General features: G+C 36.2%; 6 protein-coding genes, 1 long non-coding RNA gene and 1 pseudogene across 14 annotated transcripts; 6 read left to right on the top strand and 2 right to left on the bottom strand.

Annotated features, from left to right (window-relative positions):
• Positions 1-34847: 34847 nt before the first annotated feature.
• LOC145793583 (mannan endo-1,4-beta-mannosidase 5-like) lies at positions 34848-57455 on the top strand (annotated as a pseudogene).
• Positions 57456-58207: 752 nt separating this feature from the next.
• Positions 58208-59101, bottom strand: LOC145792391 (uncharacterized). Its single transcript, XR_014331789.1, has 3 exons — positions 58796-59101; positions 58625-58705; positions 58208-58532 (listed from the first exon to the last, which is right to left on the bottom strand). It is a non-coding gene; the product is annotated as an uncharacterized LOC145792391 (long non-coding RNA).
• A 9623-nt stretch (positions 59102-68724) lies between these two features.
• On the top strand, positions 68725-82600 carry LOC145792894 (putative mannan endo-1,4-beta-mannosidase Dda_0210). Of its 4 annotated transcripts, none has more exons than XM_082874763.1 (5): positions 68725-69161; positions 69309-69430; positions 72287-72522; positions 81391-81593; positions 82233-82600. In XM_082874763.1, exons 1-5 carry the CDS (start codon positions 68995-68997, stop codon positions 82330-82332), a joined length of 828 nt encoding a protein of 275 aa, XP_082730889.1. In that variant the 5' UTR covers positions 68725-68994; the 3' UTR covers positions 82333-82600. The 4 variants fall into 4 exon arrangements, with proteins under 4 accessions (XP_082730889.1, XP_082730888.1, XP_082730887.1 ...); XM_082874762.1 differs by having other exon boundaries at positions 72260-72522; XM_082874761.1 differs by lacking the exons at positions 81391-81593; positions 82233-82600 and adding an exon at positions 72960-73891 and having other exon boundaries at positions 72287-72873.
• A 342-nt stretch (positions 82601-82942) lies between these two features.
• Positions 82943-93267, top strand: LOC145792893 (erythroid differentiation factor-like protein). 2 transcript variants are annotated; one of them, XM_082874758.1, is made up of 9 exons: positions 82943-84113; positions 84255-84376; positions 87724-87931; positions 88009-88582; positions 88660-88911; positions 89009-89200; positions 89305-89379; positions 89494-91866; positions 92578-93267. In XM_082874758.1, exons 1-9 carry the CDS (start codon positions 83947-83949, stop codon positions 92881-92883), a joined length of 4269 nt encoding a protein of 1422 aa, XP_082730884.1. In that variant the 5' UTR covers positions 82943-83946; the 3' UTR covers positions 92884-93267. The 2 variants fall into 2 exon arrangements, with proteins under 2 accessions (XP_082730884.1, XP_082730885.1); XM_082874759.1 differs by having other exon boundaries at positions 83731-84113; positions 88004-88582.
• A 9242-nt stretch (positions 93268-102509) lies between these two features.
• Positions 102510-105193, top strand: LOC145792892 (uncharacterized). Its single transcript, XM_082874757.1, has 3 exons — positions 102510-102991; positions 103084-103181; positions 104939-105193. The coding sequence occupies exons 1-3, from the start codon at positions 102762-102764 to the stop codon at positions 105013-105015; spliced, it is 405 nt and encodes a 134-aa protein (XP_082730883.1). The 5' UTR covers positions 102510-102761; the 3' UTR covers positions 105016-105193.
• On the top strand, positions 105146-113938 carry LOC145792891 (calcium-dependent protein kinase 24-like). Of its 2 annotated transcripts, XM_082874756.1 has the most exons (6): positions 105146-105279; positions 108509-108891; positions 109745-109912; positions 110016-110132; positions 112212-112319; positions 113575-113938. In XM_082874756.1, exons 2-6 carry the CDS (start codon positions 108613-108615, stop codon positions 113635-113637), a joined length of 735 nt encoding a protein of 244 aa, XP_082730882.1. In that variant the 5' UTR covers positions 105146-105279; positions 108509-108612; the 3' UTR covers positions 113638-113938. The 2 variants fall into 2 exon arrangements, with proteins under 2 accessions (XP_082730882.1, XP_082730881.1); XM_082874755.1 differs by lacking the exon at positions 113575-113938 and having other exon boundaries at positions 112212-112587.
• Positions 113939-115969: 2031 nt separating this feature from the next.
• On the top strand, positions 115970-125081 carry RPL21C (Ribosomal protein L21). 3 transcript variants are annotated; one of them, XR_014333051.1, is made up of 6 exons: positions 115970-116332; positions 117047-117127; positions 120085-120186; positions 120295-120369; positions 121079-121202; positions 124620-125081. XR_014333051.1 is itself a non-coding variant. In XM_082874754.1 (5 exons), the coding sequence occupies exons 1-5, from the start codon at positions 116024-116026 to the stop codon at positions 121145-121147; spliced, it is 636 nt and encodes a 211-aa protein (XP_082730880.1). In that variant the 5' UTR covers positions 115971-116023; the 3' UTR covers positions 121148-121499. The 3 variants fall into 3 exon arrangements, 1 of the variants encoding a protein (XP_082730880.1); XR_014333050.1 differs by lacking the exon at positions 124620-125081 and adding an exon at positions 121415-121499; XM_082874754.1 differs by lacking the exon at positions 124620-125081 and having other exon boundaries at positions 115971-116332; positions 121079-121499.
• LOC145792889 (putative membrane protein At4g09580) lies at positions 122424-127083 on the bottom strand. Its single transcript, XM_082874753.1, has 4 exons — positions 126347-127083; positions 124591-124861; positions 124288-124458; positions 122424-122989 (listed from the first exon to the last, which is right to left on the bottom strand). Exons 1-4 carry the CDS (start codon positions 126604-126606, stop codon positions 122858-122860), a joined length of 834 nt encoding a protein of 277 aa, XP_082730879.1. The 5' UTR covers positions 126607-127083; the 3' UTR covers positions 122424-122857.
• Positions 127084-144179: the final 17096 nt, after the last annotated feature.

Genomic DNA, 144179 nt, shown 5'->3' with positions numbered 1-144179 from the left:
AACAGATCATATCATTTCAAAAAATACATATAGACAAACATAGCTTTACAAAGTTGTTACTCATAGATGGCTCCAGTAGCAGAACATGTCACATGAACAGAACAGATTGATCAAGCGGACAACAACATGCGACTTACACAAACGTGCAAGGGATACACATTGGAACACATGTTGGAAAAACACTTAACTAATTTCTTTTCTATCTTGGTGCGTTTCTAATCATCATTCTTGTTAGTATGTCTTAATTAAGGCTTAGAAATGTCTAAGGTGCAAGGAGGATGTCAAAATGCACTTTAAAACACTTAGCCAAAATTTTGAAAACAGGGCAGTTCGCTCGAGCGATCTGCAAAGTCTGCAAAAGTACCGGTTGCTTGATTTTACGCTCGACGGTCACTCGACTGCCGCTCGAGCCAAGGACTGAGTAAAAGTAGGGTTGCTCGAGTGCACACTTTGTCACTCAAGCCACTGTGTAATTTTCTACAAAACTTCTAGGAGCTTGAATTTTACTTTTGAGCTTAACTTCCTTCGCTTGAGTTAAGGTTCAAAAATAAGGGTGGTTGCTGGAGCGCAACTTTGTTCCGCTCGAGCCAACCCCCAAACTTTGCAAAACTACTAGAAGAGCTCATATTCTTCTCTCGAGCACAAACTCCACCGCTCGAGTGAAGCTTGTGAATACTGAAATTTCCAGATTGCACTCCTAGTTTCAAAACTTGATTTCAAACACCAAAACATATCCTTTTGGGCCAAAACTTAAGAAAACATTTGTAAACTCATAGGACTTCATGAATTGAAAGTCGTTTTGCCAAAATCAAGCCCAAAAGCAAACTTGAAAATTTTGGAAACATAACACGCATGGCTTGTTATGCACTCCACCCTTCCAAAGCATGATCAAATGAGATATTTAGCTCAAAAACATATTGAATTCTTATAATAAAACCAAGATAAGAACATGCATGTGGGAATTCTTTTGAAAACAGCTCCAATATGCTATGAAATGAGCATGCATGTAGGAATTGAGTTATAATACCCCAATCTTAGCTTAATTCTCTTAAATTCATACATTGAATGAGTCAAACACAAAGCTTAAAGATTGAATTTCTTACCTAAGGTTCTTAATTTCTTGAATTCTAGTGAGTTCTTGCTCAATTTTTCTAATTTCCCTTTAATTCTCAAACAATTCCTCATTTATTTCGTGAATTCACTCATCTCACTCAGGCTCTTCCTCTCTTACGTTTTCTCCTCAAAAAAATGATGAACAAAGAAAGTTCTAGTGTGTGTATAAGCTTTATATAAGTTTGGTTAGTGGACTTAATTAAGCTTGGCATAACTTAATTTAATCTAATTTATTCTAATTATTTGATTTCAAATCGAAATCCAATTAAATTTACCATAAAATTCTAAATAACACATAAACATAGTCAATTTCGTGTTCAAATGCCTATAAGGTTTTCAATTCGCATGATGAAATAGAAACACAGACAGATATTTCTACGATCAACAAATACAACAACATATAACACATATAACACACAATTTAACACATGCTTCCATCATAATTACTTATTAAGCATTCTTAATTAGGGATTATAGGCTAATCACAGGTCCGAGTTGTTTCAGTTAAGCTCTCTCCAGAAATTACCTTATAATCGCTGCATTTTAGACGATCCCCTTTTCTTACTAGAAAGTAATCTATTTGGCTCCTAATTGACCAATTCTTGAAGGTTATCAAATCCTCCTCTCTATTCTTATACATCATTTCTATCACCAAAATCATACCCACCATGCACCCTCTCATATCCTAATTTATCTACTTTTACATGGCCATTGAAATTACTACCTATAACTAGGTTCTCTCCTACGGGTATTTCCTGTAATACTCATCTATTTGGTCCTAAAAAATTCTCTTAATCTGATCACCTAATCCTACTTGGGAGGCATATGCACTAATAACATTCACTATATTCTCTCCAATAACTAGTTAACTAACATAATCCTATCACCTTTCCTAATGACCATGACTACATTTTCTATAAGACTTTTGGCAACTTTTATTTCTACTCCATTCATGCGTCTATCCTTTCCACTATAATATAGCTTAAAATTGGTATCCTCTATTTCCCAAGCTTTCTTACCCATCCACTTAGTTTCTTGTACGCAAGCTATACTAACTCTTTTTCTAATCATGACATCTACTAGTTCCATAGTCTTACCAATTAAAGTTCATATATTTCACGTGGCTACCCTAAACTTATAATCTTGGACTAGCTTCATCCAGAAAAATGCAGAAACATTTGCTTATTTTTCACCGCAACCAGACGTTGATGCGACGCCCCTTGTTCACTTTTCGAAACACCCGGAGGCAGCCGCAACACGTCACTTAAGGAGAACGACCTAGTATTTAATCGATTCAGAGTATTAGGTTTCATGTCATAAAGGATCCGAGTGACTTTTTTACGTGTTGACTATCGGCTACCAAACACATAACTCTCCTCCTTTATTCGGGCTTGAGATCGGCGGAATTGTTAAGCAACCCCGACGTAGTTAGTACTTAAATTTAAACATATACAAAATATTTTTTCAAAATAAAAATCTAACATTTAATTTTCAGTATTTTTATCAAATAACAACTAATTCACTTAGTCGAACGTAATGGTGAAGAACTCAAAATTGGATGAACAATAATCTACCTTGAGGCCAATGATAAGACAAAGGCCCTACCATACATGAGTTCAATATAGATTATACATTATTTTATGAATACATTAGAGTCTAAATTCAAGATATCTAACTTTATTATTAATGGCAATAAATTTATACATAGAATATAAATGAAACAATGGGGGTGTTTAGGAATCCAAGTTTGAGGCTAAAATAGCCTTAAACAATAAAAAAGCATTTTAGTTCAAATAGTACATTAACCCATTAATTAAAAAAAAAGGAAAAAGAAAAAACAGTGGATGTCGCACGGACAGCTTATATTGTCACCAACACAGTATAGGCTGAGGCTATCACTGCCATGCTACAAGCAGTTAAATGACCATTTTACCTCTGTAGATCAACTTTGAAAAAAATAATGTTAGGGGAAAATTTGTCATTTCAACGTCAAACATCATTTCAAACACATTTTTCAATACAACAACCAACCCAAAAATTTCACCCAACTTTCCAAACACAAACTAAAATAACCTACAAAAATAGTCAAAAAACTTAAAAAATAATCACTTCTCAAACACCCATAATATGGGTGAAATCATTTTTTTTTTAATAAAGGTCTTACCATCTAATATATACTATTGACATTGTTTGATGCGTTTAATTTTGTGACATTTAAAATTAACTGAATTTTCTCCAAATTTTGAAATTAAACTAATGTCCTATGTTGGTGTAGAATTAATATTTGGGGTTTGTTTGGCCCAAGATTCACAATATTTAATGAGAAAAGAAAACATATGTGGAAAAACTTGACTTTTTAGTTACTTTGGATCTAATTTACACCGTACTAAACAAATACAAATTGGGACAAAATTAATACTGTACCAAAAAAAGTAGATTCTGAGAGGGTAATTTTTGGTGAAAATTGGGCCGAGCTATGAAATGGACTTTATGGCCCAAAGTATGAAGGACTGGGTAAAAAAGGGCCGAGAAGTTTCTCCGGCCCAAGAGAGATGAGGTTACTCTGGCCAAAAGAGATGAAGTTACTTCGGCTCAGGAATTGTAAAGCTACGTCGGTCCGGAAGCAACTTGAAGTTAGACCGGTCTTGGAGTTATACCGGTCTTGGAGTTATACCGGTTGCGAATCGTTGGTTCGGTCCAAACGTACCATGGGTTGAACAGGAGAGAACCGAGGTAAGGAGGAGTAAAGGGAGAACCGAACTAAGGATAATCCGGCCTACTCTGTGGCTCAGCATAGCCAGTTTTACTTCGGTCAAAAATGGTAGTTCGGCCATGGTAAAAACCATCCCACTTGGTTTAAGCAATGGGGGGGTGTAAAAGGATAAGAATTATCCTACAAGAGTATGAATCCTAGAAGGACTCTACATAGAGGAGTAGAAGTCCTACTAGGATTGTGCCACTCGAAACCTATAAAAGCTCACAAACATCACCTTGGAGGAGGTAACACAAAAAAACACAACACACAATTTTGCTTTCTGAATACATTGAGCTTTGTCTATTTGTCAAATTTGCTGACTTAGGCATCGGAGAGGTTTCCGGCACACACCCGCTGGCTAGCTCACGTTTGTGTTTTCAGGTGACAAAGCAGCGTCGTACGGAGGAGCGAGGACTTAGTCAACAGGGTTATACGAGGAGAATTATTTCTTTCCCATACAATTGGCGCCATCTGTGGGAATAACAGACAGAACAAAACCTCTTGATTAAAGCTTCTCCCCTTTACATCCAATGGCACACATTGAAGAATTGCCGCAGTCCACCGTCGACGGACTAACTCCAGATGGGGGCGCAAGGCGTGAAGGATTACCTTCTGTCCCTCCCATGGCGGACTTGGAGCCCCAACGACATAACTCCAGAAGGGATGCTAGGGGAAGGCGAAATAACAGCCCCCATCACTCTCGTTCACAAAATCCTGACAGGCAAAGACGGAGGATTGACCTTCAAGCTCTGGAAGACCGCGTGAAAGAGCAAGATGAATTGATAAGAAAGATGGCGGCGGACATGGAGGCCTTGAAACGCCAGATAAAGAAAAAAGAAGTGACGACAGGAGAGGGGCGCAAAAACAAGACGCCCCCTCGCCACTCAGAAAATCGTAGTAGGAATACTACACCCTCACAAGGAGAGAGTAGAAGCCTCAGGACAGGCGATACTCAATCATGGTCTTCCAGAACTCGTCACTCTAGGTCTGAGAGGACGAAGTCTGAAAGATCATACACTGAAGGAAGCACATACTGGCCCTCTCATTCGCATCAAACTAGATCTAAACAGACGGAATTACCCAGATCATCCGACTTACGAACCGTGCTCAAAGAGAAAGCACGATGCAAAGAGGATGCCAAGGCGCGGGATCCGCACAGAGTTTCTGCCTTACAGCGGTTGGCTCCTCGGACGCATGGAAGCGTCGAGGTTGGAATGCCAATACCGCGCCCAGCCTACGAACCAACGGACAAAGCATTGGCAAGACTACAGACTTCGCCGTTTGTTCCAGCGATCGAAAATGCGCCCCTACCATCAGGCTTCCTTCAGCCAAAATTCACTACATATGAAGGGAAGACGGACCCGTACTCACACTTGAGCCACTTTCGCCAAGTCATGGCCGTTTACAGGCGAAACGAGGCCTTAATGTGCATACTCTTCCCGTCTAGCCTTGGCGACCTAGGCTTGACTTGGTTCGAGAAACTTCCTGAGGGCAGCATAGCCTCTTGGGCACAATTGGCAGAAGCGTTCGTAACAAGGTTCCGAACAAACACTAAAATCCCGGTGGAGATCGACCAGCTACTCTCCATCGATATGGGCGATAAAGAGACCCTAAGATCTTACAACAGTCGCTACTGGGAGACATTCAATCAGATTGGGGACTGCCCCACCAATCTCGCCATTGCACAGTATAAAAGAGGCCTTCCAGTTGGGAATAGACTGAGGGACTCGATCACCATGACGCCACCCCTCACTATGGAGGCCCTGATGAAAAGAGTGCATCAGCACATCAGGGTAGAAAAGGATGGCACACGCGCCAAAGCAAAATCTGGGGCAACCACAGTACCAGAAAAGAAGACCTCAGCAAAGGTCAACACAGTAGATCGAAGTAACAGAAACGGACGTGGCAGGCGAGATAACGGAGAAGACCCGGATAAAAGATGGTTAAGAATCCGCACTGCCATAACCACGGTGTTCAAGAAACCGATATATCGGATTCTTAGCGAAATAAGAGATGAGCCTTTCGTCAAGTGGCCAGCCAAGCTAGGAGAAGCTCAGAAGGACTATGACGAAAGATCGCGGTGCACCTTCCACAAAGAAAAGGGGCACCGAACTGAGAATTGCACACCATTGAGACAGCACCTGGAGGAGTTGGTGGCGGCGGGTCACTTGGACAAATACATTGAAAGAGGGACGCAGCATGCCCCCCAGGACCATAATAACCCCAATGGAATGCCAATTGACGCCCCACCTCAAGGCATTATCAATGTGATACATGGAGTCTTTGAACCTGAGCGTGTATGCGAGCTCAGGGGATCAATCAAAAAAGCTAAGCACTTTAGAGAGGTGCTAAGTGCCCAACCTACCATCAAGAAAGGGAAAACAGAGGCAACAAACGTCATGTCTTTTTCGGATAAAGACTTGGATCGAATATACTGTCCTCACAATGATGCCCTAGTCGTTACTCTCCGAGTCAAAGATTTTGACGTCAAGCGGATTCTGATTGACCAGGGTAGTTCTTGTGAAATCATGTACTACGAGACATTCAAACAATTAAAGCTGCAAGACAAAGACTTGGCGCCTGCTGTATCACCCTTAATTGGATTCAACTCTATGCCAGAATGGCCCGTCGGCAAAATAATTCTTCCAGTTAGGGCAGGAAGCGTGACGAAACAAGTGGAGTTCTGGGTATTGAAGGTCCCCTCCACTTACAACATCATCCTGGGTAGAACATAGCTGCATGCCATGCGATTGGTGGCATCATCCTACCACCAAGTAATGCGGTTCTCCAACGACACCGGTATAATTGAAGAAGTCTATGGAGATCAGATCATGTCAAAACAATGTTTTGCCACGGTAAATGACAGTCGCGCTGCCAAAGGATACGTTCATTCGGTGGAAGAACCTGAAAGCAATGAACTATTCGCAGACGTCGGCAAAGCGGCGGATCAGAAAGTGGTGGAGGACTTGGTAGAGGTAAAAATTGATGAAAAGAACCCGGATAAGTTTTTTCTGCTTGGTTCGTCGTTGTCCAGCACTGAGAGATTAGAGGTCTTGGAGTTCTTGACCTCTAACATCGAAGTGTTCGCCTGGACGCCCTACGACATGCCAAGCATTGATCCAAACTTCATCTGTCACCAGCTCAATGTCCACCCATCCGCCAGACCAGTCATTCAGCGCACACGCAGATCGGCACTCCACCACGCCGAAATAGTGGCGGAAGAATTAGGCAACCTGCTGGAGGCAGGAGCAATTAGAGAAGTACACTACCCAAGATGGATCTCCAACACAGTCGTAGTGCCAAAAAAGAATGGAAAGTGGCGCGTCTGCGTCGACTACAAAACAGTCAACAAGGCGTGCCCAAAAGACAGCTTTCCTCTACCACGGATAGATCAATTGGTAGACCTAACGGCAGGGCACAACCGACTTAGCTTTCTGGATGCATACAGAGGCTACCACCAAATCGTCATGCATGAGCCAGACCAGGAGGTCACATCTTTTACAACTCCAAGAGGACTATACTGTTACAAGGTCATGCCCTTTGGCCTGAAAAACGCAGGGGGAACATTTCAATGGATGGTCACCAAGATGTTTGAACCATTGTTGGGTAGAACAATGGAGGCTTACATCGACGGCGTGGTCGTCAAAAGCAAGGATGAGAATGACCATCTTAAGGACCTATGCGAGATGTTTGAGATCCTGAAGAAGCACAAATTGCGCCTCAACGCGTCCAAATGTGCATTCGGAGTAGGATCTGGCAAATTCTTGGGCTTCCTTGTGACCAACCGAGGTATAGAAGCAGACCCCTCCCAGATCAAGGCAATCCAGGATTTAGAGAGACCAAACTCAGTAAAAGAAGTGCAGCATCTCACCGGCATGGCGACTGCACTCAACCGGTTCATAAGCAGGTCGTCAGATAGACTACGACCATTTTTCCATGCCTTAAAGGCCAAGTTTGAGTGGGACGAAGAATGCGACCAAGCTCTGGAAAGCTTGAAGGAGTATATGTCTTCCCCACCACTACTTGTTACCCCAGTACCTGGTGAAGAACACTTCTTGTACCTGGCAGTCTCTCAGCACGCAGTTAGATTGGTTCGTGCAGAAGGAATTCAACACTTGCCCATCTATTATGTCAGCAAGACATTGCTGGGAGCCGAAACAAGGTATTTGCCACTGGAAAAACTGGCATTAGCCTTGATGATGGCCTCCAGGAAATTGGCACACTACTTTCACGCCCACACCATAGCCGTCCTCACAGTTTTCCCACTAAAAGCTTTGTTTGAGAGGGCGAACTTTTCTAGGCGAATTTTGAAGTGGGCAGTAGAGTTGGGACAATTCGACATCAAGTTCCAACCCAGGACCGCAATAAAAGCCCAATCTTTGGCAGACTTCGTCGTAGAGTTCACTCCTGGAAGTCATCATATCTGCCCAGTCGACCTAACTGACACAACCGAACTAGGGACGGAAGTTGACGCCGGAATAGCGCAACCCCTAGTAGAAGGTACTTAGTCAAACTCCAAGGTAGACCAGACTAAGGACAACAAGGAAGAAATAAACCAAGGCTCACCAACAGTACAATCAGATGGCGAGGGGCAGACAGCAAGCATGGACCTTGAAGAAAACACCATTCTTGACCCCACAACATCATCTGACCCCTCCACTTGCTGGAAGTTGTTCGTTGGTGAGATGTGAAAACTCTTTGTAGATGGAGCATCCAACCGGCATGGTGTAGGACTTGGCATAGTCCTCATCTCACCAGACGGCCTGGTTGTAGAGCAAGCAATCAACCTTGGCTTCCCAGTATCAAACAATGAAGCAGAATACGAAGCGCTTCTCGCAGGACTCAAATCAGCATACTACATGAAGGCCACCGAACTTATGGTCTACAGCGACTCACAGCTGGTGGTAAATCAAATTTCTGGCGACTACGAAGCAAAAGATGATAGGATGGCCAAATACCAAGAGTTGGTCAGAACAGAAATCAAGAAATTTGAAGTAGTAAGGATAGAGCAAATCGGCATGGAGGAAAACAGCAGAGCAGACGAACTAGCAGGCTTCGCCTCAATGGCAGATTCCTCCATATCTCATCCACTACTAATCGACTACCTACCTAGACCAAGCATAGAAGACCCCGAAGCAGAAGAAGTATGTTGCACAGAACTAGGCTCCTCTTGGATGGATCCCATCATCCTGTTCTTAAAAGACGGCATCCTCCCAGAAGAGAAAAAAGAAGCCAACAGAATAAGAGCGAAATCACAGCGATTTTGGCTATCTCCATCTTTGGCATTATACAAGAAGTCATTCTCAGGGCCTTACATAAAGTGCGTTCATCCCAACAAAGTGGAAGCATTCTTGTTCGAAATACACGAAGGGGTGTGCGGAAGCCATCAAGGGGGAAGGTCGCTAGCTTACAGGGCCATTTCGCAAGGTTATTGGTGGCCATATATGCAGGCAGACTCAGAGAAATATGTAAAGAAGTGTGAAAAATGCCAGAAATTTGCACATCAAATACATCAACCAGCTAGAGAACTCCTACCATTGACTAGCCCATGGCTTTTCGCAATGTGGGGCTTGGACATAGTAGGACCACTTCCAACAACACCCGACGGCAGGAAATTCTTTCTCGCGGCAACAGACTACTTCACAAAGTGGGTGGAAGCAGAAGCATAGGCATCAATCAAGGAAAAAGATGTGAAAAAGTTCGTCTGGCAAAACATCATCACTCGATTTGGCATACCAAAGGCCCTAATCTCAGACAATGGTACTCAGTTCGACGGCAAAATCTTCAGAGGCTTTTGTGAAGAGTACAAAATAGAGTTCTACAATTCTACACCGGCATATCCTCAAGCAAATGGCCAAGCAAAAGCATCAAATAAAGTTGTCTTGGATGGACTGAAGAAAAGATTAGAAAAGGCAAAAGGCAAATGGGCGGACGAACTTCCTCATGTTTTATGGGCTTACTGCACCACACCTCGACGATCAACAGGAGAAACACCATTCTCCTTAGCCTACGGAATGGAAGCAGTAATCCCACTAGAAGTTGGCCTCCCCACAATTCGAAGCGAAAATTTTGATCCAGACTTAAATGGAGAAGCCATAACATTGGAACTCGACCTTGCAGAAGAAAGAAGAGAAAGAGCACTGGTTCACATTGCTTTATACCAACAAGAGTTAATTAGAAAATACAACAAAAAGGTACATCCAAGGCAATTCAAGATCGGCGATTGGGTACTGCGCAAAGTAATGGGAAACACCTTGGTACCAGGAGATAGCAAGTTAGGGCCAAACTGGGAAGGTCCTTACAAAGTGGTTGGGTTAGCAGGCAAAGGGGCATACCACCTAGAAGACAAGGACGGCCAAGCAATCCCTAGGCCATGAAACACGGCCAATCTCAAGTTGTTTTATTTTTAGCTTTTTCTCTTTCAAACATATGTAATTTTCTTTTTCTTCAATAAGACAATCAATTCTTCTCAGCATGAGTCGTTCTCTGTAAAAGTTAGCTTTAGTAAAGTTAGGAACATTGCAAACCTTTTATTCTAAGTTAGCTGGAAAAAACTAACTTAGAGGTTGGCTGGAATAAACCAACACCCTTCCTAAGCCCAGGATAAGGATCTAGGCTACAGGACGTTTTGGTCGGAATAACCAAACATTGTTCTAAGTTAGCTGGAAAAAAACTAACTTAGAGGTTGGCTAGATTAAACCAACTCTTTGAAACTCTTCAGCCGAAGTATGGGTATGGCTGAAATAAACCAACTCTTTGAAACTCTTCAGCCGAAGTATGGGTATGGCTGAAGAGTGGTTGGCTGGATTAAACCAACTCTTTGAAACTCTTCAGCCGAAGTATGAGTATGGCTAAAGAGTGGTTGGCTAGAATAAACCAACACCCTTCCTAAGCCCAGGATAAGGATCCAGGCTGCAGGATGTTTTGGTCGGAATAACCAAACATTGTTCTAAGTTAGCTGGAAAAAACTAACTTAGAGGTTGGCTGGAATAAACCAACTCTTAGTACTCTTCAGCCGAAGTATGGGGATGGCTGAAGAGTGGTTGGCTGGATTAAACCAACTCTTTGAACTCTTTAGCCGAAGTATGGGTATGACTGAAGAGTGGTTGGCCGAATTAAAACCAACTCATTGTACTCCTCAGCCGAAGTAATTATGTCGGCTAAGGAGTGGTTGGCTGGAATAAACCAACTACTATTACTCTTCAGCCGAAGTAAGGGTATGGCTGAAAAATGATTGGCTGGATTAAACCAAATCTGTGTACTCCTCAGCCGAAGTAATTATGTCGGCTAAGGAGTGGTTGGCTGGTAAGCATAAGTTAGTTCGAACAAGCAAAAACCGAGATAAACGTTGGACATATCAAAGTGCAAGCATACAAATCAAAACCGGAATAAGAGTTCAAGCAAAATTTTCATTCATTGAAAAGCAATTACAGAGGGGCATAGCCCGGTTACAAAGACAAAAGGTTGTTACAAAGAGAGAAAGAACAAAATCAAGAGAAAAGATCTTCAATTTCGGCATCAAAGGTAGCATCGGCATCGACATGAAGACCGGTTTCTGGCGGGAGCTCGTTCTCGGTCGCAAGGGTGGTTTCGGTCGGAACCACGGTTTCACCTGGTTGTTCAATAGTTAGGTCTTCTACCGTGGGCTCCGGCCGAACTGTCTGATCCACATTGACAACCGGAGTATCCTCAGAAGCAGAGTCTTCATCAGAGTCTGAGCCCTCAAGAAACTGCTGTTGCATGGCATTAGCATAGTCCACAAGGGAGTTCGGTATGAAGTAAGCTGAAGGGTTGAAAACCTCGGTCTGTGGATCATGACCGAGCTTCTCAACGGCTCCCCTCCAGCCGCACTTAAAGAACAGTTCCTTGGCGGCCTCACACTGCTTGACATATACATCCTCTGTCTTCTTGAAGCCTTTCTTTTCGGCTTCTTTTGCGCTCTCCTTCACTTGGGATATTTCGGCATCTTTCTTCCTTTCAAGCTTCACCAGCTCGCGCAGGTACTTGTCTTTTAGAGCAATGGCAGCCTTCTGCTTTTCTGCCTTGGCCGAACTAACCAATCCGGCCAGTCGGCCGTTCTCAGCTCGGAGCTCGGCCATTTGCTTTCTGGTCTCCTCTAGCTCGGTCGTTTTTGCTTTAGCTTCTGTTGCGGCTTGCCTTGTTATTTTCCTAAGCTCCAGCACTTTCCTATGAGTGATTTGGTTTTTCTGAATGGCTTGACAAAGCAAAGATTTCCCTTTAGCCGAAGTAAAAGTTGGAAAAAGAAAGTAGACAGAGAGACGACCGAAGTTACTTACCAGAATCATGGATTTTGTCGAAGACCGAATGGCCTTCAGTTCGGTGTTCAGTTGTTTTTGGTGGTGCTCCATGTCTTTGGGGAGGCACACACTCTTGGCCAGGTTGAAGGCCAACTGATGGTCTTTCTCAGCAACAATCGAGTCTGAGTCTTGGATGTCTCGGTTGTTGAAAGTAAGTTTTGGTGCCCAGCAACCGATAGTTCGGTCGGAAGGCTCCGGTTGGGGGCTCGGTGATAAGCTTGGTGGAAGAGCAGGTTCTTCTTCATCAACCAAAATTTGTTCGGTTTCGACAGTCCGGGCTCGCTTGGTTCGGCGGGAAGAGGACGGCTGTTGAGAAGAGAGGGCCACAACAGCAGGCTGCGATTGGCTTGGTGGCGTTGCTTCGGGCCTGGTTGTCTCGGTTAATAGCGCCCTGACTCTGTTCTTCTTTGCCATCTCCTCTTCAACTGTTAGTGGGATCAGTCTAATCTCAGGCAAGGATGGGTTCGGTTCTGGGGCCTCTTCAAGAAGAAAGTCAGTTACTCTGGCTTTCCGGCGACCACTATATCGGTAGGTCGGCTCGAATTTCAGCAATTTGGCCCAACTACGTTCAGGATATCGTAGTGCGGCTCGCAAAGTTGCAAGGTTTGGATAGCTGTATAAGGAATGAAGGTGGGCAGAATCTGTGAAAGAAGAACTGTTAGTTCGGTTGATAGACTAACAAGCCGAAATAAAAAAAATGCAAGGAAGAAGACCGAAGTTAAATTACCGGGCTCTCCTTTTTTCCAATTTATAGGTCGGCCAGGAATTTGGGCTTAAAAATCCTCAAAGTTCCCAGAGACCCAGAAAAAATCGTCGTCGTTTAAGTCTTTGTCCGGTGTATATTTAATTATCTTCTCTCGGCGGCGGCGTATCCTAAGATAATAGACCCATCCATCTTCTTTTGAGCCAATGGAATATTGATGGAAGATTTCGGCTAGGCCAAGGTTTAGTCCGGCTTGACGGTTCAGTTCGGCTATTCCCATAATGATGCGGTATGAATTAGTGGACAGTTGGGTAGGGCATAATCTAGTCTGCCTAAGAAATTCACAGATCAATGGTTGGATTGGAAACCGTAGTCCGGTTTCTATAATGGATAGAAGGGTAAAGGGGACAAAGCCTTCGTTATCCCAGGGAATGACATCTTTTTCGGCTAAAAACAGGTGGACATCATCAGGTATGTTATAGTCCTTCCTGAATTCGGCTAAGCCGCCTGGAGTGTCTACTAGGTACCTATACTTCCCCATTTAAGGAATAAGTTAAGAATAAGTTATATCGGTGCAAAGGTTGTGCTTAGTAGCTCGGTTGAGCACACGGAGGAGTGCCTGGGCAACCTAAGTCTGCAAAGTAGAAAACAAAGGGGTTAAGCACAGATCATAGGACCGTGCTACAAATTAAAAGCAAGGTAAAAAAGCCCTACTTCGGTTTTAAGGACAGGTTCTATCTCGGTTCAGCAAAAATGATTGGTAGCTCGGTTTGAGCAAGGGTCTTATTAGCCAGACCTTGGCAAATATCTCGGCATATTGGCTTTGGAATCAATTTTTAGACCGGTTCATCGTCTAAGGGCAGCTTTCTGAGTTCGGTCTAAAAGACTAAGAAAGCTGGTTTAGCCCCAAAGGCATAAATCGGTTGAACTATGAGTTTTGTTACTCCGGTTGAGCCTCTAGGGGCAGCTTTCTGAGTTTGGTTTAGAAACTAGGAAAGCTGGCTTAGCCCCAAGGCCTAGCTCGGTTTAAGACCGAGGTTCCAAATTTAATGGGTTTAAACGTCGTTCAATGAGCTTATCTCGGCCAGATTGATTCTGGAGTTGACGACCTACTGAAACTACTGTTATTTCTACAAGTTCTAGTTCGGTTATTGTCCAAAATGATCTACCTATGTAGGCCAAACAGTATCCTAGTTCGGTTGCTACATGATTTTGGATCCAAAACTTGTTCTCTACAGAATAGTTCACACACATGGGTTCTGCTAATATTTTTCCATGGAAGTTCAGAAGCAAAAACAAAAATGTACAAGCATGTTTCGTAAAAACATAGAAAGCAGAAAGAAGAAAAGCAAAGAAGGTTTCTTGAAACTTATCAGAGGAAGATGGAGCTAAAAAGGGAAAAATGGCAGTAAAGTCACAGCCTCTTCAAGTGCAACGGAAGAACAACAAGAACACAGGAAGGAGAGAGAATAGAGTGATAGTCGAGTGGTAATCCAAAGTATAGAAGGGGTTGTTTTGTGAAAAGGACGAAAGGAAAAAATGGCGGGACTGTTCAAAATTTTCGTAGTACGAGGGTGGCGTGACAGCTGCCCACAGCCTATCAGAGCCTACCACGTGTCATTAGAAAGTGAAGCGTTACAGTCACTGTGATTGAAGAGACGTTTTGACCGAACGAGTAAAGCCGGAGTGAAATAAGCTCGGTTGGAGAGGCTACACGGTTTTTTAGCCCGGCTGGAGAGGCTAAAGGGGTTTTTTAGCCCGGCTGGAAAGGCTTAAAAGCGTTAGCTCGGCTGGACACCAGGTAATCCCAATCATGCTGTGCAGATGGAATTAAGGGGCAATTGAGAGGGTAATTTTTGGTGAAAATTGAGCCGAGCTATGAGATGGACTTTATGGCCCAAAGTATGAAAGACTAGGTAAAAAAGGGTCGAGAAGTTTCTCCGGCCCAAGAGAGATGAGGTTACTCCGGCCAAAAGAGATGAAGTTACTTCGACTCAGGAATTGTAAAGCTACGTCGGTCCGGAAGCAACTTGAAGTTAGACCGGTCTTGGAGTTATACCGGTCTTGGAGTTATACCGGTCGCGAATCGTTGGTTCGGTCCAAACATACCATGGGTTGAACAGGAGAGAACCGAGGTAAGGAGGAGTAAAGGGAGAACCGAACTAAGGATAGTTCGACCTACTCTGTGGCTCAGCATAGCCAGTTTTACTTCGGTCAAAAATGGTAGTTCGGCTATGGTAAAAACCATCCCACTTGGTTTAAGTAGTGGGGGGTGTAAAAAGATAAGCATTATCCTACAGGAGTATGAATCCTAGAAGGACTCTACATGGAGGAGTAGAAGTCATACTAGGATTGTGCCACTCGAAACCTATAAAAGCTCACAAACATCACCTTGGAGGAGGTAACACAAAAAAACACAACACACAATTTTGCTTTCTGAATACATTGAGCTTTGTCTATTTGTCAAATTTGCTGACTTAGGCATCGAAGAGGTTTCCGGCACACACCCGCCGACTAGCTCACGTTTGTGTTTTCAGGTGACAAAGCAGCGTCGTACGGAGGAGCGAGAACTTAGTCAACAAGATTATACGAGGAAAATTATTTCTTTCCCGTATAGATTCCAATGCATTGAACAAAACCCACATATAATAGAGATTCAAATTTAATACTTGCATAGGACAATTCAAATTGAAAAAGAAAAGAAAAGAAAAGAATATTTGACCAAACCAAATGAGACACCTCTACAACAACAATAAATAGCCTCATTAAATAGCTTTTTAAAATATATATATATATATATATATTATTTATAAATTAGCATTGCTATTCAAGTCTATAAATTAGACTCAAATTTCAAATTTAGTGACGTGACAATTAATTAAGATTAACACTCTCTCATATCTTCTCCAATCATCAATCACTTATAAAAAGTAGGCTTGTATATAATTTTTCTTTCATTTTCTTTATGAGCTTAATACCATGATAATTCTAACAAATTTGATAATCAATTATATGTCAAAAAGTCTAACAACACATGATCAGGGCTCTTAGACTTGGAGTGTGCCCCCTCTCAAGTCTAAAGTTTTAAATCTCCTAAGGGTGAATAATTTTTTGAGATTAGTCCGTACAAGACTTTGCCTCAATTTAATTGGGCCCTCACTAAAAAGAAGAAAAAAATAAAATAAAATCCATCTTAGAAGTAAGAAAATAAACAAACAATTTTTACTTTCAAACAAAATTCACACAAACAAAAATCTCATACAAAATTTAAAGCTAGAATTATGCAGCACCCTTAAATTCTTTCATTTTGAAAGCAAAAGCCCATAGAAATGGTTTCTCTTGTTAAGAATATAGTTATCTTATGATTCTTGTGATAAATTTTATATAACAATCTTGTTGTAAATATTTTTTTTTGAAATAAAAAAAAATATATAAATATGATATCATAATATTATTGCTCTACTTTTCCATCGTACCATCCTCAACCACCAATTTATTTGACAACCTTGTCTCTCCCTCTCATTGTCATCTTTATGTGATGGGGTCGTTTTGTTAGTTACTAATACTTCACCAAAGTAGAGTTCAAGAAAATTATATATACCTTATAAGATTTCTTAAAACAAAATCAGAGTAAATACTTCCCAAGAAAACACTTTCTCTCCATACATGTCTTCCACAGCCTGCAATGGCCGTGCCCATATTGCTCGACCTGACCCAACCACCTCATTTCCGCCGCCACTCCGGCGGTCCTCCCGCCGTACTCCACCTCCAGCCTCCTCACCAACACCCTTCTCCTCCTACTCATCCCTACGATTACCATCATCTCAAAATGACGAAACTAACCCTTTCTTCAGCCCCAACTCTCCTCTCCCATCTTCCGGGATCCCATTTTCTTGGGAAAAACTACCCGGAATCCCCAAAAAACAACATTCCAAGAAAAACGATGTTGTCGTCCCTTCATTACATCTCCTCCCATTGCCTCCCTCGAGGAAACTGAGTCTCCAAAAGAAGCACGCGGGTGAGAGAGAAAGAGATCCATTTTTGGCAGCATTGGTGGAGTGTTCGAAGGAAGATCATGATCATCAACACCCTGTTGGTAATCTTTGGGAAGATTCAAGAAAGGTGAGTAGGAATTTGAGTGATCGATTTGGGTTTATTGTGAGCATCAATGGTTCTTGCAGGAGGACTTGCTCGGTCTCAGAGTCCATCGTTCGCGTCCCAAGGCGACGGACATATGGCCGTTCCGGCTAAGTTGCTGGCCAACTCTTGAAGATAAGTGTTCGTGTTTTATGTTCTTGTGGTTACAAAATTTGACAATTTAGGCTGTCCATTTCTTTATTTCTCTATCTTTTTTATCTGTAAAAATTCAATAATATAACAGTGATGTTGTAATGTCTTTTCATGATACTAAGGTGACAGAATTGTATTCTATTGTATTAGACAACTGCTTCTGAATCTGAATAAAGTATGAAAATGACTTTTCTTTGAATATGGAAGGAGAATAGTTGGAGATTTAAAATTGTGTTATTTTGACAGTTCCTGTAAATCATAAGTTTATTTTAGGAGAAATTATAGTTTAGGGTGTAGGATAAAAGAAAAATTAATAAAACATTATGTGCTACAAAACACTCTGGGGGATCTACGTTTGTGTAAACATTTTTGTTTCTATCCCACTGTTTGGTGATTCCCCTAAAATTTATCTACTCATTAATCTAAACAACCCCGGTTGGTAGCTCGAAAATCCGTGGGTCAAATGGGTCGAAAAAGCAAAACGACGTCGTTTTGCCTCTTTTTTTTTTTTTTTGGTCTTCGTCTTCCTATCAGAAGTAGAAAATCAGAGGAGGAGGGGAAGAAAGGAGAAGAAGAAGAAGGGAGGGGGGAGAAGAAAAAGAAGGGTGGAGAAGAAGATCGGGAGGAGGAGGAAGGAGGGAGGGAAGGGGGCCATAAAGATCGGCTGGAGGAGGAGGCGGGGTTGCGGCGAGGCTGAAGGACTGGACGAGCTCCTCGCGGCGGAGGCACAGGCGGCAAGGCGTCGGCAGAAGCGACGAGCGGCGAGGCGACGGCGTCGGCAGAGGCGACGACGTCCTCCTCTCTCCTTCTCTTCTCTGCTCTCCCTCTCTTCTCTCCCTTTTCAAATTTCGGGCCATTCGACCCTTAAATTTTCGAGCTACCACCCAATTTTCTAATCTAAAATGTTGGGTCCAATTTTTATTTATTTTTTACTTGGATCTAATATTGGACTTGTAAAAAGGTGGGTAAAATCTTAATCATTAAAATATAAAATATATTAACATGATAAGTATTTGTTTCTCAGATGGAATATGTTAAAGTCTCGATACTGGAGATAAGTTCGACTCTTTAATATGTCGATGATAATATGAATGTAAATTTATTTGTATTACTCAAATCATGTAGTTCAATAGATTTATGTAATTGACGCTAATTGATCAAAATATAGTTTGGTGTTAATGAAACCAATTGCACGATTATTAGATCTAGAATATATAAGATCTAAGATATAATTTTATAAAATTTGTTAGTGAAATTTTAAATTTAAAAAAAAAATCTAATTAATCTACGTGCATTGCCAGGTTCTCTGATCTGACAGGTTTTAGTGTTGATAGAAGCTTATTCTAGTATTAATGGGCTCCACGGTTTAAGTGTTGATAGAAGCTTATTCTAGTATTAATGGGCTCCACTATTGATCTGTTTACTGCACTAATTCGTCTCTTATGTAGACCATATGTCAACGCACAAATCTAATTAAAATAGGTAGGCCTCTCTGGATTCCATGTGGGTGATTTATGGGGAAAAAAATGAGTGAAAGTTACTTAACGGACATGTGTGAGTGCCTAGTTTTGGACCACTGTAGAAAAGGACAATACATTACCATTTTAACCTTTCTATTAACACTTTTCAAGGGAGAATGAGATTCTCTCCTATTGACATCGGATTCAAATCAAATTTTTTATGAATAATTTATATATAATAGTCTACAAAATAAATTATTAAGATCGTCGTAATAGAATCTGTGATGAATTCCACTAAATACTCTAGTGGAGAGAAGTTACATTATCTCAAATCAAGTAATTACACCTAAATGAGACAATGACTATTGCTGCTACTGCTGTTGTTTTTATTTTTTTTATTTTTAAGACTAATTTCATGTTTTTTTTAACAATAAAAAAGAAAATTTTATTGATAAAAAGTCAATACAAAAAGATAATACATCAATAAAGTGAGAGAAATGGTGAGTGCAAAATGTATCATCGCAAGACAGAATAATCCCAATTAAACTGGTATTAAAAAACAAACTCAATCATATACAAGCACAATATCGTGAGTTGGTGAGAAACTAACCAACACACCTAAAAATACTCCAAAACACCCAAGCCTAGCTTCATGTTTTGCAGAGATTAATCTGAGTGCTCCAATAAGTGATAAAATACTACAAATTAAGAGTATCTCTATTGATGCAGCATTTTTTTTGCTATTTTAACAAGACAAAGTGCACTTTATGTTGTTTTTTTACTTATATGATTCTTTATCAGAATGATGTGGAAATAATATTTTTATAATTAGATATCATTGTAATAAACACTTTATTTTAAAATGATAAGTTTTAATGCAACTATGTCATTTTATATACAAATTATATATATATATATATATTATGTTTCCAAAGCATCATTGATAGAAAAATAATTGGAACCCAACAATTAATAAATTTGACTATAAGAGTAGGGGCAGTTGAGCGTGTTATTAATAAAATGAATACGATTGTGGAGCTTAATTACTTACAAAAACTACAAATTTTGAAAATGAATATATGATACAGATTATATAAGCTGCAGTTGGAATGGTCCAAAAATCATCTAATGCCACACATATATAAATTCAAAAAAATTAGGGTTTCAGAATTGTGGAATCCAGAATGTGCTCATAAATAGATTGTGTAATAAAGATTGAATTGATGAAGTGTGGAGTTCACATATAAAATAAATTTAAATTATTGATATGAAATTTTGAATAATTTTTAAATTTTTATATCTGAATCTATAACATTATTGATATAAGTTAGGACAATCTTGAAGTGGTCAATGCGTTCAAATTTCTCAGTGTGTCGATGTACCTAGTAGGCTCATGTAGGCTCATTTGTATATAGGCCCATAGGTCTATTTTTCTTTAATTTTCATCTCTCGTTCTCTTTCAATAGGTTGGTGGGCTTTCAATTCATTGATTTCTTGATTATGACCGCAATCAAAAAAAAAAAAAAAAAAAAAGGGCTACTTTTTAAAAAAATTTGTAAGGGTTAAATAAGGATTTTCTTTTTTTTAAAAAAAAAAATTAAAAAATATATTGAATTTCACAAGTTTAACATAAAGTTTTAATTCACATAAAACTTGTCTTCATTTTTTATTAATAATTTGTTAATTATATGAATAAAAAAATAATATTGTTATACCTTTTATGCCAAAATATAGATTTTAGTATAGTTTATCTATGTGTGTACTTACAATCTGTATTAATTCTTATTGCTTTTCCCTTCCTAGAGAGATATAGCCACCATCTTAAAAGGAAGTGTAATTATGACAATTTATAGGAATTTTCTAAACTTTAAGGTGCCATTGTAATTTACCATTCTTGAAATGAATGATGTTCCTATGTTGGTCAAGAAAACCAAAATGCAACGAATGGTTGGGCATGATAGGTTGGTCAACAAAATTCTCCGTTACAATTGGTTAAATTGGGGTGATCTATTGCTTAAAAGGGATCCACTCAGTTGTTTGTTTTAACCAATATAGGTCCCGTTTGGTAGAATTATAAAAAAGTGATTATAGTTTATACCTTAATAGCATAACAGCTTATAACTTATAACTGTGAACATAAGCTGATTTTTGACTTATAAATTAAGTTTCTCCTTCCTCACTCAAAGAATAAGTTGATTTTTGACTTACAAAAAACTATAAGCTGTATTGTTAAGCTGAATCAAACACATCAAAATAACTTAAATTAAACTAAAAACTAAAATAAATTAAAAATAAACCCTACCAAATATAACCATAATTGGAAAAAATTTATTCATTTACTTGCCAATGAAAGAATATAATAAATTTTGCAATGTAATAGGAAAAGTCATCACAGTACTCACTCATGTTTAACTGCATAAAAATAAAAATGAAAAAATGATTTGAAATCCTACCTTTTTATATTTGATCGGCAATTTGAAATTCTACCTTACCATGAACTTTTACGATAAGGTGGATTTATTTATTTATTTATTATTATCATATAATAAAATGTTTGAAAATTAATAAGTTAGATTACTGAAATAATTGGAGTCCTTTTATCCACTCGAACAATGAACCTTTGACTTCCCACTACTCTAAAGAACTACTATATAAATTACTAGACCAATTGATGAGTTGGAATCTGACAAGGTCGAATGTTAAATTTTTTTTTAGGCCAACTACAACTATAAATAGTTTTAAAAATCAAAATTAATGTGATGGCTGGACAACCGAATGATTAGGATAGTAGGGACACTGAAACATCATAAAGAAGACAACACTAAAGACATTCATTCCCTCCCAAAGTTCAAATCTTAAATCATATCATGGTACAGAGCACATGAGAAGAAACTAAAAAATATATTTTTTGTCTTTTTTGAATTAAAAAATTAAAAAAAAAATATTTAGGTTAATTTTTTAACTTTTTATAAAAAATTATGTATAAAATGTGTACAGTTTGGGCAGAGTAGTGGGCTCAATAGGAGATAGGAAATGATTGTCTCCTTTTCGGATTTGAATTAGACGATGCTGTTCGGCCTGTGGAGGCCTATCACGGGTCCCATTTTACTAATCGGAATCGTTCAATATGTAGAACTCGTCGAGTACTATATACTTGTAAAAAATCACGTTGTTCGGATATCGATAGCTATCTAATTGTATTAGTTTTTTGTCAACTGTTAACTACAACATCATCTATTTTTTATACAAAACTGATTTGATTATATAGTTAGCGATATCCGATTAATGTGATTTTTTATAAGTTTATAGTACTCGACGAGTTCTATACATTGAACGGTTTAGATTATCAAAACAGGACCCGTGATGGACCCCCACAAGCTAAACAGCACCGTGTTGTTTGTGCACCCCACCTGTGCAATTTTTCTAAAAAAGTCAGCAAAGTCTGTGAGAAGACAGGCACCAGTTGTAATAATTAAGTGCAAAATTAATTTTTGTTATATTTTTTTTTTGTGAATAGTAATCACTATGCTTGGTTATCATTTTTCAAAAATACTTTTCAGAAAATTTTACTTTTTTATTTTTCATGTTTTTTTGTTTTTACTGAATTTTTTTTAATATTTTGAACAATTTTTTTAATTTTTAAACATACATAACATACATATACCTAAAAAGTAAAAAAAAAATTTGAAAAAAACCTTTTAAAAATTCACTAAATACCAAAAATATATTTAAAAAAAAATGAGAATTCAGTACATTTTTTGTATTTTTATGTATTTATTAATTTTGAAAAACATTTTTTCACAAATTTTTTACTTTTTAGATACATCTAAGTAAGGCGCATCTAAAAAAGTAAAAAAAATGTTTAAAATTTTAAAAATATTCACTAAAAATAAATAAAAAAAAAACAAGAAAACCAAAAAACTCAATTGTCCCTTTCTTTTGGAAAAATGATCCGGACCCCCTTTTCCTCCACCCTCTTTGACCCCCTCTCTTTTTAATTAGCCAATTTTTCTTTTTTCTTTTTTCTTTTTCTTTTTTTCTTTCTCCTCCAATCATCACCTACCACATGTGTGTGGGGGTTGTGGGGATGGTGATTGGAGGGGGGTCTCAATCACATCCCTTATGTTCCTTAAGTTTCTCATTTTAGGGCTCTTTTGGGAATACACTAAAAAAGTCAGCTTTTTAGCTTTTTTAGTCAAAAAATTAATTTTTTTACCCAAAACAACTTAGCTTTTTGTCAAAAAAATCACCAAAAAAGTCAAAAAGATAATTTTTTACCAACTTTCCAAAACACCACTTAATCATCAAAATATATTTAATGTAACATCTAATTTCGGTCCATTTTATTAATGGAATTTGTCACATAAGGTCAGCTTTGTTTTTCGGCATGAGAGGCAAGATTGGAGTAGCATGGATGTGAGTTTCACTCATGGCATGTTTGGTTGTGAAATGAACAATGGGAACTAATGGGTTTAGTAATTCTATTGAGTAGGTGTATTAGCTTGGGTGAGTGGGAGGTGAGATTAAAAAAATAATCTAAGAGATTAATATTGAAAAGAGTGTTTTGCCCCTTGCCTTATATCAATAAGCTTTTTTCTTCAATTCTACATTTCATTTGCAAAGATTGGAAGAATATTAGTGTCATTTATGATATTTTATATATTAAATCCATGTAAAATAGTAAAAAAAAACATACAAAATTATGCTATGGCATTGTTAATTCAGTAATATACAAACAAAAACTATTTATCTTACATTTTTAACCTAATCTCACCTTATTACTAATTTGTTACTAATCTTTTCAATCAATTCTACCGTACTCGTAATCTCATTCAATCTAATTTTCTAAACAAACAAGACCTGAGTGTCTTGTCATGCCATTTGTCATCACATGGATATCACCAAAGTATAGATAAAAATGACATTTTGGCTATGCTATACTTTTTTGGGAGTAAATTGAAAAATATTATAAATATTAAAGGTTTAAGTGAAAAAATAGTAAAATTTAAGTGTAATTCACATGGTTGCCAACGTCATATTTTGATTTTCCACTCAAAATTGGACGGAAGTTTATTTAAAAAGTAAATTGGGTAAAATTTCAACCATTAAAAAAAAAAAACTTTAAGAGTCAAAGTAAAAAATAAAAAAAAAATTAGATGGGCAAAGTGTAATTCACCAAATTTTAATTTACGTAACACATACATAGTCTTCTATCATTTAATGGTACGGATAAAGGTTGATACCATCTCTTTAATACTAAAACTAACGGTAACCCGTGCTATGCACGAGCAAGTAATAAAAAATGGTAAATATTGTTCAACATGTTAAAAATTAACAATTAAATACTATGATATTTATTTAGATGGGTATTGAAATAATATATTTAGTGATCTTACTATATTTAATTAAATAAATTTTAGAAGAAAAAAAAGTTGAACTGAAAATTAAGAGTAAGAGTGGATTCTGTAAATATAAGATATAGATAAAAACAAATTAAATTTAAATTTGAAGATAAACTATAAATATATATATATATATATATATATATATAAGAAAATTAGACAAATCCTAGAAAAATGAGGTAGAGAGAAATTCAGTAATTGAAAAAAAAAAAAAACAAAGTTGAAATTTAAAATTAAAAAATAAGATAAGACAAACTTGAAAAGAAAAATAAAATCTAATATAACTCTAATAACAGAAGAAATGGAGAGGGTAATAATTAAAAAATTAGATAAGAGTGAAATGCCACTTATAATTTTTTAAAATTAGTAAAAAAAAAACTAAAATAAAATCGAGGTAGTATGTTAAAAATCATATAAGATTTAAGTGCCACTTATAATTTTTCAAAATTTAAATTTTGTGTAGTTAAAAAATAAGCAATTATGTTATTTTATTATACAAATTTTAACTCTATTTTGTGTCTACTACCTATAATTTAATCAAATTTTGTCTTCTAAAGCTACTTAATTGAAATAAGAAAGAATAAAAAATTATAAGAATATAGAAAGTGAAAATCAGATAAAAATAGAATAAACTTAATTAAAAATCAAAAGCAATAATCGATCCTGTAAATATAAGATAAAGATTAAAAAAAAAAATCAAATACAAATTTGAAGATAAATTATACGAATATAGAAAGAGAAACTTAGATAAATTGCAAAAGTAAAAGAGAGCAAAAAACATAATATGAGATTTAAAACATGTGTTTCTTTTCACATAAGATGCTAAAAATTTTGCATAATTGGTTAAATCACCCGTTTAATTTCTTTAGAACGTTATTTTTGTTCTCCAATCTTTTTGCCTAATTTCATATTGTCATAGAAGTTAGGTTTTGAGATTTATAAATTTATTTATTTATTTATTTCAAATATCCTTGGGTAAGACATAAATTGATGAAGAAATTTGAATTAGAGTCAAACTCATCTTTTATTTTTAAATATTTTGAAAATCTTTTTTCTTTAAATATTTTGAAAATCTTTTTTCTTTAAATATTTTGAAAATCTTTTTATATCCATGCCATAAGTAATTAAAAAGTGAAATAAAAAATAAAAAAAAGATAAGAAAAAATAGGAAAATAGAATGAGAGAAGAATGGATGTGTTACGTAGGAAAGAGATTCATGAGATGTTAGGATTGAGAGTTTTGTTTTGATGAAGAAATTTGAATTAGAGTCAAACTCATCTTCTATTTTTAAATATTTTGAAAATCTTTTATCTTTAAATATTTTGAAAATCTTTTATATCCATGCCATAAGTAATTAAAAAGTAAAATAAAAAAGATAAGAAAAAATAGGAAAATAGAATGAGAGAAGAATGGATGTTCTACGTAGAAAAGAGGTTCATGAGATGTTAGGATTGAGAGTTTTGAATTTTTTAAGAGATCACTACATTTGCTTATATATATAGTATAGATAGATATGTATATTTTATCCTTAATTATCTATGTATTTAGACACTATTTACATCAATTTTATTTTCTTTAATCTTATTAAAAGAGAAATTGATATAATTATATTAAATTTATAAATTTAATATTTTTTTTCAAGCATGAAAGATAATCAAAGTAAAACACCACTTAAAAAATATTTTGTGATACTATGATAATACTAAAAAAAAATATTTTATGATACTATGATAATACTGAATAATTACCCGTCATATGAACAAGCAACATTCATCATTAGCTTGGAGGGCAACATTCATCATTTGCTTGGAGGAATGTATGGAACAAACGAGACATCAACAATAAAACTACCTCCCACATGGATGAATGTGTGAAGGACATCATCATTCAGAGCTATATTTAGCAAAGAAAAATGTTTTGGAGCTCTAATGGATTGTGGGTCCCACTGTGATAGTGATGTTTGTGCCTTGTGGTTTTTATTTTTTATTTTTTTGACTTTTCATGTCATTAGAGCTCATTAAAACTCATTGATTTAGAGAGATGTATCATTGTTATTTAACAAACTTCTTTGACACAATGACTTAAAAGCCCCACTACTACGTTAACCTCTAACTGATTTCTAACATAACTAACCACCTTTCCCGTCTCACTTTCATGCGATCGCCGACATTTGATGAGATTCTTGATAAAATAAAATTTGAAAATGATAAGATGAAAGATAATTTTCGTGACTGTATCAGCAAAATGCTAACCATATAAGCTTTCCAAACTATTGCTCAAAACTTTTACAAAATTTAGATTTGATTTTGAGAGTGGACACTTGAGATTAAATGAGATCAATTATAGATGCTATGTTTTGGGTTAATGTATATGGGTATTTTATGGACAAATTAAAACGTATGATAAAATATTAAATAAAAATAATAATACATGTTAAAATATTTGTTTGATTAGTGTGGCACCTATGAAGTATGGATACTTCAAAAAGGGTGACGTATCCGTATCGGATACTTATCGGATACCGATACTCCTCGGATACTCGCGGATACGTATCGGATACTTCTTAAAAATATCGGATACTTCTTAATTAATTTTTTATTAATTTTGAAGTATCGGATACTCGAAATTACATATTACTTATAATATTTTGTTTAGTTCTTTGATAAGAGGAATATAGTGAGAGTTAAAGTAATAGAATTTGTCAAATTGATGTATCCTTGTTGTCTCTCTCACTTCTCTCTCGCTTTCTCACTCTCTCACGTTTCTTCTCTCTACTCTCATTCTTTTTTTGATGTTGGCATGTAAGAATGATATTTAATTTGCATTTGCTTTTGCTTTTGCTTTTAGTTTTGGATGTTTTATGAATGTTTGAACACTTTTAGGTTAATAGGAATCCCTCTCTTTATTTATTAATTTATTTTAAGTTTTATTTTCATGCATATTACATTATTAAAATTATAATTTTTTTTTTACGAATGTATCCCCGATGTACCCGTATCATACTTTTTCAAGTTTTGACATATCGCCATATTCACATCCCCATATCACCATATCCGTATCCGTACTTCCTAGGCTATCATTGATGACTTAAAAAAGTATATTTGCTGAAATTTTTATTTAAGAATGGTTTTTTGGCTTTAGCTAAGGTCTTGTGATATTTACTGATAAAGGGGAACAAGTTGAAGCTATTGACGTTGAAGACTCTTAGTTTTATAGGGAATCTTTCTTCTTTATCACGTTGTCTTTTGCTTTAGGTTTTATTTTTATGCATACTGCATTACTAAAAATTGTTAAAATAATATTTTTTTACGAATGTATCCCCGTCGTACCCATATCCTAATTTTTCAAATTTTGTCGTATCGCCGTATCCGTATCGTATCGTATCCGTATCCCGTATCTCTATCCGTGCTTCCTAGTGTGGCACTCACTTCAATGTGTAAAATTATTGGAGAATACTATGTGCGCCGTCTCTCGCTCCTTCTCTCTTCACCTCTTCTCATCAATTAAATTGCTTGACACAGTTTACTATTTATTTTTTGATAACTTGGTATCCGACATATTGAACTAACTAATTCAAAAATCAATCTCACTATTCACTTGCAAGGGTCTTAATCAAAATCAGGACTTTGGATATATGAACTGATTTTAAAAAATTATTTCCACTTAGAAAGTTTTAAATGTGTGATCTTGGAAGGAGTATACCCTAAGCCCCAAGCCCCAAGCCTTAGCAATGTTGCTAACCTATCCATGCAAGCCAAAAAAAATAAAATATTAATTGCGAATATCTGACATGAAATGGGTCACATCCATTACATATGCATGCCCTGAAACCTGCATTTAGTAGTTTTTCTATTTTTAGCAAACACCCTTATCTCTAACTCCATCATAAATAGTGCCCCAAAATCCACGACTTTTCATTGCATTGGATTAGATCATTAGACCAATATTTTTTGCTCCTAATTAACCCAATGGCTAGATTTAGTAGGACCATGACTCGCACATATGGACTACCATTATTGGTGCTTGTAGCAGCCCTAGTTGTTTGAAAAGCTAGGGTTCTTCTTCCACTTGAAACAAATGTTAGATAATGTCTCAACGGGACCACATATTTAAATGTAGTGTTATCATTTATAAGAAGCCTACAATTTAAGTGATTCAATTTAGTCAATAGGCTTAAGGGTATATGTGTCATGGACCTAATGTGTAGATACTAGTTGAGTAATTTCTATTTCTATGAGGGGCAGAAATAGAAATTAAAACAAAATTGGTTAAGTTGGTTTTCATTCTCTTCAAAAAAAACTGCCACACATTTTTGTTTTTGAAAATCTATTTTAACCTTAAGTTGTTATGGTCCCTAATCCTGCCTAGAGTAAAGAACTGCCAATTTTTTCTATATCCTCTCAAGGAGAAACTTAAGGCACTCAAAAGGAAAGGATTGGAAGGCAATAACAAAAGGCAATTGATAATCACGCTTCCGTTCAACGATGGATTCGGGTATGTTTTTTTGTCTTGATTTCTTGATGATACACATGGTAGATGATCCAAAGCATAAGGTTTTGTGTTCTGAAATTATGTTTACAATTGGTATCAGAGCCGTTATATCATGTGTATTATTAGAAATTGATATGCTTTATTCATCCAATTCGGTTTCCTGATTTTCGGATTCTGTTTTTTTTTTTTTCTCTGCTGCAAATTCTGTTTGGTTTCTGGAAATGTAAAATAATTGAGATGGATTCGGTGGGTAGTTCATCCTTCTAATGGATAAATGCATGTGTATATATATATATGGATGATTGTATGTGTGAAACAGCGCACTATTATGTTGAAATGGGCTTCCGCAGTTATATATATTATGAATGCATGTGTTTATAAATCCTTCTAATGCATCAATTTGCATTTGGATTCTATATTTCAAAGTTCATGGAATCATGTATATATATATTTATTTTCATGAGGTTTATAATTATGAACATCATAAAATATATATATATATATATATTTCCGTCTGCGTTACATTTTCTGGATGTTTGAAAACAGAGCACCATTGTGTTATTATTTTCACAACAAAGAAGTGTCTTGGTCTTTGGAATTTATTAATCTATTCATGCATGTGATTTGTGGCTTGATCTTTGGCATTTTCTGGGTGTTTGAAAACCGAGCACTATTGTGTTCTAATTTTCATATAAAGAATTGGTTTGGATTTTTTCACTTGATGCATGTGATTTGCGGTTTAAAAAAAAAAAAACTATTTTTTTTTGGACTCGTCAATTATATATATATATATATATATGTATGTATATAATTGGGATTGCTGCAAATTATATAAGATATACGGGGTAACACATTAAGAAATCTTTAAATTTAAAGTAATTTCATACAACGTCTACAGCAATTTAATTTTCTAATGTTCTAAATATAAGTCAATTCACACAAGATGTCACAAAAGTGATCTCTCTTGCCTAGATTGTTTTATATGGAATGTTTTGATGTTCATGTATGTGTATCTCATGCGGGTATTTATCGGTCCAAAGACATGATTAATACTTGGCAAAATTACACACACATTTTGTGGTGATAAACATGTGTCAATTGTCAAGGAAACCTAATGTGAATAATAAATTCATCAAAAGATAGATTTGTTATTTGACATAACTTATTGTCAATGTTTGATCATTACACCACGAATACTACTTACAGTTAATATCACTACCCAAAGGCTTGGTATTAATGTTGTACTAGGTATCTTGAGATGTTCTCATTAAATTAATTTATTTAGAGATTATTTGTTTGGTAACTTAATGTGAGCATAATTGTTTATTCCTTTTATTTTATTTTCTATTCAGCTTTAATGTCGACTACTTCAATCTCTGCCAACATGAACAATGTTCCAATGTTAAATAAAACAAACTTTAAGGACTGGAAAGAGAACATATTGATTGTTCTCGGCTGCATGGACATAGACTTGGCATTAAGAATGCCAAAACCGAATGATCTCACTGAACAAAGTACTCCTGAGGAAATTGTGTACTTTGAAAAGTGAGATTGTTCTAACAGACTAGGTCTTATGATCATGAAGCGTGAGATTCCAGAAGTCTTTCGGGGTGCAATAACAGAGGATGTTACCGTTGCCGGTGAATTTCTTTCAGAAATTCAAAAGCGTTTTGCTAAAAATGATAAGGCTGAAACAAGCACGCTTTTAGCAAGCTTGATTTCAATGAAGTATAAAGGCAAGGGTAATGTTCGCGAGTACATCATGGAAATGTCTCATCTTGCTTCAAAACTTAAGACCCCAAAGCTCGACCTATCTGATGATTTGCTCGTGCATTTAGTTCTTATCTCTCTTCCTGCACAATTTAACTAATTTAAGGTCAGTTATAACTGCCAGAAGGAGAAATGGACTCTCAATGAGCTCATTTCATTTTGTGTGCAAGAGGAAGAGAGATTGAAGCAAGAAAGGACTGAAAGTGCTCATCTGGCAAGCACCTCCAAGCATACGGGCAAAAGAAAGCATAAGGGAAAGGAAGTTGCTGCTCCTAAGGGTCCGGAACCAAAGAAACAGAAAGTGCAGGATGGTTGTTTCTTTTGTGGAAAGCCCGGACATAGAAAAAAGGATTGTGCCAAATACGTCGCCTGGCGTGTAAAGAAAGGTACATTTTATGTTTTGGTCTGTTCTGAAATAAATTTAGCTTCAGTACCAAGAAACACTTGGTGGGTAGATTCTGGTGCTACTACTCACATATGTGTTTCTATACAGGGTTGCCTGAACTACCGAAAGCCAACTGATGCTGAAAAATACATCTTTGTGGGTGATGGCAAGTCAATAGAAGTGCAGGCAATAGGGCACTTTAGATTATTGCTGAAAACTGGTTATTATTTGGATTTAATAGACGCTTTTGTTGTACCGTCCTTTAGACGGAATTTAATTTCTGTTTCTATATTGGACAAATTAGGATATTGTTGTTCTTTTGGAAATATGAAGTTTAGTATGTCTATTAATTCAAATGTTGTTGGTATTGGTTTACTTAATGTGTTTGATAATCTATATTTGCTAGAAACTATTGCATCTTATAATGAAACCTTGCACGTGGAATCACGAGGTACAAAGCGTAAATTAACTAAGGAAAATTCAGCCTCATTATGGCACAAACGCCTAGGTCACATCTCTAAATCTAGAGTTGAGCGCCTTGTGTCTGATGGAATTTTGGACTCTCTTGATTTTTCTGAATTTGATGTCTGTGTTGAGTGTATCAAGGGAAAACAGACCACAATGAAGAAATATGGTGCCCATAGGACTACAGATGTCTTAGAATTAATTCATACGGACATCTGTGGGCCATTCCCTATGGCGTCTTGGAATGGTCAACAGTATTTTATCACATTCATAGACGATTATTCCAGATATGGGTATCTATTTCTTATCCATGAGAAATCACAGTCTTTGGACGTATTCAAAAAATTTAAGGCCGAAGTTGAGTTACAACTCAACAAACGGATTAAAAGTGTTAGGTCCGACCGTGGTGGTGAATACTATGGCAGATATGATGGATCAGGTGAACAACGTCCAGGACCGTTTACAAAATACCTGGATGAATGTGGCATCATCCCACAATACACCATGCCAGGATCACCTAGCATGAATGGTGTATCTGAGAGACGAAACCGGACTCTTAAGGATATGGTAAGAAGTATGATCAGTCATTCTACTTTACCAGAGTCCCTTTGGGGTGATGCTCTAAAGACAGCAACTTATATCTTAAATCGGGTGCCAACTAAAGCAGCTGCAAAAACACCTTATGAGCTTTGGGTTGGGTGAAAGCCTAGTCTAAAACACTTACATGTGTGGGGGTGTCCTGCTGAGGCAAGGCCTTATAAACCTCATGAAAGAAAATTGGACTCTAAAACTGTTAGCAGCTACTTTATTGGCTATGCCGAACGATCACGGGGTTACAAGTTTTATGATCCCACAAATAGGTCAATATTTGAGACGGGAATTGTAACATTTTTTAAGGATGTTGAGTTTGGGGAGAGAAATCCAGTTAGAGACATTGTCTTTGAGGAGGAAGCAGGAGTAATCCCACTTCCTACTACTACTTTTGACCAATTACAGGTTCCTATACCTGTCATTGCTCGAGAAGTAACTTCGGATCCTCAACCAGACAATGTTGTTCAAGACAACATAGTTCAACCCCTCATTCAAGATGAGGTAATTGTTCCTGAGGAACAAACTCTACGACCTCAACCTCAAGAACCTATGCCATTAAGGCGATCCACAAGAGAAAGGAGATTTGCAATTTCGGATGATTATATTGTATATCTCCAGGAACATGAGGTAGAAAATGGAATGTCGAAAGATGATCCAATCAACTTTCGTCAAGCCATGGAAAGTTCCAACTCTCATAAATGGAAAGAAGCCATGAATGAAGAATATAAGTCTATGCAAGACAATAAAGTTTGGGAACTTGTCTCATTACCAGTTGGTACGAAGCCCGTAGGTTGTAAATGGATATTTAAAACCAAAAGGGATTCAAATGGTAATGTGGAGAGGTATAAGGCACGTCTTGTAGCCAAAGGCTTTACTCAAAAGGAAGGAATTGACTTTAAAGAAACTTTCTCTCCAGTTTCTTTGAAAGATTCTTTTAGGACAATTATGGCGCTTGTTGCATATTTTGATCTTGAGTTGCATCAGATGGATGTCAAAACAGCTTTTCTTAATGGTGACATTAAAGAAACAATTTATATGGTGCAGCCAGAAAACTTTGTGTCAGGAGACCCAAAGAATATGGTTTGTAAATTGACTAAATCCATCTATGGACTCAAACAAGCTTCTCGTCAGTGGTACTTCAAATTTCATCAAATTCTCACTTCGTATGGTTTTGAAACTAATGTTGTTGATGAATGTGTGTATCACAAGTTCATATGTTGATATGTTGCTTGCCACAAACGATATAAACTTATTGCATGACACCAAGAGATTTCTATCTAAGAATTTTGAAATGAAAGATCTTGGTGATGCTTCATTTGTATTAGGAATCGAAATACACCGAGATCGTTCTCGGGGTATTCTGGGATTATCACAAAGGAGCTATATCGAAAAAGTACTCAATAGATTTGGCATGCAAAATTGTAAATCAGGTAAAATCCCGGTTGCTAAGGGAGACAAGTTTAGTCTCAGCCAATGCCCGAAGAACAGTCTTGAAATTCAAGAAATGCAGAAGATTCCTTATGCCTCGGCTGTAGGGAGTCTAATGTATGCCCAAGTATGTACGCGTCCGGCTATTGCGTTCATAGTTGGCATGTTAGGCAGATATTTAAGTAATCCTGGCATGGATCATTGGAAAGCAGTCAAGCGTGTTATGCGATATTTACAGAGAACAAAGGAATATATGCTCACATACAGGAGATCGGATAAGTTAGAGGTCACTGGATATTCCGACTCCGATTTTGCTGGATGCCAAGACAGTAGGAAATCTACATCAGGCTATATTTATCTGTTAGCTGGCGAAGCAATTTCTTGGAGGTCTGCAAAGCAGACGCTCATAGCTTCATCCACCATGGCCGCAGAATTTGTAGCATGTTATGAGGCATCAAACCAAGGGATATGGCTGCAGAATTTTGTCACTGGGTTGCGTATTATGGAAGGCATTGAAAGACTACTTAAGTTATATTGTGACAATAAGTCTGCAGTTTTATATTCCAATAACAACAGGAGCTCGACAAAATCAAAGCATATTGATATCAAGTTCCAAGTTGTAAAAGAAAGAGTGCAGAGTGGACAGTATTTCATAGAGCACATTGGGACAAACTCCATGATAGCGGATTCACTTATGAAGGGACTACCACCCAAGGTCTTTCATGAGCACACTGCTCATATGGGTGTTGTTTTATTTGAGAACATTTTGGTTTAGTGGGAGTTTGTATTTATATTACTGCTTTATGTCAGCCTTGAGTTTTATCTATGTAATTAGATTAATTTCTGCAGAAATGAAGTATTCAGTTTATTACACTCTGTTACGTATTGTGAAGTATTGATCTCAATAAAGTTAAGTAGGACCAGTTAGAAATAGGCATGTATGGATCACATTACATGTAATTTCTATGCTACGCATCCATGATTGATCTATGTCATTTAGCTGTATTGGTATACGTGACCATTGGTGGGTCGAGTTACGATTAATGTAACGAAGACCGCTTTGATCCTATATCAATATAGTTAATGGACAAGATTGTTTGGATACCCTCAGATCATGATAACAAATTTCTGAGCTCACTAAAGTTAAGCACATTTTTCAGGTTACATATGTGGTCTAGTGGGAGATTGTTAGATAATGTCTCAATGGGACCACATATTTAAATGTGGTGTTATCATTTATAAGAAGCCTACAATTTAAGTGATTCAATTTAGTCAATAGGCTTAAGGGTATATGTGTCATGGACCTAATGTGTAGATACTAGTTGAGTAATTTCTATTTCTATGAGGGGCAGAAATAGAAATTAAAACAAAATTGGTTAAGTTGGTTTTCATTCTCTTCAAAAAACTGCCACACGGTTTTCTTTTTGAAAATCTATTTTAACCTTAAGTTGTTATGGTCCCTAATCCTGCCTAGAGTAAAGAACTGCCAATTTCTTCTATATCCTCTCAAGGAGAAACTTAAGGCACTCAAAAGGAAAGGATTGGAAGGCAATAACAAAAGGCAATTGATAATCACGCTTCCGTTCAACAATGGATTCGGGTACGTTTTTTGTCTTGATTTCTTGATGATACACATAGTAGATGATCCAAAGCATAAGGTTTTGTGTTCTGAAATTATGTTTACAACAAATACTAGAGGGTTTGTTAGAACAGAAGGCACACATTTTGTACTGAATGGTTCACCTTTTTACTTCAATGGCTTCAACTCATATTGGATGATGCATGTTGCAGCTGACCCCAGTGGCATTGAGAGGAACAAAGTGTCAAAAGTGTTCCATGACGCTGCTGCCGCTGGTCTCTCTGTATGCCGGACTTGGGCTTTTAGTCAGTGGTGGAGATAGGATTTTAGTTCAGAAAGGACAATAATAAAATGTTATGTCTACAATAATATTCTCACGCTGCCTTACTTCAATCCTAATAAACTTAACCCCAATTTTTAACCAAGACAGCGACTTAGACAAACATTTAATGGTAGACTTTATAATATTATAAAAGTGATTTTGTCATAAAATAAACATTTAAATAGTACAAATTATAGAATTACTTAAAAAATAGAGAAAAAAAATACGAATAGATATTCAAATTTAGAAAGGGCAAAGTGAGAAATAATTTATTAACCTATAACTAAACATAAATTTTAGAAAGTTGAGGAGGGGCATGTATGTGCCCCTCTTGGGCCCATGCTCCCTTTACCACTTCTTTCAGTGATGGTAGTGATCAAGCGCTGCAGATATTACCTAGTGTCTATGATGAACATGTTTTTCAAGTCTCTTAATTTTTAGGAAAAGCACGATTCTTAAAGGATTTTTGAACAAAATCATTCATTCAAATTGTTACATTATTTTGTATATATTCTGTTTTATTATATGATTACCCATTTATTCATTTAATAATTTGATAATATATGTATGAAATTGATGTGCATGTGTTTATGGTTATGGCTACTATATTCCTGGGTTAATTATACTAATAAATCCTAAAATATGACATCAGTTATAGTTTTAGTTTTCAATTTTTTAATTTTTTTGCTTAGATTTTCAAAATATACAATTTGTTACACTTTGGTTCATGATATTAATAAGGGAGATGCACTAATAAATCCCAAATTAATAACTTATGCACTGTTTAGTCCTAAAAGTTTTCTTATAGACTGAAAGGTCCCATTACAATGTTAATAACATCAGATACAATGTTAATAACATCAGAGTCATGTTACAAACATTGGATTTCAAACATCTAATGTTCATCAAATTTCAATAATGTTTGAAAATATAGGATGAAAAACATCTAATGTTCATCAGATTTCAATAAATTTTGAAATTATAGAATGAAACATCAGATCATTTACATCATTCACATCATGTTGATGTAAAAATGGGACTAAATGGAGCATAAGAAAACTTTTAGGACTAAATGGTTCAACGTTTCAAAAACTAGGACTTATGGGTAAATTTTCCTATTAATAATGCTGTTCAAAATTGATAATAGTAGGCGGAGGATAAATATTTCAAAATTTTACATGATCCCCAAAGTATTGATTTCTAGCATCTTAGTCCCCAATATTGTGACATTTTGATCCCAAAATGTGCATTTGTTGCATTTTAGTCCACATGGCCTGGTTTGACAACTTTAAAAAAAATCAGAAAGTCAAAAAATTATCAAAAAAATTAAAAAGTTATCACTATTCATAAAAAAAATATAAAAAAACTAAAATACAAATAGTACAATACAAATCGGTTTTGTGCCAAACTAGGTACTGACGTCAATGCAAAGGCAGTAAAGGGGGGAAAAAAAATCATATGTGTATATTCACTAAGTTAGATGGTAAAGTTGGGCCTGTGGGGGTACACCATGGGTCTCGTTTTGATAATCCGAACCGTTAATATGTAGAACTCGTCTAATATTATATGTCTGTAAAAAATCACGTCTATCAGATATCGCTAACTATATGATCAAATCAGTTTTGTATAAAAAATGGATGGCGTTATAGTTAACAGTTGACCAAAAAAAACTAACACAATTAGATAACTATCGATATCCAATCAACGTGATTTTTTATAAGCATATAGTACTCGACGAGTTCTACACATTGAACGGTTCTGATTAGAAAAACGGGACCTGTGGTGGCCCCCATAGCCGAACAACACCATCCAATCAAAGCCTGAAAAGGAGGCAATCTTTTCTCATCTCCTTCCCAGCCGATTGCACTGCCCAACCCGTACCGCCTACTTCACTATCTTCTCCTACACACTTATTTATACAATTTTTTAATACACATTTTTTCATAAAAAGTTAAAAAATTAACCCAAACATCCATATTTTTTTCCTCAACTTTTTAGTTCAAAAAGACAAAAAGTGCACTTATTTAGGACACCCCAAACAATAATTTTGTTGATTATTTTGTAAAGTTCCTAAAATACCCTTTCTCCCGTTATTGATTTTGAATGGGACTAATGCCAGAAATTAAAGTTTTATAGGTTGCATATTTTGGAATCAAAGTGAAAAAATTAATAATTTTAAGATTAGAGTGTAGCAGATTGTATTCTTTGAGAACTATTAGAATATATAACCAATACAAAAATATAATAAGCTATCATTATTATATCATTACTACTATACCAAAATTGATTAACATTGATGAAATTTTTTAGGCACTTGATTTTGTGATTTCTGAGGCGAAAAAGTATGGGATCCGGTTGATACTCAGTTTTGTAAACAACTACAAAGATTTTGGATGGGGAAGGCAATATGTTCAATGGGCTCAAAATGCAGGAGTCCAGCAGATTAATTCTGAAGACGATTCTCAATCAATATTATAAGAATCATGTCAAGGTAATTAGTACTATATGTTTGCGTATAATTAACTAATGTCGTAATTATTTATTTTATTTTTCTAATGTGTGGTAGCTTTGTGTTGTTGCAGAGGGTAATGACTAGATTGAACACCATAACAAGAATTGCATACAAAAATGATGAGACTATCATGGTGTGGGAACTCATGAATGAGCCTCGTGGCCAGTCTGATTACTCTGGAAGGACTATTAATGTGAGAAAACATCACCACCACCACCTTATGTAATTCTAGTTACTCACAAAAAAGTATCCAGATTTTTTTTTTATTTATAAAATGTGTGGTTCATATTCTAATTTTACATGGTGGGTTTACATTTAAATAAATCTAGATGATATACTGTTTTTTTTTTCTGGATAAATAGTGTCATTGTAATGAATTCAGATCCCACTCTGTTTTTTAAGTAAAATTTTGGTTATATTTTTTGAGTTAGTAATTTTATCGACAATAAGATCCTCAAAGTAACTAAGATTCCCTCCCTTACAACTTTGAAATGAAATTTTCATTTCAATGCATGAGTTTACATTGCAGCACATTATCAAATTTCAAAACTCATGATTTGTAAAAGTGAACCTCACTAACAAACTTTGTAAAATCTTATCTATTTATATATATTTTGTATATAATTTTATGATCGATTTATATATTTATATCATAAGCGATTTCGTTCAGCTAACCATATATGCACAAAATGATAGGGTTGGGTGGAGGAGATGGCGGCATACATGATGTGTGAGTGATTTTCTGATCACACTGCCCGCTTAGTAATCAGCTAGAGAACACTGGCAGAATAGATGGCTTCAGTTATCCTGTAACAGAAAGAAAAGGCTCCGGCGGTGGCTCCTCCACCCGGGGGCACTTCGACGATCAAGTCAGTATATCTCTCAAAGATTATCAAGTGCTAAACTCACTACTCAAAGCTTAAATTGCGTACCTTAGACCCACGGGGGTGCCTCTCTTTTATAGTTAACTCAATCCTAGTCCCACTAGAAGCCTGACTTCTATGGATTCTAACTCAATACTTACTTTGGACTCTTCAAGAGATAAAGATAAAATCCCTAAGAGCTTTATCCTCATCTTGACTAAGTCCCCTCTTTATTCTAGGACTCTTGTCTCTTATCCGTTTATTTCAGATTCTGATATCTTCGGAGATAACCTCATTATGCCGAAATAACCTTGGCATAATGACCAGGACACGTGGCACCTCGGCTGACACATCGGCGTCACCTTACCACGTGTTGGTACTCAGAAATATATCCCCACAACTGCCCCCTAGGTTCTATTTCCTCGGCATTCTGAGGTGACGGAACCTATATCGGTACTTCCTCCTGTATGTCGGCTTAAGAACTCCTCAGCCGAGATCATTCATTTCAGGCCGACATGTTCTCTTCAGAGAACAAGAATTCCAGTGAACTCTTTCACGTGTATGAGCTGTCACGCATCATTTACTCAACCGTTTCATTCACGCGTCTTTACCTTATTGGACTGTGTTTATGACGCGCTTGCAAGCCGTCTCTCCCTCACGTGCGCCGTCTGACGCATACGTTCTTCTAGGCGTATTGATTACTTTTTGCCGCCGTTTTCATTTTTGACAAAAACTTTTCCCCCTTTCTTCATTTTTCACTTTTGCATTCGATTTCTCTTCGCTTTTTCTCTCTCTAGCTCCTGGATACGCCATTGTTCCAGTATTCAAGCTCTGTAACTATCTTCCGTTCTCCCTTCCTGTGAAGCTTTTGTCGTCCTCGTTACATCTGTAACTGTCGTCTGACTTCGGCAATCTTCATACCGGCTTCATATTTTCTGGTAAGCAACTATTTTCTTCTTATTCTAGTTCTTGATCTTTTTTGGAATTTCTTGTTTACTACTGCCTTGCTCAAATAATCAATTTGTGAATCATACATCTGAATGAGTTGATTTCGCTTTTTGCTTATGCCTTGAATACATGTACCGTTCATAGTTCTTCTTGCACGCATTGCCATTGTTCTTGGCCTTCAACCCTTTGTATTCTTCATGTTCTTGATAGTCAATCTCTGTTCTTGATTCTGAAACTTCGTATTTGTTTTCTGTTTTTTGTGTCTTTTCCAGATCTGTGCCTTTGATCTTCATCTCCATAGCTTTAGGTTTGGGATTTGTTTGTAGAACCCATATTTTAGGGAAAAACTGAAACATCTCTTTCAAATTTCTTCATCAACTAAAATCTAGGTTTTTTGCCGAGGTCCCAATAACCCTATTTGAACCATCTTCTTATTGAAACCCAATACCTTTAGTTATCCCGACATCATGGGTATGTGGGAACATCGGTTAAACACCCCCTCTAAGCTGGAATTTTTTAAGCAAGAGTTTGAAATCCCAACCGATGTCAATCTGAGGTTGGCTGGGGATGATGACTCCATCATGCCTACAGAAAACTCCATGCCCTTCCCTGTGGTTACCTTTATTGAGTGTGGACTCCGATTTCCACTTAACATCCTTTTCGCGAGATTCTTCATTATTACAAGTTGAACCCCATGCAACTTGCCATTAACTCTTATCGAGTGATCCACGGTATTATTGCCTTAGCTAAACAGGAAAACGTTAGAATCACCTTAGCCGATATTCAGTACTGTTATACCATATATGTCCTTAATTTGAAAGAAAAAGGCTACATTTATTACCTTAAGCTGAGGTCTACAGAATTCAAAATCGTAGCCAACCTTCCAGACTCCAACAAGGGAGCTGGAGATGACTATTTCATTACCTCGGGAAATTGGGAGTTTGCTCCAGACGAGGACATCCATCTCTACCCTCTTCCTCGTTCAGTTTTAGAGGGCAAGGGTAAGAGCCCAATATTCAGCTTTGCCTGTTTTCTTTCGAAGTCTTAAATACTTTGTCTGTTTCTGACGTCTGTTCTTCTTTGCAGCTGTTCATCAGCCACCGAAAAATTTTCGTCAATCTTTTGTTCCCAGCAAGGATTTGAAGAAACTTTTGGACTTGCCAATCCACAAAAGAAAGGCGCCTCTGCTTCTCAATTTTATCCTAACTTATAAGTCAACCTTGCCCGACGTCCCTAAGAGGAAGAAGAAAAGCCTCTCTCCACATTCTACCACTACTCCACAGACAACATCCACATCTCGGACAGATCAGGGGTCAACTTCTGATCCGGCCGAGCAACCGTCTACTTCATCTCCATACTTGGTTCCAATTTCACAGACGTCGAACAATTTCTACTGCCGAGATAGGTCGCGCAAAACTAGTTGCAAAAGATCTTCTGGCCAGTATCCCATCATCTATTGATGAGCAGCCAACACAAACCCTTCCTCCACCTAAGCCAAAAATAATTAAGAAGGCCCAACCAAAGGCTAAAGTTACTCAGACTAAGTCTGAGGATGCTTTGCCTATATCAAGGTTGGCTGAGAGTGACAAACCTCAACCCTCTGTTGGGAAGAGGCGCTCGGAAACCCAGCCATCAAAGTCCCTAAAATCCAAAAAGCCGAGGTCTTCTTCCGCTATGCCTTCGGGATCCAAGAAAAGCGATGCCTCCTGGTCCCTAAAAATTACTCTGGAGGACAAGCCAGTCTTGGCTATTAACAGTGCCGACAACATCAATGTCGGTGTAGCCCTTAGCACAGCTCTGCTCCTTCCCGGCGATCTTGACCGTAACGCCGAGTTGAGCGAGTATGAGAATTATGCGTTGATGTTTCAACGCTCCGTTCAAGTAAGTGTCTTCTTCTTGGTAATTTTCTTCTTTCTGTTTTGTATTTAGAAAACTTTGTGCTAATTTTTTCCTTGTGTTCTTTCAGGCAATCCAACATGCCCACTCTTTTTTTGTTCAGTCTTTTGAGAATCGGCAAAAGCTGGCCGACATGAAGAAGGAGTTCTCTTCTCTCCAAAAGATCAATAAGGGCCTTGAATAAAAAATGAAGAAGCTGGAGGATCAAGCTGAGGCTGCAATTAAAGCTCAGAATAATGCCGAAGAGAAGGCTGAGGCTATCAAGAAAGTGGCTGAGTCCCAAAGAAAGGAGGCCGAGGAGAAGATGGCCCAAGCCGAGAAAGAGCTTCAAGAAGCCTTGGCCACCAAAGAGGCTGAAATAAAAGATGCTGATGAAAAGGCATATGCCCAAGGCATGGTCGACGTCACAGATGCTTATGAACAACAAGTGAAGGAGGCATGCAACAAGGGTTTTACCCTTGGTTGGATGTCCCTTCTGAAGAAACTTAATGTCCCAGAGGACTCGCCATTAAGAAAACCTGATGCCATTCCTCTGCCATTTCCTCCATTTCAACCTCCAAATCAAGATGTCGGCGAATCCGAATCCGAGGAAAATGATGAGGATGAGGATCAGGCCTTGGTGAGAAAATCCAAGGATGTCGATGAGGCCAAGTCCCCTCCCCAGAATGAGCAAGTCCTAGACTTGACTCAGGATGAGGAAGGTGATGAGGTTCCCATAGAAGCTGTTCCCGAGAATGCACTAGCCGACATCTCCTCTGCGGACAAGAGTGTCGAAGAAACTCTGCAAGAAATTGATGCCGAGATAGCGGCGGATAAGGCTGCTGGGATGTCTTCTCAACCAGCATCTGATCTTCAAATTCAACCAACTGATGGAGAGGAGTCTTAGCTTTATGTTTTTCTTTTGCTTACTTGTATTTTGTAGCTTCTTTATCTTTTGGAACAATGTATACTTTTTGTATGGCCGATGTGCCCTTTTCTTGGTGAATGAATCTAATTTTTCTTTTCTTGTCTTCTCTTTATTGCTTTGTGCATCATTCTATACTTAGAACATTTTGTATGTCTTATGTACTCTTCCTTCTTTGTGCAATCTTCTCGGGGTGACATACCTCGGTTATGTCACCTGACGATTTACCTCGGCAAGTACCTGTCCTGCAATTTGCTTATAAATTTCAACAAGGATAAACATACACTGGTTTAATCTCAACTTTATAAGCTTTTTTTAAGTGCTAAACAATGATTTTTTTTGTAAATTGTTACAAATTTCCACAAGCGTTAAACAATATATATTGGCTTAACTTCAACTTGTAAATTGCTACAAACTTCAACAAGTGTTAAGCATTACATCAGTTTAATTTCAACTTGTAAATTACTACAAATTTCAACAAGTGAAGATAAACAATTATCTCGGCTTAACTTCAACTTGTAAATTATAACAACCCAGATTTTTAATTATTCTGTAAAATTTATACTAATATTATTTAATCTCAGTTCGGAAAATATATAATATATTATATATTATTATGCGTGATTTTGTAAAATAATATAATTATTTAAAAGTTTAGGGGTCAAAATATAAATAATAATAATATAGATAATATAAATAATAATAATAATGGGTGTGGTACTAAAATAAATAAATAATTTTCTATTGATATATGATAATGTGTAATTTAATTAAGAATTAATTAATTTATATAATTATATTAAAATATTGAGTCAAAAGATAATTATCTTAAATATCTATGAAGGATAAGAAATAAATCTATGTAATAATGAATCAAATCCTTGGAAAGCCACGCGTAGGCCAACCAATGGCCTCACCTCCCTTATAAATAGGGAGGTGATTCGACTGGGTGAGAAGAAAAAGAAATGGAAAGAAAGAAGAGAGAAAATGAGAGAAAATGGAGGAAGAAAAGAGAGGAAAAAATAGTGAGAGCTAAAAAGATTTTTGATAGTGGAAAGAAAGAGTAAGACAAGTTAATGTGAGTTATATTATATCTTGAGTTACCAAAATATATTTTACTTATGTTTTGACTTACTAAAATCTATTTTATATAAGTTATGTTTTATAAATTATTATAAACTATATTATTATTTCGGTTACGTGGATTTATTTTTGAACTCTATTTATTAAAAGGAAATCCATGGATATGTTTGTTTTACTTTTAAAGAATATTTGGCTATGACCTTATATACAATTATGTTTTGTAAGTACCATCACAGGAGTCCTACGCCTTGGGGGACTTAAATAACCATTGGCTTCTGTTTGACCACTTTGTGGTCCTCTGTTTGTCATGGATCTATTGTCCTCTGTTCTGTGCGGACCAAAGTGCTGTGCGGAGTTAAGTGCTACACTATTGTGGGAGCCACCTCTAGAATCCGTACGAGCCACCTCTGGAATCCGTACCTCTGTTCTGACTGTCACTTATGTGACCTCTGTTCTGTTCTGTTCTGTTCTGCTCCCTGGTTATGGTGATATATTTACATAATATCTGTATTTTAGTTTCTGCTACTTAAATGATTTTTTTACCAAATTACCGTGATTATGGTTATTTATATATTTCAGTTCTGCTACTTAAAGGATTATTTGTTCCGACTAAGTTATCTTAAATGTTTTGGCCTAACTAACTATCAATGGTTATTTCGTGTCCCTTATACTCTTGGTATAATATTTCTCACTCTGCCATGTGCTTATAGTTGTTTACCAATTTTCAGGAAACAGTACTATTCAAGAAATAGCTTTTGGAAAGTCTTAGATGCAAGACTGCAGAATAGACACACACAGCACTTTTATGATATTTTTCTATGTAAATATCGACCTTTTTGGTCAATAATTCTGTAATAAAAATAGAAGCTCCGATGATTATTTTGGTACCTTTATTTAAATATTACTTCCGCTCGCGTTATTTGATTTGTTTAAGAATTGGCCGTAGGTAACCTCAGTTACTGGCCATCACGATACTTAACCCTTGGGTACGGGGAGCGGGTCGTAATAAATGGTATCAGAGTAATGGTTTATAAAAATTAAAAAAAAAATCATCATTGGAGCATAAGACACGCACACATTTAAGAATTGGGATAACGGGTAATTAGTACCGAATTATTATATTTTGTTCTTCGATTTAATTATATTATAATTTTATATGATTATATATATATAATAATTTTTTTTTAGTGTGCCTAATTTGTGAAGGATATTAGATATAATTTATATTTGTTATAGTAAAAGAAGGACAAGAAAAGAAGGATGTCGGGCTCAAGCACCCCCTAAAATTATAATATAATTAAATACATATAATTTTCAGTTCAGTATTCAAAAAAAAAAATTTATTTTGATGTTTTTGAAAGTAGGTTCAAATTATAAAGATACTAATTTTGAAATTATTTCCCAGCGATGAAAAGTTCACCTCAAACTTTTTCCAATTCTTATATATGATTCTATAATCGTGTTTTCATTTTATTTATTATTTATTTATTATTATCGTCAACAAAACGAGTGAAAAGTTTTTAAAGTCGCTATTTATTTCTCATTATGGCCCAAAACAATTTTTGACAACTAGATAGTGAGTTATTTTTGGTAAAAAAAATTTTGAAGTAGTATTTTCTATCAGACTAATCATCTAATATATATTTATCAGAGTGGGCAGCAGATAGCTTACATATGACAAATTTCGAGGACGAAATTTTAAAAGGAGGGAAGATTATAACAACCCAGATTTTTAATTATTCTGTAAAATTTATACTAATATTATTTAATCTCAATTCGGAAAATATATAATTTATTATATATTATTATGCGTGATTTTGTAAAATAATATAATTATTTAAAAGTTTAGGGATCAAAATATAAATAATAATAATATAGATAATATAAATAATAATAATAATGAGTGTGGTACTAAAATAAATAATTAATTTTCTATTGATATATGATAATGTATAATTTAATTAAAAATTAATTAATTTATATAATTATATTAAAATATTAAGTCAAAAGATAATTATCTTAAATATCTATTAATGATAAGGATAAATCTATGTAATAATGAATCAAATCCTTAGAAAGCCACGGGTTGGCCAACCAATGGCCTCACCTCCCTTATAAATAGGGAGGTGATTCGACTGGGTGAGAAGAAAAAGAAACGGAAAGAAAGAAGAGAGAAAAAAAAAGGAGAGAAAATGGAGGAAGAAAAGAGAGGAAAAAATAGTGAGAGCTAAAAGGGTTTTTAATAATGGAAATAAAGAGTAAAGTATTAAAGTTAATGTGAGTTATATTATATCTTGAGTTACCAAAATATATTTTATTTATGTTTTGACTTACCAAAATCTATTTTATGTAAGTTATGTTTTATAAATTATTATAAACTATATTATTATTTCGGTTACGTGGATTTATTTCTGAACCTTATTTATTAAAAGGAAATCCATGGATATGTTTGTTTTACTTTTAAAGAATATTTGGCTATAACCTTATATACAATTATGTTTTGTAAGTACCACCACGGAAGTCCTACGCCTTGGGAGACTTAAATAACCATTGGCTTCTGTTTAACCACTTTGTGATCCTCTATTTGTCATGGATCCATTGACCTCTGTTCTGTGCCGACCAAAGTGCTGTGCGGAGTTAAGTGCTACACTATTGTGGGAGCCACCTCTAGAATCCGTACGAGCCACCTCTGGAATCCGTACCTCTGTTCTGACTGTTACTTATGTGACCTCTGTTCTGTTCTGTACCGTGGTTATGGTGATATATTTACATAATATCTGTATTTCAATTTCTGCTACTTAAATGATTTTTTTACCAAATTACCGTGATTATGGTTATTTATGTATTTTAGTTCTGCTACTTAAAAGATTATTTGTTCTGTCTAAGTTATCTTAAATGTTTTGGCCTAACTAACTATCAATGGTTATTTCGTGTCCCTTATACTCTTGGTATAATATTTCTCACTATGCCATGTGCTTATAGTTGTTTACCAATTTTCATGAAACAGTACTATTCAAGAAATAGCTTTTGGAAAGTCTTAGATGCGGGATTGCGGAATATACACACACAGCACTTTTATGATATTTTCTTTGTAAATATCGACATTTTTGGTCAATAATTCTGTACTAAAAATAGAAGCTTCGATGATTATTTTGGTACCTTTATTTAAATATTACTTCCGCTTGCGTTATTTGATTTGTTTAAGAATTGGTCGTAGGTAACCTCAGTTATTGGCCATCACGATGCTTAACCCTTGGGTACGGGGAGCGGGTCGTGACATAAATTGCAACAAATTTCAACAAGCGTTAAGCATTACTTCGGTTTAACTTCAACTTGTAAATTGCTACAAATTTCAACAAGTGAAGATAAACAATAGTCTCGGCTTAACTTCAACTTGTAAATTGCTACAAATTTCAACAAGTGTTAAGCATTTTTGTCTTCTCTCTGCTCCCAATGTGAACCTGAGTTCCTCTTGGGTTCTCATTATTTAGAAACAACATTATGTATCTTTTATCAATTCACAAGTCTTTGGAGAACTCTGCTAAAATTTTATTGATGACGTCGGTAAAAAATAACAAGGAACATCTAATGATAGAAAAATTTCAAATTACAAGTGTTCCAGGGTCGTGGTAATGCTTTGCCCTCATTATCTTCAAGCCGGTATGCTCCATTGCCCAATACCGAAGTAATTCTATAGGGTCCTTCCCAGTTTGGGCCAAGCTTGCCCTCTCTGGGATCCTTCTTATTGCTGACAACTTTTCTTAGGACTAGATCGCCGACCTGAAAATCCCTTGGATTGACCTTCTTATTGTAAGCTCTAGCAAGCTGCTGCTGGTATGCTGCGAGCTGAATTGCAGCTTTCTCCCTTCTTTCTTCTAAGAGATCCAAATCTCGGGCTAGAAGTATATCATTAGTCCTATTCTCTACTCCCTGGGTTCTGATCCCTGGGATGCCGATCTCCAATGGGATGACTGCTTCTGTGCCGTAAGTCATGGCAAAGGGGGTTTTCCCAGTTGATCTTCTCGGCGTAGTCCGATATGCCCATAGTACATTGGGCAACTCGTCTACCCACTTCCCTTTTGCTGCCTGCAGCCTCTTCTTTATCCCATCCAAAATTACTTTGTTGGATGCTTCTGCTTGCCCATTGCTTTGGGGAAAACTTGGTGTTGAAAAGTAATTCTTTATCTTGAATTTCGCACAGAAGTTCTTGATGAGTTTGCTGTCAAACTGTGTTCCGTTGTCGGCAACTATTGCTCTTGGAATGCCAAATCTGGTGATGATGTTTCTCCATATGAAGTTCTTGACATCCACATCTCGGATTTTGGCAAGAGGTTTTACTTCTATCCATTTTGTGAAGTAATCTGTTGCTACCAGTAAGTACTTCCTTTGCTTGAGGCAACTGCCCAACGAGATCCATGCCCCATTGGGCAAAAGGCCATGGACTGGATACAGGGTTTAGGTCAGCAGCTAGCTAGTGTATCAAAGGTGCGAACCTTTGGCATTGTTCACACTTCTTTACATAGGCTTCTGCATCTTTTTGCATGTAGGGCCACCAATACCCCTGGGTAATGGCCCTGTGAGCTAGTGATCTGCCCCCAGCGTGGCTTCCACAAATCCTTTCATGAATTTCATATAGAAAATCTTCAACCTGCAAAGGATGTACGCACCTTAAAAGGGGTCCAGTGAAGGACCTTCTGTAGAAATATCCGTCTGCTGTCAGATTGAATCTTGCCGACTTCAATCTGACCTTGTGTGCTTCCTTATGGTCTTTTGGTAGTTTTCCCTCTTTTAGGAATACAACAATTGCATCCATCCAGCTTGGTCCTAAGTCCACACACATTGCTTCTTGTTCTGTAATCGGTGGTTCAATGCTTGGGCTTGACAAATAATCAATCATGATTGTTCTTGTTTTTCCAGTTTGTATTGAACTTGCCAAATTAGCCAATGCGTCGGCGTGGTTGTTATCATCTCGGCTAACTTGCAGAAGTCGACAGTTGCGAAACAAGGCTGCCAGCCTGATGACTTCCTTTGCGTATGCCGACATCCTCTCATCTCGGGTTGCAAACTCTCCTGTTGTCTGATTTACTATAAGTTGTGAATCGCAAAAAATTATTATCTCATCTGCTTCTGCTGCTACTGCCAGCTTTAGTCCTGTAATCAATGCTTCATATTCTGCCTCATTGCTTGAGGCCTTGAACCCTAATCAAATAGACTGTTCCAATATCTCCCCATCAGGGGATATCAACATTACTCCTGCCCCCGCTCCTTGCCAGTTTGAGCTCCCATCGACAAACAGGCGAAAGGAGTCGCCGATGTAAATGCTGCAGGGTCTGAGTTTTTCCTTTCCTTGTTCTTTTGCCTTTGGCTGGGCTTCTCCTTGTTTGCTTGGACATCGTTCATCTTGGCTCAACGGAGCCCAATGTTCGATGGATTCTGGAGTGAATTTCGCCACGAAGTCGGCAAAAACTTGGCCCTTAATTGCTGTTCTCGGTCTGAACTTCAGGTCGTACTGGCCCAAGGCCACTGCCCATCTTGCTATTCTTCTAGTTAAGTCTCCTTGTTGTAACAATGACTTCAGTGGGTGCTCTGTTAGCACTATAATCTTGTGCGCTTGAAAGTAATGATTCAGCTTTTTTGAAGCCATTACTAAAGCTAGTGCCAATTTTTCTAAGGGTAGGTACCTTGTTTCTGCATCGGCTAGGGTTTTACTACAGCCTTTGCTCCCATTTTTCTTCTCGAATTAATACCGCATTTATTGCATGTTCTGAAACGGCTAAGTGTAGGAACAGCTCCTCCCCTGGTTCTGGATTGGAAAGAACTAGAGCTGTGGTGAAGTACTTTTTTAGGTCGGCCAAAGCGGCTTCGCATTCTTCTGTCCACAGGAAGTCTGTGGCTTTCTTCACCAAGTTGAAGAAAGGTTTACATTTTTCTGAGCTTCGACTTATGAACCTGTTTAGGGCCATGACCCTTCCAGTAAGCATCTGAACCTGTTTTGCCGATGTCGGGGTTTTCAGCTCTAAGATGGCCTTGATTTGATCTGGGCTGGTCTCAATACCCTTTCTTGTTACCAGGTACCCCAAAAACTTACCTAATCCAACTCCAAATGCGCACTTCGATGCGTTGAGTCAGAGCCGGTATGTTTTGAGTATATCAAAGACCTCTTTTAGGTCGGTAAGATGATCCTTAGGTTCCTTGGTCTTTACGACCATGTCATCGACGTAGATCTCTACTGTTTGGCCAATCAGGTGTTTGAACATCTTGGTTACCAACATTTGGTAAGTTGCTCCTGTGTTTTTCAATCCAAAAGGCATTACCTTGTAACAGTATAGCCCTTTCGAGGTGATAAACGCTGTCTTCTCCTCATCTGGGGGGTACATGGCTATCTGGTGGTATCCCCTGTAAGCATCCAGGAAGCTCATTCTTCCATGTCCAGATGTGGCGTCTACCAATTGGTCAATCTTGGGTAGAGGAAAGTTGTTTTTGGGACAAGCTTTGTTCAGGCTTGTAAAATTTACGCAGACCCTCCATTTACCGTTCTTCTTCTTCACCACTACTATGTTGGATAGCCATGTTAGGTAGTGAACTTCTCGGATGGCCCTGGCCTCCAGAAGTCTGTTTACTTCCTCTTCTACTGCTTCGACGTGCATCAACGTTGGTCTTCTGGCTCGTTGAATTACAGGTTTTGCCGATCTGTCGACATTCAGTTTGTGGCAAGTGACCTCGGGGTCAATGCCAGGCATTTCGTAAGGTGTCCAAGCGAACACCTCAATATTGGCTCTTAGAAAAGCTTCCAACTCTTTTTGTGACGCCCCGAATCTACACTATTGGTTGCAGTCAAGGGAGAGTCACTAGTGAGTCCTATGGTCAATATCCAAGTAAGATCCCAGATTGCCGGAGGAGTCAAATTAGCCTCCATTCTAAGTCCGGCTTTCTTAGGCAGCGCACTACCCTTTTGACAGATCTTAAAAGGTATTGACACAAGGTCTCATAAGCAACGATAAGGTTCATACATATAAATATATAGAACATAAGTACATAACAACCTCGAATATTCTTAATTCCAAAGGCTTGTTCCATTACATTACATCCCAAGAGAAACTTAAATCTTCATATGAGTCTTACAAAATATCAAAAGGAATTTCTAACTTTCCTAAGATAGCCAAAAGTCTTCGAAGGTTTCAGGTTTGTCGTCTCCAGCTATAAGCTCCTCTTCGGCACCTGGCATGACACGCCGTGAGCTTTGAATGCCCAGTAAACACACACACACCCCATCCCTTTTTCCCAGTCCAATACACAATCACAAATATAACATCAAATAGTAAAGCATGATACTCAACCAAATAAACAAAGGGTTACAAGTTAGATGTTAGTAAACTAGAAATCCCCCAAAGAGATTTCGTCCTCCCAACCACAAGAATTGGACACCAGACTATTCGGAACTCCCCCTTTTGCTGCTTTGTTGCAGAACTAACCTCGGATGCCTACCAACGGTTATATACCGCGTAGCGCCAACCGCAGGGCCTCAAAAGGGGTAGCGAAAAGAAAAAGTTTTATCTCCTGAATCCAACCTCATCCTTCCAGAAAAAGTTTTATCATCCTGAATGTCCCATCCGGACCCATCCTTATCTCACCATTCAAACCGTCGCAAGGAGTCCGAATACGTCCGTTCCATTCCAGGGTTTACGTGACAACTGCTTGCGCAAGATTTTAACTTTCAAATAGGGAATGCATCCCAAAAATCCATATATCACATATTCTCATCTTTTCATTACTCAAGTGCTCGAAAACCCAATACCCTCCCAATTAGGTTTCCCGTTGAAGTTAAATGTTTTAAGTCAAGGTTAGTTCAACTAAACGATAAAATAAAATTCACATAAGCATGCCTCCTCAAGATAAGAAGATGAATAACATAACCATAACACATATAATATCATGCCAAGATATGCTCATAAGTGAGTAGGCAATTTCATGAATTCAAGGGCATAAAACATCCATGCATTACACAGTTTCCAGATTCAACATCACATAAAGATTAAAATGAAAGGACTATTTTAGATCTTCCACTGGACTCGGTCTTCCTATAGTTCGTAGAGGATTTGATCTAGTTTCTAGAACATTTTTCGGAAATGGGATTACTTTTCCAGATTTTAAGTTATTTAGAAAATACTCCAGCGCTGTCCAGAATCTGTCCAGATCCGTCGACCGTTACGAAAATTTGATTTTCTTGCAGACCGCTTGATGTTTTTCGATGAAACTAATTTTAGTTGAAAGCTAACATCTTAAGGAAGGTTTTGATATAAAATAGAGGTTCAGAATAATTTTGTACATTTTTCTAGAATTTCTGGAAGTGGGCTGAAAAAAACAGATTCTAAGGTGCTTTGCCCAAAACAAGAAGATTTATGAAAAAGGGGTTCCATCCAGGGAAAGTTTCATTTCTTTTGTGAAGAAAATATGCTGACTATCACATGTTTGACTCAGAAAATTTGGTTGAAAGAGTGCTCTTGAAAAGTTGAGAGATTGGTACAAAAAGAAGATGGTTTTGTGCCAAAATGGGGAAAATACAAGAGAGATGGAATCAATGCTCAACTTTTAGCATTTTTAACAAAAGTAACTCATCAATAACAGATCTGAAAACATTATTTAGAACCCTTAGAAACATGTATTTGAAAAAGGAAAATGAAAGAGAATGTTGTGTTGTGGCTTACCTACAAAGCTTTGCACAAGAAGCTCTCTTCTTCCTCCTTCTTCTCCTCTAGACTTCTCTTTCTTGCTCTCCTCCCTCTCTCTAACCTAATGTGTGTATGTGGGTGTGGTGTTTGTGCTTTGCCAAGCTAGGGGAGGTTGATATTTATAGACAATTCATGATGTAAAATGTCCTAAAAGCCCACTAGTTGAAAATTGATGGAAAGTTTAGGATTTGTTTGAAGTGTTAAAGGAAAAGGGATGGTTTGGGAGGCTTACTCAAGGATTTGGCAAGATTTAGTTAAAATAGAACTAGTTTAGGAATTAGCATCCTAGGTCTAGGGTACTAGGTGGTGTTTCTTTCTAGAATTTCATGATGATATATCTTGAAAGTTGTTTCTTCACGTTTCCCTATGGTGGCTGGCCCTTGGGAAGGGTGATGGGGTTATTATTTTAATCATTTTAGGTATTAGGGGCACAGTTCTCAATGTATGCATATATATATATATAGATTTCAATTGATTGATGGTACTAATAGTATTAGGGTACATGTACTATTTTTTTGGGTAATTCTTGAAACTAATAAAAGAAATGAGGGCTTGGAATTAAACTCATGTATTGGAACCTTATTTATGTATTTACTTATGATCTAGTTAGGTTTAGGGCTAATCTAAATACTCATAGCAAATCTTTATTGGTACCAAAGTCATTATTGCTCCAAGATTCAAGGGATTTGTTTGTACTAAAGTATAATGATGACGGCTAGTCATGTCCTTGAGATTTGGGGAGATTTCCCCTATTTATTTTGCGTACAAATCTTGGAAATTGAAAAACATAATGTTAAAAAAAGATTTTAGGGTACAAGTGTATATATAAATATATAATGGTACTTGTTTGAGGTCAATTTGTGATTTAATAAAAATGTGAGGGCTTGGGCTCAATTAAAATATCTATTTCAAGTGAAGAGTTAATAAATTAGTGTTTAGGAAAAATAATTCGGTTTGTATTATCTTGCTTTGAATTTAAAGGTAAATAACTGAATGAAGACTGTAAAAATCAGAAGTTAGGGTTTAGAGCAATTAATCTAAAATTTGAGAGTTAAATAATTAATATTAGAGTGTTATAAATGATTTCTAAGCTTCCAGGGTCGATTAGGGTTTGTATGGGTTCGTCCGTGATGCGTTTTCGACTCTAGGGTTTAATTTGCGAGCAATCAACGAATTAAGGGCTTTGTTATAGTAACTCAAAATTTTGGGATCTAATAAGGTTTACAGAAGTTAGGGGTCTCACACTTTTTCCTCCTCTTCGGCTAAGTCTGAGCCGAGAAGAAAGAAGCATTCTCCGTCCCCATTCTTGACGAGGATTTTCTTCAGTGCTTCTTCGCTCTTCTCGGCTGGCTCCTTGCCGACGTCTTCTAGGACTTCCACGCTCTCATCTTCAATTTCTGCCTTTTCTAGCTCTTGAATGTTGCAGGTGGATTTCATTGCTACCATAGAGCAATTCTTTGCCTGTAGTTGATCTCCCCTAACTTCCTCTATCCCATGCTCTATTGGGAATCGCAGTAATTGATACCATGTTGAGGGAACTGCCCCCATTGCATGCAACCATGGCCTTCCCAAGATGATGCTGTAAGGGGAGGGCGTATCAATCGCCGTGAATTCTGTCTTGATCTTTTTAGTGCCAGTTTGTACTTCCAAGCTTGTTGCTCTCAGTGGCCACGTCGGCATTCTATTAAAGCCGACCATCGGGCCATTGAATTGCTTCAAGTCATCAGGATAAAGGCCTAGCTCTTTGTAACATCTAACATACATGATGTCACAAGAGCTGCCTTGATCAATCAAGATGCGTTTCACTTGGCATTCCCCAACCTGGAGGGATACTACCAAGGCATCATTATGTGGATGCTGGACTATCTCTAGGTCGGCTTTAGTAAAGGCTATCGTCGGTCCCTAGCATTCTTCAGGCCGCGGTCTTTTATGTCCGACCTGGTTCACGTGCTGTAGGTGTTTAACCTTCTGAGTCTCCCCTTGTATGTTGTTTTCGTTCACCTTTGAGTGAATTACATTAACCACCCGTGGTCCTCTTGCCTGTGGTTGCTGAGCTGGGAGAGGCGGAGCTGCTGGTGCTTGAGGCAATCTTGCCTGTTCTTCTCTAGTCCTGGCCTCATCGACAAGGTCTCTCAGATGGCCTTGCCTTACCAAGTCTTCTAAGTGTGCTTTTAGGGCTTTGCAGCCCTGAGTTGGGTGCCCTTTTTCATTGTGGTAAGCACAACGCCTACCGATGTTTCTTCCCATAAATTCCCCTGGTGCTCTTGCAGGTGCCTTGAAATAAGGTTGGTTTCGTATTTGATCCAGGACTTTGTGGATTGGGATTCAGAACACAGTCGTTACTGCCTGTTTAGCCTTCAATTCCGTTTCTTGTTTGTTCGATCCATTGCTACCTCGGCCTCGCTTCAGCGAGCCGTTTCCTTTCTCCTGCTTTGTCTCTTTGTTTCCCGATGTATCCTCCTCGGCTCTGACGTACTTCTCGATTCTCGCCATGAGTTCTTCCATGCTTTTTGGTAGTGTCTTTGCCAAAGACTTCCGTGGTGGGCAGTCATCTTTCAGGCCGTTCTTGAAAGACACGACGGCCACCTCTTAGTTACATTTGAGTATTCGATTGAACGCCTCGGAGTACCTTTTTGTGTAGGCCCTAAGGCCTTTATCCTTGGTGATCCTTAAAGCCATCAGAGCGTCGACCCTCAAGGGCTGTAGTTTGTTCGTCACGAACCTAGCCACAAACATCTCGCCCAGGCCTTCTCAAGTCTTTACGCTTCCCTTCAGCAATTTATGGAACCAATCTAATGCAATCTCCCCAAAGGATGAGGGGAATACTTTGCAGAGTAACGGCTTGTTCCCACTATATAATGCCATTGAATTTACGTATAGTCCAACGTGAAAGTTGGGTTCTGACTTACCGTCATATATTTGGAACCTCAGCATACTGAATCTCTTTGGTGCTTCAAATTTGTCCAGTTTCACTGAGAATGGTGTCCTTGGCTTAACCGGGAAAGTTACCTCGGCTTCAGCATTCTGTTGCTTTCTCTTGAGATAATCTCTCAAGTCTTCTTTACTCCTCCCTAGAGCTCGGCTATCTTTGGACTTCAATCTCTTCGGCACACTACTTTCGGCCTCGTGGTGGGCCCGTTTTGATCTTTCTCCATGGGTTGTGTCAAAGCAGAGTGCCTGCCCTTGAACATACCGATGTTTTTTGGGCTCTGGGTCCTTCGTGTGATATGTCCTTCGGGACTCCTCTCGTCTCGGCTCCTCTCGTCTGACTTCCCTGGATGGTCGGTGAGAGTGCTTTCCGCTCCTGGTGTGCTGAGGAGCTTCGGGGATTGTTTTCCTTCCTCCCTTCTGGGTGTTAGTTGCTAGAATCGGCGTGTCGTGCAGCGGGTACGTTGGCTGCATGACATTGTTTTGCATCATGAAGTTGACGACCGACTGCAGGTCTACCAACTTGTTTGCCAATTCTTTTACTTCTTCATCCCTCCGTAGGCACCTGTCCCTTCATACCTGGAGGTTATCTTCATTATAGTATTTGCTTTGGTCTGTCTTCTTCGAAGTGTCGCCCTGCTGGCCGATGTCTTTCTCTCTGTGGCCCTGGTCACGAGTTTCTGTATTGTGATTGTCTCCTTCGACATCAAGGTCTATAGGTCTGCCACTCCTAGCAGAAGTATCATCTCCAATATTTTCCTTTTGTCCGTTACTGGCCATCTATTCTTCATTCTTCCCACAGACGGCGCCAAATTGTGTGAGTGATTTTCTGATCACACTGCCCGCTTAGTAATCAGCTAGAGAGCACTGACAGAATAGATGGCTTCAGTTATCCTGCAACAGAAAGAAAATGCTCCGGCGGTGGCTCCTCCACCCGAAGGCACTCCGACGATCAAGTTAGTATATCTCTCAAAGATAATCAAGTGCTAAACTCACTACTCAAAGCATAAATTGCGTATCTTAGACCCACGGGGGTGCCTCTCTTTTATAGTTAACTCAATCCTAGTCCCACTAGAAGCCTGACTTCTATGGATTCTAACTCAATACTTACTTTAGACTCTTCAAGAGATAAAGATAAAATCCCTAAGAGCTTTATCCTCATATTGACTAAGTCCCCTCTTCATTCTAGGTCTCTTGTCCTTTATTCGTTTATTTCAGATTTCGATATCTTTGGAGATAACCTCGGCAATGCCGAAATAACCTCGGCATAATGATCAGGACACGTGGCACCTCGGCTGACACATCGGCGTCACCTTGCCACGTGTTGGTACTCAGAAATATATCCCCACACATGAAATCCATTGATAACCAACACTTGCTAGAAATAGGGATGGAAGGGTTCTATGGGGACTCCATGCCTGAGAGGAAGCAAGTTAATCTAGGCTACCAAGTTGGCACTGATTTCATTAGTAGCAATCTTATCAAGGACGTAGATTTCACTACCATACATGCCTATCCTGATATTTGGTAATATTAACTATCCTCATTAATCTTTAATCTCTACTTACTCATTTTACATTTAGTTTCTGTTTGGCAAACTTTTTTTAATTGTATTGTTTTTCAATTTTTTTAATCTTTAGTGAATTTTTATATAATTAATTACATTTTTTTAGGTCTTTCTAAATTAGAAGACCCTATATTTTTTTTGAAAAAAAGACAGACCATTTTTTTAAAGTTCACTAAAAACCTCGAAATTTTTTTTTGGTTCAATTTAAAAAAAAAAAAATCATATTCACTAGAATCAAAAGTTTAAAGAACTACTTTTTTTAAAAAAAAAAAAAAAAACCCCCCAATAAAAGGTTGCTATAAAACCGGATGAATTTAATGATTTGTGAAAATTGAGATGTATCAATGTCCGAACACCAAAAAAGTTTATACATATTAAAAAGTCAAAAATTCTCTTAGCTCATCTATTGTTGTCCTTGTGTCCCACAATATCAATTATGTGATAATTTTAAAATATTTGAATCTCATATTAAATATAATAATTATAAATGATTTGGAATAGGGAAACAGTGACATTTAAAGATCAAAGATCTCGGACGGTATTAAATGGATAAGTATGGACCAAAATTCAAACATGACTGATACATTTTTACATTTCTACCCTGCAGGTTGTCTGGACAAAATGAGAACTCACAAATGGCATTTATGCAAAAATGGGTAGAAAATCATTGGGCAGGCTCAGGAAAGATAGTAAGAAAGCCACTGGTTATAACTGAGTTTGGGAAGTCAAGCAAAGACCCTGGACTTAGTGTCTTCACAGACATTGATAACTTGGCAAGAAATGGAGGCACCATTGGAGGAAGCTTGGTTTGGCAGCTCATGGCTCAAGGAATGGACCCTTATTTCGATGGCTACCAAATCATCTTGTCAGAAGATCCATCTACGGATGGAGTCATTTCTAGGCAGTCTCATCAGATGACGGATCTTTCTCATTTTTAGTAACGACACGATATTTTGTAATCTAAGTAAATGGAGAGCCACTACAAGAATTAACACTTTTGGCAACAAAAAAATTGGTCGCTAAAAGTCTATTTTTGGTCGGCAAAAGTTATCTGCGACCAATTTTTTTGGTCGCTACTTTGGTCGCCAATTGAGGGTCGGCAAAAGTAATTCGCGACCAAAATTTTGGTTGGTCGGCAAAAGTTAGATTTGCCGACTAAATTTTTGGTCGCTAAATATTTAATTACCGCGACTAATTTATTTTGTCGCTAAAACACTTTGGTCGCGAAAAGTGATATTTTCCAGACCAAATATCTTAGTCGCCAATTGACACATTTCGCAAGCAAAAAGTTTGGTCACCAATTATCACATTCAACGACCAAAAAGTTTGGTCGCCAATTGTGACATTCCACGACCAAAAAATTTGGTCGCCATTTGTTACTTTTTGCGACCAAAACTTATGGTCGGCAAAAGTGAGATTCTACGACCAAGAGCTGTTTGGTCGGCAATAGATGTATTTTTTGCGACTAAAATTGTTGGTCGGCAATTGTCATTTTTTGCGAAAAAAAATTATTTATTTGTCGCGACTAATAAATTGATCGCCAAAGGAAGAAAACAATACACCTATAATTCCTAATAATTCATTCAATCCATAATAAACCTATAATTTTAAAGCATCATTCAAATTAACTAAATCATTAACATTCGACACAATACATAATTCATTAACATTCGACACAATACATAATTTTAAAGCATCATTCAAATTAACTGAATCATTAAATATTTTCTTACTTTCCAATTTCCCAATAGGCAATAACATAGCACATAAATTCAAGGAATGACACAAGTGACGTTCCATACAGTGGTAAACCCAACAACTACTGATTCAATTCCTCAGGTGAGTCAAATGAGATTAAAACAATTAGCCACAGTTCTTGCTTGCTATGCAGCCACCGATGTTTCTTTCCCTAAAACACAAACAAAACTAAAAGCTACAAATAAATTAAGCAAGAAAAAAATTCAGAGATCTCGAGAGAGTGAATTGTCAGCAGAAAACCACAACGGTGCTCTCCCTCCCTACAACTCATCCTGCAAATACAAAGCAACAAACAAGATATATCAAAGTGGATCCTTTGTGGAATTGATATTTTTAAACAATTAAAAGTACAAAGAAATCCTACATGTGCACTCTCTTCTGTAATATCAGCATCTTTGTCAGTTTCATCATCATCAGCCTCGGCATCATCATCATCACCTTCAGCCTGCAAAAAGATTTGGCCAATTTATGGAAAATGTCTTCAATAGTTCACACATGATAGCAGCTAAAGAAAAACACAAAAGAGACCACTTACAGTCTAATGGTTTTACATGTTTAGTATGTTTGGAAAAGCACATTCAACTCACAAAGCATTGTCTCAACTGTTTAGAACAGAGTTAATTACTGTCTTATACTGAAAGATTATTTAGAACAATGTCTTATATTAAAAATGTGCAACAAGTGAATTCTTTTCCTGACCCATAGAACAGAGTCAATTACTGTAGTCTCTCAACAGCCAAATCTAATGTAAACATGTATTTATGTTCTTCTTAACAAACAAGTTGTTTGGTTTGGTGCCCTAAACTCTAAAGTAATTAATCAACTCTACAGAAGTGAACAAACCTCCGTGAATCAAGAATATTTATGATTGGTTGATAATCTTAATCATCTCTTTTAAGATTATCAGGATGTACAGCCCCTGCAATATCAGGAATATTTATGTGTATATGAAATGAGATGTTAATAAAACATAAGATTTTAAGATAACATGCAGTGGTGGCCTTGGTAACTACCTTCTGATTGGTTGATAAGGTTTTCAACACATAAGGGCTCATCATGTAGAACTGCACTTGAACATCATTAGACACGTATGGTTCCCAATTTGTTCCAGACCACTCAAAAATCTCAATAAAGTATTCCTGCAAAATATTCACATTTGTAAGAATGTGGCAACAAAAGTTCCATTATTTGTAATTTAATCTCACATCAACCAAATCTTGACATAATCAATATGAGGTGGCATTACCAGGTCATCATTAATCCTATAAATTGCAGGCTCATCTATTTCCCCAACTTTGTGATGTCTGACATTAACAGCCTAAAGATCAAGAATACAAGTTAATACTACACACCAACAGAGGGTGCAATACATGAACTTTCCCCAACTTTGTGATGTCTTCCCACTGCTTGTACCTGAACTTTCTCCACTAGATGATTATATATTGCCTTCACCAGCTGCATAACGAAGCTTTGTCAACATAAGCTCCAACAGATAACCCCTATTCTGATCACCTACCTGTCAACAAACCCCAGGGATGAGAACCATCTCTATAATCTACTACAATTATAAAGCATTAAAACAATTTTGAAAAAAGAAACAAGAAGTAATTGATGAACATCACTAAGAATTAAAAAAGACTACATCAAAGGCAGCTACCATGTGCAGTTCATCTATCACAATAATCCTAAGTTCTGACAGACGACCCTCTTCTAGAAATCTGTTAATTAAAGAGTTTGCCTTCTCAATTGTACAGACAGCTACAGAGGTATCTTTTGGAAGAGTCCCACCACATTGATTTCCATAATAACTGCGAACATGCTTGCCAAGTGGTTCTAATAGGACCTCCAGATGTTCTGCTTGCTCCAAGCCAGCCATAGATTCAAGTACAACAGATAGATTAGGATCAAAAACTGATTCAGAAGAGGGGGGTGAGAATTACAAACCTTTTTTGCACAAATTGACACATATGGAAGTACAAGAAAATTAAAAACCACACGAAGATCAGCTTCAAACATAATGTTAGAAAAATAATATATATAAAAATGGAAAATAAAAATAAGAACAGATACATCATTTTGCAAGTCAACCCGAAAAATTGTCATATAAAAATCATATCATGATCAAACACAGCATCAAATCAAACTTCAACAAAATGGGATATAATCAAGTGAATAAAATAAAAAAATTGGCAACAACAGCTAAGTTTATACCATAACATGAATGAAATTAATATTGGTGGGGGGGAGGGAAGAGCACAAATACATATCACACAGAAAAAACAAAATACATATAAGCATATATTTAATAAAGACAGGAACAATTCATAAAAATTAAAACAAAAGTATATTTCACAAACATAATCACTTTCTTCCATTTTACAGACAGCAACAAGGCAGTCGGGTGGGTTAAGGGGCAGAGTCTAGACAGCAATTCCTCAGCATAAACTTAGCCCACCCCCAAAAAAACTGGCAACAAACTAACAAAACATTATAAATTATATATGAATATAAAAATTCCTAGTAAAAAATCATACAGATGACAAAATATATAACTCTACATGATGGAAATTTTCCTAACCCAGCTTGCCTTGAACACAATTCAAAAATAAATTTATCAATCCATATACCCAATGATGAAAATCCAGAACCTTTGTGAATATGATAAGACAGGACCACCAACTAATCTGCACTATTTCTATCAGTAATTCCTTTATAGTGTAAGAAGTTTAGTGAAAGTAGGTTCATCCAGAAGTTAGAAAAATACCTGCCATGGATACAATTTTGAAATTCCTTTCTTCTTATATATGCCACATATTTTAGAAGGAAGCCAGAAGCTAAGATCTAAACAATCTTTTAGCGGTGCAAAACTTGATGGAGTACTATCTCCAGCATCTTCACAGAAAACCATGCAATTTCATTTTTCCTTTTCCGGTGCACTAGATGCGATAGTATCATTATCTTGACTCAAAAAACACTATTTCCTTTCAGCTACATCACAACCAGATGTCAGTTGTTGCATTGCGCCATTCAAGCGAGAATGCGTTGTTATATTAGCAGGTTGAAGACTTCTATTATCTCCAGAAGCACATCCAGCTTGTGCACCTTTTCTATGCACAAGACCTTTGTATCATCTGCAGATAGATCATCTGAATTTTTGTCCTCAAACGAGAAGTCAAAATGCTTCACTGGCAATGGGGATGCTTCTTCATGCAAATCCTTTCCATGCTTCCCTGTTGATCCTGTAGAAGCATTCATTTCCACACCACCGACTCTACTTTCAATTTTTGTTTAATATTTGAATGCACTTTGTTTATTAGTTTGATGGAAGACCTTCTGAGTCGTCCAACCATACTCTGGTACTCTCAATTGTATCCGAACCAATTGTACCTAATCATAATCAATTTCCGGAAAATTAAAAACCTTATTCATTGCCACAAAATTTCTCAAACATTGATTCCAGTACTCGTATTTATATTTACTTGCTCTAAAAGTACATAAAGATTATTTGACATTTCCATTTTTCACATAGGGGATAGGAAAATTCAGCCTATTAAACATTTTCTTAATTCCTAAAGATCAACATGAGCAAAAAATATAAGACTAACTAACTCATTAAAACATAGAAAGACAACCAAAAAAAAAAGCTAATTATGGGTAACCAAAATTATGCTAATTAGGCTAAAATTATGCTCAGTAACCAAAATTATGCTAATTATTCACTACCAGACATCTTCCCACTTACAGAGGCTCAGCTAGGTATTTCCAACAAAATGAAGAAACATCAACAAAATAACACAATCTCAAAGTCTGAAGTTAACTAAGCTAATTAGGCTTTTTAATTAAAGTATGAGTTTTCCATATTTATCAAAACATAAACCTGGTTTATGTATTTATATGTTTCCTCATTTTCTCATCAATCAAATTTGAGTAAAACAAAATCCTAAACATTCAATTTGAAACCCTAGAAACCCTAATCGACATGAATCCACAATTCACGTTAAATTCATCTGAATACCGAAAAGAAAGCAATCACAACCAAAGTAAAGAACAGCAATACTACAAAATCCTCAAGAAAACTCAGATTATATAGGTGAAATTAGATGGCGAATCAGTAAATCCACATTACATCTATCACAACACAGGTTTGCTTTATGACCTCAATCCTCTCTTCTTCCATAGCCCCCAAATTCTACAACCATAGGCACCAGTGTGTAATTTTGATGTTGCACTTGTCTCTTCACAACACTTGTCAATGTATCCTACTCAATTGAACTAGCACTTTAGTTGCACTTGTCCATTGAAGTGAATGAAAACTTGCTCACCATACCCAGGCACCAGTGTATAATTTTGATATAATATAACAGTGACCATGTAATCAACAAAGAGAGAGAGAGAGAGAGAGAGAGAGAGAGAGAGAGAGAGAGAATGTGAAAAAGGGGTTAAGAATTACCCGCAACCAAATTAGCTAATCCAACAGTGTTTAAAGCCAAACACCCGGGAATAGGGATAAGACTTAATTTTTGACAAACGCACAAGCATATTATTAGTTTTTTACCATTGTCGGGTATCAATTATGTAGTCCTATAACCCCAAACAAACACTAGCAAACAAACTTGCAAACCCGAAAAACCCAATTGGCAATGCGGTCAGTTTAAATTTGTATACCCAAAAAGACTCAAAATTTTCAACCCTAGTCACTAGATCCCCATAACCAATTCCAGTCACCACTACGAGGATATATACATACATATATATATATATATACACACATAATCAAAGTGATAAGAAAGGAGGAGGAGAGTATACCAGTGCAGATCCAGTCGCCGATACGGGGGAGCCATTTAGAATCGGCGGGGGTTTTGGTGTCGACGAGAAGGCGGGCCTGCTTACATCTGTTGCAGAAGGACCTGAAGGCATAGTTGCGGTTCCTGCATCCACCGCACTCCCAATCCCCTTCTCTCCCTTCTCCTCCCATCTTCTCTGTAACCCTCTCTCTCTCTCTCTCTCTCTCAACTCAGGATTCAAGGCCACAGGATTTTGGCCTCTGCCTCCCCTTCCTCCACGACCACCTGACCCAGATCGACCTCCAATAGGTGTGTAAACCTTCGAATCAGCCATACCACCACCAACTCCATACGATTAAGTTGTTAGGGTAGAAGCTGTTAGAGTATAACAGAGAAAATTTAGGGCAGAAGTTGTTAGGGTTGAAGTTTCCTCTTGGGTAAGATCACACGGAGGAAATGGTGGGGCAAAAAAAGTTAAAAGGGATGTAAGGGAAAGGAAAGAAGAATTGAAATCAAAGAGCGAGAAGGGAAGAGGTAGAAAAAGGGAGAACTTACCTTGCGATGAAGAAGAAGAACGGGAGGGAGAGGGAACTTGGCACACTGGGTATGGAAGAAGAAGAACGGGAGGGAGAGAAAGATAAAGAGGGAATGGGTGGGTGAGAACACTGCCTCTCTCTCTCTCTCTCTTCGGGTCGAACCCACGGCTTCTAATCGACCATGGTTTATTATTTTTACAAACCCTTTTCCCCCCCTTTTTGGCCTTGATTTCTTGATGACAATGATTGGGATTGGTTGTGGGTGTTGGTAATGGTGAGTATCGGGGGGTGGATGGTGTGTATGACATGATAGGGTAAAGATGAATGGTGCCTCATCTTTGTGGTAGTGTGGCATGGTAGAAAAGAGAAAAAGGGTTAACGGAGGTGATTCGGCTGCCGTGAGGGGAAAAAATGAGGAGGGAGAGAGAGAGAGACAGACAGAGAGACAGAGTCTCTGCGTGTGTGTTGTTGGGTTTGTTTGTTGGGTCTGTCAAGAAATTAGGGCAAAATCTAAAGAAAAGGGCCTGAGGTAGTGAGGGCGTAAGGAAAAATTGAAAAAAAATATATATATATATTTCCCCCCTCCATCTTTCAAATTTTCTCCCAAACTTTTGGCGACCAAACTCTCAAATTAGTCGCAAAAACAGGTTATTTCGCCGACAAATTGTTTTAGTCGCTAAATCTCAATCAACGGTGACTAAAATATTAGTCGCTAAAAATAGTAATTTGGCGACTATTTTTTTTTGGTTGCTGAAAATAAATTTTTCGCGACCAAATTTTTGGTCGCCAAAAAATATGTGACCTTCTGCGATCAAATTTGTAGTTGGTTGGCAAAAGTATACCACTTTCTGCGACCAACATATTTTTTGGTCGCCAAAATATAACCTTCTGCGACCAATAATATTTGGTCGCCAAAAATAATGATCATTCGCGACTAATTAATATTTGGTCACCAAATGTCATTTTTTTGCGACAAAAATTTTTTTGGTCGGCAAAAGTGGTCGCCAAATGTGTAAATTCTTGTAGTGAGCTGAGAGAGCTGTCATTAACAACACTGAATATTTATATTCATGTTGTTCGAAGATCAAGATGAATTTCACTGTAATATACCGAGATTTTGTAATAGTAATTTAATAGTTTAGAATTATAGTTGAGATGATGTTGTTTTAGAGTGTTTGTGGTTTAAAAGAAAAAATAATATTTTATTTTCATTTTATTTTAGTTTTTAACTATAATTGTTGAATTATGTATACTAATATACTATGATTAAAAAAAATATAGTATTCTTACCTTTACAATTTTTTTATTTTTATTTTTTGGATAATTGGTGTCTAGGCTAATTTTTTCCTATCTCAATTAATTTCAAAGCCTTAAAATTAGTGATTGAATAAACTTTTAGTGATACGTTTGGATCCGCACCTTTACATTACATGTATCCCATAAATAAAATCATTATAGAAAGGATCGCACTTCTTTCAAGCTAACATTTAACAGATATGTGAAATTTATCACGAGGCATATTTTAATAATTTGAAATGTTAATTTGGTAAGATCGTTAATGTGTATCATTTATGAATACTTTTTGTTCGGCCGAAACATCTGCCAGCTTGACATATTTTATTTGATTTTGAATAAATGAACATCTTTAGAGTAAATTGAGAAAAATTAAAAATGTTACGAATTAAAATAAAAAAATAATTAAATTAAAATAAGACTCAGAGAAATTTCGCTTTAACTTAGAGAAATTTTAATTTTCACAGAAAAATTTATTTGAGTCGGAGCCAAAATTTCTCTTGTCACGCCCCACTTTTTATTACTCAAAGTATTACCAATTTCATTTACTTAATTCCATTTCAGAGATAACATGCGGAAATAAACTCGTATATTCAACTTGTAGAAGTGAATAACATTGCTCTCATTCGTATGCAAGTAAATACAACATGAGTACACTAAATAAATTGCCCTTGGGCTTACATCATTAAAAGTCAAGAAGAATGGTATAACCCTTTTTACATAAATGGCATTCCGCCAACACAAAAGAGGCCCCGTGGCCAACAAATAAAAAGATCCAACCTTGTAGAACATCCTGGCTATCACCTGAAAAAGATTTAACAACGTGGGATGAACATATAGTCCAGTAGGGATCTCAACATGATCTCCAACAATAACAACTTACAGATAGCTATGATCATGAATGTTCATTCTCATACTAGAATAGTAATGTGGCAGTTTATACAAAATATACATAAGTATGAACTTTTCTCGAAAACAGCCATTTCATTCGACGCTATAAGCGGTTCACGTTTTTTTCCTTTTTATTACCCATTTTTCCAAACTTTCATGACTATAACAGTTTTAGAAAAAAAAAACAATTTCACCAAGCCCATTACTCTTCCCCCATTTTCCATACTTACAACAAAATGACCTTTTTTTGAAAACATGTTCACAAATACCCCATTTTCCTTCACACTTTCCAAAATCTCAAAATGGCATTTTGGTTTGTTCCCAATACATTCATATCAATACATGCATGCCTTAAATAAAAGGGAAATAACAAATCATCAACATGTATATAATCCACAAATGAGGCAGCTCGGCCTTTCAAAACTGTAACCATCGCAACCCATAACATACTTAGATACACTGACGATAACAATTAAAACTCTGCTCTACCGGCTATATGCACAGTAAGCTAAGGATACGCCAAGCGATAAGCGAGATAATAACTCATTTTAAACATTTCATACCTCATAATAGATACACATTTTAGTACTGTATCAATCTCAGATAAAAACACTTCCATACTTTACAAATGATACACATTTTAGTGTTGTATCAATATCAACAAAAAACACTTCTATACTTCACAAATGATACACATTTTAGTGCTGTATCAATATCAAACAAAAACACTTCTAATATCAATAAGCACACATATAGTGGTGCTAATGGAGTCCATCCCCTATCTCCTCTCAAACAAAATCCGGTTTAGAGGTCCATCCCCTATCTTCCCCTAAACCGTGGAGTACATCCCCTTTCTCCTCCCAAACAAAATCCGGTTTAGAGGTCCATCCCCTATCTTCCCCTAAACCGTGGAGTACATCCCCTATCTCCTCCCACACAAAACAATGTATATAAGCGATTATCATGTACAAATTCCTCAATACAACAAAGCATAAATAACAAGTGTAATACATACACATAAACTATTCAATAATGTTTACCCAACACAAGTGTAACGCATACATCACAATTCAACACAACAATGTCATCCTCCACCGATGACCAAGGACAAAACCTCTAGATGCATGTATTCAGTACACCTAATAAAAGAGACTCAACTCTCAAGCAATCCTTAAACCCAACAACGACACTAGTATGATAGGTAAGGATAAAACCCCCAAATGTGTGTATTCAACACTCATGATACAATAGTTCAATTCTCAAATTTATTTTCTGAGACTCACATAGAGTTAACATTTCATTTACCATTTTCAAGATCAACTTTCATAATTTTTCAAGTCAACATGTTCCATCACTTATTCCAAAAACACTTTTCCCTTTTTACAAAACCAATTACATTCTCTTCATTTTACAAAATCAATTCAATGGATAATAAGCTATAACCCAACTTGATTCAATACGTTCATTTCAAAATAACTCCAATACCATAATTAATCCTTTAACTGTTAACACCTTCTACACAACTCATATTAACAATAGAAATTTACCAACATTGTTCAACAATGAACCCTTTTTATTTTACCAAATCAAAATATAATTTAGGACTTTCTCTTCTTTCAATAATAACATGCTAATTTTATTCTCTAATTAGTCCAAACCACAGTCAATGATAACAAAACCATTCTCAAACAACCAACCCTAGGTTCTCCTCATGATTTTCAAACAAATCCAACACAGATATGATTTTCATGCAATACAAAATTACCACATGTCTATCTATAGACGGAGTATTGAAAAAGAACAAAGAAATCCCTACCTCAAATGGAGAAGATGAAGGCCAAAAATCAAAGTGCTCCAAATCGCCAAACTTTCAGATTAAAATGAAGATCAAAGGAAGCTCCACACTCAATACAAAGGAACTAGGGTAGAAGATCACTAGAACTAGATGTATTTATAGAGAGAAGATGTAGTCTAGATAGAGAAACTCTCAAGTTATTCATTCAATGAACTTCATTAAATTGATTAATGTATCTCATACATTCATGATACATAATGCATCTTCTATATTAATGAATTCATTAGATAGATTAATGTACTTTACATATTCATAATAGATACATAATGCATCTCTAAGATTCATTCATAATAAATCCATCACATTCAATGTATTAGCATTAGTCTTCTATACATTGTATAAATAGGTATCAATGATTAGTCACCATCTAATTGATGTACATGTATCTTACTAATGAGATGAATCTAGTATAATCATGCATAATCTTTGAAAAGTTGTCATATATTACAATTAAACAATGAAGGTAAAATCGGGATCGCTATATCTCTGAATCGAGTGAACTTTTTTTACATCAAATTTTCTCTGTAAAAATGTTAAAAAATCTTAATTAATAAAAAAAAATATTTTGAAACTCTCCTACACACAAAAAAAAAATTAAAAGGGTTGTTCCACTAATTTTCACTAATAAAAACTCAAGAGATTATAAGTAATTTACACTTGTGCCCAAACGTACTTTGTTTGAACGTCGACCGAACACTTTACCATATGTTTGGATTGAGTGATTTGGAGAGAAAAAAACAAGAAATGAAAAGATATGTATTTCTTTTACTTGTTTAGATAATTTAAATGAAAATAAATGAGAAGAAATTGATAGAAATGGAGAGAAACTCATTTATCTTATAAGACTCATTTTTAATCTTCCCAAAAGTAGAGAGATTGAGAGAAAAAAGAAATTATTATTTTCATAATACCAATTTTACCTCTATAAAAATAAAAATAAAAAAATAATTGAAAATATAAAAAGGTTATTTTAATAACATAACATAAAATAATTTTTTTTCTTTTTTCTTAATGAAATCTAACCAAACAAAAATGAGAAAAATCACAACTATTTTTTTTTTATTTCTTTCTTATTTAAACCAAAAAAAAAAAAAAAATTACAAACATTTCATTTCGTTTTTTTTCTCTTGTGACTTTTAAGCAAATATTTCTCCTCTATCCTCTCCTAGCTTCCCAAACATATTAGCCTCACGGCACAGACATTCATCAACCCCATAAAAATTTCAGTACAAATTTCCACAATTTCCCGAGAAAGTGCAAGAAAACTCCTCATTCAATTCAAGAGCGAGGACCACAATTCTTGGGAAATTCCAGTGTAAACACAGATTGACAGACAGAGAAGGCAAAAGCGAAACCCTAGCTGAGACAAAAACCGATGGAGAAACCATCCCCGAACTCCAGTCGCTCCCGAGAGCTTCAGTGCGTCGGACGATTGGAAATCCTCAAACCCAAACCCGTTGGTTTCCTCTGCGGATCAATCCCTGTCCCCACTGACAAAGCTTTCCATGTCTTCAATTCTGCTCTCGTCCCCTCTACCCAAACGTAATCCCTCTCTCTCTCTCTCTCTCTCTCTCACACACACACACACACACACACATATGTATGTTAATCATCTATATATGTGTGTGTGTCTATTCAATGTAGTTTGTAATTGTCTGTATTAGTTGTTATGTGTTTTGGGTTTTTCAGACTGAGAGCTCCGAGGTATCGGATGCTGCCAAATGAGACTGATCTCAACACACTTCCGCTCCTTTCGAGCATCCCGGAGAAGATTCTTCCAATTGCAGCTGTGCAGTCGAGGACCAGTGGAGGTAAATGTGTAAACTTTCAATCGTTTGGGTGCCTTCCTATGTATTCATGTGTTGTTTGAATGATGTGTGCTGTAGTTTGATTAATCTCACAGCATAGCTTAAGTATGAACTTAATTATGAACAATTTTAATAGAGATTATGATGAAGACAAAGGTAAGGAATTGGCATGTTTAATTTGAAATGGGCATTGTGTATTTATTTTTAGAAAATATCAATTAGGAGCAGTATAATGACGGTATATGGAAGTGTTAGGGGAAGAGGTAGACCTAGATTGATGCTAGTTAGTGTAATAAATAGATAGATGAATCTCCTTAATTTGACCAACCAAATGGCCTTTAATAGAATTGAGTGGATAAGAAGGATTCATGTAGGCGATCCTATTTGATGTGACTTAAGATTTGGTTTGGTTCGGTTTATCAATTACAAGTAGTGTGTCATGGACTAAGCATTTGCTATGCTCTCGAGAAGCCGGCTCCACGAGTGGTACAACGTACTCTTGTGCATTAAGCCCAAGGATCCAACCCAGGCGATGCGATAGGGATCCAACCTAGGTGATAAGGTTTTGTTTGTTTGTTTGTTTGTTTGGGGAGAATAAGAAGAGTAATGATACTAACTGAACTTGGGGACTTTTTAGACCTCATAGAGAGTTCATCATAGGAACAAACCAAAAGTGTGAAAGTCAAGAGGAGCTTAGTGCCGTGGCTTTGTGGAATGATTTGAAATGCTTCAAGGTTTTAAAATAATATCAAAAGGAATGTAGTTTTTATAGATCAATTGTCTAAGAAAGACGATGCCTTCCGAATATGCCTCATAGAGGCCACTGCAAGATTTTGTTATATAGGGAAACTTTTGAAGTAAAAATTATTGTAAGATCATTTGGTCAAGCCGACATTGGATTACATTGTCTATCCAAATATGATGGTTGCTAGCTTTGAAAATAGAGAGTTGTAGACCAGTTATTATATGATCAGGTCTACATTAAGCATTGATGAAATATGCTTCTGAAGTTTTTAAAGGTATGAATGTGTAAATAAGGCTGGCTGGTCTTGAGGCCTACCTCAAATTTAATCCTTTTGCATTTAGATTTGGTTAGGTTGGTTTGTATGGAGCTTTGCCTCAAATTATCTCGTGTGAACAAATTGAATTAATTAAATTGAAATTTATTCTTTTAACAGGACTTCTAACCTCATCTCATTTAATTCAGCGAGGCTAATTTAGTTTGGTTTTGGCAGCTCTACTTGTAACCATTAGGTTGTGGTTTACAAATTTCACTGTGGCAAACATGGTTGACAGGGGCGGAGCCAGGATAACAATATTGGGGGGGCCAAAAGTCAAGTATTAAGTAAGTCTAAGTGGTCAGATCAAGTTCAATTTAGACAACTAAAATCAACAAATCACTATTAAAACCAAACTAAAAAATAATTACCAAAGTATATTCCGTGAACTTCAATTTCAGTGATTTACTACTAAAAAAATGTAAATGAGAAGTAATATCACATACTTTATGCAATACATGAATGGTAATGAATTACATATCGCACCATGTACACAAAAATTTTAAATTGTCACTTACTACTTAATGAAAGATGAAAATACTTGGATTTTTTTTTAGGAAATAAAACAAGCAAAACTATGGTACACAATTTAAAAATGTATACCGTATGTCCTTTCAAAACTACACTACAACGATTGGTAACAAAATCACAATAGTTAATAACTTTTTTTAACATAACAATATGTAATATTTTAATATTCATAACATAATCATAATAGTTCATTATATAACCTTAATAATTTGTAACTAAAACTTTTTTGTGGTGCATCCATTTGTAACATAATTATAATAATTTGTATTAACATTACAAAAGCTCATAACTATTCTACAATATATAGTATATAAGTAAAAAAAAAATAAGGCAAATGCAATTAAGCAGCACATGCATCATATAAATCACACACATATCCTAACAATCCTAGCAAACTAGCAGGGGTGGGGGGGCAAATGCAATTAAGCAGCACATGCATCATATAAATCACACACATATCCTAACAATCCTAACAAACTAGCAGGGGTGGGGGGGCAAATGCAATTAAGCAGCACATGCATCATATAAATCACATACATATCCTAACAATCCTAGCAAACTAGCAGGGGTCAGGAACACCCACCCCCTCGCCCGATGGTTGTCACTTGATTTTTTTGCGAGTAAAATAAAATAAATAAATATACAAATGAAAACCTTACTTGCACTAAATCCACTTTTGGCCTTGACCCTTCCCTGCTACTGTGAAATCTAACATTTTCTTTTCCTCAGACATACCTGTAGGTTTCTATCCCTTGGTTATAGCAAAACTAGTAATACAGTTAGCATTTTGTATGGAGCCACTGGGTAAAAGTTATTTTAAGGATTGCCGCATGTAGACAAAGGATTGTCACTCTAACTAGATGGCACTAGTTGTACAACCTATGTCGCCCCAACGTTGCTACCAAATGCCTGGATAACCTTGTTATGTTAGATGAGTTCAGCATAGTTGATAAATGTGACTGACCCTAGTAATATGGAACTTGGTTGGGATTACATCTAAAGCGCATGGCTGATCCAAGAAGTTGGAAATTAGGATTGGGCAATGTCGATCAACTACTTATTGATGTTTCATAATTTACTCGTTTTTTTTTCTTTGTTAAAGCTGTGCTCAGTTTTCACAAATGATTCTTAAAGATGGCAATGTTTGTTATTATTTTCCTGTTGGGTTAAATTTATTAAAATTATTCTGTTCAGTTAGTTTTGTGAAATTGGGATTAAGGCTGTATTTGTTTGAGTGATTAAGGGGTTCTAAAGAATGTAATAACTTCAGATCAAGGATCGACCTCTGATCCCGCTGAGCAGTCATCTACCTCGGCTCCATATCTGATCCCGATATCCCAACGCTGTCGACGACGCCGATCAGTTTTTGCTGCTGAAATGGGCCGCCAAAAAGCAGTTGCTAAAGATCTTTTGGCCAATATTCCTAATTCAGTTGATGCCCAATCAGCACCAACCCAGCCAAAGTCGAAGACAAAAAGGATCAAGAAGACTCAGCCAAAGACAAAGGTGACTCAAATTAACACTGAAAATACTTTGCCAATCTCGAAATTAGCTTCAAGCGAGAGAACTACATCTGTTGCCGAGAAGAGGCCAGCCGAGGGCCAACCATCCGATTCCCCAAAATCAAAGAAGCCGAGGTCATCTGCTGCAACCACATCGGGGTCTCGAAAGCAGGATTTCCCCTGGGCTCCCCAAATCACACTGGAGGATAAGCCAGTTCAGGCCAGCGATAGCGCTGATGACATTAATGTCGGCGTTGCCCTTAGTACTGCTCTACTTCTTCCCGGTGATCTCGACCGAAACGCCGAGTTGAGTGAATATGAGAACTATGCTCTGATGCTCCAGCGCTCTATCCAAGTGAGTGTCTTTATTTGGTCATTTTTCTTTCTTTCTTTCTTGTACTTAGAAAATTTTCTAATAACTTTTGTCTTGTTCACTTTTAGGCCATCCAGCATGCTCATTCCTTCTCAGTACAATCCTTTGAGAACCGGAAAGAACTGGCCGATAAGAAGAGAGAAGTTGCCAGTTTGCAAAAGGCCAACAAAAGCTTACAATCACAGATGAAGACCTTGGAGGATCAAGCTGAGGCTGCTATCAAGGCCCAAAATGTTGCCAAAGAAAAAGCAGAATCTGCCGAGGCCATTAAGAAGGTTCTTGAGGTCGAAAAGAGAGTGGCCAAAGAAAAGATGACCCAGGCCCAGAAGGAACTTCAAGAAGCCCTGGCCACAAAAGAGGCTGAAGTCAAGGCCGCCGATAAGAAGGGCTATAACGAGGGGGTGGCCGATGTCACGACAGACTATGAAAAGCAGGTGAAGCAGGCATGCAACAAGGGTTTCACCCTTGGTTGGATGTCTCTTCTAAAAAAGCTTGAAGTACCCAAGGACTCGCCCCTCAGGAATTCCGACGTCATTCCTCTTCCATTCCCTCCAACTCCAAGTCAATCCAACGACGAATCTGAGTCTGAGGAGAAGACCTAAGTGAGGAAATCAAAGGAGGCTGCTGGGACCAAGTCCCCTTCTTTAAATGAGCAAGTCCTGAACTTGACTCAAGATGAGGAGGGCGAGGAGGTTCCCGAGGAGGTTCCCAAGGATGTCACTTCTGAGAAGGCGTCATCGGTCGTGCCTTTTGCCGACAAGAGTCTCGATCAAACCCTTCAAGAAATTGACGCTGAGCTTGCGGCTGAAAAGGCGGCTGAGATGTCCTCCCAGCAGTCTTTCGAGATCCAGACCAGCCTGCTAATGATGCTGAAGAATCTTAATTTTGGCATCTTTTTCCTTTGTTTTTTGCCCTTTGTACTTTTTTGTTTTTGGGACGGTGTAAACTCTTCATATGGCCGATATGCCTTCTTATGAATACAACTTATTTCTTTCTTGGATGCTTGCGTGTTTGTCTTTCTTTTATTGCTCTTGTATGACTTTTATACTTAGAATAAGTTTGTGTCTTCAAAATGCACCTTAGTCTTGTGCAACCTTCTCGGGGTGAAACACCACGGCTTACATCGGCCGGTACTTAGCTTAATACAACTTTGGTTTTAACTTGTAATTTTTTCTCAAATTTCAACAAGTGTGTAACTTTGGTTTAATTTCAACTTGCAAACTTTTCTCAAGTTTTAAACATCATCTCGGTTTAACTTCAACTTGTAAACTTTTTTCAAGTTTCGACAAGTGTTAAACATCATCTCGGTTTAACTTTAATTTGTAAACTTTTCCCAAGTTTCAACAAGTGTTAAACATCATTTCGGTTTAACTTCAACTTGTAAACTTTTTAAGTTTCAACAAGTGTTAAACATAATTTTGGCTTAATTTCAACTTGTAAATTTTTCTCAAGTTTCAACAAGTGTTAAACATCATCTTGGTTTAATTTCAACTTGTAAACTTTTTAAGTTTCGACAAGTGTTTAAACATCATCTCGGTTTAACTTCAACTTGTAAACTTTTCTCAAGTTTCAACAAGTGTTAAACATCATCTCGGTTTAACTTCAACTTGTAAACCTTTTAAGTTTCAACAAGTGTTAAATATAATTTCGGTTTAATTTCAACTTGTAAACTTTTTAAGTTTCAACAAGTATTAAACATCATCTCGGTTTAACTTCAACTTGTAAACTTTTTAAGTTTTAACAAGTGTTAAACATACTTTCGGTTTAATTTCAACTTGTAAACTTTTTAAGTTTCAACAAGTGTAAAACATAATCTCGGTTTAACTTCAGCTTGTAAACTTTTCTCAAGTTTCAACAAGTGTTAAACATAATTTCGGTTTAATTTCAACTTGTAAACTTTTTAAGTTTTAACAAGTGTTAAACATAATCTCGGTTTAACTTCAACTTGTAAACTTTTCTCAAGTTTCAACAAGTGTTAAAACCGTTTTCCAACTCTCTGCCCCCTAATGTGAATTTAAGTTCCACTTGGGTTTTCATTACGCATGTATTCTAGAACATCGGCAAGTATCTTATCAGTCATAAATGTAGAAGAATTCTACTAGAATTTTATTCATTACGTTGGCAAAAAATAAGGAAAATCTAATGATAGAAAAATTTCAGATTACAAGTATTCCAGGGTCTTGGCAACTCTTTGCCTTCATTATCTTCAAGCCGATATGCCCCATTGCCCAATATCGAAGTGATTTTGTAGGGTCCTTCCTAATTTAGGCCAAGCTTGCCCTCCCTAGGATCCTTCTTGTTGCTAACGACTTTTCTCAAGACTAGGTCGCCGACTTGGAACTCCCTTGGGTTAACCCTTTTATTGTAAGCCCTGGCAAGCTGCTGCTGGTATGCTGCGAGCTGAATTGCAACTATCTCCCTTATTTCTTCCAGTAGATCCAGGTCTCGGGCTAAGAGTATATCATTAGTCTCGTTCTCTACTTCTTAGGTTCTGATCTCTGGTATGCCGACCTCCAGTAAAATGACAGCTTTTGTGCCATAGGCCATGGCAAAGGAGGATTCCCCTGTTGATCTTCTTGGCGTAGTCCGATATGCCCAAAGTACACTTGGCAGTTCATCCACCCATTTTCTCTCTGCTGCTTGCAACCTCTTAATCCTATCCAAGATGACTTTGTTGGATGCTTCTGCTTGTCCATTGCTCTGGGGAAAACTCAGGGTAGAAAAGTAATTCTTGATTTTGAACTTTGTACAGAAGCTCTTGATTAGCTTATTGTCAAATTGTGTTCCGTTGTCGGCAACTATTGCTCTCGGAATCCCAAATCTGGTGATGATGTTCCTTCATATGAAGTTCTTCACGTCCACATCTCGAATCTTGGCTAGGGGCTCAGCTTCTATCCACTTGGTGAAGTAATCTGTTGCTACCAGCAGGTACTTCTTTTGTCCAGTTACTTAGGGCAGTTGCCCAATGAGAGCCATTCCCCATTGGGCAAACGGCCAAGGACTGGATACTGGGTTCAGGTCTGCTGCTGGTTGGTGTATCAGGGGTGCAAACCTTTGGCACTTTTCACACTTTTTCACATAGGCTTCTGCATCTCTCTGCATGTTGGGCCACCAATACCCCTGCGTAATGGCCCTATGGGCAAGTGATCTGCCCCCAGCGTGGCTTCCACATACTCCTTCATGTATTTCATATAAAAAATCTTCAACTTGTGAGGGATGTACACACCTTAGAAGGGGTCTAGTGAAGGATCTTCTGTAAAGATGTCCTTCTGCTATCAAACTGAATCTTGCCGACTTCAATCTGATCTTGTGTGCCTCTTTGTGGTCATTTGGCAGCTTCTCTTCCTTTAAGAATGCTACAATTGCATCCATCCAGCTTGGCCCCATAGCCACACACATTGCTTCGTGCTCTGCGATCGGTGGTTCAATGCTCGGGCCCGACAGGTATTCGACCATTATCGTCCTTGTTTTTCTAGGTTGAATTGCACTAGCCAGATTGGCCAGTGCATCGGCGTAACTGTTATCACCTCGGCTAACCTGATGTAGTCGGCAATTCTGAAACAAGGCCATTAACCTCTTGACTTCCTTTGCGTAGGCTGATATCCTTTCATCTTGGGCTGCAAACTCGCCTGTTGTCTGGTTGACTATGAGCTGGGAGTCACAGAAGACTATCATTTCATCTGTTTCTGCTGCTACCGCCAGTTTTAGTCCTGCAATCAATGCTTCATACTCTACTTCATTGTTTGAGGCCTTGAACACCAATCGAATGGACTGTTCCAATATCTCTCCATCTGGAGATACCAATACTACTCTTGCCCCCGCTCCTTGTCGGTTTGAGCTCCCATCGACAAACAGTCGAAAGGAGTCGCCGATGTAAATGCTGCAGGGTCTGAGTTTTTCCTTTTTCCTTTTTCCTGTTGCATTTGGCTGGGCTTCTTCCTACTTGCTTAGACATCGTTCACCTCGGCTCAACAGAGCCCGATGTATGATGGATTCTGGTGTGAATTCGGCCACGAAGTCGGCCAAAACTTGGCATTTGATTGCTGTTCTAGGTCTGTACTCCAAGTCATACTATCCCAAGGCCACTGCCCACCTGGCTATTTTTCCTATCAGGTCTCCTTGTTGCAGCAAGGACTTCAAGGGGTGTTCAGTTAGCACCACAATTTTATGGGTCTGGAAGTAATGGTTCAATTTCGTTGAAGCCATTACTAAAGCCAGTGCCAATTTCTCTAAGGGTAGATATCTTATTTCTGCATCCGCCAGGGTTTTGCTTACATAGTAAACAGCCCTTTGCTCCCATTTTTCTTCTCGGATTACCATTGCGCTTACTACGTGTTCTGAGATGCTAAGTACAAAAACAACTCCTCCCCAGGCTTTGGATTTGAAAGAACTGGAGCTGTAGTCAAGTACTTCTTCAAGTCGGCCAGGGCGACCTCGCATTCTCCTGTCCATAAGAAATCTGTGGCTTTCTTTACTAAGTTGAAGAAAGGTTTGCACTTATCTGAGCTTCTGCTTATAAACCTATTCAGGGCTGCGGCCCTTCCAGTTAACATTTGTACCTGTTTTGCGGACGTTGGGCTCTTCAATTCCAAGATGGCCTTAATCTGGTCTGGGTTGGCCTCAATGTCCTTTCTAGTCACCAGGTATCCCAAAAACTTACCAGATCCCACTCCAAATGCACACTTCGCTGCATTGAGTCGGAGCCGATATGTTTTAAGGATGTCAAAGACTGCTTTCAGGTCGGCCAGATGACCTTTAGGTTTCTTGGTCTTCACGACTATGTCATCAATGTAAACTTCCACTGTTCCGCCAATTAGGTGTTTGAACATCTTGGTTACTAGTCTTTGGTAAGTTGCTCTTGCGTTTTTCAACCCAAAAGGCATCACTCTGTAGCAGTACAGACCTTTTGGGGTGATAAACGCAGTCTTTTCCTCATCTGGGGGATGCATGGCTATCTGATGGTATCCCCTGTAGGCATCTAGGAAGCTCATCCTTCCATGCCCCGAAGTGGCGTCTACCAGCTGGTCAATCTTGGGTAGAGGAAAACTGTCTTTGGGACAGGCCTTGTTCAAGCTGGTAAAGTCTACGCAGACCCTCTATTTACTATTCTTTTTCTTCACCACCACTGTGTTTGATAGCCATGTCGGGTAATTTACCTCTCAAATAGCCTTGGCCTCCAGAAGTCTGTCTACTTCCTCTTCCACTGTTTCGACTTGTATCAATGCCGGTCTTCTTGCTCGTTGGATTACGGGTTTTGCCGACCTATCAACATTCAGTTTATGGCAAGTGACCTCGGAGTTAATGCCACGCATTTCGTAAGGCGTCTAGGCAAACACCTCAATATTTGCTCTCAAAAAAACTTTCAACTCTTTTTCCTTTTCTTCAGCTAAGCCTGAGCCGAGAAGAAAGAAGCGTTCTTCATCTCCCTCTTGGACGAGAATTTTCTTCAGTGCTTCTTCATTCTTCTCGCCTGGCTCCTTGTCGACATCCTTTAAGACCTCCACGTCTTCGTCTTCGATCTCTGCCTTCTCTGGTTCTCTTATGCTGCAGATAGATTTCATTGCTGCCATGGAGCAATTCTTTGCCTGCAGTTGATCTTCTCTGACCTCCTCAATCCCATGCTCTGTTGGGAACCGCAATAGTTGATACAATGTTGAGGGAACAACCCCCATCGCTTGCAACCACTGCCTTCCCAAGATGATATTGTAAGGGGAGGGTGTGTCGATTACGGTGAACTCTGTTTTTATCCTCTTGGTGCCAGCCTGCACTTCCAAGCTTGTCGTTCCCAGTGGCTATGTCGGCGTCCCATTGAACCGAACCATTGGGCTATTGAATTGCTCCATATCGTCTGGGTGAAGGCCAAGCTCCTTGTAACATCTGACGTACATGATGTCACAAGAGCTGCCTTGGTCGATTAAGATGCGCTTCACTTGGCATTCCCAACCTGGAGAGATACTACCAAGGCATCGTTATGTGGATGCTGCACCATCTCAAGGTCGGCTTCAGTGAAGGACACTACTGGTCCTTGGCACTCCTTTGCCCGATGTCTCTTTTCCCCGACTTGGTAGACATGTTGTAGGTGTTTTACCTTCTGGGTCTCCCTCCGAATCTCGTTTTCGTTAACCTTCGAGTGAATTACATTAATTACCTGAGGTCCTCCTACTTGAGGTTGCTGTGCTGGGGGAGGTGGAGCTGCTGTTGCCTGAGGCAATCTTGCTTGTTCTTCCCTTGTCCTGGCCTTATCGACAAAGTCTCTTAGATGGCCTTGCCTTACCAGGTCTTCTAAGTGTGTTTTCAGGGCTCTACAATCTTGAGTCATGTGCCCATCTTCATTGTGGTAAGCACAATGTCTGCCAAGGTTTCTTCCCATAAACTCTCCTGGTGCTCTTGCTGGCGTTCTAAAATAAGGTTGGTTCCGAATTTTATCCAGGACTTTGTTAATTGGGATTCGGAACACAGTTGTAACTGCCTATGTAGCCCTTAGTCCTATCTCTTGCTTGCTGGATCCATTGTTACCTCGGTCTCACTTCGGCGAGCCGTTTCCTTTTTCTTGCTTTGCCTCCTTAGTCCCCGATGTATCTTCCTCGGCTCTGGCATACTTCTCGATTCTCGCCATGAGCTCTTCCATACTTTTTGACAATGTCTTTGCCAAAGATTTTCGTAGTGGACAATCGTCTTTTAGGCCGTTCTTGAAAGATATGACCGCCACCTCTTGATTACACTCTAGTATTCGGTTGAACACCTCATAGTACCTTTTTGCATAGACCCTAAGGCCTTCATCCTTACTAATCTTCAGAGTCATCAATGCGTCCACCCTTGATGGCTGCAGCTTGTTTGTCACGAACCTGGCTACAAACATTTTGGCCAGGCCTTCCCAGGTCTTTACACTTCCTTTTGGTAGTTTGTGAAACCAATCTGATGCAATCTCTTCGAAGGATGAGGGGAACACTTTGCAGAGCAACGACTCGTTCCCACTATACAATGCCATTGAGTTCAAGTGTAATCCAACGTAGAAGTTGGGGTCTGACTTACCATCGTATATTTAGAACCTCGGCATACTGAATCTCTTCGGCGCCTCAAATTTGTCCAATTCCACTGAGAAGGGCATTCTTTGCTTATCAGGGAAGGTTACCTCGGCATCAGCATTCTGTTGCTTCCTCTTGAGGTAGCCTCTCAAGTCCTCCTTTGTCCGCCCTGGAGCTCGGCTATCTCCCGACTTCAGTTTTTTCGGCATACTATTCTCAGCTTCGTTGTGGGCCCTTTTTGATCTTTCTCCATGAGTTGTGTCAAAGCATAGCTCCTGCCTTTGAACGTGCCGATGTTCTCTTGGGTCTTCTTCTTTAGTGCGATGTGTCCTTCGTGACTTTTCTCTCATCGACTCTCCTCGCCCGACCTCCCTGGAAGGCCGGTGAGAGTGTTTCTCGTTTCTGGTGTGCTGAGGGGCTATTGGGATTGGTTTCTGCCCTCCCTTCTAGGCATTAGCCGCTGGAATCGGTGTGTCCTGCAGCGGGAATGGTGGTTGCATGACGTTATTTTGCATCATAAAATTGACGATCGATTGCAGGTCTGCCAATTTGTTTGCCATCTCTTTCATCTCTTCGTCCCTCCGCAGGCATCTATCCTTCCATACTTGGAGGTCGTCCTCGTTGTAGTATCCGTTTCGATTTGGTTTCTTTGGCACGTCGCCATCCTGGCCAACGTCTTTCTTGCCGTGATTCTGGTTCTGAGTTTCCTCATTGCGACCATCTTCCTCTACGTTTGGGTCAACGTGTTTTCCACTCCCAGCAGGGATTTCGTCCTCAATCTTAGCTTTCTGTCCGTCGTTGGCTATCTATTCTCATTTCTTTCCCACAGATGGCGCCAAATTGTGTGAGTGATTTTCCGATCACACTGCCAACTCAGTATTCAGCTGGAGAGCACTAACAGAATAGATGGCACCCGTCTGACTTGCAACATGAAGAGAAGATTTCGGCGGTGGTTCGTCCACCCGAGGGCACTCCGACGATCAAGTCAGTATATCTCTCAAAGATAATCAATAGTGCTAAACTCACTGTTCAGAATATAAATTGCGTACCTTAGACCTATCTGGGGTGCCTTTCTTTTATAGTTAACTTAATCCTTGTCCCAACAAAAGCCTAGCTTCAATGGACTTCTACTCAGTGGTTATCTTGGACTCTTCTATAGATAGAGATAAACTCCCTAAAAGTTTTATCTTTATCCAGCCTGAGTCCTCTTATCGTTCTAGGACTCTTGTGCCTTATCCGCTTATCTCGGATTCCGATATCTTCGGAGATAACCTCGGCCTTGTTGAGATAACCTCGGCGTTATGATCAGGACACGTGGCACCTCGGCTGACACGTCGGCGTCACCTTGGCCACGTGTTGGTACTCAGAAAATATATCCCTACAATATATATTTTGTATATGATTTTATGATCGATTTATATATTTATATCAAAAGTGATTTCGTTCAGCTAACCATATATGTACAACATGATAGGGTTGGGTGGAGGAGATGGCGGCAGACGTGAAATCCATTGATAACCAACACTTGCTAGAAATAGGGATGGAAGGGTTCTATGGGGACTCCATGCCTGAGAGAAAGCTAGTTAATCCAAGGTACCAAGTTGGCACTGATTTCATTAGGAGCAATCTTATCAAGGACATAGATTTCACTACCATACATGCCTATCCTGATATTTGGTAAAATTAACTGTCCTCATTAATCTTTAATCTTTACTTACTCATTTTACATTTAGTCCCTATTTGGCAAACTTTTTTTAATTGTATTGTTTTTCAATTTTTTTAATCTTTAGGGAATTTTTATATAATTAATTACATTTTTTTAGGTCTTTATAGATTAGATGACCCTATAATTTTTTTGAAAAAAAGACAGACCATTTTTTTAAAGTACAAAAACCTTGAAAAATTTTTTTGTTCAATTTAAAAAAAAATATATCATATTCACTAGAATCAAAAGTTTAAAGAATTACTTTAACAAAAATAAAAATAAAAATAAATAAAAGGTTGCCTATAAAACCGGATGAATTTAATGATTGGTGTAAATTGAGATGTATCAAATCCAAACATCAAAAAAGTTTATACATATTAAAAAGTCAAAAAATTCTCTTAGCTCATCTATTTTTGTCCTTGTGTCCCACAATATCAATCATGTGATAATTTTAAAATATTTGAATTTTATATTAAATATAATAATTATAAATGATTTGGAATAGAGAAATAGTGATATTTAAAGACAGAAGATCTCGGACGGTATTAAATGGATAAGTACGGACCAAAATTCAATCATGACTGATATATTTTTACATTTCTACCCTGCAGGTTGTTTGGACAAAATTTGCAAAAATGGGTAGAAAATAATTGGGCAGACTCAGGAAAGATAGTAAGAAAGCCATTGGTTATAATTGAGTTTGGGAAGTGAAGCAAAGACCCTGGACTTAGTGTCTTCACAGACATTGATAACTTGGCAAGAAATGGAGGCAACATTGGAGGAAGCTTGGTTTGGCAGCTCATGGCTCAAGGAATGGACCCTTATTTCGATGGCTACCAAATCATCTTGTCAGAATATCCATCTACTGATTGAGTCATTTCTAGGCAATCTTATCAGATGGCGGATCTTTCTCATTTTTAGTAACGACACGATGTTTTGTAATCTAAGCAAATGGAGAGCTGAGAACTATCATTGACAACACTGAATATTTGTATTCATGTTGTTTGAAGATCAAGATGAATTTCACTGTAATATACCGAGATTTTGTAATAGTAATTTAATAGTTTAGGCTTCGTTTGGGAAGCCATGGTTTGGGCCTTTTCGGCTATTTTAGCCACAAAAAACAAAATAAGTTATTTTAGCCATAACAAACAAAATATCACATCAAACCCATAATCATTACATTCTTCTCTCACAAAAAAACTCAAAAAAGCTAAAAAGTCAAAAAGCCCTTCCCAAACCAAGCTTTTAAGCTCAGGCTAAAATAGTCAAAAAAGTCAAAAAGTCAAAAAGCCAACCCACTTCCCAAACGGAGGCTTAGAGTGTTTGTGGTTTAAAAGAATAAATAATATTTTATTTTCATTTTATTTTAGTTTTTAACTATAATTGTTGAATTATGTATACTATGATTAAAAAAAAATAATATTCTCACCTTTACAATTTTTTTATTTATTTTTTGGATAATTGGTGTCTAGGCTAATTTTTTACTATCTCAATTAATTTCAAAGCCTTAAAATTAGTGATCGAATAAACTTTCAGTGGTACGTTTGGATCCTCACCTTTACATTACATGTATCCCATAAATAAAATCATTATAGAAGGGGTCGCACTTCTTTCAAGCTAACATTTAACAAATATGTAAAATTTATCACAAGTCATATTTTAATAATTTAAAATGTTTATTTGGTAAGATTGATAATGCGTATCATTTATGAATACTTTTTGTTCGGTCAGTTTGACATGTTTTTTTTGGTTTTGGATAAATGAACATTTTTAGAGTACATTGAGAAAAATTAAAAATGTTATGAATTAAAATAAAAAAATAATTAAATTAAAATAAGACTCAGAGAAATTTCGCCTTAACTTAGAAAAATTTTAATTTTTACAGAAAAATTTATTTGAGTCAGAGCCAAAATTTCTCTGAATCGAATGAAATTTTTAAATCAAAATTTCTTTATAAAAATGTTAAAGAATCTTAATTAATAAAAAAATATATTTTGAAACTCTCCTACACACAAAAATAAAATTAAAAGGGTTGTTCCACTAATTTTCACTAATAAAAACTCAAGAGAGAGGTATAAGTAATTTACACTTGTGCCAAACGTACTCAGTTTGATCGTCGACCGAACACTTTTGCCTCTCGGCACAGACATTCATCAACCCCATAAAAATTTCAGTACAAATTTCCACAATTTCCCGAGAAAGTGCAAGAAAACTCCTCATTCAATTCAAGAGCGAGGACCACAATTCTAGGGAAATTCCAGTGTAAACACAGATTCACAGACAGAGAAGGCAAAAGCGAAACCCTAGCTGAGACAAAAACCGATGGAGAAACCATCCCCGAACTCCAGTCGCTCCCGAGAGCTTCAGTGCGTCGGACGATTGGAAATCCTCAAACCCAAACCCGTTGGTTTCCTCTGCGGATCAATCCCTGTCCCCACTGACAAAGCTTTCCATGTCTTCAATTCTGCTCTCGTCCCCTCTACCCAAACGTAATCCCTCTCTCTCTCTCTCTCTCTCTCTCACACACACACACACATATGTATGTTAATCATCTATATATGTGTGTGTGTGTCTATTCAATGTAGTTTGTAATTGTCTGTATTAGATGTTATGTGTTTTGGGTTTTTCAGACTGAGAGCTCCGAGGTATCGGATGCTGCCAAATGAGACTGATCTCAACACACTTCCGCTGCTTTCGAGCATCCCGGAGAAGATTCTTCCAATTGCAGCTGTACAGTCGAGGACCAGTGGAGGTAAATGTGTAAACTTTCAATCGTTTGGGTGCCTTCCTATGTATTCATGTGTTGTTTGAATGATGTGTGCTGTAGTTTGATTAATCTCACAGCACTTTAGCTTAAGTATGAACTTAATTATGAACAATTTTAATAGAGATTATGATGAAGACAAAGGTAATGAATTGGCATGTTTAATTTGAAATGGGCATTGTGTATTTATTTTTTGAAAATATCAATTAGGAGCAGTATAATGACGGTATATGGAAGTGTTAGGGGAAGAGGTAGACCTAGATTGATGCTAGCTAGTGTAATAAATAGATAGATGAATCTCCTTAATTTGACCAACCAAATGGCCTTTAATAGAATTGAGTGGATAAGAAGGATTCATGTAGGCGATCCCATTTGATGGGACTTAAGATTTGGTTTGGTTCGGTTTATCAATTACAAGTAGTGTGTCACGGACTAAGCATTTGCTATGCTCTCGAGAAGCCGGCTCCACGAGTGGTACAACGTACTCTTGTGCATTAAGCCCAAGGATCCAACCCAGGCGATGCGATAGGGATCCAACCCAGGTGATAAGGTTTTGTTTGTTTGTTTGTTTGTTTGGGGAGAATAAGAAGAGTAATGATACTAACTGAACTTGGGGACTTTTTAGACCTCATAGAGAGTTCATCATAGGAACAAACCAAAAGTGTGAAAGTCAAGAGGAGCTTAGTGCCGTGGCTTTGTGGAATGATTTGAAATGCTTCAAGGTTTTAAAATAATATCAAAAGGAATGTAGTTTTTATAGATCAGTTGTCTAAGAAAGACGATGCCTTCCGAATATGCCTCATAGAGGCCACTGCAAGATTTTGTTATATAGGGAAGCTTTTGAAGTAAAAATTATTGTAAGATTATTTGGTCAAGCAGACATTGGATTATATTGTCTATCCAAATATGATGGTTGCTAGCTTTGAAAATAGAGAGTTGTAGACCAGTTATTATATGATCAGGTCTACATTAAGCATTGATGAAATATGCTTCTGAAGTTTTTAAAGGTACGAATGTGTAAATAAGGCTGGCTGGTCTTGAGGCCTACCTCAAATTTAATCCTTTTGCGTTTAGATTTGGTTAGGTTGGTTTGTATGGAGCTTTGCCTCAAATTATCTCGTGTGAACAAATTGAATTAATTAAATTGAAATTTATTCTTTTAACAGGACTTCTAACCTCAACTCATTTAATTCAGCGAGGCTAATTTAGTTTGGTTTTGGCAGCTCTACTTGTAACCATTGGGTTGTGGTTTACAAATTTCACTGTGGCAAACATGGTTGACAGGGGCGGAGCCAGGATTACAATATTGGGGGGGCCAAAAGTCAAGTATTAAGCAAGTCTCAGTGGTCAGATCAAGTTCAATTTAGACGACTAAAATCAACAAATCACTATTAAAACCAAACTAAAAAATAATTACCAAAATATATTCTGTGAACTTCAATTTCAGTGATTTACTACTAGAAAAATGTAAATGAGAAGTAATATCACATACTTTATGCAATACATGAATGGTAATGAATTACATATCGCACCATGTACACAAAAATTTTAAATTGTCACGTACTACTGAATGAAAGATGAAAATACTTGGATTTTTTTTTAGGAAATAAAACAAGCAAAACTATGATACACACTTTAAAAATGCATACCGTATGTCCTTCCAAAACTACACTACAACGATTGGTAACAAAATCACAATAGTTAATAACTTTTTTCAACATAACAGTATGTAATATTTTAATATGCATAACATAATCATAATAGTTCATTATATAACCTTAATAATTTGTAACTAAAACTTTTTTGTGGTGCATCCATTTGTAACATAATTATAATAATTTGTATTAACATTACAAAAGCTCATAACTATTCTACAATGTATAGTATATAAGTAAAAAAAATAAGGCAAATGCAATTAAGCAGCACATGCATCATATAAATCACACACATATCCTAACAATCCTAGCAAACTAGCAGGGGTGGGGGGGCAAATGCAATTAAGCAGCACATGCATCATATAAATCACACACATATCCTAACAATCCTAGCAAACTAGCAGGGGTGGGGGGGCAAATGCAATTAAGCAGCACATGCATCATATAAATCAAATCACAACACATATCCTAACAATCCTAACAAACTAGCAGGGGTGGGGGGGCAAATGCAATTAAGTAGCACATGCATCATATAAATCACACACATATCCTAACAATCCTAGCAAACTAGCAGGGGTCAGGAACACCCACCCCCTCCCGCCCGATGGTTGTCACTTGATTTTTTCGCGAGTAAAATAAAATAAATAAATATACAAATGAAAACCTTACTTGCACTAAATCCACTTTTGGCCTTGACCCTTCCCTGCTACTGTGAAATTTAACATTTTCTTTTCCTCAGACATACCTGTAGGTTTCCATCCCTTGGTTATAGCAAAACTAGTAATACAGCTAGCATTTTGTATGGAGCCACTGGGTAAAAGTTATTTTAAGGATTGCCACATGTAGACAAAGGATTGTCACTCTAACTAGATGGCACTAGTCGTACAACCTATGTCGCCCCAACGTTGCTGCCAAATGCCTGGATAACCTTGTTATGTTAGATGAGTTTAGCATAGTTGATAAATGTGACTGACCCTAGTAATTTGGAACTTGGTTGGGATTACATCTAAAGCGCATGGCTGATCCAAGAAGTTGGAAATTAGGATTGGGCAATGTCGATCAACTACTTATTGATGTTTCATAATGTTCTTTTATTTTTTTGTTAAAGCTGTGCTCAGTTTTCACAAATGATTCTTAAAGATGGCAATGTTTGTTATTATTTTCCTGTTGGGTTAAATTTATTAAGAGTATTCTGTTCGGTCAGTTTTGTGAAATTGGGATTAAGGCTGTATTTGTTGAGTGATTAGGGGGTTCTAAAGAATGTAATAACTTCAGATTAAGGCTATCTCAGCTGTGTACTAACTGGTCGTAGAAGATTGTAATGTTTATTAGCATTATCCTGTCAGATTAACTTCTATTCTATGAAACAAATAAGGTAGGGTGCACTGGAATCTGGGATCGTTTTCATGACTGGCACCATATCCTGACTTGAAAAGTCGTTAGGTTATCCTTGTTGTATTTGGGTATGCAAGTAGTCGACTGTATAATATTTTTCTTTTGGCCTGTGATTGCATCAATTTTTACTTTTCACCAAAGGTGCCTGTGCTATCTGACATTTCTAGAAGTTAGCTATTATACTTTCTGATGCTCCAACTCTATCATGCTTGTGTAAAAAGTTACTAAATAACCATCCTTTTCCATGGATGTCTGAAGGCAATTTTTTTGTGATATACTTGACAGATTTGCCTTGGGAAAGTGGTGCTATCACATCAAATCTTACTAGGAAAGGTGAAGCCCTTGCTGTATCTGGTTTTGTGGAATATGGAGATGAGATAGATATCATTGCTCCAGCTGACATTCTGAAGCAAATCTTCAAGATACCATATTCCAAGGCTCGACTGTCAATTGCAGTTCATCGTGTTGGACAGACTCTAGTTCTTAATACTGGGTATGTTTTTGTGTGTATTTTCTCCTTTGTCATATCAATAAATTTCTTACGATCTTTAATGATTTTGTGCAGCACAGGCCTGATGTTGAAGAGGGAGAAAAAATTGTTAGAAGACATAGCAACCAATCAAAATGTGCAGATCAATCTTTATTTTTGAATTTTGCTATGCATTCAGTGAGAATGGAGGCCTGTGATTGTCCACCTGCTTATCATGCTCCTTCAGAAAAGCAATCAAAATCGTCTGTTCTTCCTGGGCGATTTGAGTCTAGGGATGAATCATTTGAATCTGCTGAACATCCAGAGCAAGGATGTGCTTCCCAGTATTTTGGACAGAGTAATGACATTGTTCAAGAGGAAGGATTTAATACAGAGTACACGCAGGTTAAACAGGATAATTTCTTTTGGGGGAGTAAGAATAATAAGAAAAACAAAGGTCATCATGCCCTCAAAAAAGCTTCACACGTTAAAGAAAAGTCCAGATGTTCTATGCAAGAGTCTGAAAAATGCAGAAGAGTTGGCAATGATGAGTTCTTAAGGGTTTTGTTTTGGCAATTTCACAACTTCCGTATGCTCCTAGGCAGTGACTTGCTTTTATTCAGTAACGATAAATATGTTTCAGTGAGTTTGCATTTATGGGATGTTTCACGGCAGGTTGGTACTACTTTACGAAATTAATTTTTCCACCAGAAAGTTACACGCTCTTCATTTTTTCCTCCCCATTTTGACAGGTTACTCCATTGACTTGGCTTGAGGCGTGGCTTGATAATGTCATGGCTAGTGTGCCAGAACTAGCCATCTGTTATCATCAAGATGGTGTTGTCCAGGGTTATGAGCTTCTAAAGACGGATGATATATTTCTTTTAAAGGGCGTATCTGACGATGGTACACCTGCTTTTCATCCCCACGTTGTCCAACAAAATGGCCTTTCTGTTTTGAGGTTTCTTCAGGGAAACTGCAAGCAAGATCCTGGCGCTTATTGGGTACTTTGTGATGCTTTTTTTGTGTGAATTACCCTATTTTCTAGTTTCTGTTTAATTGGTGTTTGAAAATATGTCTTTCTGACTTCCCAATTGACAGCTATACAAAAGTGCCGGAGAAGATGTCATTCAACTTTTTGATCTTTCTGTTATTCCCACAAACCATTCCTCCAATGATTGTGATGATAACTCAACCTGCCTGCCATCTCTGATTCATAAAGGGAGAAGTGATTCCTTACTTTCACTGGGAACTCTCTTGTACCGCATTGCTCACAGGCTCTCACTTTCAATGGTGTGGAATGATTATTATTTTTGTTACATCAGTGTTTTCTTTTCTTATCTCTCTTATTAACGTAGACTATTTATTTTATTTTATTTATTTTTATTTTTTTGCAGTCTCCGAATAATAGGGCCAGGTGTGCTAGGTTCTTCAAAAAATGTCTCAATTTCCTGGATGAACCTGATCATTTGGTAACATTGTTTTCATAATAATGCTTAATAAGCGAGCTTTCATCTTTCTATAAATATATCCTTGAAAGTAGTTTAGGAACAAAACTGAACTTACACTCCTAAATATGATGCTAGGTTGTACGTGCATTTGCTCATGAACAATTTGCAAGGCTCCTTCTAAATTACGATGAAGAGCTGGATTTAACATCTGAAGCGCTTCCTGTAATGTGTGAAGTTACAGTTACTGATGCTGAAGAAGAATCATTTGACTTTTTTAGCAGTACTTCTGACTCAATTGTCCGTGACATGGTCTTATCTCCAATTAGAGAGGATGAACCTAGTAAAGACACAGAAATTTCTGAAGATTCAGAACCAGAAGCTTCTTTTAAGATGTCTTTGGAAGCAAACATATCTGCTTCCAAAAAATTGATTGCATCAGGTGAGGCAGAATCGAGTGATCAGGGTGCTGAACAAGGTTCTGATGATGAAAACTTTGCAGTTTATGAAATCTCTGAAACTTCAGATCATGTGGTTGCTACTGTTGCTGATCCAATTTCCTCAAAGTTGGCAGCAGTGCATCATGTTTCTCAAGCTATTAAGTCACTAAGATGGAAACGCCAACTACAAAGCAGTGAATCAAAGCTGGACCATGGTAGCAGAGCTCAGGATAAGCTGCCTTCGTCACCGGATTTCTCTGTTTGTGCATGTGGTGATGCTGACTGTATTGAAGTCTGTGACATATGGGAGTGGCTTCCAACATCAAAACTGGATGATAAATTGTGGAAACTTATTCTTTTACTCGGAGAATCATATTTGGCACTCGGACAAGCTTATAAAGACAATGGTCAGTTGCATCAAGCTTTGAAGATTGTAGAATTGGCATCTTTGGTTTATGGTTCAATGCCACAGCATCTTGAGGATACGAGGTTTATTTCATCAATGGGTTTTTGCTTGCCACCTCTGATGGAAATCAGTGATGCAACAAAAGTGAACTCTAGTTCTAGTGATGATTGTTTTACCTCTGAGCGGTTCTCTTCCACTTACCTCTTTTGGGCTAACGCATGGACACTAATTGGGGATGTGTATGTTGAGTTCCACATTATAAAGGGTCATGAGATTGCTTCAGAATCAGAAAGAAAACCTCTTACCCAAGGGTTGAGAATGTCATCTGAAGTTTTAAAGGAGGTCAAAAGACTAAAGAAAAAATTGGGACAGTTCAATCAGAACTGTAGTTCGTGTTACTTGGTTAACTGTAGCTGCCAGAGTGACAGGGCTAGCAGTGGCAGCAGTGCTTGTAGTAGTAGTACAGGCAATACACGCCCGTTAGGCTATGGCCGAAAGCAAAGTAAAAGGTCATATGTTAAGAATAGCCCGTACTCACTTTCTGGGAACTCTGAAGATGATCTTGTTTGTAAAGTGGGAAGTGGAAAGAATTCTGAAAGATTTGAGGATAGTGTGGAACTGCATAATATAGGATCTGATCAATCTGAAACTGCTTCACGAGAAACAAACAAGGTGAAAAATGGTGGCATATTCAAATACCTAGGGGGTCCTGTAAATGGAGATGTGGAATACAATCTTTTAGCTGCCCTAAGATGTTATGAAGAAGCGAGAAAAGCATTGGGCGGACATTCTCATGGTTCAACAAAAATACAATCTTTGGCAAGAAAGAAAGGATGGGTTTGCAATGAACTGGGTCGAAAGAGGCTTGAAAGAAAAGAATTGGATGAAGCTGAACTTGCATTTGTAGATGCCATTGGTTCATTCAAAGAAGTTTCTGACCATACTAATATCATATTAATTTACTGTAATTTGGGCCATGGAAGGCGAGCATTGGCTGAAGAGATGGTATCAAAGATAGAAACTCTCAGAAAACACGCAATCTTCCAAAATGCATTCAATCATGTGCTTGAGACTGCAAAACTGAAATACAGTGAATCACTGAGGTATTATGGAGCTGCAAAGATGGAACTAAATGATATTTCCGAAGAAGCAGATTCTGTGTCACGCTGCTTGAGGAATGAAGTATATACGCAGTTTGCTCATACATATCTGAGGCTCGGGATGCTTTTGGCAAGAGAAGATACAATTGCAGAGGTCTATGAAAATGGAGCCTTGGAAAATTTTACTAGTCCCAGAAGAGCTAAGAAAGAACTGGCAAAACATGAGGTTTCGGCTAATGATGCCATAAGGGAGGCTTTATCTGTTTATGAGTCACTAGGTGAGTTACGGAAACAGGAGGCAGCATATGCGTATTTTCAGCTTGCTGGCCATCAAAGGGATTGTTGTTTGAAGTTTTTGGAATCTGACCAAAATAAAAGCAATCTGTCCAAAGGTGAAAACAGCGGTCTCCAAAGGGTCAAGCAATATGCTTTGTTGGCTGAGAGGAACTGGCAGAAGTCCATAGATTTCTACGGGCCGGAGACACATCCCATGATGTACCTAACTATATTAATAGAGAGATCTGCTCTTTCCTCAAGCCTCTCTGGTTCTTTTCACTCAAATACGGTATGCTTTGGGACTTTTTTCTTCTCAGAATGGCTGTCATTATATCTTTCCCCTTCTGTTTTGACACAAAAAAATAAAAATAAAATAACATAACAAAATAAAATAACAAAAGAAAAGGAAAGAAAATTCAATCCCAGAAGAGAGAAGAAAGGGGGGAAAAAACTCTATTCACAGCCATCTGTTTACCAAATTATACAGTCTATCTAGAATAATATTTGTAGTAGAATGCTAGGGAGCAAGTTGTTTCGCTCATACTCCAGTTGGTGACTTGTTTCTTGCTGCTGTCATTAGAGTCATCATAAATACAAGTTTTGCATTTCCATTTTTTATAAAATTATTATTATGAGAATTGTGTTGTGGTTTACTTTTGTACTAGCATGAGCGTACTCGTTTGTTAAGTGAGTACTTTATCTGGGCTGCTGTGTAGAAGTAGAAGCCATATGTGAATGCTTTCATGCCTCTTTGTTTCCAATAACATACTCTGCAAGGAAATAAAAAGTCCTCGTTTTAATTGAGAAATTTAATATTATCCATTCCAGCAGTGATAAATTTTTCAGTATAACCATTATCGATGCAGCTGTTGCATCTGTTCTGCATTTCCATTTTTTTTTCTTTATATAATTATCATTATTATGAAAATTGTTTTTGTTGTTGTCTATATTTGGTCCTTTCTAAAGATGGCAAATTACTTGCAAGTTTGTTTTTGACCAGATGCTGGAATCGGCACTTACTCACCTGCTTGAAGGACGCCGCTTATCAGAAGATGCAAATTCAGATTCTTTCAAAAATGAAAACGCAGATGTGTATGCTAAATTTTGGAGTCAGCTGCAGATGCTATTGAAGAGGATGCTGGCCATGACACTTCCAGCAAATGCAAACAAATCTTCTGTCAGTTCACAGCAAACTCAATCCAATAGGTCGGGAGATGTTGCAAAGCTCAGGGAGCTTTATAAAATGTCTTTGAAATCCACGGAATTCAGTCAGTTGCACGCTATGCACCAGTTGTGGACATCATAGTGAGAGCAGCTCGTAAGCTACATGATCCAATCGTCAAGTCCTTTGACTGGCAATGGTATGAAGAGAGAATGTACCTGATTTTTGGTATGTCGGTTGATGAACTGGAGTTTTGATTTTTGAGATAGAGGAATGGTTTTGTTGCTAACTCAATGCCGAATGAGTTTTATGTATAAAGAATTAAAATAATTTTCCTTTGTCTGAAATTGAAACGGTCAGACTTGAATAGAGCATGAGATGGAGAGAGCAGCTCTACTTGGTTCATTTATGCCCTCTTGGTTATCTTTTTGTACCCTCTTATTCAAATTGAAAGACAAATAGCTAGTCTAGTCTTATCCATTGGAAGGTTGTGTTTGGCCAATGTAACGTTAAGTTGTGTTTGGCCGACGTTATTTATCGCAGCATTGTGGCGTGACTTTTGAGTTACGAAAATCAATTTCTGCACAAAAAATGTGGGGATAAGGTTCTCAACCTATTGAGTATCTCTCTCAAACATACGGGAATGATTATGGTATAAATCCTTCAAAGAGTGTGTATTTGATGACATCATAAATCTATAATTTTATTATTTATTTAATTGTAGGATATGTGACATTCTTTTACTCATTTTGGAGGTTATGAAATGTGAAAAGAGAACAAAGTGGAAAATATAGAGCATGAAGTGGAGGTTGAAAGAAATTATGGAAGATCCTGAAATAGAAAACGAAGAAGGTGGAAGAGTGGGTAGTTTTAAGTAGTTTTTTTTTCTATAATTGATTGCCTATAAATAGCCATTTATGATTACATTGTAAAAGATTCAGAATTCAAATTAAAGACAATTGATTTATATTTTTCTTATCATTTATATTTCTTACACTCTATTTTATGTACTTTATTTTCGAAGTATAGGAGTGGAGGTAAGTTCTTTGTACTTTATTTTATGCACTTTATTTTCAAAATATAGGAGTAGAAATAAATTAATAGTTAGTTTGATTGTTATCTTTTTTTGTCTCCCTTTTTTTTCTTTTAATTTTTCTTTTCTCTACCCTTGGCAATTTCGAAGTTCTCTTCGTTGAGAAAAGGAACTGTCAACGCAATCGCTTGATAATTGGTTTAAATTTAATCTTTAAAGATTTTTCAATCCTTGTTGACTCGCTTGCATTTATGATATTTTCTTTCGTAAGAAAAATAAGCCAACAATTTTTGACACGCCTAATGAGACGTCAAATGTCAGAAATGAAAAATATATTGGATTCGTCCATTTTAAATAGCTTAGATAAAATCTTTTGGCGTAAATAAAAAATTTTTGGATCCTCAAGAAGAGATCCATTTTCTTAATGAAACAAACTTTCATCAATTACAATATTGTTTGGTAGAAGAAAAAATACACAATTTAATTGGAGTAATTCAACAACTTGACATGGAAATTTACTAATGGAGACACAAGTTATCAACCCTTTTTGTCAAGTCTTCAATGACTGAATTTTGTGGGGTTTTACAAAATATTTTTTAAGTCATTTGTGACTGAAATTAGTGAAAATATAATTTCATCAATGGCTCGGGGGGTTCAAGAGCCTGTTTTTAAGGAGTCAAATTATGAAATTAACATAATGAAAGAGCATGTTCTTGAGCCAAATTTGGCTAAGAATGATATTCTATGCATGACTTGAGGAGTCCAAAAACCAATTTTTAAAGAGTCAAGTTATGAAAATAACATACCTATGAGTGATTTTCATAAGCCATTAATGGTTAACATAGAAAAACAGCCCATTTTACCAAATAATTATGAAAATCAATTTGGCGAAAGTCATGTTTTTAAACCAAATATGGTCGAGAATAATGAACAAGTCACTGTTCATGAATTCAAATTTTTTGACATTTTTCAAAGTGTCAAAAAGTATAAATTTTCATGGTCACATTATATCATGACTTTTGTTGTTCAAAATCTATTTTGGATTTTTGGATCACATCAAATGTTGACTTTGATGGAATAACTAACAAATAATATTTCGTTTTTGCAATATATTGGGCAAAAATATGGTTATTAGTTGATCCATAAAACCATCACCATTTGATTTGTGATTACATTCGAAGCATGTCCCAAGACACTTCGAAACATGTTATTAAGAACATGTGAGGGTTATTAAACCTCTTTGCAAAGGATAAATAGTTGTGATGTTATATGTATTCATTGAAATATCATTTTATAGCCACTAATGGCTAATCAAAATGTGTGGCAACAACCTCCGTAATTAAGCAAATTAATTAAATTGATTATGTGCTTATTATTAATTATGTGATTGCGTGGTATTAAGTGTTATTGTTATGTCATGTGACTATTTAAATTGTATTATTGTGGACATATAGGTTAGAGTGAATATTAAACTTGTCTGATTCGTTAATATTAACAAGTTATAATTAAATTATTAAGTAAGAAATTAGAGCCTAATTCACCTTGGTATAATTTAATTTGGCATCATTAGGATTATATAATGATGAAATTAATTTATTAGAGTTAATTAAATACAATTTAAATTAGAGATTGAATTATTATTATTATATTAGAGTTATTCTACTAACCTATTCATCCATTCAGTTGGTATAAGGGACACAGTGGGTCTTGTTGAATTTACATTGCACACGTAGATAGAGAGAGCGATAGGTCAAATTTGGCATACACAAAATAATTTATCTTTTTATTTTTTTATCTTTTTTTCATCACATCACCTCTCTACTTTTTTGCATATCTTTTCGTAAAAAGACAAAAAGTACACTTATTTAGGTCATCCTAAACAACCCCTGAGACTTAGAGAGAGTAACCCTACTAAACAAAGGAAGAACTTAGGAGGAGGATAGAAATTGTTTTTGATTCTCATAAATCAACAAGTAAGGTAAGCATTTTTCTATCTAATTTCTTGATATATAGACTTGTTATCCATCATCTTTAAAGATGAAAGTTTAATTTAGGATGAATTGAAGTTCAAGTAGAAGAGTAACCCTACTAAACAAAGGAAGAACTTAGGAGGAGGATAGAAATTGTTTTTGATTCTCATAAATCAAGAAGTAAGGTAAGAATTTTTCTTTCTAATTTCTTGATATGGAGACTTGTTATCCATCGTCTTTAAAGATGAAAATTTAATTTAGGATGAATTGAAGTCCAAGTAGAAGGTTTGTGCATGATAGGAAGAATTGAAGTCATGCATGTTTTGGTATGGAAGTATTCATCAAATTTAGTTCATATAGATGTGTGCATGGCATATTTCATGAACATTTGATTTTATTCATTTAACTTCTTGCATAATCTCTATAAGTCTAAAAGTTTTGAAAGGATTTTCTCATCAAATTGAAACTTGAAGCTTTGAAATATATGGTTTGTGTATTTATGTTTTATTTGAAGTTTTGAGCTTCCAATTAGCAAATTGGACATTGTTGACAAGTTTTGATTTATGTTTCATGATCAAAACTCAAAGTCAAGCATGTTGTATGAAGTTTTAGGAGTGAATTGCATAAAAATGAGCTTAGATTTGCAAAGAAATGCACTGCTCAAACAGAGCAGAATTCAGACTCATTTCAAACCCAGGCCGTACGTGCGGCTAGAGGCATCGCATGTGCGGGAGAACCTCCCCTGTTTTTCTTTGCACACTGAAATAAAAGCACCTACGGGGGTAGGTGCGGTAATGGTCTCGCACGTGCGGCTGGGGCCCCCGCACGTGCAACCCTGTTTGGGCGGACCCGGCTTGTTTTTTGCTTCTCTTTTCCAGCTTCTGGGCCTCCGATTGCATGGTTTTAAAGTGTTGTCATGGTCATTTGCATCTCGCAAGTGCATTAGAGTGCATAAATGAAAAATTAGAACCGAATTAGTAAAGACGAATAATTATTGAATAAGTAAACAATCAAATCAATGGTATTGACCAAGAATTGAATGTAATTGTATCGTTGTGCTTGACTTTATTTGTCTAAGTCAGATGCCAAACCAAGAGTACGTGTATCGAGAAGCCCACTATGAGTAACAATATTGTAAAGATATGTTCAATCGTATTTATTTTCAGACTGATAAATCATATTATTTTCTGAAATGATATTTTTTATCGATTGAATGATGATCCTATTTTGAACTGTATTCGTGGCATCCGTAGCGTATTGTTATTGTTATTGATATAGAGATCTCTCTCAGTTCCAAATCTTGAAACTATTGTTATTGTATGATGGGCATCAATTGATTGTTCGATTTTTAAGACCTATTGTATTATATTGTTGCTATTGAATGTACCACGTATGACTTATATGAATATGAATATGATTGAAAATGATTGATTGAATCAAATGATTGATTGAATCGAATGATTGAACGATTGATTGGCAAAGGATATTGATTGAAATCGATTGTTTCAAAGACCGTAAAGACATCATTCTTAACCTCTTTACACATTTGTTATTCACTAGGCTTTAACTCACAGTTTATTATATATATGTAGGTGATCGAGCACAGGACCAAAGCTAATGGTGCCGACCCGAACCCTTGTTTTGTCAAGCCAGCTACTATGCCTTGTAACGAGGTTCCGAACCTAACTGTGTCAAAGCTTTTTGGGTGGTTCAAATCCACCCTTTTGGTTTTGCTAAGTGTACAGAATGTTTAAGACTTTTGTTTGTACTACCTTTGATGATGGGATTAATTCCCTAACTTGCATATTGTCTTGTATATATATGATTATGGCATAAGTGGTTATAAATATGGCTATGCATATGAAAGTTTATTTTCATTCAGGTTCTCATAGCTCATTGGACATTCTTTTTTTATTGATTGGCTTCCGTCAACCCCCTCTATATTGTAATATAGTCATTATTGTTAAACAGACTTTTAGTAATCACAGATTACTGGCCGGTTACGACATTAAACCTATAGGGGCAAGTTTGGGTCGTGACAAAATGCCAAACTAATTTCATACTAATCCAACTCTTTGGATTTGGTTCGAAGAAATGTCGTGAGCAATTTCGAAGGTCGACTTTGATTATTTAGTAACATATGTGACTTTCGAAGGGTGATTTTGTCATCAATAAACACACCTTCAAAATGTAACATGGGACGAGAAAGCTTTCAAAATGTGTACCTCTCTTCAAATATTTGTAAAATGAAAATTAATTAATTGTCAAATAATGCCTATTTTTGGCATGATAATTAGTGGCTTTATTGATAAACATTTTTATAGTCATTTGTTACATGAAAATATAACTAGTATTCTACAAAAGTTGGTCCGAACAACAACGATTTTGGTGTTTTCGAAGAATTAATAATTGGTTCGAAGCACAAAATTAATATTTTCATTAATTATGTGTGAACCAGAACATACAAAATTTGAATAACCTAATGTTGGCCAAAAATTGATTTGAAAGCCCTTTTGCCATAATTTTGTGAGCTTCGAAGCACTCCATCTTGCATCAACAACAGCTTCGAAGAAACAATAATGGTAGTTGTGAACTTTCGAAACTTTGCCAAGTATTTCCAATGATGTAATTCGTCCTTTGTTGGCATCTTTGACCTTCGAAGGAAGATTTTGGTTCTCTATACCACCTTTGAAGCTTGTTACTAGCCTATAATAGCTAGCCTATGTAACAGCTTGTTAAGGTGAATCATGTTTGGATATTGGATTTGCCTTGAAATATGCTATTCTGAGTGATTGTGAGTGCAAGCAACATCAACCTACTTCAAAAGGTTTCAAGTTTTCTAAGTATTTGAAGTACGAGTAAAACAAAATTGTTTAATTTCTTTTAAAGGATTGATATTGATTCGAAGCACATATATAATATCCCTTTAAGGCATATATATAATTCGAGACATCTAGTCATAATTTCATACTCATTTGAAGCACTTTATTGGTGCTATGATATTATTCGAAGTACTTTGTTGCTTAGATTAGTCATATGTTTGGTTCGGCCCTTCAAAAATTCAAGTAAACATCATTTTTAATGGTTGCGGGGGTTAATGTTGGCACTATAAATCTGCAATTTTATTATTTATTTAACTGTATGTCATGTTGCACCCTTCTACTCATTTGGGGGTTATGAGAAGTTATGAAATGTGGAAAGATGATGGAGAATAAAGTGGAGAACATAGAGCATGAAATGAAGGTTGAAGGAAGTTATGAAAGATCATGGAGTATGAAATAGAGAAGGTAGAAGAGTGGGTAGTTTTAGATAGTTTTTTCGTACAAATGTTTGCCTCAAAATAGCCATTCATGGCTATATTGTAAAAAGATCCAAAACTCAAATCAAAGACAATTGATTTATATTTTTGTCATTTATATTTTCTGCATTTTATTTTATGCACTTTAAGTATAAGAGTAGAGATAAGTTCTCTGCACTTTATTTTCGAAGTATAGTAGTAGAGATAAGTTCTCTGCACTTTATTTTCGAAGCATAGGAGTAGAGATAAATTAATAGTTACTTTGATTGTTCACTCAATCATTTTTTTCCATCTCCCTCTTTCTTCTTTTAATTTTTCTTTTCTCTACACTTAGCAATTTTGAAGTCCTTTTCGTTGAGGCAAAAGAACCGTTAACGCAATCGCTTGATAATTGGCTTGAATTTAATCTGTTAGAACTTTTCAATCCTTACTGGCATGCTCGTATTTATGATATTTTTCTTTGTAGGAAAAATAAGCCAACAGTATCTTATGCATCTTATAATTAAAGAATAAAATAGTATAATCTAATATTTTTTGGTGTGTTTATTTGGACAAACTGGACAAGGGGGATTGAAATCTATCGGATTGTAATCTTGGGATTCATAGTCTTGGGACTAATTGGTTGGATAAGATATGTATTTCATGTTTATTTAGTAATGAGATTAGATATCAAGAAATGATTATTTGGTTGGATAGGATATAAATTTTATGTTTGTTTGAGATATTATGGAGAATGATAAATGCTCAAATAACTATTTTACCATTTTCAATTATTTGCTAAGTAATAGTAACATTAAACAGATCTTTAATATTTTAATTATTTTTAGCTAGATTAAATAAAAATTTATTTTATTTTATTTTTTACACAGTTAAATATTTTTTTTTAATCAAATAAATAAAATATCAATAAAATATACATTATTTTTTTAATTAAAATTTTAAATAAATTTATTTTAAAAAATAGTAATAATTAAATAAAACATCTATTAAAATTTTAAAAAATATAATTTTTTTTAAAAAATAAAACATTAATAAAATATCTATAAAAAATTATTTAAAAAATTAAATAAATAAAATATCAATAAAAATATTTTATTTTTAAATTGAGACATTTAAATTTTATTGAATTTTACTAAATATAATACATAATTAAATAATATAGGGTCAAAATGGTCATTTCACTACCTAATCCCATATCCCTCCATTTGTGTCCCACCCCTCTCCTGGGACATAATAGTCCAACACATTTGGGACTAATAGTTCAGAGAGACTATTTGTCTGGAGCAAATTTAGAAAACCAAACAACGGATATAAATCTTATCCCGCCCTCTAATCCCTCCCAACAAACAACACATTTGAGTCATAACTAAAAAGAAGAAGTTATAATCAAACAGCACATGAGGTATAACTAAAAATCTCATGAGTAATAATTAAAATAATGTCATAATTATAAACAAAAAATATTGATAATTAAATAAGAAAATAACATAATTAGGGATTCCCCCAACCGGTTATTGTTAGCGTGAAGTCTTTTGTATTGGGGTATGGTTTGTTGTTGTGCTCTTGGCACAACAGTAACCGTTGTGCCTCGATTTGAGGCTTGTCATATATTTATTTTTATGATTTGAACTGTAATTTTATAGGATTCGTCGAGTACTTCATACGTATAAAAAATTATATTGATCAGATAGCGGTAGTTACGTGATCGGATTGCATATTTTTTTATACTATTTTGAAAGAAAAATAGATTGTTTATTTTTTTATGATAAATGTAATTCGATCACATGCTTATTGATATCCGATTAATATGATTTTTGACATGCTTGAAGTACTTGATGAACTCTACAAAATGAACGGTTCGAATCATAAAAATAAGTCCATAATAAACATCAAATTGAGGCATAACAATAACCCATCTTCCTTTTTATTGAGTAATTTTTTTTTTCTCTAAGACTATATTTGGTTCATGTGTTTAAGTTAAGATTTGAATAAAAAGAAAGAGAAAATATGGGTGAAATATAATTCATACATTTTTTTCATTTTCCTTTTTTCAATTCTTATCCAAGCACGCCTAAATGTTGTCAAGCTGTAATATAGTTTTAAATTTTAAAATCAACGGTATAAATTTCTACCATTATAAGTTTGGATCGTTCATGGTTTAATGCAAAGTTTTAAGAATTACTAAATTCCAAAATTAAAATCACTATGTTTCACACTCTTTTTTAAATAAAAACTTTTCCAATTGATTCAATTCTAAATTTTAGGCGTGATAAACGAGCCGAACAATTAATTGTTTAAGTTTGGTTTGATAACTTTAACAAATTTCAAAACTTGTTTAAGTTCGGTTTGTTAAACTTTCGAGTCAATTTCAAACGAGTTTTTATTGAGTTGAATTCGAGTAGTTTGATATTTTATATAATTTTGAACTATTGAATCGAGTCGAATGAGAAATTGATTGTGAAAGTTTGGTTTGAAAACCTTAACGAGTTCTGAAATGTGTTCAAACTTGATTTGTTTATTTAACAAATTGATCTCAAACGAGCTTTTAGCGAATCAAACATGAATCGAGCTCGAATTGTTTGATTCATTTTTCACTCCTAATTCTAGGTGACTTGGCACATTCGAATTCTCTAAACAACAATGATTCATCCCCCTTTTCCCCCCACCCCCTTTGACCCCCTCTCTCTCTCTTATTGGTTACATTTTCTATTTCTTTTTCTTTTTTTTCCTACTCCTCCAATCACCACCCGTCACGTGGCAAAGGGGGGTGAGGGGGTGACCCCCAAAAGGGGGTCCCAAGCATTATTCTTCTCTAAATTGGTTGCTTCAAACTCTTCAAAACATTATTTTCAATTTGTTCTATTAAATTCATTTTGTCACACGAAATTAAAATCATGGAGACTAATTATTTTAGGTTATTTCTTATTTGGAGTTCAATTACAAGCAGAAACAATCTTAGGCTTCGTTTGGGAAGCCATGGTTTGGGTTTTTTTGGCTATTTTAGTCACAAAAAATAAAATAAGCTATTTTAGTTATAACAAACAAAACATCACATCCAACCCATAATCATTACATTCTTCTCTCACAAAGAAACTCAAAAAAGTCAAAAAGTCAAAAAGCCCTACCCAAACCAAGCTTTTAAGCCCAGGCTAAAATAGTCAAAAAAGTCAAAAAGCCAAAAAGCCAACCCACTTCCCAAACGGAGGCTTAAAAAGAGCAATATTAGAGATTTTAAAAATTTTATAACATTTTTATTAAATATAAATATCTTATATGAGTGTAAGGCCTTGTTTGACATATAATAAAAAAGTTAAAAAGTCACTATCCTATTTAAGTCACATCATCTTGTTCACATCACCTCTCTACCACATCACTTCAAATTTAACCCATATTTCATAAGAAGTCAAAAAGTACACTTATTTAGAATATCCCAAACAAATCCAAAAGTATCTCACATGAGTACTCACGTGGTGCATTTGATAAAAATGTTGATAAAATTTTCATTTTTGGTCTTAAAAATGGTGAAACAGCGGATAGACAGCATTTGACTCCCTCCAAACAGAGTCTTATTTTTGTATGAAAATCCATTACCAAATCAAACTCACTCTTGACAACAATTCCTCATTTATCCATTCAGGCCTCTTCTATATATATACACACACATACATACATACATACATACATACAGATATACCTACAAATAGGCAAAGACCCGACCCGAATGCAGATAAGAAGAAGCGCCTTGTTGGTTTCGTCATTGTTGCTCTCAATCTGGTGTTGTTCTTCGATCACAGCAGCTATGGCGGACACTTCTAATCCACAACCACAACCACAACCATCATCAGAGACTTCTGTTTACATCATCTACACCGAGAAGCCCCTCCATGATCATGATCAGGACCAGGACCCCGAACCCTCCCACATCCGCACCCTCTCCACCGTCCTTGGCAGGTTGATCTCTCTCTCTCTCTCTCTCTCTCTCTCTCTCTCTCTAAATATGTATATAGAAATCTTATATGTATGGTTGTATGTGGATTGATTAGTGAAGACGCAGCGAGGGAGGCACTGGTCTATAGTTACAAGCACGCTGCCAGTGGTTTCTCTGCCAAACTCACTCCTGACCAAGTCTCCCAAATTTCAAGTAAGGTTTTTTTTTTTTTTTTTTTTGTTAATTTTCAATTATATGTCACCAATTATTATCTTTTTGATTTTTAATTGCCCCATTAAATTGATTATATTGGCTATGTGAAAAATTTAGGGTTTTGTCTTGATGTCAACATGAGTTATGATTGAACTTTGAGTGTTTGTTCTTTTGCCCCATCAGTTTAGCTGGGTTTGTAATTATTCTCTTCAATTCTGATGTTCTTTCTTGGTCTGTCTTTTCAATTTTTCATTTCATTTCCTTTACAGTGAAGTCATCCAAAAATTGGCAAAATCCATAGGGAAATCATCAAAATTTATAAAAATAAAAAGGGTAAATTACAAATACACCTGAGATTTGATTAAAATACGAATTGGCTCTTGTGATTTTGAAAATTACATTCCACTCCTAGGTTTCTAATTTCATAACAAATCGCTCATTTTATTAATAAATCATTAAGTCAATTAATAGTTTTTAATGATGTTAAAAATAAGTTTCAATTAATAATTTAGGTAATTTTATTATTATATAGGAGATAAATTATGAATTTCATTTTTTTAGTTAATTTTGTTATATAAAAAAAATCTAATAGAGGGGTGTTTGTAATTTTTCAAACCACAGGGGATAATTTGTATTTTAAGCAAATCTCAAGGTGTATTTGTAATTTATCATTGGTTCTTTATGTTCATTCACCATAGGTTTTATTAATTGCTTTAGTCGCTAGCAAATGCCAAGGACACCAGAGAATGCATGGCTTAGCTCAGGAATCAACAATGCATTTTTATCTGTATTCTTTCAATACGATTGAAATGTGTATTGGTTTTTACTAGTCCCATCATTGATGCAATGCAAGGCTATAGGCAGATGTGCTAGCGTTTCATGCATGACGTGACATAAAACTTGATCGTGACTTGATCAACCTTCTACTATGACCACAGGGTTATTTCTTCCATGTCTCTAAATTTGTTTCACCAGATTGCTTTTTACCTCAAACACTATGTCTTTGAATGAATTTTGTTGTTGTCTTCAACAAGTACAAGGGTGACTTAGCATTGTATACTTGGTTTCTTTTTATGGGTTGCTTGGTTTTATAGTGTTGCTTCAGTTTGAATGTTCTCTTTCAAATGAGGCACGCAACAATTTATCAATAGTTCTTTTGTATGTCTTTTATAAATAATGTAGTTGTTTCATCTTGTTATATGGTGGAGATTGATGTTTAATGTTGTCCAAAATCCTTAGTAGGCTTAGAGTTTCACATTGACTTGCACTGGCCCCTTAGCCTACCTAATGTACGTAGACTGCATTAGTCCATTTATAATTGCCTCTTTCCTTTATTTTGTCTTTGTGCTCTCTCTCTCTCTCTCTCTCTCTCTCTCTCTCTCTCTCTCTCTCTCTCAGAGGCTGCTTCAGTCAATTCAATTCATATTGTTAGTGATCATTTAACGGAAACTCAATATATGCAGGATTAATGATCTGTTAACACTGGTTATATTGACTTCTGATGCTAAAAGAATAGTTCTATGAACAAATAGCAGTGTAACATATGTTTAACGCAAGTGATTTTACTGCTGTTGTAGTTTGCTGTCAGTGCTATTATGGACTTTCAAATAATTCTATTTGGTTCTCATGAAGCATTATAACATTCTATGTACTTGTCTGAATATTTTGACATGAGATATCTGTTTCCCTAAATATTTTGTTAAAGTTCTTTACATAAAGGGAAAAAAGAAAACCTGATTGAAGTTATGTTTGGGCAGAACAACCTGGTGTTCTTCAAGTCATTCCGAGCAGGACTCTTCAGCTGCATTCTGGACCTGGGAAGCTCCATGTCTGAAACTTGCCCAAGTCTTTCAAAACAGAGTATCTAAACTTTTTTAAACATTTTCTTGTGTGTATGTGTATGAAACACTGTATCTTTGTGGACATGGAACCACATACTGCTACTTAGTAAGCTGTTTATCTAAATAATATTCAGATACCTGGTGTGTGGTGAATTGGCATCCCTTTCCAAATTCTTGAGCTCTATGATTGTGACTTTTAGAATGGATTGGAACAGGAATCATTGCCTACTAAAGTTGGAATCATCTTCTCAAATTAAGTAAGATCCCACTCTCATGTTGCCCAATTTGTATTGTTTGGTTAAAAACCTAAAAGTTTTGCATGTCATTCACAGTTCCTTTTCTTTTTTTCCTCTCCATAATTTTTTCTTAAAATTCATGACCCAAATACAATTTGAAGACAAACAATTAAGATGACATGGGACATGGAACAAAATAGTTTATGTCATTCACTTTTTTGTCGTTTTTTGTTTTTACTCTCCACACTTCTATCTTAAAATTTAAGATCCAAAATTAACTTTAGAGTGTGTTTGGGTTTTGGAATTTGAGTAGATATTTGTGAAATGAAATGAAAAATAATAATAAAAGTGAATTGTCACTCCCTGTCTCCCCACTATTTTACCTCCTCTTAATTTGGATCCAAATATGTGACATAGGTGAACTTAACATGACTAGTGTAAAGAGGTTGACTTAAGCCTCGTTTGGGAATCCTCTTGTTTAGTTAAAAAGTTATTAAATTAGTCAAAAAGTCAACAATTTATACTAAAAAGTCACAGATTTTTTTTTTTCTTTATTTTTTACACATTTTTTCGTAAAAAGTCAAAAAGTCATCTCAAATATACTAGTTTTTTTTAGTTCATATTTTAGTCAAATAGCTAAAAAATAACTAAATTAGTCTGTTTCCAAACGAGGCCTTAGTGGGTGCAACTTGAGATTTAAGAGTGTACTCTTTTTAGGTTTCAAGTTTAACTCTCATGAGACTAATTTGTCTTTGGAGTCATGCCCGCGGGTTATACTATGGGCAAGATACTCTCAGGTTCAAATCTTGGGGTGCGAAAAATAGTTGATTTTTCAGCTAGTTCTTTTTGAGATCTTGCACTGTACTCAAATCGATTTTAGGCTCTTTTGTGAAACCACAACATTCTTGATCAAGATGTCTAACAAGACGTGACACAACAATAATTTTAAGTATTCCAAAATAATACCCAAATTTTATTTAAAAAATTGTGTGATTTAACTAAATCCTGTAATGTAAAAGTTGTGTTTATATCACATCATAATAATAATAACTGAAGGGTATTTTGGTTTAAGTAGTGGGTTAACAGAAATTTCATAGGATTATTCCAGTAAAATTATAGATTATGGGAATTTAATAAAAAAATTATCCTTTCTTCTTTCGGAAAATGTCAAAGAGTTTCTTGGGGTTAAAAATCACACAAACTCCCTCATGTTTTTAACACAGTATCCCTTGACATTTGAAAATTATATCAATTGCACCATTTTTGCAGATCACTGTTAAAATTTTCAATTAAAAAACTATTTTAGTATGGGCAAATTATACTAACAATCCTTATAATTTGGAACTCGTGTCACTTTGGTCTCTGATTTTTCAGTTGTGACATATTTGATCTTGAATTTTGAATATTGTTCCAAATAAGGACAATTGAATATACCATTGTTTAATTTCAAGGGCAAAATCGTCAATTTAATAAAATATAAACTAAATTGACAAAAATAAATGTCAAAAACATTTATAATTTTTTTAAAATTATTTTTATACCAATGATAAAATTGTGTAAGATTGATAAAAATTAATAAAAATTGCATGATTAATTTTTAAAAATTAATTTTACATGATCATCATCCAAACACATAATAAAAATTAATTTGGTAAAAAAATAAATAAATGTCTAAAAGATTTATTAATTTTACATAATTTTATTTTTCGTAGGTAGAAATAATTTTTAAAAATTCAAAAATATTTGTTTGACATTTATTTTTGTCAAATTAGTTTATATTTTATCAAATTGACGATTTTACCCTTGAAAAATCTAATGATATCTTCAATTATCCTTATTTGGAACAAGATTCAGAATTCAGGGTTTAATGTGTCACAATTGAAAAGTCAGGGACCAAAGTGACACAAGCCCCAAACTATAGGGACTATTAGTGTAATTCACCCTTTTACTATTTAATTTTAAATCACAAATATGCCCTCATATTTGTTAAAACAGCAGTGATTTAGACCGCCTCAAATTTCAACCCCCACCACCCCACACACACGTGGCGGGTGGTGATTGGAGAAGAAGAAAAAAAAGAAAAAAAAAAGAAAAAGTGACCAATCAAAAAAGAAAGGAGGTCAAAGGGGGTGGAAAAAAAGGGGATCCCAATCTTTATTCTTGTTTAAAAATACACAAGCAACCTAATATATGATAAAAATACACACAAAACTTAGCATTTGATAAGAATACATGAACATTCCCTAATATTTCAATGTATGAATAAGACCCCTTAACATTTGCAAGTTGTATCACTTACACCCCAATTAATATTAAAGGCATGGATGTTAATATTTCCAATGGAATTACTTTCTTAAACCTTTATTTATTTATTTATTTTTTAAAAAAGGTCAAATGAAAAAGTAAATAAAAAGGAATTAATTTTGTTGGAGATTTAAAATTCAATACGGTAAATGTAAGAAAGTCATTCTTCATGGTATTGTTAATTGTTGTCATTTCTAAGATTAATAATTTATCTTTAAAAATTTAAGTAAATTTAGGATATATATATATATATATATATGGAGTGCTGGTGTTATCCTATACATCTTGTTGTCTGGGGTTCCGCCTTTTTGGGGAGGTAGCCTTCTTAATGATTTGGATCTATTCCATTTGAAACTGCATTTTGCTGCTTGGTTTGGTTTTTAAAATCTGTTTTTTGAAAAAATGTAAGCTATTTTGATGAAAATAAATACTAAAAAGATATTTTAGCTCCAAAAAAGAGAGAACCACATGAAAATGATTGTTTGGTTTGTGTTTCTCAAAAAAATTTTGAGAAAAATTCTCTACAAATAAGTTTTTAAAAGTAATCAAACCAAACAAATTTTTCTAAAGTTTTTTTCCAAAACTTGTTTGGTTTACAAATTTTTCAAACAAATCTCTCTCTCATACACATCAAATCAATCACTTTTTCCAAAACTCTCTCTCAAAATAATTTTTCAAAACATCTTTTGAAAAAAAGTCAAACCAAACAAATTTTCGTACTTTTTATCGCAAAACATGTTTCTCAAATACAAACCAAACAAGGCCGATGTGTTTATTTTTTTTCCCCGCCAAACTAGTTTTTGTTTTAATTGTTTGAAGTTTTTTTTTTTTTTTTTTTTTTTTTTTTTTTTTCAGAAAATAGATTTGAAAACAAATCAAAAAAGAGATTTATTCTTCATCATGTTTGTGGACTAATGACATGTTTCATTTTTCTTAAATCTTACAGAGACTGACAAGGGTATCTTCCGGCAGATTATAAAAGGCAAATTAGACTTTGAATCTGACCCATGGCCTAACATTTCAGAGAGTGCAAAAGATTTGATACAAAAGATGCTTTGCAGGGATCCAAAGAAAAGAATAACTGCCCATGAAGTACTATGCAAGTCAAATCTTGGTATTAAGCCAAGACAATTCTTTCATCTTGTAATGGTTGCAAGGAATATTTCTTACATACTACTATTATTCATGACATTTGATTTAAAAATTCCACCAGGTCACCCACGGATTGTGGATGACAGTATTGCCGCAGACAAACCTCCAGATTCTGCAGTTTTGTTGCGCCTGAAGCAGTTTCCGGCTATGAACAAACTCAAGAAAATGGCTTTGCATGTATGTTTTTTTGTCATTGGTTTCTTGTTTTACTTTTAACGAAATCTTTGGAATCATAGACTATGTTTCCATGATTACTTGTTCATCATCACTTGAAATTCCAGTTATATGTCAATGTGAATACTAAAATTTTACAAAACTTGTAGGGTTTTAGTGAAATGATTGGAATCCAATGTTGATTGTCCTGCATATGGAACTTGGGGTGATCTAAGCATTAGAGGTTGGGAAATTAATCCTACGGAGAAGATGGGGGCAGGATAAATACTAAAACTAAAATATCCTGATTATTTTTATTTCATTTTATTTTTATGTTTAGTGTATACCTCCAGTATAATTACAATAAAAGGGAAATAATAAGTTTGGAGTATGGAAAATCCTAGGGCTGCAAAATGAGCCAAGTCTTGAGGTGTTTCTGGGCTTTGCATGGCCACTTTTAAGGTGTGTGACGAGCCCATCCATGCATGTTGGGAATCTGGTCGAGGCAGTTTCACCAGCTCGCAGACCAGTTAGGCTCATAAAAGATTTTGTGGGACACATGTTACATTTCTGTGAATGTAAATGTATGGATGGAACAACAGACAAAGACACAATGTGACAGTATCTTCGAAGTCTGTCGGGGAAAAGTTAGAAAAGTGAGCCATTGTTTGCTCTTTATTATATTATGCATTAAAAACATATGATCATGTACACTCACCAGTAGATGTTATGCTTCTTTGGTAATGGTAATTTGTACTTCCATTTTTGTTTTGTCATTTGGATCCATTTCTACAGGCAGAAAATCAAAGTATTGTGTTATGGCATCTACTTAAATAATGTATAGAATCCTTATAATTGGGGGGAAAAAATTCTGCAGGTCATAGCAGAAAGACTTTTAGAAGAAGAAATTGGTTGTTTAAAGCAGTTGTTTAAGATGATTGACAGAGACAACAGCAGAACAATAACATTTGAGGAGCTAAAAGCAGGCTTGAAAAGAGTAGGCTCCGAACTAATGGAGTCTGAGATCAAGGCCCTTATGAATGCAGTAAATAGATTTATCGTGCAGAAGTTTATAGTTTCATTTTTTTCATTTTCAATTGATTGTCTGGTTAAATTTTCCATTAAATTTAAATGAGGAACTTTGACAGGCAGATATTGACAACAGTGGAACAATTGACTATGGTGAATTTATTGCTGCTACGTTGCACATAAATAAGATGGAGAGAGAAGAGAATTTGATCGCAGCATTCTCTTTCTTTGACAATGTTAAAATTGATGTATTATTGATTGTTGTATTGAATATGTTTACAATGATTCCTATATATAGAAGAGTAGAGTAGGTAGGTGTGTAGTAGGTGGAGTAGGTGGTAGTAGTAGGTGTGTAGTAGGTGGAGTAGGTGGTAGTAGGTGGTAGTGGTAGGCTTTAACAGCCCCGCAAACTCAAGGGGGATAGGAACGAACCAACTTGAGTTTGGAGAGAGGAACAAAACAAGAAAATAGACTAATACATAAAATAAAAGAGGATAGGAGACACTGTATGGTCGTGTCAGACCGTTGGTGAAAACACTGTAGGGTTGTGTCAGACCGTTGTAGGAGCTAACCGGAATCAATGTTGGGACAGTTTATGGGGTCATGTCGGACCGTTGGAAAAGCTAACCGGAATCAATGTCGGGACAGTTCATACTGTCCCGACATTGATTCCGGTTAGCTTCTACAACGGTCTGACACAACCCTACAGTGTCTTCACCAATGGTCTGACACGACTATACAGTGTCTCCTATTCTCTTTTATTTTATGTATTAGTCTATTTTCTTGTTTTGTTACTCTCTCCAAACTCAAGTTGGTTCGTTCCTATCCCCCTTGAGTTTGCGGGGCTGTTAAAACCTACCACTACCACCTACTACCACTTACTCCACCTACTACACACCTACCACTACCACCTACTCCACCTAGTATACACCTACCTACTCTACTCTTCTATATATAGGAATCATTGTAAACATATTCAATACAACAATCAATAATACATCAATTTTAACAATTTTTTTTTTGGTTAAAATTGTTTTGTTTAATAATAAAAAGAAAATAAAATAAAAAATAGATAAAAAAAAATATTTTTGGATGAGTGATTTGAAAAAGATCGGTGTGAGGTGGATGATGAATGTTTTGGAAAGTAGACATATCGTGGATGGACTTGAGTAGTGAGAGAGAAAAAAGGAACTATAGAGAGAGAGAGAGAGAGAGAGAGAGTGATTAAAAAAAAGGAATGTGGGTGTGAAAGTGGAAATATGAGAGAGAGAGAGATTCGGAGATGAGTAAAGGTGGTTCTGGTGTATGATAATATATTATAATGGTGTGAAAGATTGCGCTACAGCTGGGTTTGCATAAAAGTGTGAAAGAGTGTGCTGAGGTGGATTTTGGACTTTTGAGGAGGAGGAGCCGCCGCCATGGTGAAGTATTCGAAGGAACCGGACAATCCCACCAAGTCGTGCAAAGCTAGGGGCTCCGATCTCCGAGTTCATTTCAAGAATACAAGAGAGACCGCCCATGCAATTCGAAAATTGCCTCTGTCCAAGGCCAAAAGCTATTTGGAGGATGTTCTTGCCCACAAACAAGCCATTCCGTTCACTCGCTTCTGCCGCGGTGTTGGGCGAACTGCTCAGGCAAAGAACCGACATTCAAATGGACAAGGACGTTGGCCAGTCAAATCGTGCTCATGGAAGAATCAACCCTTACATGTCATCTCCCTGCCATATTGAGTTGATTTTGTCTGAGAAGGAAGAACCAGTCAAAAAAGAGCCTGAGATGCAAGTGGCTTCAAGGACCAAGAAGAGCAACAAAGCTCTACGCAGTGGCACTGCTTCTTGAATGATCACAGCCTCAAGAGCAAAGAGAGGCTGCTTTGAAAGTTGCAGCACAAACATATGGTGACGGAGGTTCTTGAGAGAATCGTAACTCCAGCTGTTGCGAGACAACGACTGAGATTCGAAGAACGACGAGAACGCATCCATTTTTCTCGGGAGAGATCGATCGATTGATTCGATTACAAGTTTGTATCTATGTAGGTATGTATATTTATGTATTGATAGAGATGACAGCGGAATAGGTTGAGGTCCGGCGGGCGACTAAGGTGAGGTTGCCGCCCGCCGGTGAAGCGAAAATACTAGGTTCTAAAACCATGTTAAAATTGATGTATTATTGATTGTTGTATTGAATATGTTTACAATGATTCCTATATATAGAAGAGTAGAGTAGGTAGGTGTGTAGTAGGTGGATTAGGTGGTAGTAGGTGGTAGGTGTGTAGTAGGTGGAGTAGGTGATAGTGGTATGTTTTAACAGACAAGGATGGTAGTGGTTATATAACCATTGATGAGCTTCAACAGGCTTGCAGAGGCTTTGGTCTAGGTGATGTTCAATTGGATGATATGGTCACAGAAATTGATCAAGACAGTGTGAATCTCTCTGGTTTTCATAATTCGTTTGAGCATATAAAACCTTTGTTTGTTCTTCATTTTATTTACACGGCTTTATTGAGTGTACTGGTGATTCTTTCTACTTCCTCGGAGTTGTACCCATATTGAAGATGTTAAATTGGATAGAGATTGTCTGTCTATTTGGGGTCTCTAGATCAGGGTGGTCATCATTTAGAAGAATAGCTTTGGATTCGGAAATTGACTCTTTTGGGAGATTCTCATCGCAGAAACAAATTCAATAATTTTTTTTTAATAGGATGGGAAAAATTATTTTTTAGACAATTATATGATTTTAGAAACTGATTTGGGCCCCTTTTTTCTGTTCCCTTCTTTGAGTTCTATTTTCGTTGTTCCTGAAATTGCCAGGCTATTTCATTGAGAATGAAGGATTAATATATCAAGTTTCAGACTCAAATTCTTACATGTGGTTGTGATTTCTCATATTATTCAAGAATGAACATGATAATTCCGGAGGCACTTGGGGGCATTCTTAAGAGTCGTGATAAAAGGATTCTCTTGGCGCATTGAGTTCTATTGGCATTGGTTCCAAACTTTTGAAGATCTTTTGTTGATTATGAAGAATGTACCTGATCTATTTCTTGTGGTCGATTTGCATCACTTAATAATACGTGTGTACTATAATTCTGGACAGACTTTGGGCATTCTTGACAGTAACCATCATTCTTTTAAGGTTGTGTTTGGATTTAGGATTTAGGTAAGAAAAGATGAGGAATATGGAGAAAACATTTAGCATATATTTTTATTTACATTTCCCCCCCTATAAATCCCTACCCAAATCATAAATTCAAACACAGCCTAAGAGTTCAAGGACTTGGATCAAAGACCTGCAGGGAACACAACAGGGAAAGACAACACTGTAGAAAAAAACCAGCATCAGTCTAAGCATTGGCAGTGATTTTGTCAACTGTTCACAAAACGGATTTTATTTTTGGATTTCAATAGTAATATTCATTCATAGCGTGGCAGATTCTCCTGCTACATTACAATACCTTGCTCCTTATACAGAAGTAGCTTTGGCTGAATATGTTATGTACTGTGAATGACTAGTCTACTCGTTTACGATGATCCATAACAAATTGGAAGTAAATGTGTTTATGAACTTAAGTGTACTTTTTTATGTGATTATGAACTAAAAGTACTTTTTTATGTGTATATAAACTACTGACACGACTATTGTGTATTCTGCTATATGCCTATATATTTCATTTCGCAGGACGGGCATATAGACTACAGTGAGTTTGCTACAATGATGAGGAAGGGCGATGCAGAAATTTGAACTTCAACTTAGCAGATGCATTTGAAGGAAAAGAACTGACAGATTAATTGAAGCCCAGTGTTTGTATAGTTAGTGAAAAACTTGAGCTTTCTTAGAAATGGAATAGTTAATTTTTTTTCAGCTCTGATATGATTTTTAATTTTTGTTGATTTTTCTCATTGATATATTTTGTCTTTTGTAGTCTTTGATAATGAGGTTTCCTCAAGACTAATCTATTTTATAGTTTCCTTGATTATAGTCCTGCATGATTAACTCCAGAAAAAATAAATAAATTAAACTCTGTGATTATCTCTAAAATAAATTTGTCATTTGATTTTAACTTCAAAACGAAAATAATAATAATAGAAAAATAGAGCAAGTAGTTTTGTATAATACCTGCGACAAAATTAAATTCAATCACATCTAATTGTGTCTTGTTAATAGAGTTGCAGTTGAACAAGAAAATGTATTTGAGTCGTAGAAACTCGATTTGTTTTGGTTGTTCAATGTCAAGCGGATTGAGATTGTTTAAATTGATTATGATGGGTCTCAGTTATATGAACAATGTAGTGAAGTATCCTATCAGTGTAAAAATGGCTCGTGGCCCGGGGTGGGCCTGGTCAATTTAGGCTCGTTTGGGTCCGGGCTTGAGCCCAGCCCGAGACCCTAGGCTAAGGCTAGAACCATCATTTTGAAGCTCGGCCTGTGAACCGACCCATTAGCCCGCTTAAGGCCCGCTCAAGACTCGGCCCGCCCAAAGCCAAGTATTTTTTTTAGTGAAAAATAATAAACTTTTGGTAGAAAAAATAAAAAAATTGTTCAGGCCCGTCCAAGCCTAGCCCGAGACTCGGCCCACCTCCTCATCCAAGCCCCGAATATCCCTGGGCTTAGGCTTGAGCCTGGGTCTAATTTTCTGGCCCGTAGATCGACTCAGCCTGGCCTGAATTTTGGCAGGAGCCTACGAGGCCCAACATGGGTCGGGCCAAGTTTACACCCCTACCGTGGGTGCAATGTAGTTCGCTTGGGGGAAGGATGTCAAGTTGCTACTATATATTGCACTTTGCGTGGATTCAATGTAGTTCGCTTGGGGGAAGGATGTCAAGTTGCTACTATATATTGCACTTTGCGTGGATTCGACCACTCTTTATTGCGCAAGTCATGACTTAATTAGAGTTTGTGTTGAGGAGTCGATATAAGTTCTCAAATTATAGTCTCTCGTCCGGAACGAACAACATGATATATTGGTGATCTCAATACAAGTGCTGCCTTGGGGCCTGTGGGAGGATGTAAGGATTTTTCTGTAATAAAAAAAAAAATGTAGTGAATATGGATTAAACAACCTTAGATATTGTTAAAAAAAAAAAAAAAAGCACCAAACAAAGGTTGATCTCTATTTTTCTATATATCAAAATCTTAAAAAACTACTCCCAAATAAAACACTCATATCTTGTGTATATGTTATTCAATCATTCTAAATATGCTTAACAAGGGGCATATTGTTTTTTTACTTTTTCTTTAACAATTGAGTGGCTGAACCAACTTATGTGCATATATTATTTGTTCTAATTGTTGATTTTTTAATTTTATTTATGTATTTATGGTAAAAGTGATGGGGTACAGCAAAGGAGAGCGAGGAATGGTAGGAGAAAGTGTTGAGGTTGCGGTATTATAGTATTTGTAATGTTTATTATTTTTTTATAAATATTTTTTCTAATCACCTTGATACGTAATTCCCCATAAATAAAAAGCAAATGTGACAATTATTATTATTATCAACTTGTTTTGTTTCATTTTTCTGAAAATAATTTTTAGAAAATTTTATTTTCTTATTTTTCGTAATTTTTTTATTTTTATTAATTTTTTAAAATATTTTAAACAATTTTTTTAATTTGTAGACACACTTAAGATAAATACACATAAAAAATATAATTTTTGTGAAAAAATATTTTAAAAATTCAATAAATACCAAAAATATAAAAAAAAAATGAAAATTTAGTATATTTTTCATTTTTTTATGTATTTTTTAATTTTTTAAAATATTTTTAATGAAATTTTTTACTTTTTAAATATATCTAAGTAAGGTATATTTAAAAAAATAAAAAAATAATTAAAATTTTAAAAATATTCACTAAAAAGAAAAAAAAATGAAAAATACAAAATTTAAATTTTAAAAAACTTAATTTAGGAAACTCAAACTAAACGCACTGAATTATTTATTTTTGGATGAATTTTCAAAATATTTTTAGCAAATAAAGAGAAAAAAATGATTCGAGTTGACTCACAGTGAACCCACCACGACCCGGACTGAGTCGATCCAGTTGCTGGAGAGATGAAGACAACCCAAACCCAATCCAATCCCTTCAAAGTAGAGAGAGAGAGAGAGAGAGAAGCATACACCCACTCAGACATGGCGAGTCTTTCCTTTTGCTCCTCTCTCATCACCACCACCACCGCATCATCCCACAATCAAACCCCAACCCTTCGTTTCTCTCAAACCAAACACCTTACTTTCCTCTCACTCACTCCTTCTCTCTCTTCCCACATGTTCAGCTTCTCCACCTCCTCTCCAAGACCACCCACATTGTCATTTGTTCCCAAAGTCTCAGAAATCGAACCAACCGTTGTCGAATCCGAAGAAGCCCAAGCTTCGCAAGTCGTAGAATCTACCAGTGAAGAAGAAGAACCCAAACGCGAGGAGGTCTTCGCAGTTGTTATGGTGAGTGCTCTGTCTTATCTCTTAATTTGGCGACACTTTATGCAAAATTTTAATTGTTTTGTGCATACCCAAGTGATAATTTTGATTGTCGTTCAAGTTTGCAGAGAAATTGTGTAGTTCTAAACCCTATTGATTATCAATTGTTAGATGTTTCTAGTGAAATTTTGGGTCATTAACCATTTTTGGAACTTTAATTTTAAAATTCAAAATTAAATGAACAAAATTTATTCTCAAATAAAGATAAAACAAGGTTATGAATCACATTTTTCTTGAAAGCGCATGATTACATTTTTTTTTTTCCTTTTTCCCCTCAAGGTTTTACATACAAGTAAAAAAGTTACACTTATCAAGAAAAATATGATTGGTTTTAACTTTAGTCTGAGAATAAAGTTTATCTGTATACTATTTATTAATTTTGAATAAAAAATCGTTAGAGCCTCATTTTTTAAAACTGTTAATTACCTTGTTAGAGTAAGTTTTAGGGTGATCTTGTCATGACCCAGATGTAAATTTTTGGTTATTTGTGTTTCAGAGTTAATTTTGTGGTTATGATACCAATTCTTGTTGTCTATGTTAGTTAAGATTATTTTGATGTTATTTGGATGTTTCTGTTGTGAGTATTATTACCTTTGTAATTGAGTAACCTTGTGCTTATTTTGATTTTTGTTTGTATAACTTATGATCTGGTATGTTGTTTTTGGTAATTTTGAGTAGATTGGGGGTCGGCAATATATTGTTTTTCCTGGACGGTATATTTACACTCAGAGGTTCAAAGATGCGAATGTCAACGATAAGGTAAAGTAAAGAATTGCCATGATTTTCTGTCTGTCTTTCCTTGTTTTTACCTCTTGTCTAGCATTAATGTGGCTTTCTTTTTCAGTTCTTTCTTGAGGATAATGCATTTAATTTAATACTAAAGTGGCCTTAACTTTGTCATTTGGATTGCTCGCCCCCTTTGGTGAAGCTTATTGGGGTTGCTTTATGTGTTTTTTTTTTTCTTCTTTACATTGCGAATCTGTTGTATAGTGTTTGGTTAAAATGTGAGGCAAAAACAACTTAAATTAGCTAAAAAAAACTGACAATTAGGAAGCTGAGGAGGGAGTGCTTTTAACTTATGGTTTCTAATTGTTTACTTTCTGCTTGAAAAAAGCTGCACCAAATGGGTTTGTTGTCTGTTTGGACCAATTGTTATTTTGCTGATTTGAGTAGCAAGGGTTATAATTTGTCCATAACTTCATTTACTATGTGCTTCCAATATTTTGGTTTTCCAAATGTTTATCATTGATTTTCTTTTGACCTTTGGAGCTGAATCAAATTTAGGAAAGCCATATTCAATCACCAATACATTTCAAGAAGTCATTCTGTCATTTGTCCATCTGTTCAAGCAATGAAAACCATTTTTCCCTCTAATGATGAACTAAGGATATGTTAATTATATAATTAGGTGATAGTAGGGTCTTCTTGAGAGATATGGATTTACTTAATTTGATTAACGAAATGGCCTTTGATAGTGCCACGTGGAGAAGAAGGATTCATGTAGCCGACTCCATTTGATGGGACTTAAGGCTTGGTTTGGTATAGTAGGGACTTTTTGGCTTTACATTCACAGAAATAACAATTTTGATAAGATAATGTGGGGTTTTCGAGAAATGGTCACTCAAAGAGTGGTTTGTGACATGAAGCAATGCCCTTTTCTGATAGGATATGCTGTTGTAACTTTTAGATAAGGGTGACTGAACTTACCTAATGTTGATAAGTTGGACCTCTACTTATTCTGCTATTGATGTAAGAAATTTTGTTTACTAGCTGCCTCTGTGGTATGTTGGATTGATCTTTCAAACTAGATGAAAATTTTCATATCCACAAATCAAACTAGGGTAGACCAGTGCTAAATTGTAAACAAATATGCCATTAGATAATAGAACAATTATTGCCATGGCAGTTTGTTTTGAAGAGGAAAATACAGTTCTATATTATGTCTTTTTTCAACATACAGCAAAACCTTATCAAACTTCATTAATGCCTTAATTATTTACCAACTAAGAGAAGGATTACTTATTCATTGGCTTTGGCACTCTGTCTGCTTGACAATAATCTGGGCTATGATCAAATTTTCTTTTCTTTGTTTCTTCATGTTCTTTTTTTAATTTTTAATTTTTTTTTGGGTTATATACATACATCCATGCCTCTACTAGAACTTGAACCCTGCACCTCCCTCATTGAGGGAAGAATAAGATACTAGTCAAGCTAATAACATGTGATATGATGTGGCCTACGGTTTACTTCCCAAAGAGGAAAGAATAATTAACGGGACTTGTGCCCTTTAGAGACATAATGGAGGCTAAAGGCACAAGCAAAGCTAGTGTGGTCCTTTTCTAATTCCTTTTTATAGGTATTGGATACCTGGATAGTTCAACAATCATGTACAATTTTGTGGCCTTCGATTAATTCTTTTAAGGAGATTTCTTAAATGGGGGAGTGGTTGTTGGAATTTTTTTTATTAATGGTCGAAATTCTTATACATGGCAGCGGTTAATGCAACATTTCTTTAACATTTTCATAGCATGGGCTTCTTTTAAATTCAACTAATGTTGATGAAGTCTTATTGTTAGGTGCCACACTTGATTGAATGGTTTCTTCATTGATGTGATGTTGAGGGTGTTATTATCTCTGAGCTTCTTTTTGTGTGGCATTGGCTACTTGGAACTAAGATTTTGTAGTTGACTATAATCTTGAAGAAGTGAACTTACTGAACACGTGCCTTATCTATTTATCCGCTGTACGATTGCATTTGGTTTTTGGCTATGTAGGTGCCACACGTGTCTTCTCTTTTGGCACCTAGATATATGGACTTGGAGTTATAAAGGGAAGATGTTTTGGAGGCTGATTTGGATTGTAGTATGAAAGAAAAGCAAATGTTAAAAAATGCAAACACACCGACATGACAATTTATAAAAAATGCGAAATCCGATACGCTTAGGACACATTAAGAATTTAGGCTATGTTTGGTGGAGCTCTAGAAATGCGCTTCCAGTCCTTGGTTTGAATGCTGTGTTTGGTTTGAGCTCTGGAAACATGATTTGACACCCACTTTTGAAAACGCGTGTATCCGGTCATCTTTCTGGTCATCCGGCTATTCGAACAGAAGAGTATTGTTTTTTTTTTTTTTTTTTTTTTTTTGTGGTGCAATTGGCACCCGTTATTTTTCTATATTGTAAATAAAAAATATTTTTGGAATTAATTTTTTTTTTTTTTTATGAGTTTTGAATAGAATTTTGAGTTGTGTGTTTGGTTATGAATTGTAAGTTTTTGAATAAAATATCATATGTCACGTCAAAAATTCCAAACTGAATTCAAAACTCTTTTCAAAACTCATAACCAAACAAATTTTCTACACTTAAATCATTATTCCAAAACTCATAAACTCAAAATACAACTCTATTCTCAAATCATAATTCCAAAACTCTACCAAACGCTACCTATATTTTTGTGGATTAATTTTATGTCAAATATATGAATAGTTTATTTTAAGGTAATGAAAAATAAGTTAATATAACACTAATTAAAATTAAAAAGTGATATATTTCATAATTTAAACATCAAGATGTCATTCCCATAATAAAACATTGAAATAGACTTGATGTATTTATCTTATAAATGTTTCAAACCATATTTAATGTGCCTAAGTTGAATTCGGAAGGATCTACAACGTTGTTACTATGAAGAGATTTATCATTTTGATTTCTCTGCAGGTTATTCTGAACAAGGTTTTATTGGTAGGCACGAAAAATAGTACTTACCTCGGGCAGCCATTGGTTCCCAATGCAACTGTACATGCTGTGATTGAGGAGCAGGTAATTCACTTTACAAATATTTTCTTCATTCAATTAGTTTGCAATTTTTATTTTTATTTTTTATTTTCATCTATTGCCTAATTTATGACATGTACCCTTTCTATTTAGGGACTGAATAAAAAAGTCACTGTCTTTAAGTACAAGAAGAAGAAAGGCTATAGAAGAAACATTGGTCACCGACAGGTATTCCATAGTTCTTCATTTGTATAAACAGTTTGGTTGGATTATTTTGACTGCACAAGTACACTTCCCACTACCTACTAAACCCCCCCCCCCCCCAAAGCTATTTCTGCCGCCACCACCCCTCCACCACCACTTTCAACACCATTGCCATTGTCACCACACGCATCACCATCATTTCACTACCACCACTAGCACAACCCTCCACTTCCACCACCATCGTGACCGCTTTCATAGGCACCACATGACTGTTGTCATAGCCGCCACCACAATCGCAACCATCACCATTACCCCTCTACCTTGACTATACCACCCCTCCATCATTGCCGCAACCACTATCCCTCCATCTCTACCACTATCGTTGCCGCCACCACTGCCACCTCACCACCACAATATAAAAATTGGAAGAGAGAATTTGAAAAAAATAAATTTCAACTTACATATCGTACATATCGAACAATTTGTTTTAGCTGAACACTTGAATTTTTATTGGACAAGTTTTTAGCTTAAAAAATTTAGCATTCAATTTTAGATATTTAATTTTTAGTTTCTGTTTTATCAAACACTACCTTATGGTTTGTATCAAAGATCTCCGTAATTTCCTACAAACATTTTCAAAAACCTAGGATTGCGTTAAATAATTAGAAACATCTTGTGCTATCGTCTTTTGCTCATTCATGTCCGTGTGATTTCCTTGTGATGAATTGTGCAGCCAAATACACGGATACGGATAATGGGCATCACAGGGTATGAAAACTCACCGGCATTGACACTTCCATAAGACTTGCATACATAGAGTTCTGACTATCTATGCTGGGCGTTGGCAGGCTTGCCTAGTGAGATTTCTTTTACTTTCCTTTCTATTTGTATGTTGTTTCTTGGAGGAGGATGTGTGATTTTGTACATGCTTCAGAAGCCTTTTCTGGTTGGTTTCACTATCTTGAGTAGATTATAATGTTCCCTTATGAGTGAAATTCCTGCTATTTTTCCTAGTCCAAGTCTCTTTTCTCCAATCGGGCAGTGTATTAATTGTTGAAATTTATTGCAGCTGGAGGCCGTTGTTTTTCTTTTCCTTTGTTCAATTGAGAACCAAAGAAATGCATCAGTTATGCCACAGTGGATTTAAGAGACAACTTTGTTGTTTTATTTATTTCATTAGTATTTGTTTTCGGCTTTCTCAATAAAATTTACCCCACTAAAGGCAATAGTGAAAGCAAAAACATTGTACCAGAAGTTGGAAAGTAGGCTGCTTTTACCTCTTGGAATTTCTACAAACCAGAAGAAATTTAGACTGTGTTTGGATTTCAAATTTGTGGGAGAAAGGATAGAAAAAGAAAATAATGAAAACCTATTTTCTCTCTTTTTTCTTTGTTTGGGTTAGGAGAATGAATATATATGAGTAAAAAAAAAATTTTTTTTTAAGTAATTATAAGAATCTGTATGTGTAAATAATTTTATTTTTCTTTCCTTTTCTTCTAGGGGAAATTATTTATAAGTTGGACCCCAAAAAAAAAAAAATTACACAAACATGGTTGCAAGTAACAGTTTTTCACTTGCACTTCTCACAAAGTTACTTGCACTCACCATGTTTTTGTCACAGTTTTTCACTTGCACTCCACCACAAAATTACTCGCAGTCTGCACATTTTTGTATTCCCTCTATGTTTTTGTAATTTCTTTTTCTGCTTCGCTGTTTAGTAAATCCCCCTTTCTGCTACCATTGATGAGTCATGCAATCTTAAATCTTCAACGGTACAAGTATAATTTTTGTTGGAGTTGTGCAATAAACTGAAGCCTTGTTTGGCAACTTCACTTTTTAGCCTAAAAGCCAAAAGTGATATCAGAATATACTAATTTTTTTACATCATATTTTAGTTAAAAAATCAAAAAGTTACTAAAAAAATCTGTTTCCAAACGAGGCCTTAGTTACACAGCATACAGTATCAATTGTGTACCCAAGTTTGGTCACCATAACATTACTAAAATGAGAACACACATTTTCAATAATCTAAGCAACACAGAGGTGCAAGTTCTCTTCAACCCATTATACAGATCATCTTTCCCAAACCAAGCCATGACATAAATGGATTATAAGAGTGAAGAAACAGATTATACCAAATCTAACAAAGCTAAATATTATAAATAAACTGTATTCTTCTAGAGAAGTGACAGATTGGCTGAGATGATAAGCCACTTTGTATAGCTGCTACAATCAACATTTTATACTAACACAATCTAGGTTTTCTTCTGGCCCCAAGTTGTAGATAATCCCAACAGACGCTGATTGACATAAAGAAACAAATAATGCATGAATACTCTCTTCTTTTTGTTGCTTCAACAGTGCGAGTAATCAAACCTTGAAGCAAAGAACCTGTTGCCTGCTAAGGAAATTGTTCCTCAATTCCTTCGCAGGTCCTACAATGTGCAAATAACAGATGGCAGTAGCTATCATCATTCCTGTAATTCGAGTATAGGAGGATCTTGCCAACAACTTATTCATATACGCGCTTTCTCTTTAGAAGAGTAGGAACTATGACAACAGATCCAATAAGGAAAAGAACAGACAATGTTTTAAAATCGTATAGATCTTTGACCGACTTCAAATCCCCAAGAGCAAGGCCTGCCTGATGATAATGAAACAGCAGCAAGAATTAGGTGATAGTGCCACATGAACAAATGAAGCTTCATAATTCATAATTCATGATCAACATTACAAAACAGTTTAAACATCCCAAAAAAGTAAATATCTATCATGCTGTATTACTATTGTAAAATGCTAAATTTTGCCACGAGTTTAAATGATTTTAATGTTCTACCATCTCTACTTTGTAAAGCTTTGAAATTATTCCTTACAATTATTCCCATATCAGAATGTTGTGTTGTGCTTACCTCTGGATCTAAAACAAGTTTCATCTTGTTATATCCACATTTCAGATTTACAGTATTTGATTTTATAAAGCTTTTGAGTCTTATGTAATCTGATTATCTTATTACAACAAACAATTCCCCCGCTAAGAGGCAAGATATTGTATAAGTTTTGAACCCATGCTTATATTTCAAATATTTTATAATCAAATAAAGCACAAGGAGCTCAAGAAAGGCTTTGAATTTGTTCTGAAATACTTAAATTTCAGTTTCTATCAGTGGTGCCATGGACTGTCTTTAGGAGCTAAGCTTCAATCCAGTTATGGTTTTTTTGTTGTTGGTTATGAGTTAATATCATGATTTTTATGTTACAAATTGTAACTTATGATATATTGGTGCTTTCTTTACTTAGTTAACAATTTTTTAACTAGAAAACAGCAACATAAAACATCATTTTCCCCCAACTAAAGTTCAACTACCAATTAGGAATGGCATCGGGGTGGGGCGGGGACAAGTTTGTAGTGCCCCAAATCATATCAGGGGCAAGCCAAATCGGTGGGTGTAGGATGGGAACAAGTTAATTTTGCAACCTTAGGAATGACGGTACTAATAAAAGTAAGAGATGATATGGCAGATTACAGATAATGGTTTGATAAGGATGAAAGTTAGAAGATGCAAGATAAGAAACAAAGTGAAAATGAGAGTCAAGTGTAATATTTTGGTGTTTTAATCTCACTACATTTAAGAAAATTGAATCATATATATATAGAAATTTAATAAATATAATCATTAAAAAATTACATGTCAAATAGTTAATTACAACCACTATATACTATTGTCACTTATTCTCTTGGGTTGAGAGTGTCTGACATGTCCAACATGCATAGTCTCTGAATCCAATTAGGAGGAAGAAACATATTAACTAAAAAAAAAAAAACCAGCCACTATCATAGCAAGATGAAGTTTTCATATCATATAAAAACAGTGATGATGAAAGTTACTTTCTCTATAAAACAGTAAGAATAGCAATTATGAAAATGACAAAAAGCATACTTACTCTCACAGTAATATAAGAGGCTGGAATAAGACCAATTATTGTCGCTAGCAAGAAAACATGAAATGGTATATCCACAATCGGAGATGCCAAGTTGATGAAAAGGTTTGGCAAGGAGGGTGTTATCCTCAAAAAAAGCATGTAATTCAGCAACTTTTCCCTACGTTTTGCTATCTGAATTCACAATGTTTGAGGTTAGTATGGTTACCAGTAATCGAAGACACTATACATTTTTTTAAACAAAAATGGCACATGTAATACAACTGTCTCACAAAAGAAGATAAATAAATGACTCTGAAAAAATACCTCTCCCTGGAAATATCTCAACTTTTCAGGCCACAACCAGTTAACTACAGGCCTTCCAATTAACTTAGACAGAAAAAAGCAGGATGATGCTCCAGCTGTTGCATTAAAGACAACCAAGAAAAGGCCTCGGACAACACCAAAAAGTGCTCCAGCCAGCAATGACATGAAAATGGTGCCAGGAATCATAAATGTCTGCATGAATATGTAAATTGAGCAGTAACCCAGAATGAATTTTGCTGGGTAAGAATTAGCATATCTTGCAAGGTGATCTCTGAAACAAAACCCAAAAGAATATTCATACAGAGAAAGCATGCTGGAAGTTCAACATGATCACAATAGACATTAGAATTAAGGAACTGATCATTCATTATTTATTATTTGTAACTATTATTTAGCGGAGAACCCATATTGCATCTTCTGTAATGCATGTTGAACACTCTATCACATCCTCTACTGTCTTCTCAAGGATCTAATCTAAGAACTAAACATTCTAGTTAGTTGGATTACATTGTAGAGTACTCAGATGAGAAGATGTTAATTAATCACTGAAAATAACAAAATAAATAAAGGATAGTGAAAAACAACCTTCAAAAATTCAAAAAAGAATAAATATTGGATAATGACATAAGGCACAATATTTCTTGCATGTGGCATGAAAAAATCAGGAATCAGGACCCAACTAAATTGGATCCTCAATGAATTGAATAAAAAATTAGTAATCAAGTTATAACTTCTGAGCTCCTGATCAATATTATGAGGTGGTGTAAATTCTTCCAAAGATCGTTTTATTATTGGCCATAAGAATCCTCATGGTGAGATTTCATTAAAAATATAAAGTACCAATAATTTTAAAAAGATTCCCATATCATCAATGCATATACATAACCTTCATACGCCCCAAAGAAGGCAGGCTTCTCTTCCAAATATCATTGCATTATTTAGCATTGGTAGCACAGGGCATTTCATACTTTTCAAGGACACAACATGATGCAGGCAAATTCACAAGAAATTACCTATAAAAAAGTATAATCCAACTAAATGTTTTTTGATGGATGAGAAAGATCCTCCATGTATGATGATTACCATGATCCTGCATGTGTTTTGTGCATATCTCACTGGTGGATGCTCAATTGGCTCTTAAGCTAGCTATGTACTCTTTAACCATTTTGGTAGCTCACCATATGTATTCCATGATCCCTATCCAGATCAAGCTATTGGCTATGGTTACACAACTGTACATTTTCGGCCATAGTTGACCTTTTGAATTCAGGAAGATAGCCATTTTGTACCAGGTCAATGCGCTGGCAGAATTCTGCTTCAAAAAGGTATGTATATCGGTATCTGAAAATATATCTTGGGGTTTCCCTAAAACACTCATTGTATCATTATGAATATACAAACCAAAATTGGATGAAAATCCAGTAATTAGCTAAATCTCCAGTAGGATTCTTCCAACCAAATTACTATCATTGACAGATTTCAACTAAGCATACAAGCCAGAGCTGGTGGGAGCATCAAAACCTAAAATTTAAAATCACAGAACCAAACTCTATAGACACCATATATACGTAAACAGACAATCAGATACAAATTCAATAAATTTTGTAGTCTTCACAGCTCAATCATTCTATGCAAACCCAAAGGATATATATATATATATATATATATATCACAATAAAATAACAAATTATTGCAAAAAAAAAAAAACCCAAAATTTACGAATTTTGTATGCACAATTGGAGCTAAAAAAACATACTTGAGGGCTCGAAGATCGGAAACTGTGCGGGGAAACTTAAGTTTACCATACTCCGCAGCTGGCATTGTCATAAAAATGAAGAAGAGCGCCATCGAGAAGATAAAAAACACGGCTAGAGCTGCGGCGAATTCCCACCGACTCAGCGGAAACTTTCCGTCCAATTTTGTGCCGATTGGCTTCTTACTCGTCGGCGAGTCCTCTCCATTCTCTTCGTCCCTCAATCCCCCAACTTCCACCACCAAGTTCCTCGGTGCAGCCATCGAGAACACGTTGGGCTAGCAACGAGAAAGCTTAATCCTCATTTAGGGCAGTCAACGCCATTGACAAGCTATGCTTGATCACAATTGATCATGAAAACAACCCTAGTTTTAATATGAATGTTGACTTTGAATGGCTTCGATGAAGCACATCGCATTGACCGCAATTTGGTTCGGAAGATGCGATTAAAACCCTAGAATCTGCAGATCGGGGAAAAAAATTTGAAATTGAGGAGGTTGAATATAGAATGCTATTGTGCGTGTTTGTACTAAGAGAAGAGGGTGGATCGATTAAACCGTGTTGTGTTTTGTTTTGATTTGGGGATTTTTTTAGATAGAGAAAGATGTGAGAGCGAGAGTCAAAGGTACGGGTATTCAATGCCATGCACTATATTTCATACATCACTCAATTCATATATTACTCTTTATTTTACCTGAATAAGCTGTTTGAAAAACATCTCAAGGCTCTCCAAATATAATTTTTGAATTGAGTTTTTTGGATTAAATTTTTTAAAAATTAAATTTTTTATTTTTTTTATATTTTTTTGTTTTTAGTGAATTTTTTAAAATTTTAAATATATTTTTTATTTTTTTAGATGTACCTTACTTAGATGTATCCAAAAAATAAAAAATTTGTGAAAAAATATTTTAAAAAATTAATAAATACATAAAAATACAAAAAATTTACTGAATTCTCGTATTTTTTTTATATTTTTGGTATTTAGTGAATTTTTAAAAGGTTTTTTTCAAATTTTTTTTACTTTTTATATATATTTATGTTAGGTATGTTTAAAAATTAAAAAAATTACTTAAAATATTAAAAAAATCAATAAAAACAAAAAAACACGAAAAATAAAAAAATAGAATTTCTGAAAAGTATTTTTGAAAAATGATAACCAAGCACGGTGAATAGTGTTGAAATTTTTTGTTAAAATAGTTATTATAAAAATATTTTCAAAATACTCTTTAAATGAGTCGGATTAGTTATTGTAGTTAATATTATTATATTTTAATTATTTCAATGAGTTTATTATTATAATAGTTATTTTAATAAATTTTTTTAAAATTAACTATATTTGAAAAGTCTTAGGAGACTCTTTAAACAATTTGTGTTAATAAATAGATAAAATAAAGAGTAATGTTAGAGTACATAGATTAAAAAAAAAATAGATAAAATAAATAATTATTTTTATTTATAGTTTAACTAATAAAAAATAAAAAGTATGATTGAAATTAATGAAATACTCTAGTAGTTAGCATATTAGAGTGACTAAAATTTAAAGAACTCATATATAATTTTAAAAATAAGAAATTAGTGGACAAAACATAAAATAAATTAATGTCACGTCGTGTTTCAGTTATGAGTGGAGATAGCAATTGGATGGCTTTTTCTTATGTCATGTGCTTCTCATTTTTTTTTATTTAAAATTAAAAAAAATTTAAATAAACGGGAAGAGTGAGAATTGAATTTGGGCTTATTTTTTTTTTAAAAATAAATTAAATGAAAAATGAGTGAGAGCACTAATTAATGCTATTGATAGTGGGTCCCACCATGAATGATTTGATGTTTTGACCTTGGTATTGTATTTTTTGATGTTTTGACCTTGGTATTGTATTTTTTTTCTTTTTTTATTGAGTGCCATGTTATTAGTGGTCTTTTTAGAATTCCAAAATTAGTGGTCTCTATCATTGTTGAAATTAAATTGATGGGATGAATGAGACTTGAACATTAAACATTGAGTCTAAGGATTTTATTTATATATTTTTGAGTGCTGTTATTAGCACTCATTAATTATTTTGGATCCTTTATTTTTTTGAACTCTCATTTATAAATTGTAAAAGCTTTAAAAAAAATTTCTTCCCTCAAATAATATCAAAATTATCATTGTAAAAATATACCGCCACCAATTCAAATGCACACCCCCACTAGGGCTGCAAACGAACCGAGCCGAACCGAGTTTTGCTGAGTTCGAGCTCGGCTCGTTTACTTATTGAGCTCGTTTATTGAGCTCGAGCTCGGCTCGTTAATTTTAATGAAATTTGAGCTCGGCTCGGCTCGATAAATTTCTTTAAATATTATTTATATTATTTAAATATAAATATTTAAATAAAAAATATTATTTATATTACTTAATAAATAAAAAATGTATTTATATTATTATTTTTATATATATTTAATATATAAATAATATATTTATTATATAATTTAAATAAAGATAAACGAGCTGAGTTTATGTGAGCTCGAGCTCGGCTCGTTTACTAAACGAGCCGAGCCGAGCCCTTAACGAGCCGAGCCGAGCTTGTTCATGAATAGCTCGGTTCATTTGCAGCCCTAACCCCCACACACCCCTCATATCCCAAAAAGTCTCTTTTCCAAAACTCACGATGGTGAAACCTCCCAAAACTAGTGAAAAAAATTTGTGGTGATTAAGAAGTTTTTTTTTCTCTAATTCATTACGAGATTTGCCAATCTGTTTGATTTTTTTTTTCCTATTACCTTTTTTCATACACATAACACAATTCACTTTCATGCTTCTCTGGTTGATTTTTTATCATTCATTCATGGCCTCACTGTACTTGTGTGCTCTCTATGTGAGTAAAACTAGGCAGTATTTCACCCACCGATTAACTCCTCGATCAATCGGTCGGTCGAATGCCCAAGAGTGGTCCAACTTCCTTTGTTTGCCTACTTTTGCTTCTACTTCGATTATATGTTCCCAAACAAATAAGAAATGTTCAGCTACCTGTTCCTGAACAAATAAACAACGTTCGAGTCTGTGTTCCTGAATTTCGATCATATGTTTGGGAGTTCAGTTCTGAAAAAATGACGAATAATTTTAATTTTTTTTTTCTATTTTTTAAAGAAATTTATCTTTATAATGCCAATCTCTTCTAATTTAAGAATACCATCAAAGCTATAATCCTCTTATGAGCTTTTATTGTTGTACTCTTCTCGTCTTATGGAATTGTGGTTGCCGGAAAAAATTTCACTCATTTGTTATTGCCGGAAAAGTGTATATAATCAAATGGTTGTCATCGTTACCGTCGGAATATTATCGTAAAAGGATTTTCAAATTTTTGAGAGTGGGTAGGTTTTGAATATGGGATTTTGGGAAGATGGATGGGTGGTGATGGAGGTGCTCTCATAAACCCTAACTCATAATGTAGTGGATGTGTGGCTTAATTGTGAGATAGGATACCCCAAAATTATTGATGTCATTTTTGATAATTTCATTTGAGATTATTATTGTAATAAATTGTCACGACCCAAATCCAGTCTTATAGGTTTAGTATCGTAACCGGCTAGTAATCCGTAGATTACCAAAGGCCTTTTAAATAGAAATCAATTTGCTAGGGGCTAGCAAAAGCAACTAATAAATATACAATGTCCATTGAGCTGTGCAGACATATATGGAACAAAAAAAATTTAAACTTTATATACATATATCATACATCACCCTCACGTCATCACATTTATACAAATAAGACAAAAATGGAACTTAGCTCTATTTACAGAATACACAAAAACTTAAACTTTAATCACATAGCTATGACCACTTGACATATCTGGAACCTCCGCGAGAGGCATATAGGTTGGCTAACAAGACAGAGTCCAAGCAAAAGCTCTAGGCCTGGTCACGCACCTGATCACCTATATACATAAATAATATAGTGAGCTGGAACCTAGTGCATAACAACAGAGTAAAGGTTTTGATGAATGATGTCCATAATAGATTCATAAATCATAGTTCAGAAACAGATTCTTATACATATTCAGATTTGTAAACAATTATACGTGGTACATCCATTAACTAACAGATCAGATTGGTCATAAAGACCTACGTGCAGATCATATAGTTGATTATGCATAATCAGTTCCATGAATGGAACCTACGTGAAACCCTGGTACTAGGTAACAGATAATAGATAACAGATATTAGATATCAGATACAGATGCTACGGATGCCACAAATACATTTCAGAAATTGGACAATCATTCATTCTAATTAGAAAATAACATTTCAGAAAATAGAGTTCAATGTATAATCAGAAAATATATATAATCAAATATATCTTTACAAAGTTGTTACTCACTGGGCTCCAGTTCACTGTATTATTTATGTATGTAGATGATCAAGCGTGTGACCAAGCCTAGAGCTTTTGCTTGGACTCTGTCTTATTAGCCAACCTATGTGCCTCCCGTGGAGGTTCCGGATATGTCAAGTGGTCATGGTTATGTGATTATTGGCTGTATAAATTGTATAAGGCAATCACGATTCAATACGTGGAATGAGAAGGGCAGTTTGGGAAGATAATATAAATCGCCAACCATAGTCAGACATGTGTCAACCCATACTGGTAATAATGGGTCTACATAGCACTGGAATGATCGAGGGATATAAGGTGATGTGGCCTAACGGTTACTCACAAGGTTCAAATTCAAAATTACGAGGGAAGCCTAACTACAGACATGGCGTAATGGAGCTAACTGTGAGAGAGCATGATCAGCGATCATGGAGGGATATTTCGACGGTTAGAAGTTCATTTCGACGGTTATTATTAAGAAGTATAAATAGCAGAGAAGGCTCCAGAAAGAAAACCCAGACTTAGATTCAGAAACCAGTTTTATCTACTTTATTTCCTTCCAGTTTTTACATTTCTTATTCTTTACATTTTTGTACGTCAAATTCCTATATTGCACTTTATTCATAGGAGTAGTTTCGAATAGTTTATTGCTGTAAACCTCTACAAGGCTGGATCAGATCGTTGTAAGTTTTTCATTCTTACTTAATGAAATGCTGCAATTATTCTTCATTTAATTGTTGTTTACTAAGTTCTCCTAAACAAGCCACCAGTAAAAGTCCTCTTTATTGAGGCTGAAAGAACTGAAACACAATCGTCTAATAATTGGTTGGCAATTAATCTTTTGTGGCATGCTTAAAATTACAATACTAACCTTCGAAAGCCAAAAAAGCCAACATATATTTTTGGCACGCCTAGTGGGACTAATTGAAATGGCTAGACGTAGGAGACAATGAGAAAATGAATGCCTAGAAAAAGATGTGGAATGAGAGGTAGAGGTACCTGATCTTGAGGATAATATGATAACATATCCTATGGAAGCATCTATCTCATCAGAACCTATGGTCGAATAGGCCAGTAATGCAAAACATGCACCACGTGTCCAGAATAGTGGACGAGACCATGGAATTGGACTATCCACTGTTCCATCTACTCAGCCAATGAATCCGTGAGGAGGTCTAGTAGATGCTATGTGACAGTAGTTAATGAACACAATGGAAAGATGGGCAATATCCTTTATGGATCGGATGAATACCCATCAACCAACTAACACAAGGCATATAGAGGAAATTTCAAATGTCCCTCAGCAAAGATTGGCTAAAGACAAACAACCCATGCAAAATAATAAAAATACTAATGGTTAGACTAGTAATCAAAATTATGAAAGACTGTCACCTCAATCTTGGTATGAGCCTCTTTCGAGGCCTATGATAAATCAAAATGCCTTATTACTTAACAGTGAAGGCATATAGATTGGTGGATCTGGGCCAACACAAGAGAATGGCATAAGGATGTTTTCACATCCCATGTTCGAAACCATACCTGGCACAAGGGGTTCACTAATCTTTTGTTCGAATTTGTACCCGGGGGGTTGGAAGGGTTTCCTGCGGCTAAAAGAGACACAACACCTGTTCCTCATATTACAGCACATTTCGCAGGTCCTTTTGCAGGGCAGGCTTAGAGAGGTCAACTATACCCTCAACAGCAGCTAGCACCACAGGGACAACCAGTCCCAAATATACGTCCTTATGGACCAAGAGGACCTCAGGCACAAGGTTTTCCACCAAATCCTGTGTTTGTTCCTCTAGTGGTGATTCAATAAGCATAAAATATGGTTCCTAGGGACCAAATTGCTGATATTGTTAGAGAAATGTGTGGACCTATGGCTCAGGAGGTTCAAACTCCTGTGTATAGGAAACTATATCCAGAATGGGTGGATAGGGTACATGAATACCAAAGAGGGTTTAGAATACCAGACTTTGCTCTTTTTTATAGAAATGGAAACCAGTCAACAGTAGAACATATTGCTAGGTTCGCTGCCCAACATGGTGAATTTACCAATAATAATTACATGAAGTTAAGACTTTTTTCAAATTCTCTAACCGGGGTAGCTTTTGTATGGTATATTAACCTTACACCTGGCTCTATCCAAACTTGGCAACAAATGGAGGAGGCATTTCATGCCTAATTCTTCCAAACGGAGCCAGAAGTTTCCATGGTAGACTTGGCAAGGTTGAGTCAAATGCCTGATGAGAAGGCTGTTCAATTTATTGCCAGATTCAAAAGAGCACGAAACAAGTGTAGAGTCATCGTACCAAAGCCTGAATTTGTGAGATTGACTCAAAATGGTTTAGAGTTTAGGCTTCGAAAGAAGTTTGACTTAACTGAGTTTTGAGACTTAGTGGAATTAACTTGTAAGGTGTCCAAATATGAATCATTACTTGAGGAAAAATAAGATCGAAGTAATGCATCATACAAAATGTATTATAAAGATCCTAATTATGAGATTGATGTAGCAGAGATAATAGGAAAAGAGCCTGTGATCTGTGATGTGTTAATTCATAAAAACACTATAATAAATTAGCAGTTTAAAAAGAAAGACCTTCATAGGAAATATTCTTTTGATTTAACAAAGGTAGATGACATTTTTTATCATTTGCTTGCAGCAAATTTCCTAAAGTTGCCAAAAGAAGTCAAAATTCCTTCTCCAGAAGAACTTAAAGGAAAAATGTATTATAAATGGCACAATTCTTGGTTTCACTCAACTAAAAACTGTATTGTTTTTCGGGATAGGATCCAAGAACAGATTCGAAAAGGGAGTTTAAAATTCCCAGCTAAAGCAGAGAAAGCTATGGGGATTGACATTAATCCATTCCCAAAAATTGGAGAAGTTACAACCAATGTTATTGTGCCAGACTTCCAGAACTTATCCTTGAAGGAATTGGAAGAGGTTAATGTGGAGATGCATGTTGCCAGTCAGACTATTGTCAAGTAAGATGCTAGAAGTTCACCAGCGAATAGGTAGGGCTTTGCAGACCAAAGCGAAGACTCTGATGAAGAGACACTGGATGATGACTCTTTAGAGGCAACTGTCATGCAAAGAATATGTCCCAGATGCAAGTTAAGCTACAAATAGTTGAATGGGCTTCCGATTGATGAGAAACAATATTACAAGGATGTGCAGAGACGCCCTAAACCAACCAGTGCCTACAACAAAAGGCCATACCCAACTGGCTCTAGACAACAGCCATTCTTGGTTGGACCAATAGTGTGACAACCGTCTCCTTAATTAAGCAAATTAATTAAATTAATTAAATTAATTATATGCTTACTGTTAATTATGTGAATTATGTGCCATATGATATATATATATATATATATATTTGCACTGATTGGTATTATAGTGTCATGGTGAACAGATACGTAAAGGAATGAATTTAACCTGTCTGATTCGCTAATTTTGACGAGTTAGAATTAAATAATAAGATAGGAAATTATAGCCTAATCCATCTTAGAATAATTCAATTTAGTGCAATTAAGATTATAGAATGATGAGATTAATTAAATTGGAATTACTTAACTATAATTCAACTTAATAAATGAATCATTATTATTATTATATTTGTATAAGCCTTTGTGAGTTTAATCAAAGAACTAATATGACTCATCACTTGAATATGAATAGGGGTGTAGTGTAGTGGGTCTCCTTATTACCTGATGTATACACAGAGAGAGAGAGAGAGAGAGAGGGGGGGATAGAAATTGTGAGAATTCAACAAGAGTGAGAAGGGAAGGAGAAGTGAGGAGCTTAGAAAGAAGTAAAGTCTTGCCTTGAATCCTCCATAACCATCAAAGCAAGGTAGGGTTTTCTTTTCAATTTCTTGAGGAAGAGTCTTGTTTACCCATCATCTTTAAAGATAGAGGTGTAAATTAGCATAATTGATGAGGAACTAAAATTGTGGCTCATACAATGAAGAGTTAATACATGCATGACTTGCAATGGACAAAATGAGAAATATAACTTAAGATAGCTACATGCATGGCATAATTCTTGAATTGCATGCTCATTCCTTTGTTGTTTTGCATGAGTTCTGAATTTAGGAGGAAACTCCATGAAAATCAAAGAAAGAAGCTCCATGCATTCACAATTTAGAGCTCAATTGTATAGTAAATAATTTTGAATTAAAGGTTAAGAATTTAAATCCTTAAATGGATTTGAGTTGTGAATTGAACCATGAATTATGTTTTGAATCTAATATGTTTCTTTTAAAGTATTAAGTTAAGTTTTAAGAGCATATGGCATGAAAATGAATTTGGTTTTTGCACGGTTTTGCACTGCTCGGCAGGGCAGATTTTCGAGCACCATTTAGTCCAGACCGCTCGAGCGGATTGGGCCCCCGCACGAGCGGCCCACCTTCTGTAGCCCAGGGGTGCACACTGTCTAACCGCCACTCGTGCGACCAAGGCAACCGCATGTGCGGCCAACAGGACAGTCTCGGTTTGCTTTTCGCTCTTCTTTTCTACTTTCCAGGCCTCTATTTACATGGTTTTAAAGTGCATTTCATGTGCATTGTATCTCATGTATGAGCGAAGGAAGTTGCAACTGAATAAGTGAATAATGAATAAGAAATTGACTGAATAACAACGAAATTGAAGTGTTTGAAACCGGCATTGATGTATATTGAGAAATTATGCTATGAATATTTGTGTTTGTAGGCCAAGACTTGAAGACCGAACATCGGATATTGGAAGACCACTGTGAGTAACATTTCTGTAAAGATATGTTGATATGAATTATGTTTTAACTATTACCGTTAAGTGATAAGTTCTGAAATGCTATTTTGATCATGTGAACGAATGTCCTATTTGCAAGTATATTATGGCATCCATAAACAGTCCCAAGTCATGGGGGACGACATGTAAATGCGGGTCCATGACACATGATTGTTTTCGAGATCTCGTTAGCCACTTCATTGTAGTGATATGTGTTTAATTGGTATCCAGAACCGATTACTCTAGTCGGAAGATGATATGTGATATGTTCTGTGAGATGTACCATTACATTATGTTCTGATATGATTGATTGTGATATGATTTGTTTTATGGATACTGTATTTGGAATTCGTTCACTAACCTCTTTACTTTAATGTTATTCACTGGGTTTTAGCTCACTGTTTTTATATATATATGTATAGGTGAGCATTCTGGATGGCAAGTCTAGAAAGGGTCTATAGCTGAGTCACTATTCGAAGCCTACCAAATTATTTTGAGTGCCTCTGAGTTGGGGCTAGGCCTAAAAAGCCGTTGTCAAGTTTTTGATCGTGTAGTAAACTTTCGTTTGTATAAAGTGTTAAGTTACAAGTTATGTACTGAATGTGGGTAAATTAGCATTTTTGCATGATTAATGTTTATTCATATAGATGCACAGCTCATTGGACTATTGGTGTTTTTTGTTTATTGCTTCCACAAGCCCCGATTATTTTGATTATACAGGAAGGCCTTTGGTAATCTCGGATTACTAGCCGGTTACGATGCTAAACCTATAGGGCGGGTTTGGATCGTGACATATAGCCACTAGAATGCATTCCAAGGGCAAGAGACCTCTACATGAGTTCAGACCACCCAACTATTACAAAATGGAAGGTAATCATCCTGAGAGGAGACTTGAAGTGGGCTCAAGTTATGGGGTCAAAGCCAGAGATTGGTCTTCTAGACCAGCCTCACACAAGATGAAAAGTAGCCACCATGGAAGGCCTGAAGTAGGCCCAAGCCAAGGGATTAGGGCCAAGCAAGGACCTCTACAGGCAGCTTTGAAACTGGCCTCGAAGGTAGAAAGAGCTAGTTCAGTAATTGAGCTAGTGAGTTCATTGGTACCTGGGGTTCCAGATTGGTTTGTAATGCAAAACAAGCCTAGGGAAATGCCTACCCAGAGAAGTGCTGTTGGGGACTAGAGTGGAATGGTTAAACCTCCCTTCGTGGCTCCAAATAATTGGGTGTTGCTGAAGCACCCAAAAACAAAGGAACCAGATATGGTTCCAGTAATTTCTAGGTTCCAAAGAAGGAAGATCCAACGAAGGTACGCTCAGTACCAGAAGGATTTGAAAGAAAGTGGGGAAAGTTCTTTATTGGCCCAGCCAAAAGGCCAGACAGAAGAAAGAGAAAGTCTAAATTAGACCATAGTCCAAAATCGACTCCTCAGAATAGAAAAAGTTTCAGCAAAAAGCAGTTGGCTAAAGTTCACTCTGAATTGAAAGCCAAAGAAAAATCTAGCTTAGCAGGCCTTGAAAAAGCTTTGATGGAAAGTGACAGTGAAACAGAATAAGAACTTGGCCTAGGCCAGAGGAAAGAGATGGTTGAGGAGGAGATGTTTGAAGCCTTCTGTCACGACCCAAACCCGCCCCTATAGGTTTAGCATCGTAACCGGCCAGTAATCCTTGGATTACTGAAGGCCTCTGAACAAAATAGTATGTATAACAGGGGTTGCAGAAGCAAAAATACAAATTTACATAGTCCATAGAGCTGTGCAGACATATATGAGACAGGAAATTAAAAATTTTCATATACATATATGCATACATACAGATATGGCGTCGAAAAGTACAGTAGCCTTACGTCACCCAAGCCATTTATACAAGACTTCAAACGTGTTCAGACCAGACATAAACATTTTGGAAGTACAAAAGTCCCAAGGACACAAAACTCAAACAGATCACAAAAGGGAACCTCCACGGGAGGCATGATGACTGGTTGACACCAAAACTCGTCAAGCGACATCTCAGGCCTGGTCACGCGCTTGCTCATCTACATACATATAAATCAATAGTGAGTGGAAGCCCAATGAATAATAACTAGGTAAAGGGTTTTAATGAATGATATCTAGCACAAGTTAGGATTCAGAATTTATATCAGAACATATTCAAACTTCAAATCAGAAATAGATTCAGATACACACTCATGTTCATATTCAGATTTTATACAAGATCATACGTGGTACACCCATTAGCTATCATATCAACTTCGTCCAGAGACCCACATGCATAGTTGGTACCAACGACCATAAAGGTCAATATCTTGTGCGCAAGTAGCCATGGTATTATTATCCCCAGGCAAGGGCCACATGAATATAGGCCTCAGTATTGTTACCCCCGGGCAAGGGCCACGTGAATATAAGCTATAGTATTGTTACCCCTGGGTGAGGGCCACGTGCATATTGGCCACGGTATTATTACCCCCGGGCGAGGGCCACGTGAACTAAGGGTGCTACAATTACATTTCGGAAAAATGGACATTCATTCATAATTCAAAAATTAGCATTTCAGAAAACAGATCGTATCATATCAATCAGAAAATACTTGTAATTAAACATAGCTTTACAGAGTTATTACTCACAGTTGCCTTCGGATGCAGATAAACAGAGCAGATTAATCAAGTGGTTCGAGGCACGCGACCTACACGAACATATATACAAACGCACACTTGTAATGTACTATCAAATTATACATAACTTGCTTTATTTATTCTTGGCGTGCCTTTAGTCCTTATCCCCATCATAGAGTCTTAAACATGGCTTAGCAATGCCTGGGATGGAAAGAGGATGCAAAAATTGCACTAGGAAACATTTCTCAGATTTGCTGAAAATAAGGTCCACGCTCGAGCAGACATGCAGAAAGTGAGGGTTCGCTCGAGCATGGCTTTCCCTGCTCGAGCGAACTACAAAACTCAACAAAAGTGCTGGATGCATGAATTTTACGCTCGACGGACGCTCGACCTCCGCTTGAGTGTGAGACTCATACCTTCGCTCGAGCGTAAATTCTCCCGCTCGAGCAGACTGAAAAACACATGAATTTCTGGGCACATGCATTTCACGCTCGAGCGTGACTCTCGTCGCTCGAGTGGAAGTGCATGTACTCAAAGTGCTCGCTCGAGCGTGAATTCTCACGCTTGAGCGTGGATCAAGTTTCTGGAATTTCCAGATTTGATCCATAAGTTCAAATTCGACCTTTAAAGCTTCAAACTTCATTTTTCTGAGCCAAAACTTGGGAAAATACATGAAAACTCATAAAACATCATGAATTAAAGATCATTTCAAGAAATCATGGCCCAATGGCTTGCCAATTATGCAAAATTCAACATGAAGCTCAAGAATATTTTATGAACACAACACACATGAATTTTTCTTGAATCAAACTTCTTTAAACCATGACCAAACTTGGCAATTTAATGGAAAACAAGATGAATTCCCAAAATGTAAGTGAGATGAACACATGCATGAAGGAAATCCTTGAAGTCATGCTCAATTTGTGAGAAAATGTACATGTATGCATGGTATGGCCCAATTCTTCCCAACTCTAGTGCAATTCCTACTTGAATTCACTTAATTCACCAATAATCTTGTGGAATCCACAATAATCACTCAATTAAGAGTTCAACTCCTTACCTAAAGGCTTGAATCTACAAGAGTAGAAGTTGAAACCCTCAAGTCTTCTCCACTTTGACAACAATTCCTAGCAATCCCTTGATTTAAGCCCAAAATCCTCAAGTCTTGAACTAACTCTCCCTTCTCTTACTCTCTCTCACTTTTTTGGGGCTTAGAGGACTCAAAGATGCATGTAGATAAAGAAAGGAGTGAGTGGAAGTGTTTTTGTGTTCAATGAGACCACTATGGCCTTAATTAGGCCATTAAACAAAAATGTACTTAATAAAGGCTAATTAGTGGACATTAGTTTAATCTAATTTAATCCCTCCAAATTGAATTTCAATTGAGCCTACCATAAAACTCTATAAATCCTAATTAGCACATAACTTAAGCCAATTTCTGATTCGGATGCCGATAAGGCCTTCCATTCACAAACTGAAACCAAAACATGAACAGATCTTTCTACAGTAGATAGATATAAACACAATAATGCAAAGCACACATGCAAATTAATTCAAAATCCCTCCTTAATTACTGTTAGGCATAATTAAGTACGGATTAGCGTTACGCAGGGATCGGGGTTGTTACACCTTCATGGCTGAACAGACATTTTTGGTCAAAAAACCAGCAGTAACAGACCATTCAAAGGAAGCCAGTAGTACTGAAGTTCCAAAGTGTAGCATGGAGGATGCTTTTGAGGTAACTGAACAAGTTAGCCTGGAAAAGGAACAAGATCAACCGGCAGTTCAGTTTGGCTCATTTCCAGTGTCAGTAAATATAGTGTATATATTGACCATATTCCAGTGTCTAGTGAAGATTCACAGGTTAGTATGGTTCAAGATGAATCCAAAGTGGCCACACTAATGGAAACTGAAGATGAGAGTGAGGAAGATGTGAGTATTAATCTCTCATATCCATTTGAGTATCCTACAACATCCATGACACAACATGTTAAGCCCTTGCATATCAAGACTTTTTTCGATGGGATACAAATGAATAGGGTATTGGTGGATAATGGAGCAGCGGTGAACCTACTTCTGAAATCTTCTTTGAAGAAATTAGGGAAAAGTAACCTCAGATTAATCCCAACCAACACAACCATCGTTGGTTTTGCTGGAGATAAACAGATGGCTCAGGGTATTTTGCCCATCAACCTGAGTGTAGGAACCAGAGATTACATGACTGCATTTTTTGTCATTGATAGCAATGCTAAGTATAATGCTTTACTTGGTAGGGATTAGATTCACACCAACAAATGTGTATCTTCCTCTCTACATCAGAAGATAATGGTAGCCTTATGCAATGGGGAGACAGAGGAGATCAATGCAGACCCTTAACCCTTTATAGGTTGTGTTGACTTTGTAGAGGCCAAATTGTATACTAAATGAGTGACACCACTTAGTATACTGAGAAAACCTGATGGATCAGCTGAAGTGACGGTTGATGAGGAATTAGCACACCTGAAGCACTTGGTACAGGAGAGTGCTGATGAAGAATTCGTCGTCAAAGATGATAATGATGCCTGGTTGTAGGCAAGAAGGTGAAGCCCAAGAAGCCATACCTTTGACTTTCGTTAAGTTCACAGCATTGGACTTAAAAGCAATAGTCCAAAAGGTTCAGGAACAAGAGAAGGAAGCCATGATAGTTGGCTGTAAGCCTAAACAACGGCAGGTCAGACCTTTGACCTTTGACAAATACTGTGCATTGGACATCGAAACAAAAGTCCCGAAAATACAGGAGGAAGAAGCCTTATGGATAAACTTTGTCTATGAGGAGGAGGGCAAAGATGTTGAATCAAAGAAACTGAAAGCAGAACAAAACAAAGAAATTGCTTTGAAGATAGAAGAAATAAAAAAAGAAGCACTAGTGAGTTATCAGATATAAGACCCCTTGGAAGAGGTTAACCTAGGGGAAGGTCCTACATAGTAACCCACCTACATTAGTGCCTGGTTAAGTACTCTTGACAGGGACCAATTGTTGGCAGTCTTAAAGAGATATAAAGATTATTTTGCATGGTCTTATAATGAACTGTCAGGATTGGATAGGTCGTTAGTAGAACATAGGCTCCCTATGAAGCCTAATTTCAAGCCATACAAGCAAAAACCAAGAAGGATGAGTCCTGAAGTGATTCAGAAGGTCAAGAAGAAAATTCTTAGACTCCTTAAGGTAGGCTTTATTAGGACAGCCAGGTATGTTGAATGGCTATCCAATATTGTGTCTGTAGTTAAGAAGAATGGTAAAATGAGGGTATGCATCGATTTTAGAAACCTGAATTTAACAACTCCAAAAGATGAGTACCCCATGCCCATAGTAGATTTATTGGTGGACAGTTCAGTAGGGCACAAGATTTTATCAATGATGGATGGGCACTCTGGTTATAACCAAATCTACATCGCAGAAGAGGATATCCATAAGACAGCATTCAGGTGTCCTGGGAACATTGGCACATTCGAATGGGTTAAAATACCATTTGACCTGAAGAATGCTAGGGTTACATATCAAAGGGCTATGAACACTAGCTTTCATGATCTCATTGGAGGATATTTAGAGTGTTACATTGATGACATTGTAGTGAGGTCCCAATCCATGGAGGAACATTTGTTTCACTTGGAAGCAGCTTTCAAAAGAATGAGAAAGTTCAAGTTGAAGCTTAATCCTCTTAAAAGTGCTTTTGGCGTATCAGCTGGAAACTTCTTGGGCTATGTAGTACACAAGAAGGGAATACAAATTGATCAAAATAAAGCCAAAGTTATCATTGAAACCAGGCCTCCATCAAGTAAGAAATAAGTACAAAAATTCCTTGGATAGGTTAATTTTCTTTGAAGATTTATTTCTAATACTGCAGGGAAAACTAAAGTGTTTTCTTCCTTATTAAGGTTGAAAGATGAAGAGGAGTTTGTGTAGACAGCACAGCATCAAACTGCTTTCGAAGGAATCAAAACCTACTTGGCCAAGCCTCCAATGCTGATGCCACCAAAGGGTGAAAAGTCCTTGGAGTTGTATATTGCTGCAGCAGAAGGTTCACTGGGAGTTTTCTTAGCCCAGGACAATGAAGAAGGCAAAAAGCAAGCAATTTATTACCTTAGTAGGTTCTTAAATTCTTATAAATGTAAATATTCAGCCGTAGAAAAGTTATGCCTTGCATTGTATTTTGCTGCAATGAAACTAAGATACTATCTTTTGCCTACAACTGTCTTGGTAATTGCAACCACAGATTTGGTTAAATATATGTTGTCTAGACCTATGTTGAGAGGATGAATTGGCAAATGGATATTAGCTTTATCAGAATTTCATCTAGAATATGTCCCCCAAAAAGTAGCAAAAGAATAAGTTTTAGCTAATTTCTTGGCACAACATCCATGTCAGACAGAAAGTCAAGAAATAATGGATCTTGGTATGATTAGTATTGAACCATGGCAAATGTGGTTCAATTGATCAAAACCAACAGTCAAACTGTAATTGGTGTGGTGATTAAGTCACCACAGGGGGTAGAAACCATACATGGTTTCAGAGTGGATGGAATTACTTGTTCCAATAATCAAGCTGAATATGAAGCTTTAATAATGGGACTGGAAATTCTTATTGGATTACAAGCTCATGCAGTTGATATATTTGGGGATTCTCAATTAGTGGTTAACCAAGTGAAAGGAATTTTCAAATGTCAAAGTGCAAGCATGTTGCCACACTATGGTACTGTTTGGTGTAGCTGTTAAAATAGATTATAGATTATGACTTTAATCAAAAGCTGTTAATCTGTTTGGTATAGCTGTTGGATTATAGATTTAAATTACTGAGTAATGTTTGTTAAATAAGCTTTGAAGTAACTTTTTCAATTAATTTTTATTTTTTATTATTCACTATTTGTCTACATTTCTCATAAAAAATAATAATAATATTTTATAGTCTATTTGGATCTTTTTCTATTTTAAAAAAAAATAAAAAATAAAAAAATTTAAGAGTATAACCGTAAATTAACATGTCCACGACAGAAGTTGATAATCAGAAGCAAGGGGTGAGCAGCTTCTCAGAATTAGCTTTTTTTACTTAAAATAAGTTGTTAGAATCAGAAGCTGTTTGAAATAAGTTTAACCAAACAGTCTAAAATAACTTTTTAAAAGCCTGAAGCCATAAGTTGGCTAAAAAAAGCCTCACCAAACACCCCCTAAGTTGTTGCATTACATTTGCTTTCTCAATTCCAGATAGCAAATGTGACTTATGTCTTAAGATTCATGAATAACAAAGCTAATGATGTGGCTCAGAAAGTTTCAAATTTCAGGAAAATGGATAACACTCAAATGAACATAAGCCAAACAACATATCAAAAAGTAATACCATCCTTAACTAAAAGGAATGTGGTGTTAAAAGTTAATCATAATGACTTACAAGAACAAGATTGGAGGCATCCAATAATGCGGTATCTAGTTGGCCCATCTTCGAAAGCCAGCAAAAAAATCAAATTGCAATCTATGCAATACATAATGTATGGTAATGCTCTTTACAAAAGGGGAGCAGACGGGTTATTATTGGAATGTTTAGGGCCAAAGGAGGCATTGACAGCCATGGCTGAGGTTCATGAATGTCATGACCCGAACCCGCCCCTATGGGTTAAGGACATAACCGACCAGTAATCAAGAGATTACCTACAGCCTCAAACCAAACCAGACATATAACTCATCAGAGTAAAGGGGCCAAACGGAAGCAAATTTAAAACTTTGTTCATAGAGCTGTGCTTATATGGCACATCATAATAATTCATATACACACATGTTAATAACTCACATCAAGTAGGTAATAACACAAAGTTCTGTACATACAAGATCATTAAGTCTAAGTAAGTCAACCCATAGTTCATATACAAAAGTAATTCAATGTTTTCGCTAACATAACAAAACTATAACAAAAGAACAAAAGAGGTGAAGACAAGTCTCGTGCGTGAGACGTTGGGCTGACTCTTCAAAACCTTTACTTTTTCCCACATGTTTCACCGAGGCTGGGTTTGGACATCCCTTGGCTTACCTACACACATATGAATGAGCGTGAGCGAAAGCCCAGTGACTAATATCAAATAAAGAAGATA

The sequence above is a fragment of the Camellia sinensis genome, chromosome 6 (assembly GCF_055761805.1).
Source record: "Camellia sinensis isolate YWXY chromosome 6, ASM5576180v1, whole genome shotgun sequence".
Classification (NCBI taxonomy): Eukaryota; Viridiplantae; Streptophyta; class Magnoliopsida; order Ericales; family Theaceae; genus Camellia; species Camellia sinensis.
The sequence above is the reverse complement of the archived record's forward strand: the minus strand, read 5'-3'. Positions and strand labels throughout refer to the sequence as shown.

Bases quoted from the DNA above. Each gene is read 5' to 3' on its own strand.
- RPL21C (XM_082874754.1), top strand. From the start codon at position 116,024: ATGGCGAGTCTTTCCTTTTGCTCCTCTCTCATCACCACCACCACCGCA. The intron at 117,128-120,084 runs GTAAAGTAAAGA...ATTTCTCTGCAG, and splicing joins ATGCGAATGTCAACGATAAG to GTTATTCTGAACAAGGTTTT. The intron at 120,187-120,294 runs GTAATTCACTTT...CTTTCTATTTAG, and splicing joins ATGCTGTGATTGAGGAGCAG to GGACTGAATAAAAAAGTCAC.
- LOC145792889 (XM_082874753.1), bottom strand. From the start codon at position 126,606: ATGGCTGCACCGAGGAACTTGGTGGTGGAAGTTGGGGGATTGAGGGAC. The intron at 124,862-126,346 runs GTATGTTTTTTT...GTTTTGTTTCAG, and splicing joins TCCGATCTTCGAGCCCTCAA to AGATCACCTTGCAAGATATG. The intron at 122,990-124,287 runs GTAAGTATGCTT...CATTATCATCAG, and splicing joins CCTCTTATATTACTGTGAGA to GCAGGCCTTGCTCTTGGGGA.
- LOC145792893 (XM_082874758.1), top strand. From the start codon at position 83,947: ATGGAGAAACCATCCCCGAACTCCAGTCGCTCCCGAGAGCTTCAGTGC. The intron at 89,380-89,493 runs GTAACATTGTTT...ATATGATGCTAG, and splicing joins TGGATGAACCTGATCATTTG to GTTGTACGTGCATTTGCTCA. The intron at 91,867-92,577 runs GTATGCTTTGGG...GTTTTTGACCAG, and splicing joins GTTCTTTTCACTCAAATACG to ATGCTGGAATCGGCACTTAC.
- LOC145792892 (XM_082874757.1), top strand. From the start codon at position 102,762: ATGCAGATAAGAAGAAGCGCCTTGTTGGTTTCGTCATTGTTGCTCTCA. The intron at 102,992-103,083 runs GTTGATCTCTCT...TGGATTGATTAG, and splicing joins CTCTCCACCGTCCTTGGCAG to TGAAGACGCAGCGAGGGAGG. The intron at 103,182-104,938 runs GTAAGGTTTTTT...ATGTTTGGGCAG, and splicing joins CCAAGTCTCCCAAATTTCAA to AACAACCTGGTGTTCTTCAA.
- LOC145792894 (XM_082874760.1), top strand. From the start codon at position 68,995: ATGGAGAAACCATCCCCGAACTCCAGTCGCTCCCGAGAGCTTCAGTGC. The intron at 69,431-72,259 runs GTAAATGTGTAA...TGAGTGATTAAG, and splicing joins GCAGTCGAGGACCAGTGGAG to GGGTTCTAAAGAATGTAATA. The intron at 72,874-72,959 runs GTGAGTGTCTTT...GTTCACTTTTAG, and splicing joins TGCTCCAGCGCTCTATCCAA to GCCATCCAGCATGCTCATTC.
- LOC145792891 (XM_082874755.1), top strand. From the start codon at position 108,613: ATGCTTTGCAGGGATCCAAAGAAAAGAATAACTGCCCATGAAGTACTA. The intron at 108,892-109,744 runs GTATGTTTTTTT...AAAATTCTGCAG, and splicing joins TCAAGAAAATGGCTTTGCAT to GTCATAGCAGAAAGACTTTT. The intron at 110,133-112,211 runs GTTAAAATTGAT...TTAACAGACAAG, and splicing joins CATTCTCTTTCTTTGACAAT to GATGGTAGTGGTTATATAAC.